This window comes from Rattus rattus, chromosome 2, assembly GCF_011064425.1.
Source record: "Rattus rattus isolate New Zealand chromosome 2, Rrattus_CSIRO_v1, whole genome shotgun sequence".
NCBI classification, from domain to species: domain Eukaryota; kingdom Metazoa; phylum Chordata; class Mammalia; order Rodentia; family Muridae; genus Rattus; species Rattus rattus.
Window position 1 is genome coordinate 66299094 of NC_046155.1, and position 144179 is coordinate 66443272.

Genomic DNA, 144179 nt, shown 5'->3' on the forward strand with positions numbered 1-144179 from the left:
CCTCCCCAGCATTTGTAAACCCACAACAGTGATCCTGCTAGAGATGTGCTACGTGGAGGGTCACATGTGCAGGGACCCTCCCATTGTCCACGGCTCCCAGGGAAGTTGTAGATGCTGAACCCTGGACACTGTCACCTATGGACACTGACTGTGGATGCCTCTGAATACTTCTGCTCTGGATTTCTGGAGAGTGACCTCCATGAACTCTATCGGAATTCTTAGAGTGAACCATGGCAGCTGCTAAGCCCTTTGGTGGAGAGTCAAGAGGTTGTAATGCTTTCTCGGCTTTGTGCAGCAAAAAGACTGAGGCTTACAGACAAACTGACTGAAAGGAATCACCACCTACAATCAGGCCTGGTATTTATTCTCAGTGGGAAGGCTGATCTCACAAACACTAGAAGCTGTTCACAGGTAAGCCAGTGTCTGTGTTCCTTAACCACACAGCAGCATCATTAGCAATTTAAAGACAGTTTGAACATATGCAAAACAGTCAAAAGGGCAGAGTCTTAAGCTGTAAGCAGTATGCTTTTTAAAAAAAAGGAGGGGGTTGGGGATTTAGCTCAGTGGTAGAGGCTTGCCTAGGAAGCGCAAGGCCCTGGGTTCGGTCCCCAGCTCCGAAAAAAAGAACCAAAAAATAAATAAATATATAAAAAATAAAAAAAAGGAGAGGAAAAAGGCAATTCAGCTAGGGAAAACAACAACAATGAAAACAAAACAAAAACAACAAAACCTAAATAAACATCGACAAAAAAACTTCCTTTTCCAGTGTGGGAATATCAAATCAGGGCTCAGTGCACTTCCTGTTGGACAGTTCCTAAACAACCTCCAACATTTCGATCTTAGTCCAAAGACGTTTGTCTGAGATGTTAAACCTCTCCTCTTAGCTTAATGGACATTTGGGTTGTTTTGTTTTGTTTTGTTTTGTTTGTTTGTTTGAGATGGGGTTTCCGTGTGCAGCTCTGGCTGTCCTGGAACTCACTCTGTAGACCACAGATCCTCTGGCCCTTGCTATCCAAGTGCTGGAATTAAAGGAGTATGCCACCACTGCCCAACTGACATTTGGCTCTTACATTTTGATGACTTGCATGCCTGTATAAGTCTAGGAGGCAAAAGTCAGCCTGGTCTATATAGTGAGTTTCAGGCCAGTCAGAGATCTATAACAAGATCTGGTCTTAAAGAGAGGCTATAGCAAAAATCCAGCAGGGAGCATTTACAAAAGGGAGCGTTTCTTGGAATAAATACATGAAGGTAAATCTGTCATCCAGAGCATCTGCATTAGTCAGGGTTCTCTAGAGTCACAGAATGTATGGAATGGCTCTGTATATCGAGGGAATTTATTGTGATGACTTACAGTCTGTAGTCCAATTAACCCAACAATGGGCAGCTGTGAATGGGAAGTCTGAGAATCCAGTGCCCAGACCTAAGAGGTTAGTTGTTTCAGCTGGTCTTCTGTAGAAGCTGGAATCCTGAAGAAGTAGGTTCCAACAGATGTGCTGGCACGTAAGTGCAAGCAGGTGAAGAAGAGAGAGCCTTTCTTCTTCCATTATCCTTATGTAGGCCTCTGGCAGAAGGTATGGCTCAGATTAAAGGTGTGTACCACCCCGCCTGGATCAGGAATTTGCTCTGTCCCAGGCTGGTCTTAAACTCAGAGATCTGCTTGCCTCAACTCTCCTGGGATTTATAGTGTATACTGCCTTGCCTGGGTCTAAGCTTTTCATGATCACTATGCTTCAAGATTTGGATCAAAAGTGTGTGTCACCCCATGTCAAGATCCAGGTCAGAAACCTGGGGCTTCTGGCCTCAAGATCTGGATCACAGGTACGCCCTTCATTTCTAGATTGTAGTTCATTCCAGACGTAGTCAAGTTGACAACCAGGAATTATAGCATCCCACTGATTAAAAAAAAAGTTGTAATAAAAGATGGCAAAAGATAAAATACAAGGCCATCCTAGTGAACAGTATCCCTGGTAGTTAGAAACCTTCTGCTCACCAAACATAGAGAGGAGTGAACCTCGAGAGGGCCCCATGCCCAGGCCAAGGTGGATTCCCAGCCTACAGGGACTGAGAAAGCACAATAAGAGGTCTCTGTCATGGGCTCCCCTTGGGGTTTCATTTCAGCTCTTGAATGAAAATCGGTGCTCACCAGTTCACTTTCAAAGGACTCTATCTGAGCCAAGCTCACTGAACTGCAACACGAAGTGAAGAAGCCATGAGGCCGAGTGTCCTAGGCAAACAGTTAGCGTTTCTCCTTGAATGTGGTCCAGAGATATTTCCCTTTTATTGTCACACACACACACACACACACACACACACACACACACACACACACTTAAATCAGCATTACCCTTTTAACAGAAGCTCGAACAGATAATAGACAGTAGTGAAGTATCATGGACTTGAGGCACCTTGCCAAAACTGAAACACTCTATCCATTGACTAACGGCTCCCACTCCCCTCCGTGTAGAAAACACTTCTATTTCAGACATGACCTTGGAGAGGTAACTTCTCTTATCAAAATCATCTCTTACCTCTCCCGAAGCACATCCTTTAATAAAAAGGGAAATAAACTCTCAGTTTTCCTTCTCATCCTGTTATCTGGAAGCCTGAAGCTCCCATAGTTGCCTAGTCTTGAGGAAACTCCCCTTCCCCTGTGATGGAGTGGATCATTCTTCAGATAGGGTCATTACTTCAGGTTCCACAAGTAAACTCAGGATTTCATCAAATCCCCGGAAACACACAACTTCATGAATAAACTTCATTTCTGCATCTCAGGGCATCAGCACCCCAAATGTGTATCAAGAGTTTTAACAAAGCATCAGGCCCTGCAAGAGGGACAGGGACACTCCTACAGCTGCACTTCATCCTTCCAGGATTGCTGCAGGCTGAAGTATCCTACATTTTATGTTTTGAAAGACTAATACAGCTCTTGTGAGCAATCTAGGTACTCATTTTAATTTTATCTAAATCTGAAGTACCGTGCACTGAGTGCTTTCCGTGTGCTTTCTATGTGGCATTGCATATTTATGTGTTCTCTTTCCTGTGGCTCAACTAGTATTTCTGCCTACAATAAGAAAATGTCCAAAGTCTCTAATGGCCACATAGGACAACAGGGATTGTCCAAAGTCATTCTCTGTGACAAGGACAGGGACCAGGTTTCTAACAGCCAGGGGACAGACAGGGGCCAGGCTTCTAACAGCCAGGGGACAGTCCTGAGGGTGGAAGGGCCTGGGCACTTGCTCCTCAGCTGTCTTGCTTTCCTTCATGGCTTTATATTATCACATGAGTTGTCTGTAAATCCATTTATTTTCTCAAAATTTTCTTGCCCATTCATTTTCTGTCCATAAAGAGGGTCTGAAGCAATCACTGAAAACCACCTCTACTGCAAACCGCCAACGCCGCTGATTGCGAAGGGATCTGAGATCTCTTTTATTCCCGAAGGGGGCCATTATTTCCACTGGTTGCCATGGTGATGGCTGCAGTATTGCTGCTGTGTGTTCAGTTTGCAATCGCAGTCACATCGCACACTTAAATCAAACCGTTTGCCTCACATGGTACAGGCTTTTCTGAAAACAAACAACTCGTCATGTACAACATCATTAAATGGACTCTTAGCTCTGCCCCACAGTGTTGAAGGGCAGCTCAGACGACCATGTGTGTGCATGCTGGCATAAATGTGAAGGATGCAGCGGGACTTGGAAAAGGATATAGCATCTTAAAATGTATCAACTTAGTCCCTGCATTACACGGTTAGGGAAAACATCCGTACTACTATCGATAATGTGCAAAATCATTTTTAAACAGGAGAAATAATGAAGAAAAAAAAAGCTACATGTTTTCTTAGAAAGTCTGCCAAATTCACTCGGATCTAGCTTTATTCCTGTTGCTGTGATGAAACACCCCAATCAAAAGCATCTTAGAAGACGAAAAGGCTCATTAGGCTTACACTCCCAGGTTACAGTCCCATCTCTAAGGGCAAGTTAAGGCGGAAACTCAAGCAGCTAGTCACATCACATCCGCAGTCAATAGGAGAGAAGAACAAACACACCCATGCTGCCTGCTTGTTGCTTTTGCTCAGATAGTTTTCTCTCCTCTTACACAATTCAGGACCCAGCCTAGGGAATGGTGCCACCCACAATGGGCTGGGTTTTTCTATGACAATTAAGAATCAAGACAATCCCCAGAGACATGCCTACAGGCCAATTGAATCTAGGTAATCCCTCAATGGAGGCTCTCTTCTCAAGTGATTTTAAGCTGTGGCAAGTTATTATTAAAAATAACTACCTCACACTCTTCAATAAATAAGCATGTTTTCCCCATTGCACGCCAACATTCTTCAATGAATAAGTTTGGTTTCCCTATTGTACACATGTACACATGTACACATGTACACACACACACACACACACACACACACACACAGTACTTAATCTATCTCTGAGAACTCTACCTTAAGAAATATGAGGGCTATTGAACTTCTTTGCCTTCCATGCCCTGGCTTCCTGAGAGATGAACCACTCAAACTCCGAACTGGACTTGAATTCCCGGATGGTGATCCTCTGAGGGTCTAACCCAAGGATTCGGCTTTTGAGTAGAGTTCTGATGGCTTAGGCTAGCAGCAGCTGCAGAGGGTAGAGGAAGTTGCCTTGAGAGTGGCCACTGCAAGCTTCCCTTTACTCTTCCTGCCAATCAGGATGCTCAGGGCAGGTGTCAACTTCCACTTCAACAGGAGGGTGTCATTAAGAAGGGAGAGATACCCTGGATATTAGTGGCTGCTATTTGTGAAAAGCAGGTACTTCTGAAGCTGGACCCCAACAAGGAAACACTAAATCTGTTTCTATGTTTGACAGAAATTAAGTTAATCCAAGTTTGAATCATTTTAGTTGTGGGATCTCTCTCTCTCTCTCTCTCTCTCTCTCTCTCTCTCTCTCTGTCTCTCTCTCTCTCTCTCTCTGTCTCTCTCTCTCTCTCTCTCTCTCTCTCTCACACACACACACACACCTCTTGTGTCCGCACACTCCCCTCTCTCTCTTTCGCTCTATCTCTCTCTCCCTCTCCCTTCTTTTTTCGCACCCCCCCACACTCCCGCCCCTCTCTCTTCTCTCTCTCTCTCTCTCTCTCTCTCTCTCTCTCTCTCTCTCTTCTCTCTCTTCTCTCTCTTCTGTCTCTCTGTCTCTCTGTCTCTCTCTCTGTCTCTCTCTCTGTCTCTCTCTCTCTGTCTCTCTGTCTCTCTCTCTCTCTCTCTCTCTCTCTCTCTCTCTCTCTCTCTCCCTCTCTCTCTCTCTCTCTCTCTCTGTCTCTCCCTCCCTCTCTCTCCCTCTCTCTCTTCTCTCTCTCTCTCTCTGTCCCTCACATCCCCTTCCTGAGTCTCCTCCCCATGGCGTGACTGCAGGCTGAGGAGTTTTGTTGTTTTAGCGACACAAAGGAAACATTCTCTACATAGGAAAGAACGCTGTGGGGACCTCAGATGCAGGCTGCCATCATAAATGGACACACCTCTTACAACACCCACCTCAAAAAGAAATGAGGGTTGCGACATTTACAGTAGCAGCCTGGGCATGTTAGCCCTGCGCCTGAGTGCACAGCCGACCTCCTCCCTCCTCATTAGAAGTGTTTTCGTAAGAACAGCTTCTGTCAGGGAATGAGACTGAGCACAGAAGTGGACAGTTAGGTGGTGGGCTGGATAGTCAGGAGTTGCACCCTGACGCGGTGGTGCAAAGAGGGCAAAAGAAAGTTCTAGGCATTTATACTCAGAAGCAGGCTTTAGACTGATGCAGTATTATTGGAAATGAGGGATCTGATGAGGCTGGAGAGATGGCTTAGTGAGTAAAGTACCCGTTGTTCAAGCCAGAGAACCTGAGTTCAAATCCCAACACCCATGTGGAAAGACCAGACGTCGTGCTGGTCTGTAGCTCTAGTGCTGGGAGGGTGGGGACACTTGGATCTTCAGGCTCCCTGACCAGCCAGTTTAGCTGAAATGGTGATCTGTAGGTTCAACGAGAGACATTGCCAAAAGAAAGAGAAAAGAAAGAAGGAAGAAAGGAAAGGAAGGAAGGAAGGAAGGAAGGAAGGAAGGAAGGGAGCAATAGAGGAAGACCCTTAATGTCCACAACTGGCTTCCACACAAGTCTCTGCACAGGCATCTGCACACAAGTGTACACACACACACACACACACACACACACACACACACACATACACACACACACGGGGGAGAGAGAGAGAGAATTTTGAATAGACTTTAACCTAACAGATAGAAAGACGCAAGGGAAAACAGGGCTAGCCTTCCTTCATACCTGTGTGAGCATGTGCTGTGCACCCAGCTCCCAACCCACACCTGCTCTTCAGGGTTTACTTTCTACCGTGGAAGCAGTGATTCTAACAGGGCAGCTTCCAGGTTCTCCTCTTAACCTGCAGCTGTCTCGGTGTGTGTTTCTAGCCCCTTGAAATGCCTTTGGTGACACACCGGTAAAGTTACATGTTGCCAGGCAACAGAAGCTCCCAACACAGCACATCCTTCAAGAAAGCTACTCCTTTCCAAATAATTAGACATCACTCACCGCTCCGTGTCCACACTGGGAGTAACATGAGCCTTGACATCACTCTGAAACGAAAAGCCAATCATACCGATTCCCAGCAACAAGATGTCCACGACATGAATTTTCCAAGAGAAATGAGACTCACCCCAAGGCTGACATCTAACACAGGACCCAGCCAGAGGCAGATAGATGGCTTGCTGAACTCTGAAAGAAAGCTCCTTCTTTCACAGTAAGGCACATCTTATAAATAGAGGTCAGATCCATTTGGTTCAAGGTGAGCTAAGATAACTTTTTAATGTGTGCATGTGTGGCTAGGATCAACACGGACAGAATGCAAAATGGGGCAAGGAGGGATGATGAGGTTCGTAAATGGACTACTTTCCTTTGGCGCTCAGTAAATGGAGGTGGTGCTCTCACTGTAGCTAACCTGTGGTTCCCTTAAAAAATAATTGAATATAGCACCATTATTGGAAACTAGTTTTCCACGTGGGTGTTTAAAACAACCTACTGCAGATGTTGCTAATTAAATCATAGAAGGCCAGGGGCCCCATCCAATTCAACAGCTCGGGTTCAATCTTTAGACCGTCAGCCGGGCCATCATGGGCAACTCTGTGAGGCTACTTTGGATCTATGACCTGGAGAGTATGCAGGCTTTGAGAACCTTATTGAAACCCACTTTCAATCGTGTGTGCGTGCGTGCGTGCGTGCGTGCGTGGTTTACATGAGTACAGTTAACTTTGGAGGCCAGAAGGGGACACTGGATCCTCTTGAGCTAGAGTTCAGGTGAGTTTTGAGACACCTAACATGGGTTCTATGAAAACTAAGCCTCCCTACTCCCCTGTTTTTCCATCTAACAGGAAAGTGGAATAATACCCCGTTACCCCCACAAAGTTCCTCAGTGACATAGTTTTCCATTTTGCTCTGTATTGGCCATATCCACATTGGCTGCCCCAGTGACAATAGCCAAAGTGTCCTTCTAGCTTACTCAGACTTAGGGACAAGTTTAGCAGGAAGCCATACACATCCTGATCTTCAAGGAAATGGACGGGGGGAAACTAGGCATCGGGGCTCAGGAGATCTTGAGTGGCTATCCCTAACATGAATCTGGTGGTTGTCTGTGCCATTGCCAGCCATACCTTTCACCTCATTTTTGAGTCTAGAAATCAGGAGATGTTCCGTTTGTCCTCATCTCTGAGAGAGATGGGAGAGTCTGCTGGATGTTGAACATTAGAGCCATGCTGCCCTGGAGGCCTCTCTTGCCACCCTGCCCACATGGAAAGAGGCACCACAGCACTGATGCTGCAAACAGGTTCATTCTTTGTTAGATGAAACTATCACATGATTCCAGGGCCTTATTTTTGGACACAGGTTTAAGTGAATAAAAACATCAAGACAGGGGAGCTCAATGGTCATAAGTGGCTTTGATCAGCGGGCATATCAGCTCTTTGAAACTGTGGAAGTGGGGGTTGGGAAGACAAGAGGCATCAAAACTCCAAGTTGAACTGAAAAGTGTAGTTCTGACTGGCATAGGAACTGGCATAGAACCAGAGCAAGGCTTTTCTCTGTAAACCGAGCAGAGATACCTGGACGTATCAACATGCCCATCTGACTCCTGCCTGCACAGTCACAAAACATCACAGTATACTTGACCATATCCTGCAAAGAGGTCACAGGAACCAGTAGTGCTGACAAGGAAGACCACTGAAAAGTGCCCGGGATACATGGGGTGTTAGTTGATTTTAATCTTTCTCTGGGTACATGTTGCCACCAGTGTGTGTGTGTGTGTGTGTGTGTGTGTGTGTGTGTGTGTGTGTGTGTGTGTGTGTGAGAGAGAGAGAGAGAGAGGGAGAGAGAGAGAGAGAGAGAGATCTGTTCAGAAGGCCCATGATCTCATGATGAAAGGATAGACAAACACAGCAGGCCTAAACAGTGGGATATGTTTTCATGATAGCAGAATGCAGTAGGACAGAAAGCTAGGGCATGTGCACTAGGCCTTGGGTATTGGGTGTGACAGACAGGGAAGACCTTTCCAGAAACAGGTAAGAAATCAGGGGTCACTAGACTCTAACTGCAAAGGACATATACTCTTGTTTCTACCACCCCCATGGGTGAGCACACAGTGAACTGACCACGATTCACCCGCAGTGTTGGCTCCAGAGGAATGTGATCAGGAAAGCCCTGTCTAGAGGCCTGAGACTCTGAACTCTTGCTTTAAAATTCATTCTAAATCTGTTATCTTTTGAGTTTGTGTTTTGCAGGTAAAATGGGCTCTGGCAGACACCCCATGTACTTGGGATGTACACCTGTCCACATTCTGCCACATTCCCTGAAGTTCTTCTTCTATTGTCTGCCTCTCCCCTAACTGCCCTGCGGAAGACAGGGCTCAGGCAGAGGAGAATGGAGGTTGTGTGGCCTTCCTCCTTCTGCCAAGTCCGAGGCCTGAGAGTACCCTGCTGCCTGAGGGAGCATGATATTAGAGAGAAGTAAAGTAAGCAACATTGACTAAGACGGGTCCAGAGGGGACCGAGAAGAAAAGAATGGAGCTTTTCTTCTGTGCCCTTTGATCAAGTGACCCTGAATTTGATGCGTCTGGCTTGTTCACCGTGAGTGCTGCCCTGGGCTGAGTAAAGAATGCCTTCTCCCCATGCTGCTCTGCTCATTTGCTCGCACAGTCACAGATTAGTTTTCAAGCCTTCTCAGATCTGCTAGGTGCTGGGCAAGTCCTGGGGACTCAAAGACAATGAGTTCATTCACCAGTGATGGCCCTCGGCCTCCTGTCACAGTCAGATGGGATAAAATAGATGTTCCTCTGCCCTGGGCTGAGATCCGACCAAGCGTGATTTAAGTTATGAGTCACGTACTACAGAAAATGTGCATTGAGTAGGAAACGGGAAATAGGAAAAATAAGTCCTGCCTTCAGCTGGACTGTTGATTCTGTGTCAGTGGGCCAGTATCTGTCCTAGGTTTGCCTTCTCCCTCCCTGTGGTATTTTGTTCTCTTTCAGCAATGACCTTCAAGGAGGGAGATCTCTGACTCTTGGCCTGAGGACTTCAGACAATCACCCCCCAGTATCTTAGACACCCCTCACCCCCGTAGGACTCTGTCTTTCACCAAATCTAGGCTGGAAGCAGCAGGCTGTCCATTCCTTTAATTCTCGTGGCTACTGGCTTTCCAACTAAAATATAAAATCGTATCACAAGGACACAGCTGTATGCACAGCAGACACAGTCAGAAAGTGGACTGGAGCCCAACACCAAGTTCAAAATAAAACAAGTCTTATTTCTAAACCCGAAGAGGTTTAGGAGCTCAGCACACTTGGGTGAAAGATGGAGGCTGCTGTCCACATGGCTGTTACGAATGTCTGATCAGAGGCATGGCTCTCTGACCAGGAGTTTGGGTTGTGGAACAGGACCTCCTATCAGTGCTGGCTGGCTTTCTAATCAGCTCTTGGGCTTGTGGTACAATCTAGATACAGATATGGTTCTGTGGTTCCTAGGCTTTTGAGGAGGACCTCAGGCTTCCAACTCGGAGTTGGGTTCCCCGATGAGGCATCTGGATTTCCAACAGGGTGCTGGGGTTTTAGATACAGGGAGATCAGCATCTAAAACCCAAGAGGATGGAATAGGAATAAGAAGAGGAGGAAGGCTATTGCTCCAGCTCGCTGTCTTTCTGCTAGCGTGTACATGTGTCTCCTAGGCCCAGTGAGCTCAGGAGAGCCAGGCACAGCCCCCTGTCTCCTCTGTTCTGCACTAGCACCTCCTGAGCCCGGGCGCTAGACGTCCGGCTAAGATTGGTATATTGGAGGATGGGAGTGGAGGGATGGGGCTCAAGAACAGAACTCTTGCCTAGGGTGTGCTAGGCCCTGCATCAAACAAACAAAAAGCAGCTCCTCTTCAAAGCAGGACACCCTCAGCGGCTACCTTTGTAGTTTTAGGAATCTTCACTTGTAGCAAGACTGCTCTCTGGAGAATTGCTTCCCCTGAAGTATAGCTGTCGCATCTCCTCAACTGCCTTATTAATAACATTGACTCTGGGCTTCTTACAAACATTTAGTGTGTGTGCATGTCTATGTGCGTGTCTATGTGCTTGCGTGTATATATGTGTGTGTGTAGTACAAGTGTGCATGTGTGTGTGTAGTGTGTGTGTAGTGTGTGTGTGAGAGAGAGAGAGAGAGAGAAAGAGAGAGAGAGAGAGAGAGCAGAGAGAGAGAGAGAGAGAGAGAGAGAGAGAGAGAGAGCAAACAAGTTGAAGGAGTTGGTTCCCTCCTTTAATCATGTGAGCCTGAACTCCCTTCACCAGGCTTGAGGCAAAGGCCCTTACCTGCTGAGTCATCTCACTATTCCTCATTCTTGCAACTGCCACTTTTTCTTCATAATCTCCCCCCATCTAGCAGGCCACTTGCCCTGCTCATCTTGCTGCTGCCTCTGTGAGACTTTTGGGGGGCGTGTTTATCACTCTCCTGCACTCCCAAGTCCACAGGTTTCACTGTAAAACTATGATTCTGGGGTCTCACTGAGTTAGTTATAGGGAAAGCCGGGACCACTTTCCCAGCAGGCCCCTTGCTCAGTGCTCATAAGGCCAGGGTGGTCCACAAATTGTTACCTCCTATAGGAGAGGCACTTGGTGAGAGTTTGGCAAGAGAGGGATCCCCCAAGAAGAGGAGCTGCTCTGGGGGGATCGGTATATTTCTCATGCTGATTGTGACGAAGGTTATGAGCAGACAGGAGTGAATAACAGACAGGAAGAAAGACCTACAACAAGGAGACAACTGATGTCCTGACCACGCTTTCCCACAGGGATGCCTAGCATGAGGCTTTCCAAGGGGCTCAAGAGTAACACTAAAAACCCTGAAAGCTCTTCTTAAAATTACAGAGCTCTGGAAAGCACTGAGATAAAAGAAAAGGTTTGACTGTTTAAGAGGCAGTCTCTCTCCTCTTTGGAGACCTGCACAGCACACACTAACTGTCATTTCCCAGGGCAGGTTAAATGCCATCCTTTCAGGGACATGGCTGGGTCCCTTTGTCTCCACAGCTGAGCACCACATTGCTCGGTTGATCTCAAAAATAATGTTTTAAAGGAAACATGACTTAATACTCAGCTCAACAGGAGGAAAACACACGGCCTCGGACAGTGAATCACTCATTAAAAATTAAAGCAATCCACCCACAACAGGAAACGGCATAAGAGAATGTCAGAGCTGGCTTCATATTGGAGGGAAGCCAAAATAGGTTTGCAAATCAGAAATCCTGGGACTGATGGTGGGCATGAGGAACTGCTAACATCTCAAAGATGTTTTCAATCTGACCTCTGCCAAACTCCCCTAGTGTGGGGCGGGGCAATATTGGGGTGTCCACGGTTTCTAAGCATATTAACTGGCCTTTGCATGGAACCACACCCATGAGTGAAATAAAGCACCTTGTGCCTCCCAGAAGGATTCCGTAGACAGAATCTGAGGGCAGTGGAGAGCCACCCTCTTGCTCTGCATGTCTCAGGATGAAACCTCTAGCCTCTGGCACATGGACAAGTGCTTGACCATCTAGCTACAGCCAAAATTCACGGAACCCCAGTGTTTGTTTATTCTTGTTGCTTGTTGCCTGTTAGCAGCAGAATGGGAAGAAAACTGACTGCTTTTCAAATAAAAGTTTTCCATTAACAAAACCTTCCTACAGTGCCTTTTTTTTTTTTTTTTTTTTTTTTAGCAGTTGAGAGCAAATAGAAGTGGGCAGAGAGGAGGGCCTCAGGACAGCTGCTGTCAAAACAGAGATTATCATCACAAAGATAATAACTTGCAAACCCAGCCCAGTAGGGACTAACCTCACAGGCCATAGTCTGGTTGACACACCGCAGTCATTATCTGCTGGGGACCTCTGTCATTAGCACAAATCCAGCTATCGCAGACTTTTGTCTTGATGAGACCTTTGTAAAAATCCTTACCCAGTCCTTAATATCTTAGACAAGGAAGGTGTGACTCGGATGAAGGAACGTGTCCAAGTCATTTGGTCTTTTCTCAAACAAAGACATCAGATTACCAGGTTACTGGTCTCCACTGGTTTACCATCTGCCCTGATCCAGGTCTCCTCTAAACTCCTGCACAAAATTCACGTTCATTCTTGCTAGGGCAAGGCCTCAGACACTAGCCTTACAAACTAAGTCAGATCTAGGTTGAGTGTGTGTGTGTGCGTGTGTGTGTGTGTGTGTGTGTGTTCATACATGAGGTATGGGTGGAAACCAGAAGCTGATGGTGATGAGTGTCTCCCTTACTTTTTTTTTTTTTTTTTTTTCTGATTCTCTCATGGAACCTGTGGCTCACTGAGTTATCTAGATGGGCTGGCCAGGGAGGCTCAGGAGTCTTTTTGTCTCCACATCCCTGGTACTTGGATTATAGATGTGTGCCACCAAGCCCAGCTTTTTATGTGAGTTCCAAGGACATGAGCTCAGGTCTTCATGCTTGCACAGCCGGCACTTTATTGACCAAGGCTCTCCCGGGCCCCCCAGAGGACTTGTTTTTTTTGTTTTTTGTTTTTTGTTTTTTACAACTATGAGCCTGCAGGAGACACTGCTAAACATTCGGTGAGGGAGAGGACAGGCTGTGCTGGAAGGAAACCCAGCCAGGGTGTGAAAAGAAATTGGAAGAGTGAGTTTGTTTAGCAGATAACATGCGGAAATCTCTGGGAAACCTGGCCAAGATCAACTTGATGGTCATGAAGTTGTTCCAAAATACAATGGACCCACCCGCCAGCCATGTGCATGGCCCGTAGAATGCTTTGATTTGTTGGTGCGATCTCTGTAAAATAATATTTTTCATAATGGAGTCCCTTCTTTCTGTCTGTATGACCTCACCTTGGGTGATGGGCAGGAGAGCGGACTGGCATTTAAGGATGAAAAGGACTCTGCCAGGTAGACACTGGGAAGGATTTGTTGGTTTTCTTTAGTGGATACTTTGATACTGTCAATGGGGATTTGAACTCAGGTCTTCAAACAGCTCTGCCAAGATCTGTCTATTAGTCGACTTTAGGAAATGGCACATAGTTCATGTTCAGGGTAGCATATGTAGAAATGGAGAAAGGGCTCAGTGGGTAAGAGCATATGCTGTTCCTATACAGGACTTGGATAGTCCAAGCACCCGTGTCAGATGTCTCACAACCGCCTATAGTCTCTGCTACAGAGGATGCCTCTGCCACCCTTGCATACCTGCATTCATATGTACACACACACACACACACACACACACACACACAAACACACACACACACACACACACACACACACACACACAGAGGAATGCAAACTATAATGTTACCAGGTTCTGGCACCAACAAATCTTACTGCTTGTGCTGTTGGCTTACTTCTTCAGCCTGCCTGGGTTTTCTGTCTGTCTGTCTGTCTGTCTGCATGTGTGTGTTTGTGTGTGTGTGTGTGTGTGTGTGTGTGTGTGAGAGAGAGAGAGAGAGAGAGAGAGAGAGAGAGAGGTGTACTAACGTAGGATAAGAGGCCAAAAGAGAGGTTTTCTTATCCTGTTCTACCCCTCTGCCTAATTCCCTGAGACAGTCCCTCTTTGAATGTGTAACTAGGCTATGGCCAGCACACTGTAGGGATCCTCCTGTCTGTCCCTGGCATAGCACTGGTGTTCCAGGGGTTACAGATATGTGACTATACCTAATCTTTTATACTGTCAATGGGGATTTGAACTCAGGTCTTCAAACTTGTGAGGAAAAGGCTCTTACTCATTGACTATCTCTCCAGCCCCTGGTTCTGATTTCTAATCTTCAAGATGGAGGTAGCAAGGCACCCCCAGACTGTTTCCAAGCATGTATGAGGCCCGCCTAATAATAAACTTGGATGTGCTTTATAAGCTGTCAAGTGTCCTATATTGGATGTACCTTATAAGAAATTAAATCTGTGCTTTAAGCATAAGGTATGTAAATCACCTAGCAAAACAGGAAACAGACCAAGCCCTGCTCTCCAAATAACCATTACTGTCAACATCGGAAGGTTGTTCCTCAGCCACCACATGGTGACATGGCAGCCTCAGCAGACACACATCTCAACATCTCGTTATGTAGCCTAGACCAGACTCGAACTCACAGCAATCCTCCTGTCTCAGTCTCCCAGATTCTGGAGCTACACCCATGAGCTTCTCTGTCTCATTTATCTGCACCATTTCTCATTGTAGATCAACCCATGGAGTTGTCTGGTATCAACAACATGTTCTTTAAAAAGTCGCTGAGAACCGACTAGCCCTCACCACAAAACAGCCCTTACCCAGTTTTTCCTCCTGCACTTGCCTCTTTCTGTTAAAACATGCACAGAACCCATGATGTGAAGCCCCTTTGTTCAGCAATTCCATGGGGATCCTTCCCCTAACATTTTAAATACCTTCTGTTGAACTTTGCATCGTACTGGGTTCTAGAGAGTCAGTTCGGAATGGTGGGTTTTGCAAAGATGCTGTCTAATCTGTTACTTGATGTCTCAACTGCCATGGGACATACTCATGTCAGTAGAGATGCCATTGAGAATAAGTTCCCTACTATCTGTCTGTCTTTGCATTTGGCACCCGATCTTGCTCCTATTTCAGAGGTCAGAGGGTCTGAGAAATCTCCCTGTAACTTGTACCCACCATGGGACTTATCTTTCTGCCTCTGCCTTGTGAATGACGGCACCCTCCAGGCAGCTGCTGCTGCCCTGCTCACACCATCTGTTCCTACGGTTTGAGCTCCAAAGACAGGAAAACCTCACAGGGCAAGGGGGGGGAGTTGGCTGGCCCTTGCACTAAAGACACACTTCTCAAAAACCTGGCTCATGCCCTGTTTCAGGTACCTCCTCCTCCTTTCTCAGTAGGCCTCTTTTAATTACTATCCAATCCCAAAGAATGATATTAAGAAGGCACCCCGATGATAAAAATGCCTAATTGATAATAGGTGGAAATTGTTCAGGTCACTAGAAAGAACAACTTCACCTTTGACCCCTGGTGGTCTGATGGCCCTCTAGACCCTTCCAGGCCCAGACAGCAGCTTCTTGCTGGGTCCAGTGAGTGGCTGGCAGCTCGGGCTGTTGTGGGACCAAACTGACTCTGGAACAAACCCAGGTTTCCTGCACAGGGCTAGACAAAGTTAGCAGAGATGCTTGCCAATGAGCATTTAGCAAAAGCCTTGATAATATTCTCTAACCTAAATTTTGGGTACTTTAGAAATACTATGACAAGCAAGCATGACAGAAATCTAACAATGACAAGAAAGGCTCCCCTCGGGTTCCCTCTTTACCTCTTGTCCAACTGGGACGACGCATGGCAACCATCCTGGCCCTGGGGAATCCATGTTTCTCTGTTAGCAGAAATGGATTTTTGAGATGAATGTCAAGGTCGGCCTTGGGCGCGGTGACTAGAGAGGAGTTTAAATGGAAAACCCAAGTTCCTTTTTCCCTTCAGGTGGAAAGAATGACTGGTGGGGATTGCCTGCCTCTGTGTGTGACAATAGACTTCCTACCAGACTCCTCTGGGAAGCACTTCTAGAAAAAAGGTGGAAGCTCCCTAGGGTTTGAGACTGGAAGGCCATGAGTCACCCTTGGTTCCCAGAGTACATTCCAAACCTTTACAGGGTTTCAGAGGGTCAGCAGTGGAAGGAACCTTTCATTGCTTCCAGAAGCTCCACTAATCTGAGAGGAAGCTCAGGGAGCCAGGAGCTAACGGGAAGCCCAAGCACATGCAAAGGGCTCACCGAGGGCTGGGGCCACACACCCTACAGAGCTGCACCTCTTCCTGTGCTATGCTTACTGGCTCTTGCTCCTTCCTGTGATTCCAAAGGCTGGCTCAGGGCGTGCAGCTTCTGCTCTGCCTCCTAAAGTCACCCCAGACTTCCACTAAAGGGTGCCTCCACCTCAAAGACCAGGGGCAGGAACTGTTATTTGAAAATTCAGATTATTGTCTTGCTCTCGTGGTCATTCACACCACCACCAAAGAAGCACTGACTCAGGGGGGAAAACAAAACATGCTTTGGCAGTGTGAAGGGTGAGCCATAGTACTGGTGAACTGGTGAATGCCTAGCTGCTCATTGATATTAGCACTTTCCTTCAGCTTTTCTCGCCTTGGTGTTTCCATGAGCCAAAGTAAGGCCATCACTTTACAGCATCCTTTGCTTTTTCTTGGTCATGGCCACCCTTAGGCTTTAAAGTAGAGATGCTCCTAGAGTCTGGAGATTGTATTTAAAGCTTAATTATCAGTCTTCCATAAATTCCTTACTCTCACATTTCATTGCATTAGAATCTGGACCACAGGAACCCACTCAGCGCGACACTCTCCACAGATAAGCATGACAGAACTATTTCCACAAGTTCACGGCTTTGTCTTTTGTCTTTGGTGTGTGAGCTTGTGTACGGGTGTGTGTGTGTGTGTGTGTGTGTGTGTGTGTGTGTGTGTATGTGCCTGTTCGTGTGTGTGCATGTGTGTGGACATGTGCATACATGTGTGTGTATGCACGTGTGCATGTGCCTGTGAAGAAGCCAGAGGTCCACATCAGATGCTTTTCTCTATTGCTCTCTGACTTATAGGTGTTCTCACCAAACCAGGAACTCACTAATTTTCCCAGGGCAGCTGACCAGTGAGTCCCAGGAATTGGGCTTGTCTCTGTCTGCATGGTGTTAGGATTCCAAGTGTTTACCTCTATGCCCAGCTGATTATATATTTGTTGGGAATTGAGCTTAGCTCTTTACACATGCACAGCAAGAACTTTATTAAGTTTATTGCTAGATGCAAAATTAAAAGGGGTGACTCTTGCTTAAAAGACTTCCCAAACAAAAGAGATTAATTTTGACTCCTTTTTTGAAAGCCAATATTAATATGGTTATTTTTAATGGAAATTCAAAAATGATGCCAGTAAACTGAAGGCCTTTTGACATACAGTATGATGCCTGCACATACCAAGGCTCAATTCTATGACTCTTTGGAAGTTGGAAACCAATGCCTTAATTCTGTGTTGATATTAACACGGGAGCAGCAGTGGTCATAGTAGCTGGGGTTTTTGAACTTTGCTTGGGCACATCTCCCTTAAACATCCCCATCCTCCTGGGCAAAGCTGGGTCGAAAGAAAGAGGTTTGATGGGGCTTGTGTGTTTATTCTGCTAGGGTTGACGGTCTAGCTTCTCTACAACCATCACACAAAGCATACACGAGGGCTTATGACAGTCTCCAATTTCAGGGAACTTACCTTCACTGCCCAAGCAGGCTTTCCAAAGTTCCAAGTCATCCAAAAGCCAGTTTCAGAGGCCAGAAGTTAGAAATCATTCTCTGACCAGTCACTCAAATCTTACTCTGTGCCTAAGTCTCAAATGTTTGTCAACAGAAACCAAACAGGCCAGAGAATCTTGTCTACAGCCCAGGAGGGAGAGTTCCAATGAAGGCAGAATAGGTTACCGTATCCACTCCTCAAATATGCCTCATGTCAAAGAGAATGATTCCTGAAATCAAAAGTGTGTGTGTGTGTGTGTGTGTGTGTGTGTGTGTGTGTGTGTGTGTGTGTGTGTGTGTGTGTGTGTGTGTTAGGGAGCACTTGCCTTTGCTGGCATGTGTGGAGGCTAAAGGCTGACATTGGGACATCTTCCACAATCACCATACCTTTTGACTCAAAGTCTCTCAGTGTACTTGGAGCTTGATTGGTGTTCTGCTACACAGACTGGCCAATCAGCCCCCAGGATTCTCCTGCCCCGCCCATTCCCAGCACTGCAGTTGCAGGCACTCACTTCTGTGCTTGGCTTTTTCTGTAGGTGCTGGAGGTTGGAACTCTGGTTCTCAAGTGTGTGCAGAAGACGCTTTACCACAGAGCCATCTCCCAGCCCCATATTTTTAAAGCCAGGAACTGAGTGGCTGACTAAAGCAGAACAGACACAGAGTTAAAGGTTGGGGCCAAGAGGATCGGAGCTGCTGCCTGGATATCCCAGATCCATACAGGAAACGCAGACACACAGAAGTCAGTTTAGCATTGCTGGGTTTTAAACATGACTCTGGGGGTGGAGAAGCTGAGGCCAGGCTAGCAGCTGTTGTCACAGGATCACTCGTTTGGACAGCTGCTGGATCACTGCTGGGCACCAGGGCAGTGGACCAAGAGGCTCGGAAATGCTAGAATGGGAGGAAGGAAGGCTGGCTGTGGACAAGCCAGCCCAGCGTGAAGTGCCAAGGAGCACAAAGGTCACACGCTTATAGCCAACCAGAATCTGTGTCCTGTGTTTCAAAAGATAAATCCAGGGGGCCTAACCTATGAATACTTCACTCCGGCATGGCAGGCATATTAAAAACAAAACAAACTACTCAAATCCACAGTGTCGTGTTTCATGTGCATTCATGCCAACATGCACAAGCCAACACCTCTGGCTTATGTTCCAAGACAATAGGGATTGCTGACTTGCAATTACAGCCTTATCTTATACGAGCGATTCCAATGAGCTTCCCCTTTGTCCCCACTGTCTCCATTTACCCAAACAGAGTTGGAGGACACTCATAAAAGATGACATCTAACCGAGATGCGACAGATAACAGGACCATAAAACTCAGAAAGAACAAAACGAAGGCTTCCTTCTTTCTTAGCTTGATAAGTTATGGATTATCATTAACCCACCTTGCCAAAATAGAGAAACAGCAATCCAAGTAACCCACTTTTGATAAAATCAGGCAAACTGCACCCATTTACGTTCCAATGGAGAAATACCAATGAAGGACACCTTGACTCACAGAGGAGGCCCACCAGGCAAAGGAACCGATATAACAACCTTAAAATCTGAAACAACGTAAAAGTTTGTTGTTCCTGTTTTTATTTTGTTATTTGAGACAGGGTCTCATGTAGACCAGGCTAGCCTTTAACTCTAGACTTCTTGCCTCCACCTCCCAAGTCCTGGGCTTATGGGCATGTGGCAGCATGACCCACTTGTAAAGATATTTCAAAGGTGGCTGTGCATTTGGAAATGGGACTTCCTACTTGACACTCTAGTGATGGCCGTTAAGTACAGCATATTAGTTGAGCATTCTCTTCTCCTCTTGTGATCACATTCCAGCCATTTCTAAATTCAGATTCTTTGGGGCTTGGTGGAGTGTGTCCTAAACCTCAATATCTAGGAGGCAGAGGTAGGAGGATCATATGAATTTGAGGTTAGCCTAGTTTACATAGTGAGTTTTAGGCCAGCCTCAGTCTCAGCAAGCAGGCAAGCAAAACGACAAAACTCTCAGACTCCTCTTTCTCCTTTTCTTCTGAAAAGGGGAACAGCATTAAGTTGATTTAAATGTTTTTGAAAGGGGCTGGAGAGATGGCTTAGTGGTTAAGAGCACTGACTGCTCTTCCAGAGGTCCTGAGTTCAATTCCCAGCAAGCACATGGTGGCTCACAACCATCTGTAATGAGATCTGATGCCCTCTTCTGGTGTGTCTGAAGACAGCAACAATGTATCCATAATAAATAAATAAATAAATAAATAAAGTTTTAAAAAATGTTTTTGAAAAAGGCTATGAAGGGGTGATGGCAGTATAGGCCTGGAATCTCATTTCTAAGGATACCAACACAGAAGGACCATGAGTTTGAGGCCAGCTCTGGGAACATAGTGAGAGCTTGTCTGAAACAAGACAAAACAAGATGTGGGCCATGGTGTTTAAAGTTGTACAGGCATCAAAGTAGAATTTGGCTGTTACTGGAACCCTGACGGCGTACAAGATTCCATGACACTCATGCATCTTTACCAAAAGTGCCACTCAGTAAAGCACCCTCTTAGCGGTTTCCCCCATGGCAGCCGATCCACTTATGAGAAGGAATCCCCACCAGGCTGTCACGTGCTGCTGTGCACACTAATGGGTGTTGAATGTGTGCCACATAAGGTTGTAAAAGAAACAACAGGACAGAGAAAGGAAAGCATGTGGGAACGGCTCATAACAATACGTCTCAGGACATTGAGTGGCTGAGCTATATTTCAAATGCCAGGAGGCAAAAAGAAAAAAAATAATAATACTGAGAAGTGTGACGTGAGCCATTGAGCAAGTTAAGGCACTAAATTCTCATGTCACCCTCTGACCATATGGCCTGTTTCTCAACAAGATAAACCTTATATAACAATTAAATCCCAGGCGTTTTAAGCTAAACCAATCATACATCAGAAACAATTTTTAGAAAATCATGTACTCACCGAGGGAAAATGAGGGCTATAGTCTGAAAGAGAAAGGAGGAAAAAGAAGAACGTTAGTTTCCTGGTGACAATGTGGGTACTCACCTGGGTCTCCTATTTCCAACAGGGCTGGTCCCTGACACCCTTTTCGGGGTCTCCTGGAGACTGCTTAATCGTGATAGTAATTTCTTCTTGCTGCATGCATAGGCTTTCAACACCTATGTCCTGCACCAGATCTTCTCGTGCTCCCTTGCAGCCAATTGAGGGTGGAACGTGGCTCCCCGGGGTCTGAAGTGTTTCATACCCAGCCCTCAAGGACCTGACTTCCACAGGTCATTAACCCTAGTGAGGGGTGTAAGGTCTCACCCGAAGCAGTCCCCATACCTTCCCTGGAGATGGCCTTTCAAGCTAGAGGTACCTTTTCACTCCACGCCCCTGCTGTCATCTCTGTCTAGCTTAAGCCGTGTGCTCTTCCCATTTAAAAGAATTATTAGTATATAATTTGCATATATAATACTTGCCCACCTAGAATGCATAATTTAGTGGTTTCTAGTATACTCAGGTATTTAGTAAGCCTCATTAAAATCTAATGTTAGAGGCTGGAGAGATGGCTCAGCCCAACAGCTTGCTGCTCTTGCAGAGGACTAGAATTGGCTTCCCACCACAGACAAGATCCACAACCATCTGTAGCTCTAGTTCCAAGGGGTATATTATCTGCTTCTCCTTTCCTCAGGGTCTGCACACATGTGTACACAGGCATACCATGCAGGTAAAACACTCCATGCACATCGAAATAAAATTAATTTAAAAAAAAAGACTTACTAATCTAAGACCATTTTAATCATCCAAAAAGAAGACACACTCTCATGAGTTCGCTGTCCACCACTCTGGCTTCGCCCTGACCTCTGATCACCACTTAGCTACTTTCTGTGGATTTCCCCATCCTGACATTTGGCAGAAATAGTTTCACATGTAGAAATAGGCATTTTGCAATGAGATTCTTTCACTGAGAATAATGTTCCTGAGTCCCACCCATCCCATAGAATGCTCTAGTGCTTCACTCGCTTTTACTAACAAATACTTCACCCCCACAGCCTGTTTATCCGTACGTCGGCTGATAGATACAACCCTGTGTTCCTGTTGGTGAAGCAGGTAACCTCCCATGAGGCTTATCAGCCTTTCACCTGCCTGCGATGGAGATGTGGCTGGGTTACGATTACTCACTTAAACAGTTAAAGGGTAGGATCAATTTTCAGTTGTCTCTATTTTAAAATAGCTGGCTCGGTCCACGCTGCTTTCTACCAGATTGCTTGGGATGATAGTGCTGGCAAGGCTAGTTGCTTTAAAACAAATTTAACAATGTCTCTGCAGCACAAATTATATCAAGTTATTATAAATTATTATATGGTTACAAATTTAGAAGGTAACTTAGGAAATAGTCTTAAAGTCGCAGAAGCAGAAAACTAATTCAGGTAACTGAGAAATGTCAAATCTGCTCGGGAAAATCTGTACTCATGATACTTCCAAAGGCATGAAGGCTATCTGCTTTGGTCCTTAATATGTAACATTGCTCTGGGAATCTTAGCCAATGTAATAAAGCAAGGGAAAAAAATACAAGACATCGGAACTAAAAAGGAGACTTGTAAAGTGTATTTCTGAGGTGGCATAATGATCTAGGTAGAGAATCCTAAAGAATAAAAAAGCCCCTATTGCCAAGGCATGCACTTAGCTCACAGGACAAAGAGAGCTCACAGGTATCAACAGCATTACACGGAGGGAACAATGGTAGTCCTCTACTTAGGGAAACTGACAGTCCCAGCATCACACATTCATGTGTTAACAACAAACCAACAGCATTCACGATCTATCGGTAGCATCTGACACCGTGTGCTATCATGTCATTCCCTAGGGAAGGAATCAAAAATACTGAAGAGGCAGAATGCCGAATCACATAGAGTTACAGAGGGTTCCCAGCATGCCACAGGGCCCCACATAACATAACACCCAAACCCAAGGCAGAGGCCGAGTGTTGGGCAGAAAGTGGTTAATGTGGATAAAACTGACTTTTGTAGAACAGTTTATTATAAAACCTCACCCCTTTCACTCACCCTAGAATACCCAGAGACGATGCTTGCAGGACTGCTTGCTTGGAAGTCAGGCAATGGGAAAAACCAAGGTGGACACTGCCTCCACATTCCCAGGGTAATTGACAAGAACGCTCAACATTACCTTCCAATGCCATGTTGACTCATTTCAATAAGGAATAAAGCCCGGTAACACACAGAGATTTTGGGGGACAGGACTACAGCTAGAGGCACAAGGCTGGGTCAAACCAGACTAAAACCACAAAGGAAAAAGCTAGTTTAGTGTGGAAGCATAGGCTGTTTTGTCAATATCTAGATAAACAACCAAATACAAATGATAACTCGAAACCCAACTTTGAAGTAATGTGGTTTTTGTTTTTAAAAGTTTGACTCCCCGGAACTTCAGGTAGTACAATGAGATAAGCATTCTTGGTCTGTACTTCATGCATGATCAAATAACTGTCTGTTCCTCTTAGAGCAGAACTAAAGCAAAACCACCCCCAAAACAGACTCTACAATAAACCTTTCCGAACTATACATTTCCTTTAGCCCGAGGCCTTGTAGACAGTCCTCCTTTCGCTGAGCAAAAACCTCTAAAAATGCACACGAAACATTTAAAACCTGGCGGTCGAGGTGGCAGTTGATGTGGGCAGTTTGTTCAACATCCTTCCACAGAATAGACGCTTCCTGCTCTTATCTTGAAAGCCAGCATCCTCCAAAAAGGGGAAGGAGGGAGGAGGGGTCGGGGAGGTGGGGGACAGCTTCTGTTGTTTCCTCCCCTCCACACCTCATAGCTATCCTATGAGTCAAGGGAGTGTTCCCCAAAGATGGGGTCCCTGCAGCCTGTGGTGTGAGGAGGTGGGGGAGTAGGAGCTCCTCCGGCCTACTACTCTTGGTCGCAACTCCTGGCCTTGCTTGCTCATAGTTTGGGGTTGTAGCTCTTAGTGAAGCTATAATTCCTTCAGGGCAGTCACTGTCTTCCCTCTCTTAAGTTCCTAGTGTCCAGGGCGCTGCTTGCCACAGCCTGGAATGATATTCTGCTACAGGCAGATTTATTTCTCAAAATTCCTCCCAGGTCCACTGTCTTTCTTCATCTAGAATACCTGGAAAGAGCCAAAGAGGCCACATCTCTCCTCTGGGGAGGGATACATCTTTGAGAGAGGTCTGAGCTGACCCACCTCAGAGGAAGAGCTGTGTTGGGTGGTGCAGGCTACATCCATTCAGAACAGAGAGAGAGGAAGCCTGGCTTACTCTGGGAAAGAGGCTGGTGACCGCATCAGAAAGGGGAAATCCACCCTGAGGAAAGCCTGAGGGGCAGGCAAGGTCAGGCCCAGGAAGAGCGCTCCCAAAGGAAGTGACCAGCAGCTAGGCTTGGCTCTGATGGTTCCCGAGATAGAAGGACCCAGCAAATGGAGTTACTGTGCAGCCAAGCTTCATAAAAAGGACAATCAAGTGTAGTGTTAGAAGTCCACAGAACTGCGCTGGCTGAGGATAAAGTTACAGTTGCTGTTGAGGTGGATAGAGCTCGCCAATCCTTCTGAACTCAGACAAAAGACTGGTGTCTTTGCATACACCAGTGGCCCACGTGCATCTCGGGCAATCCTGTGGGCAGCATTTTGCTGCCTGTAGCTTATCTATCTACAGACTTTTCTTTTGAATGGGCGGTAAGATTTTAAAAATTGTGGAAGCGCTTGCATTTTATGTTAAAACTCTTGCACACATTTTTCATATGCATCACAGACCTTAAATGCGAACATTTTTATGACAGTTGAAGATTCCATGAAGCAAAAGGCACACAAAACACCATGTGGGAAAATACCGGGGACATTGGCCTTGAACAAATCTTACTGTGAATAATCAGACCTGGCCAAGTTCCTCCATTCTGGCTGTGTTCTGGCTGTCTTCTCTTGGGACTCCGGTTTGCCCAGAAGGCACTGGTAAATGAGTCAAGACCTCTGGGGGAAGCAAGAATTGCTATCCGCTGTCAGTCATAGTAACCCTCAAGCCCAATCACCATACCCATGAATGTACAAACTGGCTAAACAGCAGGGCACTGCTAGGAATAGAATAATAACCAAGGCCCTATCTGGAGAACCACAGGCAATGAATGGGGGATGGCTGTGCCCCAGCCATGCCTCAGGCTTGCCTGCATTCCATCAGACAGCCACACTGTGCTGCCAGGGGGTGTGGAGTGCTGAGAGCGTGTCATGTTTCCTAATCTCCGAGGCTGCAGATTGCCCAGATCTCGCACTGCCAAGTCTCACAGTTTTCTTGTTTACCTTGTAGATACCAGCAAAGCTGCTACTTTTCCATCTTCGGATGCACTGAAGAACAGGAAAGAGTGGCTGAATGTAGAGGAGGAGTCTCCCTACACAAAGGAGTGTGGAAAGATGTTCCTCTGCCTATCTCTGCCTATCTCATAAGTTCAAGCTGCCCAGACAAGGAGAAGAACTTTTGCAACGGTGTCACCAAGGTTACATCGCCTCACTATCCATTTGTCAACCCGAACAGACAAGCAACACACTTTCTAAATGTTGGGCAATTTCTAGCAATCATTCCCGGGCAAGACACCTGCTTGCTCTCCACCCAAATACATAAGATACTTCACTAACTGCTCACTGTGGGGTGCCCTCTTTGCATATTAGTAAGCTAGGGGAACCCTTGTTTGCAAGCACAGGCCCAGTGTTGTCCGTATTGCAACATCTGTCTACAGAGTTATGATTGCCCCGGAATTTAGGGGCACTGCAGTTCGGATCTATTCTCCTCAGAGGCACGGATGCTCTCGGCCTCAGACGAATGCTAATGATTGGCTCATCTCTTGGTGCAGGGCACACACACTTTTCAGGTAGTGATAGAGCGACAGTCACTGTCACGGCTTGGACCTGTGTTATTGTTGACTGTTGTTTTCCCCCATTTTTATCTTTTCCCCCAGGAGCTGCTTCCTTGTGGGCTCCTGTCCTCAAAGGTAGAGCAGTGTGAACGGTCGCATCAAGCTCCTTGGAGAGGTATCACAACGAGGGCCACTTCAGCCTCTCAGGACTCCCAGGAGGAATCCATTACTGGAGCTGTTCTGTAGATAGAGAAACTGAGGCCCAAGCATAGAATCATTTGCTACAAAGAGTCCCACCCCTGAGCAGGACAGTGGCCCCAGAGCTGGTTTATAAACTTTGCTGCCTCCTTGGGCTCGTCCTGGACAAAAGTGGATGCATGAGGTCATTAGAAACAGAAGGACCCTCTGCCTCGTCTGTCAGTACTTGCTCATGCCCCAAGCTCATCTAGACTGAGGATGCTCAACTGGGATTTGCCTTCTGACCACAGCACACACAGCTAAGGCACAGACGGCTCCATGGGCCAACCCCATCACCTCTCAAATCCACAATTTTTTACTTCCAATAACGCAGAGCTGAGCTCCGGGTCTTGCAGGGAGATTCCAAGCATCATGACGTGGACGTGACTTAGGAAGACAGGACCAGTGAAGCTTACTCATTCTATCTCAGAAGGTGCGACCCCATCAACTGCCAGCCCACTTTGGAAGGACCCAAAGTGTAAGGAATGGAAACCTCCTCTAGGTGGAGACATGCCCCTGTGTCCTCCTTTAAGGGTTTTAATGCAGTGGGGCAGGCCATGGAAGATGGGTTCACCTACATTAGCCGATGCACTTTTCCTTTCCATGATCCTTACCTTCTAAGGCAGTCTCTATGATTGGCTATAGGGTTTGTCTAGGTCTATTGGCCTTTCTGAGGTCTGACTCTGAATGGTGTAACTGTTTCTTTTTCTTTTGGGTGCTGGCCAGGGCCTAAGTATGCTTCCTAACTCCCTAAGGCCTTGGATTTCCTTGGTTCTTTTTTAAAGCGCCTTCTCTGCTGTGTTTGCCACCAAGTGGCTGACCTGCAACTTTATCCCACGCTGTATCATCTTCGTGCCTTCTCCATTCTTCTCTCTTCCAGCAGCTGCAAGATTTACAGCTTGCTAGCGCTGGTCTTTTCCTTTTCAAGGCCAATAAATTATCCCCGAGCTTCCATTTGAATCTGTTCTTTGCCCTCTAGCTTCGAGGATTCTTGAGTTCTTTTATTAATAAGACTAAGAACCCCGAGAGGGGACCCCTATTTCCTGGGTAGCATAGAATGGCTCCCCAAGATCCAACAGCAACACTTCTTTCCTGCCTTTTAATTCTTTAATTGGCAGAGGAAACCAACCTGTCCCTGCACCCTTAGACAGCATCCAAAGGACGAAAGGCTGTCAGAATTTAAAGAAAAAATCCATAACACCCACTCTACTAACAATGGCCCCATTTTCTTTGCAGCACTAGACAAACGAACACTTCTCATACAGAGCCCCCATGGGTTCTTGGGCTAAACCATGCAGCTTCATTGGATATCCACCACTAACTTCCACAATGGAGTTATTTGTCAATTTGTCCCTTGCCCCTACTCCCAGGTTTGAGTGACATACCTATGACCAAATCTCCTTTACTGGCCACACTCCATTAAAGAGGGCCACAGTCCCTTTCACCCCCACTTCCATGCTCTGGAGCTGCCCATAGATGTCTTGCTTCCTGGATGCTCTCTTTCTCCTTACCCATGACTCCATTTAAGAGTGGGAAACAGAGCAGAGCTCCGCTATGTCCCATGGTCATTCTAGGCAAGGCCCTTCCCACACTGGTCTTTTCATTGATAGCTTGCAGGCTCTGGTTTTCTGCCCCATAGTCTCTGTACTGCCTGGCTTTGTGTGTCAACTTGACACAAGCTGGAGTTATCACAGAGAAAGGAGCCTCCCTTGAGGAAATGGCTCCATGAAATTCAGCTGTAAGGCATTTTGTTAGTGATTAAGTGGGGAGGACCCAGCTCACTGTGGGTGGCGCCATCCCTGGGCTGGTAGTCTTGGGTTCTATAAGAAAGCAAGGTGAGCAAGCCAGGGGAAGCAAGCCAGTAAATAACATCCCTCCATGGCCTCTACATCAGCTCCTGCTTCCTGACCTGCTTGAGTTCCAGTCCTGACTTCCTTTGGTGATGAAACAGCAATGTGGAAGTGTAAGTGGAGTAAACCCTTTCCTCCCCAACTCCCTTCTTGGCCATGATGTTTTGTGCAGGAATAGAAACCTTGACTAAGACAAGGCCCCAACATCTTTACCCTAAGAAAAACAACAGATACAATTTAATCTTTTCTCTGCTACTTTCCGCTTGTGTACAGATACTGCTGTGTGGGATAAAAATGACCCCAAGACAATTTGGTGTTCACAGGAACACGAGGACTCAGCCAACTGAAGTGTGCTTTTCAGCTCGTTGCCTAGGACACGTGTCCGTGGAGAGGTGCTTCATAAAGGACTCAAAGAGCTAGACTTTCTCCTAGTGAAACCGGTGAGATGGTGCTTGGCCCGGGAGAACAGTCCATGGCCTCTGGTCTCATGCTTAGGCCATTCTCTAAACCGTGCTGGAGACTGGGCCGAAGGGATCCACTGACAGTAGAGTACACCCAGGCCCAGTGGCCACCCCGAGCGAAGCTGAATGCCTTCCCTAGGCGATGGATTGGGACAGATAAGAAAGAGTATATAGGTCCTTATCAGAATCTAGACCCTCCCAGAGAAGGAAGATGTCACAGTGACTGCCTCTAGAGGCCCCCACTCACAGGAAAGACATAATCCTGCCCCCCAAGCACACTGCCATGTCTGAATTTCCTCATGCTGTGCTATATCACCCGAACCTGTCAGGTTCCTCTCTTCCCCTCTCATCTGTGTCCTCCAGACTTCCTGGATCTCCCACTCCTGGCACTCTTATCTCTTTAGCACTCTCTCTCTCTCTCTCTCTCTCTCTCTCTCTCTCTCTCCTTCCACCCCCCTCTCTCTGTGGTTTTGTTTCCCAACAGCACCTCCCTAGCCACATCTCACCCGCAAGACGGTAAAGAATGAGAAAGTCATGTTTGTCACCACAGCAGCCAACCTGAATGGGGGGCTGTGCTCCACACTTTACAGGTGACAAGAATGAGAGGCAGACATTCGCTGACACAGAAGCCTTGGTTGGGGAAATCTCTGAGCAGAAACTGCAACCACCGGAATCTCTTTTCGTGTCTAACCATTTCTGAGTGCATTCTAGTAGCTCAGAGCATCCCGGAGGATGAATGGATAAAATGCCTAGGTTGGTATTTAACATATACTGGATGAATGCTGGGTGATATTGACAGGTCAACTGGTAAGAATTGAGAAGTTAAAAACAGCAGCAGCAACAGCAACAACAACAACAAAAACCACCCACAGACCCTCACGGTCTTAAGTCTAAAAGAGATGCTTACGGATGTCACTGGTGGGTGGCATTGGACACTAGATGGTGGCAAGCCCAGGGTGGGAAATGACACTGAAGCACAGCACCCAGGTTGCCTTGCACCTGGCAGTTTCCCGCCTCAGAGGCACAGGGACCTGACTAGAGCACTCCTCATAGACATGCAGGGATATTACTCAGGAACTGAGATAAGACATTCGTGTCATAAGAAAAGGGGAAGGCATTCCTGAACTTAAGTTTATAAGACATTGCTGAGAAAGATTTTGACAACGATGAAACCACTTAAGAGGAAGATCTGCCAGTCAAGTAGTCATTTAGCAAGAGCACCCTCAAATATTTTGGTGCAGCGATCTTCCAACCCCCCGCCCCGCCCCGTTTGACTCAAGCCATGGAAGTAGTCCATTATAAAATTCACAGAACTGAGCCTCATGCTAGGAGAGGGAGAGAAAGAGCAGAAGGCATAGTGAGCGTCAGCTGCATCGTTTAGAGGGAAAGCTGTGTTTCTCTCCTTAAACAGTTCCTAATGAAACACACACTTCCAGAGGCTTTACAGACCGGGGAGCTGTGAGCAAACACCATCTCCAGCCTTGATGGGTGTTGCACAAGGCATGCACCTACACCCTCCAACCCCACTGAGAAAGTTCCGTGAACTCAGCAGGAATCCTTCCTCCTCCTCCACAGAAAAGAACACTGCTGTATTCATCAGACAACAGAAACTGCATTATGACAGAAGTTTGCACTGCTCCGCGCCGGAACAATACGCTGCAATGCCAGCACAGAGTTTCACTGAATTCTGCTTCCATCACCTAGAAAGATCAACTGCCCGCTTCCTCGGCCAGGCAGTACAGCCATAACTTCAAAGGAAATTGTCTCCTTCAAACCAGAAAACCATCTCACATGTGCGGCGAGCTGCTGGTTGCAGAGCTGGTGATTCTGGGCCTTAGCAGAGAGCAAAGATGACAGAGGTCAGACAGAGTTGGCCTGCTGGGTACCTGGCTTTTGATTGCCACCCACGAGTCTGGCAGTCCTTCTGTGGTCCACAGTCTGAGGGAGCAAGGATGGGGCAGCAAGAACCAGTCTTGCCCACAGACACAGGGAAGGCTGGGGCCCGGAGCAGAGGGCCGGACGGCTCTAGTCTCTGTACCTGAAGTCACTGAGGCAGCTTTGCCCTGACGATCTAAAAAGACAGCATTGTAGGAGTGAATTTAGAATCTGAGGGGGTGAGGCCCAGAGATGGAAAAGAAAGAGTTCTTATACCCAACTGTGGCCTGGGCAAGGCCAGATACCAACCCTAAGCACATTTACTGGACAATCTAGAATTTTATAGGGTGGGTCCAGGGCTTCATGCTCCCGTGGAGAACCGTGAACGTAGTTCAGGGTCACCAACTTAGTTTAAACTTTGAGGATTTATTTTGCAAGTTCATTTGTGGAACTCATCCATGCCGTTCTACGGTAATACCCTGCACAGATGTCAAAATGCTGGGCATACCACATTTATCCAATATTCTACCTGATTCTCTTGACACGTCTGAGGTGACTGGCTTGAGTAAGAGAACTAGCCAGAATCCACATCCAGCCCAGGATAAGTGGAAAGCTCCCGATCTTGTTTGTTTGTTTGTTTGTTTTGTTTTGAGACAGGGTTTCTCTGTGTAGCCCTGGCTATGCTGGAACTCATTCTGTAGACTAGGCTCACCTCGAACTTCCCAAATGCTGGGATTAAGGGTGTGTACCGCTACCGCTCAGCCAAAACCCCCAATCTTAGGAAGACTCTACCAGATCTTTGGGGCCAGGCTAGGAACCACTTCCTGAGAGACGAATGGTGGCAGGAGGACTCTTTTCCAGACAGAGCCAGAGGAAGTGGTCAGTAGCCAGCAGACAGAGGAAGGGCTCTGACCATGACACTTCCCTCCCCATAAGGTTCTGTGGTCAAGCACCACCACATCCTTAAAAGGCCATCTACCAGTGGTACCCCCAACAAAAACCAAGTGTCACCCCCAGCTCATTAAAGACTCAAGACCAAATTCAAGAAAAGTCCTGCAGAATCTACTGAGGCTGAGAGCCCAAGCTGGGTGAAATTCTGAAAGCTGAATTTGTGCAACTGCATGAAGTCCAGTGCTATGCCCAAGTGTGGAGATTGAGTGGCATCAGAGAGTGCTAATGGACACTTTTCTCTGGCAGGGACTTACCTGATTTGAGTGAGCATTGCCTGGCTGGGCTCTTGAGCCACTACAAAGCTGGGAGCGCCACGTTAGAACTGGCCTTGTTCTACTACGACATTTCTTGTACTCGAGAATCTCCCCATGAGCCACACTGACAGGCACAGGGTCCTTGTATCAGTAGTTTTGCTGTCTGAGGTATCAGTTAGTCAATTGTGGTTCAAAAACAACACATAGAAGTTTCCAGAAATAAAGACTCCATACATTGTAAATGCCTCCCCTTTCTGACAGTTAGGAAATCTCTTACTACGCTTGACTCACATCTTTGCCCAGATTATCTCTGTGGTGTGCATTGGCCACTTAGTAGCTACTTCCCTTGGTGGATTGATACTTATTTTAATGATCAGATCTCACAGCGAAACAGGTATTTTTAAACACAGTGTGTTGCTGGAATTGTCATATTTTATTATTAGCTATGGTTGTAAATCTCATATTATGCCCTATTAAAACGTGAACTTCCTCATAGATGTGGATGCATGGGAACAAAGCCCATGGTACCCCTGGGGCTTGCCGATTATCCAAGCTTTTAAGCATTCACTGGGAGGTATTAGAATGCATCCCCGAGGGACACGGGCGTGGTGTCTAACATTCATCACAGGACTAGATGGGAGTTTGCCAGGACCGTCCTCACGTAAGCACTCATTCTTCCTAGGCTCTGATGTCCCAAGCCCTGAAACCATGGCAGCCGCACGGCCTGGACACCTGAACATGGATGGTTCTTGTTCCTCATGTCTTCACCATGTGCCGAACACCAGGCAGGCACCGTCTCGCTGGTCACTTGTTATAGAATGGAAAACTAAGAAAGACCTTCTCCAACTTAGAAAGGAAACTCCCGTTGTGTGGATGGTGTCCCCAGTGGGTATGTCAAATTCTGGCCCAACTGTCCCCTCACTGGTCTGTGCCCACAGACTTGGATGTGAGTGCTGGAAGTTAGTGTTGTCAGCCTGTCAATGTCACATTAGTATGGCAAGTACTCGTGACCAATGGCGTCCACGCTCATGTCAAGATCCTGCTTAATACTTCAATTCAGGACCTCTGTGTGTGACACAGGACACAGAGTGTTAAGGTGTTGTATGTAGATGGGGACACCTCAGGGTGATGATTGAAGAAAATTCTGTAACATGAGGTCACTACAACCACACAGAAGTTCATCTAACCTCAGCTCTAGGCAAATTGTACAGGGTACGGGATCATGGACCGGTGGGTAAAATACACAAGGGCCTGAGTGCACACTCTCGGAATCCATGTTAAAAACTGAGCATGGTGGTGTGTGTTGGTAACACCAGCACTGAGGAGCAGGACATAGAAGGGTTCCTGGAGCTCACTGCAGTTTATCTGAATCAGTGAGCTCCACGGTCAGTGAGAGACCCTGTCTCAAAATATAAGCCAGAGAGAAAATGAGGAACATGCAGTTTCCCCTTTGACCTCCACATGCATACCTGTACACACACATATGCATACATCCACATAACACATGCATATACCACACATCCAACACACACAAAGATGTGTATACCACACATTTAAGGCATAAACATATGCATATACCACACACACACGCACACACACACAGAGTTCCTCCAACAGATGTTCCTCATAAATAGGACTATTACCCACCTAAGAACAAGGGGACAATACCAGGACAATACTGGGTTGTTTTTGTGAATGTAGTCACAATGAGGGTCTGCACATTTCTAGCATGTTCAACTCAAAGTAAGGGGAACAAAAGAAGAGTCAAAACCAGAAGCTCAGATTTGGGAGAGTGTGTGGTTTTGTAAGTAGTGCTCAGCCATTCTTCCAGTTGGGTTGTGGTACGCCATTGATACACCAGTAGCTTCACATCACCCATCTGCTCCACTGGTGGCATTTGAGGAACTGCTCCCAGCTGAAGAAAGACGTACAGGGGGTGCGCATTGCTGATGGTGGTGATGAGGAGGTTAGTCCCCTGGGACAGGTGATGTGGGAGGAGAGAAGGGCTGGCCTCGAAGGGCAGGCACCCAGTCCTGGTGGCTTAGACTGTGTGAAGGGAGAACTTAGCTTGGAGCTGTGCTTCTGACTGATTCTGAAAACATCAACCAACTGCCACAGTGCTGCGGGGGTGATGCAAGAGTCCTCAGAGCAACCGCCTGCCTGCCACTGGCTAGCTTCTGTGACTGAGAGTGCTGCTGGGGACATCCAGCAGCCCAGTTTCTAGAAAGCCTCAGTGTGGTAAGGTGGTGCTTTATGGTTCCTCACCTTTGCTTTGCCTGGTAGAGGCCTGTATGTGTCAGAGGGAAACACCCATGCTCTTATGCTACTGTGTATGTGCATGCACACATTGTGTTTGTATGTATGAGAGCATGTATGTTGTATGTGCATATAATATAAATGTATGGAGTATGTATGCATGTGGTCTGCATGTACATTTGTCTGCATGTGTGAGAGTATGCATGTTGTATGTGTATATACTGTGTGTGTATGTTTTATATATTGCATATGTGTACATGTATGTGTGCATATGGTGTGCATGTTCAATGTGCCTGCATGTACGAAAGTGTGCATGTTGTATGTGCATATAGTATGTGTGTATGTGGTATGTGGGCCTGTTGTATACATGTATTTATATGTGCGTATATGGTATGTATGTATGCATGTGATATGCATGTTCATGTGCCTACATGTGTGTGTGTTTGTATTTTAAATTCCTCTATAAAAAAGGGATACGATTTCAGTTAACCTTTTGCATATTTGGTTTGAAGTTGTAAATAAAGCCAAATTTGGGGATTTCTAGGCAAAGAGAGTGAAAGAGGCATCCTCACCTCCCAATGCCAGCATCCCTGGAAGGAAGGCTCCTGGCTTTGCCTCCCCTGGCCAACAGCTCTGGGAACAAAGCCATGATTCTCTGGAGCCCATACGCTTTTCCTTAAAGTGTGGAGGCCTGCAGTTCTCTCAGGTCTCAGTTCACTGCCATTGTGATTTTTCAGCACAAATGGCCCCAGAGTGACCTTCTCCTTCATAGACCCCGATGAAAACAGTGCAGACCACCCAGGCCTCCTGCCTCACCTAGATCTTCTAAGGCTCTAGAGCCTCAGTTCTCAACCTGTGGGTTGGGTTGAGCCTCCTTGAGGGGGTCGAATATCAGATTTCCTGCATATCAAATATTTACATTATGATTCATAAAGGTAGCAAAATTACAATTATGAAGTAGCAACAAAATAATTTTATGGTTGGGGGTCACTGCAATATGAGGAACTGTATTAAAGGGTCAAGGGTCACAGCATTGGGAAGGCTGTGAACCACTGCTCTAGAGATTTTCCCTGAGCCCTGCACTCACTGAGCCCCACAGTAATGGAGTCATCAAACAGGGTGGACAGCTCCCCACGTCTCAGAATCTCCCTCCCCATCTCTCTGCATGTTATATCTTAAGGCAATAAAAGGTGAAAAGGATCGGCTAGCCCAGCACAGTATTGACTCCATTAGCCTTCCAATTTGAGTATCACATCTTAGGTTAGTAGCTTTCATCAAAGGGCTGATGCAAACCTGCTGTACAGTGGCAAGGGAGATATACTTACTGTCTTTTTAGTGGGAGAATGACAGGATAGGAATCATGGTTGCTAATATAACTGCTTACAGAATAAAAGCTGTCTTGAACCATAGTACGTAGTACCAGAAAAAAACAAAAAACAAAAAACAAAAACAAACAAAAAAACCAACCAACCAACCAACCAACCAACCAACCAAACAAACAAACAAACAAAAAAAACGCTTGCACTTCCTGAAAGACTAGGAAAGTTCTTTCACCCGGACTAGAACAATACAAGCCCTTGTTTCACTTCAGCCAGGAAGCTTAGGCAAGGTTGCAGTTTTCTCATCTCCGAGGGAGGAAAGGACCAGGCACTCGCTCTCCTGAGAGTCTGAACCTGCCTGGTGCTTCCACGGAAGTATTTCAATTTAATGCTCTCAGCCACCAGTTACTTTATCATAACCTTTGTCACAGTAGAATGAAGTCAGGAGCAAGTTGGGGAGGCAGCGTCTAACCCCAAATTCATTTAGACCATGAATGGTGCGACTGGGCTTGCTTTCTCTAAAGTGCCTAGTCAGGGAGAACGCAAATTGTAAATTACCAAAACAACAGCCAGCAGGAAGGGAGCTGGGTTCGGGGGTGGGGTCATGGTGGGGGTGGGGAAGGGCAGGGCGGGGTTTCCTTTCCTAGCCCTTGCTATTGGCTCCAGGAGTCAGAGGTGGAGTGCACAGGAAGAGTGGGGGAAAGCCTTTAGCAGTGTAGAGGCAGGGCTGGAAGGTTCCTCTCTGCTTTAGTGGTTGTGCTTTCACTGGATATCATGTCTCTTAACAGTGATTGTCACACAAGATGAATTATTTGTGTGTGTGTGCATGTGTGTGTATGCATCTATGTGGATGTGTGTGTGTGTGTGTGTGTGTGTGTGTGTGTGTGTGTGTTGGGTCATGTGCACATGTGTGCATATAGAGATCAGAGGCCAGTGTTGGGTGTCATTCCTCAGCCACCACCTGCCTTGTTTCCTTCTGACACAGGGCCTCTGGTTAATCTGGAACTTCCCAAGTAGATCAGTCTGGCTGGCTTGTGAGCCCAAGGGACCCACCTTTCTCAGTGTTCCTGGCACTAGGATTACAAGCACACAACATGGTGTCTAGTTATATGCATGGGTTCTGGGAACTGAATTCATGTCCTAGTGCATATAAGAAACACCCTTTATCAACGGAGCCATTTCCTCCATAGCCCCAGACAATGGCTTCCTAAAATCACCTCCGGCTTTCTAACACCTTGGGGTAGCATTACTTGCCATTGCTCTGTTTACTCAATCTCAGAGCACAGATGAAGTGAGCTCAAGACACTTCCTGACAGCTGAGAAACCCAATTACTCTGCTGAATTAGTAGACGCACCAAATTCCAAATGACTCGCCCTCAAGTGTGATGCCATCCTGAGCGCACAGATGTGAATTGGGAGCTGTTTGGCTTGGGAGTTTGAGAAGTCACTGTGGAGACCATCTTTCATCACACACACACACACACACACACACACACACACACACACACAGATTCATACATCGCCTCACACAGATATGCATGCACACACAGTCTCAGAGCAAAACAGACACATATGTAGACCCACATATGCATACACATATGTACACAAAGATGCAGACAGTCACATACACAGAGACCCACATATTCACACACAAACATATATACATCATACACACACACGTACTTACACACATACATACAAATATACATAACCCCCTCCTCCTATTCCTGAGTTCTTGGGTGCCTATGCCTTCTGGCCTCTATGATGAAAAGAGACTGTTGGCAGGGCATTTCCTGTTGGTGTCACAGATAACTATATGCACACTAACTCTGACCACACACACACACACACACACACACACACACACACACAGAGCCTACAACTGGGATATAGCCAGGGAAAGTCATTTAAATCCATTGGAAAGGCGGGTAATGCCTTGCACAGAGTAGGTGTTCAGTAAACATAAGAAGTACATCATATTCTATGCAATTTGAAACACGGGCAAACACTGGCAGAGATGGGGAAGGGATGATAATTGTAGCAGCAGGAGGCTTGGGGTAAGACCTGGGCACCCTAACTTCTGTGGTCTGAGTGTTAGATCCACAGTGGCTTCCTGTCAAGTTTCCACACATTTGCATGCCCACGATTTTCTGTAAATGTGTTATATTTCAATAAAGCTTACAAAAATTAATTTGACTTGACATTTTGGTGTATTATAACTGGCAATCACTTTTTATTCTGCACACACCAGGAAACAAGTGAACAAGGTTGTTTAGTTTGTCTTAAAACTCAATTTCAAACTATGGCCAACCGAGACTTGTTGCTGCCATCATCCAAGCATGCGAGCCTCCCTGCTGGATGGCAGATGACCATCAGAGTCAAGAGACCTGTGGGTATCACAAAACAGTGTGGCCCCCGACGTCACCCTAGAGTGTGTGCTGGTTTGTCCTCAGGGCCTTATTTCTAATAGACCAAGAGTTTTAGCTGGAGGCACAAACTATGGGCCTGGAGATAGTTTTCTGATTTAAATCACATTCATCATTTTAAAGAGGAATTGTGAATGGCAAGTTTTCACATCAAATGGAAGACTTGAGATGGGATGTCTGTTGGAGAGAGAGCTCCTCTCACATCCATGCTAGAGCTTGGTGTGCCATAACCACTAGGCTTTCATTCCTCCTCCTATCAGCACACGAAACCTTAGGAGGCAGTGGGCCATGCAGGCAGAAAACCAACCACACAAGTGTGCCATCGGAAACCCTGGGGGGTCTGTAGCTTCAGGAGTCAAACGAGGGTGTTCTCCTTCAGGGTGGCTGAGATGTTTATTGAACATCAGCAGATTTAGTCTTTTACAGTAAGTATGGGGCTGCCAACATGGGCACTACAGCCATCTGCTCACTTGTGGGCACTGGTGACACTGCAGAGGCTTCCAGGGTGTCCTGGAGGACCTAGACACTTTAAGGCAGGGTAAAGAAGCCGGGGGAGCTTGTGTAGATGGTGAAGAGACACCATTCCCAGGTGTCTGGCTGGCTGAGGCACCTGTACCCTCGATGTCTGATGACCTGTTGCAGGACAATGTGGGACACTGACAGGACCTTGATCCTGCAACACTCTGACACTGTCCACTAGGAGCTAGGTTGACTGGGGGACATAGCTTCAAACCTTAACTGCACTCAAGGGTCCCCATGCTTAGTGAAAATAAAGCCAGTGTCATCTTCTAATGACAGACCACTGAAGTGCACTGCACACCCATGCTTAAGAGTTAAACATAAGGGGCTGGAGAGACAGCTCAGCCGTTAAATGCACCGAATGCTCTTGCGAAGGACCCAGGTTTAGTTCCCAGCACCCACATGGCAATCTGTCACCCCAGTTCCAGAGGATCCAACACCATCTTCTGCCCCCCTACTAGCACCAGGCATGAACACGGCAACAGACATACAGGCAGACAAACACTCACACACAAAGTATAATTAAGTAAGTCTTTGGGAAAAAAAACCCTGCCATAAGCTGAATTAAAAATGGAACCATTTATGAGCTTGTGTTTTAACATAAGCTACACAAGGACAATAAAGGGAAGCCATTATTTCTTTCTCATAGAAAGAAACAATCGCTTCCCGTTATGAGTTGGGCTGCTGCCTCCTGCAAACACCAGCGATGTCATTGAAGGAGCAAGATTGAAAAAGGCTCTTCAGCCCCTGGCGAGGTGGGCGTGTACATTCCGTGCTCTCCCCCTCCTCCATTTCCACGGGGCTGCCAATCAATTTCAGAACTGAAAATAGCCACAGACAGGGAAGGAAGAGATCGGTTGGTTACCATGGGAGTTACTAATGAGGTTCTTCTTCTGTCTTTTAAAGATCCTTGCTATCCTCGTGACATTTGGAATGATAAAATTAAGGAAGGCAGCATCTATTTCCTGCCATTTGATAGTCACAAAAATATCATCAAGGAACTTTTGAGTTCAGATGCTTCTAAAGGAGATGCCACTTCCCATAGCAGTGAAGCTCTTGTTAAGCAATCTGACCTTGGGCAGACCTTCAGGGGTCAAGGTATACTCTCCGAAGGGTTCTGAGAAACTCTGGGACAGGGACTTGTAGACTCAAATCCATCATCCATGGAGGAGGGCTGACTGGCTGGCTGGTCCCTGTCACTCACAGAGACAGCAGAATTGTGACCTTCCAGCAGAAGCCAGTGTCGTGGAGCCTCTGATCACTGTGTTCTATAAAGTTCCATGTGATCACAAGCTCTTGCCAAGAGTGAAGTACCATGGCCTTAGCTAGTATAAAGGGCTTTTAAAAGAATCATTAAAGGGTCCAGAGAGATGGTTCAGTGGTCAACAATGCTTGCTGCTCTTCCAGAGCTCCTGGGTTTAATTCCCAGCACCCACACAGCGGCTCAGGACTGTCTGTCATTCCAGTTTCAATGTATCTGAAATTTTCCTCTGGTCTCTGCAGGCACCAGACGCACATCTGGTATAAAGACATACATATAGACAAAACTCTCCTTTATATAATAAATAAATTGGTAAAAAAATATTAGTAGAGTTTGTGTTCTCAAAGTCACAGTTTCAACTGCCATCAGCCTCAGCTCAGTGACAAGGATTTGTTATGTTATGTGGGATGTAAACTGTCCCTCATGGTATATGTACTATATATCATAAATACCAGCTGGTGGCACTGTCCTGAGAGTTGGTAGAAACTGTAGAAAATTAGGCCTCGCTAGAGAAGTGTGCCACCAGGAGTGTGCACCGCTGAATGGGATAGCTGGACCTTGTACTCTCTACTCCCTGTCCTCTACAAGGTGTGCAGTCCCTGCCACCGGTTCCTCCTGTCATCTCCCTGCCACAGATGGAGACTCACAGGGCCATGGAGCCATGGACTATACGCTCCCAAACTGTGGGCAAAATACTTCCCCTCTTCTGAAATTATTCTCTCAAGTGTTTCATTCACAGGGATGCAAACACAGCTCACGGCTGCCGTCTAATACGGCGCCTTTGGCTGCGAAGCGGATTGCCCAGGCAACGGTGTTTATTAATAAAGATGAAAATCCTTCCCCTAAAATTTCAAACTGTCCACGGGTAGGCAAGGGATTAAAAAAAATGAGGTGAAGACTTTCATTCATTCTTAGACACAGCTAGAAACATCGTCTCTAGAAATGCATTCCTAGAAGTTTGAAACGAATAATCCCCTGATGACTGAGGTGAGTCGGGAGCTGTGATTCTCTGGGCTCAACTGCAAACAGGACCCAGCTTTTCAGAGTGGGCTGCACGGCAAGGAGCTAGGAAGCTTCCAGAAGGGAGAATATGAAAGACTTTAAACGACCCTGGCATTTGCTTTCAAAGTAACTGAGGATCTTTGCAAAGGATACGAGGGCGGAGACTTTCAAGAGATGGCACTTGGATTTCCTTCCACAAGGGAGGGCAAAGCCAGGGTTTAGTTGCAGGCAGCTCCAGATACACACACACACACACACACACACACACACACACACACACACACACACGACTGTAAAGGTTCTCTGGCGGTCCAATGCAGACCACCCCAGCTTGTCGCTTTCACACTCGCAAACACACACACAGCGCTACACGTGCACACGCTCACACATGGTCACCATCACCCCCTACATTTGTATACCCGTGCACAGTTATGAATGCTCATTCATGCGTTCACACCTACACAAACACACCTACGTCCACACCCAACTACCCGTTCACACTGCCGCCACCACCACCACCACCCCTACATACACTCTTACCCACATATTCGAACTCTCACACATTCCCACCCCCTCTCTCTCTCATCTCCTCGCCCACACTCACACACCTCTCACTCACAAAATGCTGCCCCAGGTGAGGTGATTAATCACCCACCCCAGGATTGAAGGCACCCTTTCTGCCTCTGTGAACCTGCCAGCTCCGTTCTGTCATCCAAGCCAGACGCGGACAACTATTGTTACTATCTTTAAACTCTATTTCACGCCTGTGCCTGTGTGTGCGCTCCCATGAATGCTCCTGCACAGGTGCGGATGGAGGTCAGAGGTCAACGTCGACTGTCTCCTCAATTACCCTCCACTTACTGGGCTAATCCAACAGTGCAGCTTCCTCCAGGGACCGTGTCTCCACCGCCCATGGGCTGGAGTTACAGGTAGGCATTTGCATGAGTGCCACCACCCGAACGCTGGTCCAGTCCTCAGCAAGTGCTTCTCTTTCCTGCGGCAGGAGACTCATTTATCAAAGACACTGTTCACTCACTTAACAAGCATTGCTGAGCCCCTACTCTGTGCGGGGCTTTGCTTCAGGATGGACAAATCCTGAGGCTGGCTGATCATGTTGTCACACTAGGAGATAATATTTACTTAGACACCCGTCTTAGGGGAGACGCCCCCTGGCCTGGCCAGCAGTCAGGGAAGGTTTTCTGCAGGACATTTCTGCTGTCGTGTGACAAGCATAGCACACGAACCACCTCTGCCACAGCCTTGGGTGGCACAGTTCACACAGCCCCTGATGTGCCCTACAGGAGAAAGGCCCAGGAGGTACAGATCAACTGCTTGTTCCCGTATCTCTGGTCTCGAATGTCATCTGCGGCTTCCCCTAAAACTGGTTCTCAGATCTACATTTCCTCTCCATTCGTGTTTTGTAACTGGGGGCCCCGATTCTCTCTTCCCCAAATTCATTGTATTTAAATTTTCTAACATATCCTGCTGTCCCTTGGCCCTTGGATCCTGCTAACAGACAGCCTTCGTACATAACTGGGTCTTATTAAAACCCCGGGGCTTCTTGAGGTAGCTACTATGTTTTCAACAAGATAATCCTTTGTGTCCCCACCCCTGCCCTTCAGAGCCCTGAACATCAGGACACATATCATCTACCCCATCCTGTCCCCACCCCTGCCCTGCAGGTCCCTACTCACCAAGGCACACTCCAAACTACCCAACCCAACCCACAAGGGAGTTGGCCTCTTCCTCATTAGGGGATGCCACTGAGTGTCACCATGCAGTAGCAGAACCGCTAAGAATGCATGACTTGCTCCTCTGGGTAGGGCAACCTTTCTCACCTCACACAATGACGTGGCAGTTTTAAGAAAGAGCTCCCTGGCTTAGCAAACCTTGGGGATATTCCGTCTACATGGTCTGTATACAGGGGTAGAGAGGTTAGGTACCCAGACCTCTGTTCATCTTCTCCCTACCAAATAACCACCCAGTCCTAAGGGGCAGCTTTCTCCTTGACTCCTGGGCTCCAGTGAAGGAAAGAACCAAACCTTTCCTGCATCTCTCATCATTCAGTACTAAAATGTCCCAGTGTTGCACACAGGGCCACAGAGTCTCTCCCCCATCAGCCTCTCTGAGAAGCTGTTTTATGCCAAGAATCCAGCAGGTTCCCTCCCCGCCCTCACACACACTCACCCACTCATCCATCCATGCCTGCCAAGCACCCACCACATGCCTGGCCCTGCCAGAGTATGAGTGAGACAGCTCAGCTTCTCCCTAATGCTGCTGATAGACTTGTAGGAGATGAGAATAAATACATTAAGGTAAAATAAAAACAGCTTCGGCATCTCTCATCCAAAATGCTTGGGGCCATAGATGTTCCAGGCTTTGTTCTTCCCCCAGGATTTCTGAAATATTTGAGTATATCTAATGAGTTAGCTTGGGGATAGAACCTGGGGCTAAGCGTGAAAGGCATTTATGTGGAATACACAGGTATTTAGGTACTTCTGTACAACAGTGTGTGTGTGTGTGTGTGTGCATGTATGTATTTGTGTGTGTATGTATGTATATATTTGTGTGTGTATGTATTTGTATGTGTGTTTGTGTGTGTGTATGTATGTATTTGTGTGTGTGTGTGTGTGTGTATGTGTGTATGTATGTGTGTGTGTGTGTGTGTGTGTGTGTGTGTGTGTGTGTGTGTGTGTGTGTGTGTGTGTGTGTGTGTGTGTGTGTGTGTATGTATTTGTGTGTGTGTTTGTGTGTGTGTATGTATGTATTTGTGTGTGTATATATGTATGTATTTGTGTGTGTTTGTGTGTGTATATATATATGTATTTGTGTGTGTGTATATATGTATGTGTGTGTGTGTGTGTGTGTGTGGTCAGTCTCAGGTATTAATTTCTCAGGAGTGTCAACATTTTTTGATGTTTTGTTTGTTTATTTTTTGTTTGTTTGTTTGTTTGAGACAGGGAGCTTGCTAACTAGGCTAGCGAGCCCTAGAGATCTGCCTGTCTGCCACCTTGGTGTGTGATTACGAGCATGAACCACCACACATAGCTTTTTATGTGGATTCTGTAGACCAACTCAGGTTCTCAGGCTAATATGGCAAGTACTTTACTAGGCTCCCATGGAGTCCCAGAAGGCGCTTTTTCGTTTGTTTCTTTATGGCACCTGCATTTTGACCAGGATGCTACACCATGTGAGTGTGTGTTTTCCACATAGAGCATCTTGTCTGAATTCAGAATGTTCGGAAGCTTGGAGCATTTAGGGTTTTCAGGCAAGGGGGCCACTTAAACTGTATAGACTACCAAGTGCAGTGATAGCTAGAAAGGGACCCAGGGAGGGAAAGAGTTACACTTACCACTGCAAAGGACAACCATGTCCAATGGCTGTTCTAGCCCCAGCCATCCTGGTCCCTGGAGCCTATGGTGTTTAGGTATGGACTGTTCACCTGCAGTATGGATCCCATACAAAACAGTGAGGAAGGTCTATCTCACGCTAAACACTTGGGATGCTATTGCTTGACCATTCAATAGTAGCTGAGTGTCCGTCTTGGTGAGTATACCGACACTGTTGTGCTTAGCCACATGGATCAGTTTCAAGTTCAAGGCTATCCTGGCAGCCCTCAGGAGACCTTCACTCCTTGACAGCCCATTTTGTTGCCCAGTGGCAAAAGAGAAGTCATCATCTGGTATGTGTGTGGGGTGGGGATTGCCAGCTGACAGTCCTTACCAGCCCTCACCCCACCGTACCCAGTTACGCCCCTCAGAGAAATCTGTAAGGATGCATTTTTAATTCTCCACGCTGGGAGCATTCCAAGCAGCTTCCCAACAAGCCAACACTGTTCTCATCCTACCTCTGCCAGTCCCCATCCAAAAAAGAGGACACTGTCCTCAGTAGACGATACTAAATAATCAGATTGCAGCTGGGACATCTTCCTGAATGTCTAATGGTTTTCATTTGTGAGGGCTGAAGTAAGCACATCTGGGCCTCCAGAGAAGGCCACATGCATGCGGGACACGTGGGGAAATGCTCTAGGCTCTTGGAAACCCAGAGCTCTGCACTGAGATGGCAGTCCCTGACTACTCTGAATGTTCCTGGACTATCAGAGGAGAGGCTGCTGAGGATGGCTTGTTTCTAGGTCAGAAAAAGGTTCACAGTTTGGCTAAACTGGGATAGGCACTCAGAAAGAAGAACAGAATATACACAATGTCAAGTTTATTACAGAGCTAGCAGGTCTAAGGATGATTCCCGCCCACTCCAAGGGCTGTAGGAAGACAGGTGTGGGGTATTCAGGAGCCCCAGGTTTCCTGGAGCCAGGTAAAGTACAGAGGCAGACAGAAACTGAGGAAGCAAAGAGTCTGGGAAGATGAGTGTCAAATACCAGGTCAGATCCAAGGGTCCAAGACAAAACAAAATGTTGCCAAAGGGATTTTGGCCAGAGATGCTGACAAGCAACTGGAAAGTGACAGCAAAGGCATCCTAGGTATGAACCACCTCACCAGGAAGCCAGAAGATGCTGCCCTCCCCCTATTGCGCCTTTCTGTAGTTGCCTGTTGATATCTTCAGTGTAGGGATGCAGGGTAGAGGGCAGAAAGCAGCCAAGAAGCCCCGCCTAGCCCTACAATATGCAGCATGTCAAATGCTGACTCTTCAGTGATGGGACCCTGCATCCCCAGGCACCCACAAGCCTGCACAAAGAGTGGGTCCCCTTTCTGACCTGCCTCTTTCTGTCACTAGCTTCCCTACCTTTCATTACATCCCATCTTGTCTGTATCAGTCAGAGCCTTCCAAGAGACTTCGTTCTCTACAAGGGCAGGCACCACTCTTACACCCTTTCATCCCCCGCAGCACTGAGGACAGTCCCAACCTATCAACCTTTGAATGAATCAATAAATATAAGGGACACCATCGGTGGCCTGGCAAGCACGGTGTGAGACACTTTATAGCATTACCCACCTACCCCTATACCTCAAAAGCAGCTGGGAAAGGTTGAGTTATTACTCACATTAGGAGGAAGATCTATTGGCAAAGCAGGAAAACAGGGGCAGGTCTGACTCTACAGTTGTGCTCTGTACCTGATGTCCCCAAAGTGCATTCTGCCACTAAAATCTGAGTCACTTTAAATACCACCGTCCAAACAGTGTTGGGTTTGCAATTTTTTTTTGCTTTGTTTTATCTTGATTTTGTTTGTGCTTCTCAACAGGGTTTCTTTGGAATTTGCTCTTGAAGACCAGCTGGCCTCGAACTCAGAGATTTGACTGCCTCTGCCTTTCAAGTGCTGGGATTAAAGGTGTGCTCTGCCACTGCCCTTTGCACTGGGTCTGCACTTCTAATCTGCTAGGCAATCATTTCAGATGCAGAGAGGTGACTTCTGCCACACCCATTTCAACGATTTCTATAAAATAAAACCTAGCAGAGTCTAAACGAATCAGAATGTGTGCTTATTATCCTTTATGTGTTTCTTGCTTTTTTAATTTTTGTTTGTTTGTGTTGTTGTTGTTGTTTGAGATAGGGCCTCACCCTGTCCCTCAGGCTGGCCAGAAACTCACAACAATCTTCCTGCTTCAGCTCCAGAGTGCTGAACCCAAGAGTATAGAACCCAAGAGCTGTAATTATACATTAAAAGCAAAAGCCAAGCAGCTCGACCAAATACACAGGAAGGCATGAGACAGAGGCTCACCACCTTCTTGGGGCTAGGGTTATTTCCAGCAAATAACTCGAAAGGTAGCAACTGAAGAATGAAAGTGTAAGCGAGATGACTAGTTAATGTGTGAACCAGCAGCAAGCACTCACTGTCCCCCAACACTCCCCAAACCTTAACCTATAGGCAACCTAGAATTCTGATCTTCCCAATAGAGAATTTGACCCTTTGAACAGAAATATACTTAACAAATCAACAATTAATCTTGCAAAATGGAAAGCAGCATGCACGGATTAGCGAACTTTAACGAAAAGTTAAAATTCCCCATAATGTCCCCCAAATGGTGGAAGAAGAAGGCTCACTTCATGTTTTCTGAGGCCACTGTTGTACTAACAGACCAAGACATTTGCCTATAAAACTATAAAGCCAGCATCTCCCAAGATCAGAAATGTGGAACTCTCAGCAAAATATTGGCAAGTCGAATCCATCAACGTGAAGGAAGTTGGCACAGCTGAGCAGGACTCAGCCCAGGTACAAAGGCCTGGCTCTGCCTTTTAAAGCCAACGAGTACAACTCATCATATCAACAGACTAAGAGAAGAAAACCACAGGGTCCTACAGGTGACACGGAAGAACATCTGACAAAATCACGAGTGACCCACGAGGGAAACCCCCAGCAAAGGGGCCGAGGGACACCCTCAAACTGAAAAGACTACACACAAAACGCCTAACCCTGACATTATGCTTGGTGCTAACAAAAGAGATGTTTGCCTCTGAGAAAATAGTTGGTTGCCTATTAAAACAGGAACAAGATGAGAATGTCCTACGTCCCACTACTCCATCTCAACATCATACCAAAAATTCTAGCTAGGAGAGAGAGTTAAAAAATATAAAAATGTAGAAAATTGAAATGATTGATTAACCGAGTCTTCTAAAATGTACACGATTGTTGCAAGATTTTTAGCGCACGAGGTAAATATAAAATTTCCATTATTTCTAGAAATATAACAGAAATAAACAAGTGCTATTTGGAAATAAAAACACAATACCGTTGACATTAGCACCCCAAATTTAAACATCCACAAGTAAGTTTTAAGGTATGGATAAGATCAATATGGAAATTAGGACACTTTACTAAAATGTCAAGAGCTCAATAAGCAGAGAGATGTCACGCATCAGGAGACGTAGAGGTGTCAGATCTTCGAGTCAGTGAAATCTCAATCAAAACTGCCAGCAAATGATCCTGTGGTGATAGTCCTACAGCACAAAACTCTCTATTTTAACCCATTTTGTCTTGGATCGGTGAGTGGTGTTTAGAAGCCTTCACAGTTTGCAGCCACCGCCACTGTCCCTCTCCAGTAGATTCTAATCTTCCCAGACGAAGCTTCTCTGCACTAGGCACCAACTCACCTTCCTTCCACCTCTGACACCACCATATTCTGCTTTCTACCTTCACAGTTGAATAGGGACTTCGTGTCAGTAAAGTCACGCTCCTTATCTGTGGCCTATTTATTTATCTTAGCACCCGGCTTCCCCACAGCCTTGGGTGTGAACACACAGCACATGCACACTTCGTCCTGAACACGCCATTACACCACACAGCGCCAGTGAATGCTGCCTGAGAGATCCCGGCTCTTCTTAGAGACTAGAATATGCTAGGCACTGCAAGAGCTTTACAGACACACAAAACTTTCTGCTATTAGAGAAATATAATGGTCCAGTGGCAGAAAACGAAAATGTTAAATATTTCTCTGTGGTCACTGCTCAACATGTAAATATTATTTTTGGATTGTGTTGCGTTAGAATGCTTGAATTTAAAAATCGCTTTTGGAATTACTGATAGTTTTACTTGAAAAAATTGTTCTTTTTTTTTTATTTCTACATTTATACAAAGTGGCTATACTGACTAGTTTTATGTCAACTCTATACAAGTTAAAGTCATCCAAGAGGAGGGAATCTCAGTTAAGAAAATGTCTCCCTAAGATCAGGCTGCAGGCAGGCCTGTGGCCGTTTTCTTAATGAGTGATTAATGGTGCAGGGCCCAGCCCATTGTGGATGTTGCCATCCCTGAGCTGGTGGTCCTGGGCTCTGTAGGAAAGCAGGCTGAGCAAGCCACAGGAAGCAAGCCACTAAGCAGCACCCTCCATGGCCTCTGCATTGGCACCTCCTCCAGGTTCCTGTCCTGCTTCAGTTCCTGCTCTCAGGGGTTTGGTGAAGAACTGTGATGTGGGAATTGAGAGAAATTAACCCTTTCCTCCCCAAGTTGCTCTTTGTCACCATGTTCCATCAGAGCAGTGATAGCACTGACTAAAACAGTGACACTCTTGGCATTAGCAATTATGAAATAAAAATGTCAATCAGCTCCGCAAACCACTGCAGAAGCTCCTGTCCTGAACCAAATATTCAGCGGGGATTGAATTCCCCCTGTGAAAACAAACAAGCACACAGCCTCATTAGCATGCAAATCTGCTTTCATCGCTTAAAAAACAGTGAAAGTAATGTATGCCAAAGCATTATTTTAGAATGAAATCCACTATGACTTATTACCAGTAAATGTTTGATGTGGGACTTAGTTAGGGTTTCTATTGCAGTGATAAAACACCATGACCAATCCAACGTACGGAAAGTTTATTTGGAGCTTACATTTCCAGGGGGCTGGGATCATAATGGCGAGGAGAGCGGGAGGCAGACGTAGTGGTTAGAGCTGGAAGCTGAAAGGTGAAGGAAGGCTCAGATCACCTGCAAGCAGGAAGCTGAGTGTCTTAGTTAGGGTTTTACTGCTGTGAACAGGCACCATAACCATGGAAAGTCTCGCAAACGACAACATTTAATTGGGGCTGGCTTACAGATTCAGAGGTTCAGTCCAGAGGAGGGAGCATGGCAGCATCCAGGCAGGAAGGAGGAGCTAAGAGTTCTACATCTTCATCCAAAGGAAGGAACAGACTGTGCATCCCCAGGCAGCTAGGAGAAGGGTCTCCAAGCCCACCCCTACAGCGACACACTTGCCCCAAGAAAGCCACACCTTCTAATAGTGCCACTCCCTGGGCCGAGCATATGCAAACCACCACATTGAGAGAGTGGACTTGACATGGTATGTGTTGGTATTCTGTGAGTGTTTAAATACTATGGTTTGACATGGTGAGCATGGCCTGTCAACAGCAACTACTTCCTCCAGCCAGGACACACCTCCTAAGCCTCCCCAAACAGCACCAACTGGGGACCAAGTATCCAAATGCCAGAGACTATGGGGGACATTTGCCACTCACATCCCCCGAATTTATAATATAGTGATATTTGATGTTGTCAACTTGGCAGAATCTAGAAATATCAGGTAGATGGCTCTCTGGGCCTGTTTGTAAGGGATTATTGGATTTTTAAAAAATATTAATTTAGTTTTATTTTATATGTGCCTGAGTGTATGTATGTGCATCATGTGTAGGTCCTTGGAGGTCAGAAGAGGTTACCAGGTCCCTGGGAACTAGAGTTACAGGTAGTTTTGAGCTGCTCCACATGGGTGTCGTAAATCAAATCCTTATCTTCTAGAAGACAGCTTTGTTGAGTGTTCTTACCGCTGAGCCGGCTTTCCAGCCCTTTGAAGGATTATCTTGGTTGTGTTCATGGAGGGGAGAAGATAGCATCACCCCTAGGCTAGGGTTTAAACTATCCCAGTGGAGAATGGTGCTGAGTAACATCGTGCACCCATGGCTGTTTCCTAACTGCTGGTACCATGTGAACAGCTGGATCAAACCCCTGCCGCTCTGCCTTCCCCGGCCATGACGGACCACTTGGAACTAAGAGCCAAATGAACCCTTTCTCTCTAAATTGTTTTTTGTCAAGGTGTTTTATCATAGTGACAGAAAAAGAAACTAAGATACCCATACGCCCAGGGTGAATAAAAATTTCTAAGGTGTAAGCTGACATAAGCTGACAGTTTCAGAAGCCTGCCTTAGTAGCCTGAGAATAGGAATGTCTTCAAGGTTCGTCCTGTAAGACTGCCTTTTAATGACTGGATAGTATTCCATCCCCTGTTTATGACTCACCATGTGTTTTACTTCTAAAAACAAAGGATCAAACTGAGTGCCCCCAAAGGCAAAGATTTAGTTTGTGTTTCATTATGTTTTGTTTTTGTTTTGTAAATGAAGAACGTCATGTAATATAAGGGAATTTTTTTTAAATCCACATTAGGTTGCCTGGGGCACAGGCCCCTCAGCCTCCTGGTTTCTCCTGCATTCTTCCAGCCTGATGATTTTAACTAGCTCTGATGGATGGCAGATGGGGCACCATCCCTTGGTCTTCCTTGCTTACAATCCCTTCCTGGACTTCCTAGCTCTCTCCATTCCTCCTCGTGCGCATTACTCTGACACATGATCCCTAGCTTCCAGGCACGGTGAGGGCACTCTAAGTGCTCCTGATTGGTCTGCTGGAGACTTGGCCCGCATCTCCTGTGATGCTGACCTACTTTCTCTGGGTGAGACGATATAAAAAGCCACTCAGCTTTTCAGAGACACGTCTGCGTTTTGCCTGTTTTCTTCTGCTTTTCCCCACGGGCTACAGTCTGTGCTAATGAGATCAACGTGTGCCTGCGTTCTGGTGCGTGCCTCTGAACTCAGCCTACGAGGGTGGGGTGGGATGGGGGCTGGAGGGACCAGTCCTTACCTGTCCTCTAGTCTGTCAATCACCTGGCACTAGGCCCTGGGCAAAAGGGTCTGGGGCCTGTGTTCACTTGCTTGGATGACAGAACCTTCCAGATGGGGACTTGACTTATGGTTTAAGCAAGGTGGAGGAGGGGGAAGCTGTTTACTGAAGGGGCGGGGATGAATATCTGGAGTCAAAAGCAAAAAAATCCAAACAAACCCAAGAATGTACAAACATAGCTGGGAGATGGAGACCTACCTGTCTGCCAGGAAAATTGTGCTCTTAGCTCACCTGGTAGAAATTTCACATGAACATTTTTGATTCCTAGCTTTTCTCCAAGAAACAAAGGGGTGGTATCATTTTGTGTTCACAAAGGGTGGCCCTAAGCAGGACATACAGTGGCCAGAGTTGCTCCACCCTTCTTGGCTAAGGCCTATGTGGCTCTGCTGTCTGTTGATGGTCCCACCTTGGCAATTATTTCTGTGACCTTTCCTGAGGCTCCATTGTCACGGCCTAGTATAGGGTGGACATTCCTTAAACACATGCTGTCCCTATGAATGCCAACTGTCAACTGTCCAAGCCCCCAGCGGGAGGGAGGAGCAGGTAGGGTAAGCCCGTAGGAAATCTTCATCAGATGCTGGCAATGTTTATTGTTTGGGGACTGGCTTTCTAGGACACTGACCAACCGACCTTGACCTCAGATCTCCCAGATTCTTCTCCTTTTCCACACATGGACAGACCAATCCACTAACCCACTTTCCCCTTCCTGCCTGCCCTGCCTACACACAGGCACTTCTTATACTGCAGGAGAGCCTCTGGGACATAACCGCACTTTGGTCAGGGATAGGCTTCTGGCCTACCTCCTCAGTCTTTTCTGCACAGTCTCCCAAGGTACTCCTTTCCCTTGTCCAGCACCTGATCACTTGCTGTGTTCCTGAATGCCTGGGGAGGGCTGCTAGATACCAGGGGCACAGGAGAGGTAGCACAGTCAGGTACACACGTGATACAGACAAGGAGACTGTGAAGTCAACTGTGAGTTACGATATCAGGACAATTAGCTATGCAGGAGTTTGTTCTATCTCCCAACAGGAAGCTATTCATCTAGGGCTCATCTGTGTCTCCCATGCCTCTCACACAGGGAGGGTATGTGCTCCTTGCTGGGGAAGTAGGTAGAACCTCACTCAGAGAAAGAGGGAAGAATTACCGCCTCACAATCGAGGTTTAAATGTGTATGCATGCAAGGCGGGGGCAATCTAGGCCTCCAGAAAGCACAGTGTATAGGTAAGGTCTACCAAGAGAGCTTAAATCTTGTGGTTCCTTAGGAGCATGTGGTATGCAAAGGAGGATACCTCCCATAGACTCGTACTTGCATGCTTGGTCCCCAGTTTGGAAGGAATAGAAGATGTGCTTTCCTTGGAATAGATGAGGCCTTGTTGGAGGAGGTGTGTTGCTGGGAGTGAGCTTTGAGGTTTCAAATGTCCATGGCAAGCCCAGGCCCTCTCCTCTCCCTCTCCCTCTCCCTCTCCCTCTCCCTCTCCTCTCCCTCTCCTCTCCCTCTCCCTCTCCCTCTCCCTCTCCCTCCCCTCTCCCCCTCTCAATCTCCCTCTCCTCTCCTTCTCCCTCTCAATCTCCCTCTCAATCTCCCTCTCCCTCTCCCTCCCCTCCTCCCCTTCCCCCTCCCTCTTCCTCTGCCTGCCTGCCTCTGTGTATTAGTTCCTGCTCCAGTACCGTGGTGATAATGGACTAAACCTCTGAAACTTAATATAAGCAAGGCCCCAATTAAATGTTTTGTTTTAAAGAGTTGATTTGGTCATTGTGTCCGCTCTCAGCAATAGAACAACAGCTAAGCACGGTATTCCACCAACTGGCTAGGTAGACAGAATTCATGTGTAGGGCTGGCCAGGAGCTTCCAGACCATCTCATCAAAGAATGCCAAGGTCAGACCAGGTTCTTAGGCCAGCTTAAGACTGTGGGGGAGGATTTCAAGGTCAGTGAGTTTCCACAGGGACCCAGGTGGGCAGAGATGGCGGTGGAAAAGAGAGAGATGGGGTGTTGTTGGGGCCATGATGTTGATGGGGTGATCCAGAGTCCATCCCAGTCACAGATCCCAGTCTTTGATGTGTTCACCGCCTGCTTAAGAACCCTGGTAAACTGTACTTGGTTGAGCAGTGTGCTGTAATTGCTCCTGACAATGAGGATTGCCATGTTTATGTCTCAGCATGCTTGTTTGTTTGTTTCCTACAATAACAAGACCTCAAATGTGGGAGTCCTAGTTAAAGAACCACAGGTCACGTCCACATATTCCCAAGTAGAAGGTTAACAACAGATGTTAACCTTTAGAAAACTGGGAATTTTTTAAGATAAAGAATAGTGGGGGTTGGGGATTTAGCTCAGTGGTAGAGCACTTGCCTAGCATGCGCAAGGCCCTGGGTTCGGTCCCCAGCTCCGGAAAAAAAAAAAAGAATAGTGTAAAACTAAATGTCCTGATGGTAAGTTCTTTAATTGTGGAGAGATACATTTCCTTTTTATGACTGAGAGGGGAAAGTTCTAGAGCCGTATCTTACAGAGAAAAAGCTATCATGTAAGCCATACACAAATGGCTCATCCTATGACACATCATCTATAAAAGGATTTTGCTGGCACTTTGTGCTATTTAAATACATGACCGGTATGGACCGCCTCACGGCCTTTGTTCAGAAGGGAATTTGTGAAACTTTGCTCAAAGGGAGGGAAAACCTCATGGCAGCCAGTCTTTGCATGCTGAGTCCCTGAGTTCCAGGGATGATCCAATAACAAAATAGTAATCGAGTCCAACGTGGAACACCGTGACAGTTTTCAGGGTCCAGCCAGGATTGGAGATGAGAGGCCTGGGGACTCCTGAGGAGATCTGCTGTAATATTAGGGACTGTCCCAAGCAGTGACAGTAGCATAATGCTAATTAACCAATGTTCATTCTGCACATGTTGCAAAAACAGAATATTAAAAGGAACATTGAGGGCTGGAGAGATGGTTCACTTAAGTGCCTGTCCTGTAAACTTGGAGACCTGAGTTTGGATCTTCAGCACCAACATAAAAAGCTGGACACAGTAGTGTGTACCTGTAACTCAAGCAGTGGTTAGAGGTGGGAAGGTGGAGAGAGAAGAACCCTCAGTCAACCAGCAGAGTCAAATCAGTGAGTTTCAGGTTAAGTCGGAGACCCCAACTTAAAAGATAAGGTGGAGAGTGACTAAGGGAGACACCAGATGTTGAACTCTGGCTTCTACACATAAGGCTATATTATACACACACACACACACACACACACACACACACACACAGGCACACAAATGCATGCACATATGCACACAGCCAGGCACACATACACAAAGAGGGTAAACCAACACGCCATACCAGCAAGCTACAAAACCATGGTATCAATTGTAGTAGTATATATTTTTATTATATTTTATTAATATATATGCTCACTTTTTAGTCTACTTAATTAACAATTAGAGTCATGACCGAGCAGAGCTGCAGGTCTGGGAAGTCGTATGTTTGGGCTACACAGCACATTCCCCACCGAAGGGTCTGCCTGCCGAGCTCCTTCACACTCATCTCATCCAGGATCTTCTCATTTCATCAGCTCCTTTCGCAATTGAGTCCCCCAAATGGGCCCTGAAGAGGCAGCTCTCCCCAAAGCCAGTTGTGGCAGAGCTCGAGCCCCCAGTTGTCCTGGCCTTTAAAAAGCATCACATCTGGGCAGGCTGTCACCGTTACAGGGTAAAACATGGAGTAAAAGCCTCTCTTTTTTTCTCTCTCTGAGGATACGTGGGAATGTACTCCCCACTTCATCTTTTTTAAGGTCTTTACTACTACATGTAAGTCAGAAGTTACGGCACATACATGTGAATGTGCTCGAGTGCACGCATGTGCACAAACACACTGCCAACGGCTCACTTTAAAAGCATAAGCTAGGGCATGTCCCCTTTTCTTTCTCCTCTAGAGATATTTATTCCACCTGGATCCCAAACAACCCTGAAGGCTTCTGTTTCCCCATCTGCAAAGTGCCCCCTGCCAGTGTGGCTAATTGCTTGTACTTCTCTGCATGAAACATGTAGGATTCTTACACATTCCACTCATGGTTTAATTTGGGAGAATGGTGTGAATCACCTGATCCCCCATCCCCCCCTCTTTCTGAGGAAATCCAGCTGTTCAGGATGATGGACAGGAGCTGGGATCCAGTGAGTCATAATAGCAGCTAGCTCTCCTCTTCTTCTGGTGGTGTAGACTTTTAAAAGGCCCCGTCATGTGGACAGATTCACACTAACTTCCAGGCTTAAGACTGGAATCCTATCAGTAAGAGACACAGCCGAGACACAGCTGGGAGTCCGGCTCTACCTTCCCCTCTGCTTTGCTCACCAGCCAAGTATCGAGACAAAAATATCAATTAGGTCTACAGAGGGTTGGGATCACCCAGAGTGTGGAGAGATACAGGTTTTGAGTGGGAGACCTCAATACCCACAGTGATTCTTAAGCTACCTCACTCTGCCAAGAATCCTTAATGACATCATTTAAAGAAAGACAGCAACAGGCACTGGGTCATAGCTATACTATACTGAAACCAGGATTCCGTAGAGTGTCTGCCCAGGGGGTGTTTCACAGCCATGAGTCAGGATGATTGGGGGTGGGGGAGGTGTCATGATGTTCATGGGACCCAGGTTTCAGAATCAACTCTTCCCTCACCAGATCACCATAGTTAGGATATCCTGGACATCACACAGCCCCATGGTCCCTCCTAGGATCACTACAAAAGTGAAATTAGAGGAATATGGTCAGATGTACAGATTCCAGAGTAATTTTCAACGGAGAACACCAAGGATGCTGCCTCCAATCCCAACCAAGATCTCTGAGCAGTACGTACGTAGGCTCAGTACAGGTGGATGGTTCTTAGGTCCTGAAGCTTCTGCCTTAGCAATGGTCCTGGACAGAATCTCCAAATGTCTAACTGCACTGTTGACCCTAGGTGCAGCCTAGAGGAGAGCTACGCCTCCAGGGAGAGGGTCAGCAGGACTTGCAGGGGTCTAAAAGCAGAACAGAGCAGAGAAGACGCCCTAGTGGAGACAGGATACTGCCAGGGACCTGAGTGTCTCCTGGCATGGCACTGGGAGCAAAGGGCAGAACCATAGGCACCAGATGCCAGCAGGGGCTGGAAGGACAGAGTGGCTGGGGACGCAGTAAACATACTTAAGAGAAAGGACGAGAGGACCAGGAAGCCTCCTGCCTCAGAAAGCAGATTCAAGGTTGAACGTGCCCTTGCCTGCGGAGATCTCACACAAGGTCAGTACTGAGCTGTCTTTGGGGCCCCAAAGTTCTGCTTTCCTAAGGCCCAGCTGCTTTCTATCTGGGAGCCAGGGCCACTTTGGTTCACAGGATTAGGGAAAAGCAAGGCAGCTTGGGGAGTATGTGGAGACAATGGCTAAGGAAAGAACAAGGATATCCCAAGACCCAGGCGCTCAGAGGGGACGGTAGTGGTGGAGCGCACCATCAGTCATGGTGTGTCCCAGTGCCAGCCTCTCCATGGAAACTGAAGGAGAAAGAGGCAGACAGATGGGACTTCTGACTGACTAGAGAGTTTGCAAATGCCACAGAGGTACGTGACTGGAGGGGGTAGGGACAGTGGTGGAGGGAGGCAAGGGTGTGTTAGAAATTATCTTTGAGTATGGGATGTTTTCGAGGGGCTCCAGATACCAGTGCCACCCTCCTCACAAGGCTAAAACAGGAAGACTCTTACAGGCACTGCCCCAGACACCAAAGAGTTGGGGCCAACAGTCCAAGGCTAGAGAGATGACATCCTCTTTCAGAAGTCTCTCCAGTCATATGCCTGACACCATTTAAGCACAGAGGAAGGAAAGCATGGCCTAGATCTCGAGGATTCTAGATACTCAACAGAGCACTGGCCCAAAGTGACAGTTCCTTCCTTCCCACACAGAGGAGCCTGTGACAGACAGAAGGAGGCCTGTTTGCTTATACAGGGCCAGCGATTCCGACTTCTTGTCTCCTGTCAGGCTGCAAGTTTCCTAAGCTAGATTTGAACCAGGTTGAATGTCTAAGGCCTGGCATGTAGACCGCTAATTTTAAAGATGGACAGATCTATAGAGAAGAGGAACAGATCCACGGAGAAGACAGCCTTTTATTGATCGAAGGGCATCTCCCAAAAGCCAGAGGTATGGCTCTCTTGATACAGTAAATAAATGTCCTGACACTTTCAGGATGAGAAAAGCCAACTGTGAGGGCTCACAGCTGTAATCTCAGCACTCTGGGTGTGAAGGCAGGAAGATCAAGAGTTCAAGGTTAGCACCAGCTAGATAGTGAGCTGGGGGTGGGCCGTGGTGGCTCTGTAAGCCCTTGTCAAAAGAAAAGCAAACCAAAACCCAAAACCAATCATAAAGGACAAGTGTATCCCCTTCAACACTCACACTCAGGAAATGATCTTCCAGCAAGGCTAGCATGTCCTCTGTGAACTTATTTCCAAACTGAGAAAAAGAAGTGACACTCTGGCCTCTCTGTTTTTATTTCCAAGATGCCTTAGCACACAGCCCTTATCTCCAAGGTTCCCTCTACTTGTTCTGTAGAGAACTTCTGCCTGTTTCTCAACAAAACCGAGTTAACTGCTAGAGGGGTGAGGGCTGAGAAGTGAGAGGTGTGTGTGTGTGTGTGTGTGTGTGTGTGTGTGTGTGTGTGTGTATGTGTGTGTATATGTGTGTGTGTGTGGTTGTGTGTGTGTGATTGTGTGTGTGTGTGTGGTTGTGTGTGTGTCTATGTAAGCTACCCAGCATGTTCTTAGACTTCCCTTCATTAACTATTAAAGTCCAGATCATTGTTAGTGGGCTGAAGATGTAGCTTATCTGGTAGAATGCTTCCCCATCACGTATCAAGCCGCAGACTTTATCTTGTAAACCAGTATCTTGTAAACCAGGCATGGTGGTGCATGCCTGTAATCCCAGCACTCAGGAGATTAAGACAGGAGGATCAGGGGTTCAATCAGGGGGTTAGAAGATCAAGTTTGAAGCTATCCTGGGCAATACAAGATTCTGTATCAAAAAATTTAATTTCCTTTCTCTATTACTCACGATGGGAATACTTTAAGAAATCTCAGTGGTCCAGCCTGGAGAATCATGGGGCTATCCCCAACCTCAAGTCCTCTTCTGTACATCAGGGGACACTGGTCTATCCCAGCTGAGGGGTATCACCTCCAGTACAGTACACAGAGAATAATGAAATGCACTTGGGGTTATTGTTTTCCACCACCTGCTGAGGCCCCTCAGATGTATTTTTGATGGCAGAACTAAATAGCGGCTAAATATTAAATTGTGATCATGTTCAAATACACAGTGGGTTGTATCTCGGGCCCCAAACCCCCAGCACATCAGACTTCTCCCAGAATTGAATGGGGCTCATGGGGTGTGCAGTTCCCAACTTCAACACAGAATTCATAGTGTGCTGTAATGTTTTCAGGAAAGATGGAATCACCCTAATTTATGTAAAGAGTATTCCTGAAGATATGCATAATGCATTCCACGAGGTTCAGGCCGCAAGCGTGTAAACACCGCAGAACGATCACAGCACATATTGACTCGGAGAGGAAACAAATCCCTCCATGGCAGTCAGGCAGGCAGGAGAACCTTGGATCTTGTCATTTTTTGCTGTTTATGTGGGTAAGATGCAGGGGGTGGGGAGTGGGGAGGAGTGGTAGGCAGAATTCTAAAAATGTCTCCCAGATGTCCACCCTTCCGTTTATTTTTTTTTCTTCATCAAGTACTGATTTAGGGATTGCTGTGAAGGGACCCCACAGATGGAATGGTGTTTGCTAATAAGATGGCTACACAACAGGGAGACTGTTCTCGGTTACCTGAGTGGATCAAATGCCATGAGACAAGTCCTTGGAAGCAGTTGAAAGGACTGGTGAGGCCGCTCAGCAGATGAAGGCACACATGGTCAAGACTCATGCCCTACAGTTCTATCCCCAGGACCGCGTAGTGGGAAGGAGAGAGTCAACCACAACATCCACACATGCACCCCAACTTGTGTTTCTCTTTCCTCATAGCCACACGGCAAATAAGTACATGTGATAAACTATTTTTAAAAAGGCAGAGGAGGAACAAATGTGGCAGAGACAGGAGGCAGAAGGGGATCAGAAAGCCAGAGGACCAGGAGAGAAATTCCCCCAATCCATGGCCAGATTTGAAATGCCAACGAGCAGGAACAGGAGGAGAGGCCCCATGACAGCAGTCTGGAAAGTGAGAGCCTCCATCTTTTAACCACAAGGAACTGAATCATGCCAGCTGAGTCCAAGGAGAGTCCTCCTAGAAAGGAACATAGCCCAGGAACACAGCAACGTCATCCTTCAAGACCATAAGTAGAGAAGCAGCCAGGACCAGAAGCCATGCTGTGGGTTCTGACCCGCAGAGCCTAAGGAACAAAGAAATTGGTATTGTCTGAACTCGCTGAGTGTGTCCATGTGTCACAGCGTACCATAAAAATCTGGCAAGAGCAGGACAGGAAGGTGAGTGAGGCTCAAGTGTGAACTGGTGAAAGAGCCTTGATCTACCCGCCCACAAGGACTCAAATTTGACCTGGTACTTCTTGAAGGGGCTCGTCAGGCACATGTACACAGCAGCCAGCTCTGCTGTGTACACCTACAGGGTAGGAGTTCATCTTGTATTCTTGTACTGCAAACCATGAGCTCCTGATATATTTGTATTTGGCCACAGTATGCTAAATATAAAATGAAGGATATCTATCAGCCAGGAAATCTCACTGTGAAGTAACAATCAAATTATAGCATGTTAATGCTCAATCTATACATTGCGTTTGCTTCTTTCTCAATTTTCTAAAAACGAGTTACTTATTTTTATTTTATGTGTGTGAGTGTTTACCTGCATGTGTAGGCGTGCACTAGGTACATTCGTGCAGTGCCCATGAGGGTAAGACGAGGGCATTGAATGTCTGGAACTGTAGTTACAGACAGTCGTGTAGCTTTGTGGGTGCTGGGGACTGAACCCAGGTCCTCTTCAAGAGCAGCCAGTGCTCTTAACGCTGAGCTATTGTTCCAGTGCCTCACTGCACTTCTTTTTAACAGAAAGGAAAAGAATGATAAGTACATGTTTTTGTTGAGCTGAAATTAAAATATTGCATCACAGTCATCTATGTCTTCCATTCCATAATAGAAGAACAACAAAGCAACATGTCGATACTTAATATGGTTGACATTTATGATTCCTAAAAGCTTAGTCATTGAAAATGGTGCTACAATCCAATTCACTGGTTCAGTTGTGACTAAGTCAAAATTTATCTGCTTACTTAAGAGTCCATGACAGGTTTTTAAAAGAATCAGCTCAAGGGGCTAAAAATTGTTTTGTTAGGAGATGAATTCTCACAGGGAAGCCATGCTGAGAAAGCAGAATAAGGCAGAAAAACACACCAGGCTATGGAGGTTTCGGTAATAACGGTAAACCACAAGCTTGCATGGTCACTGCTGCGTTAACAAATGGCTCCCAATTCCAGGTATCGGTATCAGTTTCCTGGACAGCATTAGGTCACTGTTTTCACCTGACAGGGAAAATCAGAAAGATTTCACTACTGGAGTTCAAACGAACATGGCTATAGAATATCCTATGTCAAAATAATAACGTCTTCCCATTTACTGAGTAGGACAGAGCCACTGGGAGGCTCCGGCCTTGAGGGCAAAGGCTTGACTTCACCAGTTACGTTCACAGGACAGGACAATGAACTAGGCGTACTCCATCACTGTCAAGCCACTGCTGCAAGAGCATATGAGGCAACATGAGAAAGAGCAGCCATTGCTGTTAGCCTCTGAGACATTTACTCAGCTCCATGGATTTCTTCGTCTTTTGGGTGGCATGCATTCCTTTTGCCATTTTGTAAAGTTCATCATCATAACAATGCTTTGAATTATGAGAAGAAATATAATCTATAGGGTCAGGAAGCTCATTATAAAAGCAGGCAAAAGATTGGAACAGGCAGTGCTAGGGAAGCCACTAGGGAACACACAAATGCAAACTGCCCTGAAATCCTTCCACCCACCCGAGAAGGAGGGCAGGAATCAACAAAGGAAAAGTGATCTTCAGTTGTTGGCACACATGCTGTTCTAGCTTCCTTTCTGTTGCTTCAATAAAACACTCAAGACTGAAAGCAGCTTAAGAGACAGAAGGGTGTGATTTGGTTTACACTTCCAGGTCACAGCCCATTACTGGGAATGTCAAGGCAGGAGCTCAAGCAGGAACTTGAAGTTAGAACGGATGGGAGGACACTGCTTGTTTGCTCATTCAGGAGCTCATACTTCACTAGGTCTTGCATACGTCACAGGACCACCTGCGCAGGGAATGACACTGCTCACAGTGGGCTGTGCTCTCCTAATTACTGATAAACATAACCTGACCACAGACATGCCCACAGGCCAACCTGACCATCTTAGTTAGGGTTTTACTGCTGTGAACAGACACCATGACCAATGCAAGTCTTATAAGGACAACGTTTAACTGGGGCTGGCCTACAGTTTCAGAGGTTCAGTCTATTATCATCGAGGCAGGAGCATGACGACATACAGGCAGACATGATGTAGGCAGAGCTGAGAGTTCTACATCTTCATCTGAAGGCTGCTAGTGGAAGGCTGCCTTTCAGGCAGCTAGGACATGGGTATTAAAGCCAAACCCACAGTGACACACCTACACTAACAAGGCCACACCTCCTAATAGTGCCACTCCCTGGCCCAAGCATGTACAAACCATCACACTGACCTATGTAATTCCATGTAATTGTGGCTTCTCCTCTCAGATGTCTCTAGGCTGTGTTAAACTAACACAGTTAAGGCCAACCAAGATAGATCAGAGCCACAGAAACCTCATGCATTTCTGGTGGAAGGTAAATTATGTCCTCTAGGGATAACAGTTCAGAGGTTTGTTCCCCCCAACCCCGAAACAGGATTTCTTTGTGTAGCCCCAGCTGTCATGGAAGTCATTCTGTAGACCAGTCTAACCTTGAATGCAGAGATCTGCCTGTCTCTGCCTTTTAAGGGCTGGGATTAAAGGTATATGCCACTACCTCATTTAAACATGGGAGCCTGAAAGCTCAGCCTTATTCATTCATCAGAAATGAAAACCCCAAATCCATATGTGCACATTAGAGCCATCCTACTTCATGCTCACAAATGGAGACAATTCAGATGTCTCCAATTGGGAACTGCACAAAGGGGGCACAGCTACACTTCAGAGTCTCCAGTTGGGAACTGCACAAAGGGGGCACAGCTACACTGTGGAATACCACTCAGCAGTGAAGTGGAATGAGCTGCCGGTAAACACAGATTGTCCGAAACCCTTGCACTATGTGAGGAAAACCAGACACAAGGCTGTATATTACAAAGTGAATCCCTTTTTCTGCTGTTATAAGGAAGGCAGGAGGACAGGGTGGGAGGTTCCCCAGTGGCTGCCAAAGTAGGGGTGGGGTTGGAGGGTCTGATTAAACAGGAGAGGAGTTTGAAGTGATAAAACATGTCAAGAGTCAGTAGAGGCTACACAACTCTGCATATTCTTCTCAAAACTCATGAAGTTATACATCAAAAAGAGGAGCTTGTACTGTGAACAAACTAAAAAGAAAAAAAAAGGTTTCTAAAAAAGAATAGAAAGTACATGAACTTTTTTTTTGTTATCTTTAGCAAAGAAACAAAGGCTCAAATATTGACCCCAATCCAAGTTACAAGCTCTTTGAAGTCCGTTCTCACGGGCTCATCCTGAACCTGATATGTTCACATTGTGAGGAGCGAGGTCTCTCTGCTCCACAAATTCTGGGCGTGAGTGTCCTTGTGACTTCTCAGGGCCAGCTGCTAAGGCTGTAGCCACAACAGTTCTACCCATGCCCAGCAGAGACTGGAGGCAAGTCTTTCAAGGAATCCTGTAAACATGTCTGAGTAGTCGATTCTCTAGGGCAATAACCATGATTTTCAGAGTTCTGTGTCCCTTGCCCACAAAGACACTCAATAGTAACATTATTATTATTATTATTATTATTATTATTATTATTATTAAAACATCTCCATTCTCTGACCTCTAAAGTAAAAATTTTGCCTACTTATCATTGAACTCATACGTCCAAGTAACACTGCATGGCATTAATATTAAAGATTTGGGTAATAATCTAGATGTATAAGGAGATTTATAAGTTTATTATTTGCTCAGCACACATCATGAAGGAAATTAATCTCAAAAAATTGCAGTTGACAGAAGCAAATTGCATATGTAACCATGAATGCAAATCACCTTCTAATTTCATTTTACAATGCACATTAAGTTCCCTTTCCCCAAATACAATGCTTTAATGGGGTGGGCTGCGCTAATAGAAGGCTTCATTTCCCTTTTAACATCGAGTAGCACACGTGTAATTTGAAAGTGTGAACAGAGAGAGATGTAACTGGGCACACATTTGCTGAGGTACTAATAGGTGTGAACAAAGCGAGTACATACGTCTACTCACAGCCACTTCTGTATGTAACATGCATGTCCCTCTGCACAGCCACACAGCTGGGTTTTGTACAAAAGCTGATTTGCCGATGTCTTAACCTCTGACATATTTGTTCGATGACTGGCTCAGCTATAGGAGTTGGCTGACTACTAATTGTGGTGCCTCACTACCGTAACCTATGCCAAAGAGGCAGGAGGATCATGAACTGGACAGTCTAGCTTATTACCTTGGGACTGCAGAGATGGCTTAGCAGTTAACAGTGATCTTGCAAAAGACTCAAGTTCAGTTCCCAGCACCCACATGGTGGCTGACAGCCATCTGGAAGCCCAGTTCCAGGAATATGATGGCCCCTTCTACCCCCCTTGGTTACCAGGCGCCCGTAATATACATATAAACATGCAGACAAGACAATCATACACATAAATAAAAATCAATAATTTTTTCAAAAAATATTATTAGTTAAAAAAGAGGGCGGGAGTTGGGAGAGTTAGGCTGAGAAGGACTAGAGAGACAGCTCAATAGATTTGCACACGGACTGATGATGACAGGAGTTTGATTCTTGGAACTTACATGGGAAAGGAGAAACCAACTCCTGTTAGTTGTCCTCTGACCTCCATACATGTACACACATGCACACACACATACATACCACCACCACCACCAGAACTATATAAAAGAGAATGCTATGTTTTGATGTGACATCATCAATAGAGCCCCAGGCTATCAAACCCTGTGGTTTCTAAAATGCTCCTTTGAAGGGAGGTGCTGCATTCAACGTGAACTCCTCCAAGTTCCTGCCCACAAGAAGACACTTGTTCTTTGATCGTTCTGCACAGCAGCTGGGCTCAGGGTGACAGACAGGTATCCTGCTTAACCCAGAACAGAACAGTAAATTTGTCACACTGCCAGTGGACAGAGAAAAACCATTGAGGATGTGAAAAAGAGGAAATGGGTTTTGGCACTGGAAACCTTCCCCACAGTAGGAGGGCCGGATCGATACCACCGGTGCCCATGTATGCATTTTAAAACAGTCCAAGAACCGCTAAATACACATCAAACTTCCTTCTCCTCTTTCCCACTCAGAAATTTTAAGCACCGTGGAAATGGACACAGGCCTGTCAATAGCCAAGATTTACTGAAAAGGGTGCGGGCCCGGTACCAGGGTCTGGAAGACAGCTACATAAACAAATGACAGACTTGTCAGTTAAAGGAATGGTATGATTTATCTGTTAAAAGAATGCTCGGCAGCATGTGAGAGAGGCTAGAGAAATACATGAGAGAACGCAGAACAGTGAGGTTTGAAGAGCTGTGAATTACTTGCATTAATCATCTCGGAAGTGTGCCTGAACTGGACATCTGAAGGCCACCACAGATGTGGGGCTATGAAGTTGATCGAGAAAGCCAATCAAGATGGAGGCCACTCCACGTCAATATTCCCTAGCAGATTTGAAAGGAGCATCCATTATCTTAGCCGAACTACGGCGGTACTCTGTACTGTCTAAACAAAATATAAACTGTAGGGAAAGCCATTTAAGAAGGAGAGGGTTTTAGATCACCACAGGCAACCGTAACCAACAATCAAGAGCCCTCTTCGTGCACTGGGGAAAGAGAGATTGTTTTTTCTCCTAAAAGTTCAATCGATTCAGGAAGTGACTCACTCTACGCTCACGGGCAACCCATCCCCCCATTGTGATGCTCTGTATTTTCTTCAAGCATGTGTTTAATTGCAAGATGTAAACGTCCCTGAAACATAGTCATGATAGCAGAAAATGGGACAAAAGCTGTGTGGGACCCCAGGCTGCCCCTGGGATGGCCTTGACATCTCAGTAGTGACTTCAGGTCTCTCAAGATGCCCTGGTTTGGGAGCTGCTGAATTTGACATTGATTCCCACAAGTACCACTCTCAGGTTGCAACTTTCTGTATGTATAACAGTTAGTTCTGCTATGCATCAAATAAGCTGGTGTCTCACACACATTTAATTGCATGTCAGAAATTGCAACTATGGCCCTGGGAATCCACAGGATGCCCAGTGGGGTAGGGGGCACCTTGCTGCAATGAGTGGGTTCTAGTATTTCCGAGAGCTCATCTCCAGAAAACACAAGCCAGTATTGCATCTAACACCAGCATGTGGCAATTGTGTGCTGGAGAACAAAACACCAGATGAGCCTCATCCCCATGAAGAAATAAGCTAAGGGACCCAAGCAGCCACTTCCTTAAAGAGGTCTGAGACTGCCGGGCTTGCTTGACACTATTTTTTGACATGGTTACTTGTGACTTCAGAGTGCTCCCTTCTCCCCCTCCCCCCTTCCTCTCTCCTTCTTGCCTTGATAATGGCAGCAGCCTCCCAGCTCGTACCCCTGTCTAGCTCCTCGCCTGCTAGCCCTCCTTTTGTGGTAGCCTCAGGACTACTCTAGACCCACAGAGCCTGTGGCTCGGCCCCACGGTAGAGCCCAGATCTCAAACTCTCAGCCTGCTCCTCTCCTGGGAGAGGTGGAAAAGCAATTCCAGCACAGGAAGAGATTTCTCTCTCTGCCACATGCGATTAAAGAGCTCTGAACAAAAGCCCTGAACAGGAGAAAAACTCCATGCTGAAAGGGGACGTTCAGGTATGCCTTGCCAGGTGATAAGAAAGACGCCTGCCTCATCCTCGTTCATGGGTACTGATGCTTAGCTCTTAATGGGGCTCATATTTAAATAGCCTTGTAGGTAACTTAATAAAATAAACCCGAACTCTTTAAAATTATTTTGCCAACAACCTCTGCATTCTTCATTCTTCCCAAAGGCACTCGCTCGATGGGAAAAGCATCCCCCACCCACTCAGCAAGCTGATACGGTGCACTTGAGTTCCTTACCATGGCTGAAAGAAATGTAAGATTCCTTATTCTACCTTGAGAAAACCTGCTTCACGGAGTTCTAATCTTAAAAACTGGTTGAAGTGTATTTGTTCTGTGAGAGGATTAGCTCCTTTACAGCAGGGTTATCTACCGTGTCTAAAGGGTATGCCACGCCAATGCATATAAGGAATGATGAAATTCATTAATATCACAGTGCAGGCCACAGCGCAGCTGAAAGGACACTTAGGCTCAGTGCAGAGCAGACAGGGGGAGGTTTTCGCTTTTATAGGCAGCGCTCAGCAGCCTAAACTCTGCTCCAGTTTCAGGAAGAGATCATCTGTACCGTGGTTGATCGAAAATGCTTTCTTCCTAGAGTGAGGGTCTCCCTGTCCTCTCAGACCCTCCGTGAGCCTGGCATCAGAGCAGGTGACACAAGACTCCAATATGTTCTGCCCTAGCATTGGAACTTGCAGGATGACATGTGGGTCCTGCGATGTTCTAAGACTATTGCAAGAGGCGACATGGTAGATGTCTGCTGGTCTTAGAGGGTGAGGACTACTGGCCACATCCTTACTAGAAGCTTCCTGTGGCCTGATCTTGACTGAAGCTGTGACTTCTTGGACCCCTGTTCACTCTCTGAGCCTTGTTTCAGTGTTGGTTCTGAGAGCTGTCTAGAAGCTTTCTGTTAAGTTCCTTTTCTCGATGTGCTAACCAGAATCACTCTGGGTCATGTGTTGCCGAGAGCCAGGACTCATGCACCTAGAATTTAACATAAGAAGTCCTTGTCAATACCTACTCTTCAGAAAAGGACTGGATGCTCTTTCATGTCTGAATATGGCTAGCTTGAGTCACTGTGTGTATATATCACAGAAATGACAGGATGTGACTTCAGAGGCTAGATCCTAAACACATGGAGGCTTCTTGCTTTCTGGTGGATCCTGCTCTCTGGGAGGAAAGGTAGCTGTTGGTCATTGTCTTGGTTAGATTTCCTTTGCTGCAATAAAACATGATGACAAAAGATAACTTGGGGAGGAAAGGTTTATTTTTACCTTACATTTTAAAGTCCAGTGGAAGGAAGTCAGGGCAGGAAGTCAGCACAGGACCCTGGAGGCAAGAACTGAAGCAAAGACTGGATGAATGCTGCTTACTAGATTGCTCCTCAAGGCTTGCTCAGCCTGCTTTCTTACACTACCCAGGACCACCTGCCCAGGGGTAGTACCTCACTCAGTGAGCTGGGCCCTCCCACATTGATCATTAATCAAGAAAATGCCCTACATCCTTGCCACAGGCACTCTGATAGAGGCATTTTCTCAACTGAGGTTTCCTCTTCCAGATGACGCTAGTGTGTGTCAAGCTGATAAGATCTAGCCAGGACAGCCATCAAGACCTTAGAATGGTGTCTGCATGCAGGAGGTAAGTAACTAAAGCCACTGTGCATAGCCAGCATCAACTTGCCAGCTATGGAAGGAGACCTTACAGCCCCACCCAAGCCTTCAGCTGAGATGGGATACATTTTCCAGTCACATTCTAGAAAAGGAGAGAAGTGCTGAAAATCACACAAGCATTTCTAGTACCCTGGTCTGTGTGCTTCCATGCATGTGCTCTCTTAAGCACTGTCCACTTTTCAATGCCTCTGCTTAAGGAAGAAAAGGTATAGTTGTCCCACGTTCTCTTGCTTTGCAGTTTCTGATGATGACCATCGCTTGCCCAGCTTAGCCCCCGGTATTCAATGCTCATGCTTTCTAGGTTTTAAAATTGTACATTAGCAAGCACAGGGACGGAAGTGCCGAGCTCCATGGATACTTGCCCACTTTTTTATGTTCTGTGGTTCAGGGGATGTTATTGAAAGATTTCCTGGATAGTATGGCTTATAGACATGTCCAAGTTGCTGCCTGAGAGCCATATGCATCTTAAGACATGGATGAATGAAGCACGACGCATTTGGAGATGACAACATTGCATTGCAATGTGCAAAGGCTGGACACCCCAGTACAACTTGAAACACTTCATGAACACTGCTAAGAAAAGTGCGCAGAAAGAAACAAACTGCACTTCATGGTAAAATGTCTGCTAATCTCGTTTTCTTGATCTCGTGTTGTATCTGTGTATGGCGTGCATGTGCGTCAACACGTATGGGTAGGTGTGTGCACCTATCTATTCGTGCACATGTAGAACCCAGAGGTCAATGTTAGCACTTTCTGCTTGTCTTTAAATTGCATTTATTTATGTATTATTTATGTAGTAAATTCATTCTTTTCCTTTGCATACTTGTGTGTATGTGTGTCAGGGTTCAAGGCCAAGGGACAACTTAAGAGAGTCAATTCTCTTCCTCCACCATGTGGGGCCCAGGACTGAACTAAGATCAGCAGGTTTGGCATCAAGTGCCTTGTGGTTTGAATGAGAATGTCCTTCAGAGGCTCGCATGTTTGAATGCTTGGTCCCTAGTTGCTGAGCTTTAAAGGAAAGACTAGGAAATGTGGCCTTGTTGAGAAGTGTGCCACTGGGGGTGTGCTTTGAGGTTTCAAAAGCCCATGCCAGGCACAGTCTCTTTCTACCTCGTGCTTGTGGGTAAGATGTAAGCTCTCAGCTCCTGCTCCAGCACTGTGCCTGCCTGCATGCCTGCTGCCTGCTTCCCCCATGATGATCATGGACTAACCTTCCTAATTAAATGCTTTCTTTTGTACGTTAACCTTGGTCATGGTGTTACAGCAATTGAATAGTAAGAAAGATATAACTTTAACTCAGTGATCTATCCTGCTGGGCTTCCCCTTTATGTTCTGGAGATAGGGTCTCCACTAAACTTGGAGCTCCCAAATTAGCCCAGACAGACCAGATAGCAAGACCCAATGACCATCCTGTCTCTATCTCCCTGCACTGGGGTTACAGACACATGCCACTATGTTTGGCTTCTTAGGTAGATGATGGGGTTTGAACTCAGGCTCTCATGCTTGCAGAGAAAGTACTTTAGCCACTGAGCCTCATCCCAGCCCTTATCATGTGCCTTACTGTCATCTCACCCTCCTTCTCTATCCTCCTATTGAAAGCAGCCATGCCCATACTCCTATAACTGTCTCCACAGACTGTATAAACAAAGTTGGAACTCTGTCCTCACATGCTCTTTCAATTTGTACAGATACTCATTTTCCAAAGACATCATCTGCTTGACACTGCAACTAAATCTATTTTCACGCATCTTGACACAGTGTTTAAACTTCACCCAAATGTGCCTTGTACTTGTTATGCGTGTTTTCCAGCGCAGGCTTTCTACAGGGATGTTCCCTCCTGGAGCCAGACCCCACGCTGTACCAACACGAACCTGACTGCTGGATACATTTTGATCCTATGAGGGGGATTCATCAGAAATCAGGCATTGGGAAACAAAGGCAACCAATTAGGCCCCCTTCTGAATGTTAACCTCAAATTCCAGATTTATCTGAGATCCTGCAGAGAAACAGAAACCTTTGTATGTGATATGGACCTTCCACGAAAGGAAAATGAAAAGGCCAGGGAAATGGCTTAGGTTAAAATATTGGTCACATGAGCATGAAAACCTGAGCTTGAGCCACAGAACATTTGTTAAAATCAAGGAGTGGTGAACTGCGCTTGTAAAGTCAGTGCTGCGGAGGAGACAGGAGAATCCTGGGACTCCTCTGGCCAGCCAATCAGACCAAAGCAGGGAATTCTGGGTCAACTGACACACCCTGTCTCAAAAAATAAAATAAAATTGAGGAATGATACTTCAGGTTGTTCTTTGAAAAACACACACACACACACACACACACACACACACACACACACACACACTATCCAGCATGAAGTTACTTTGGTAAGCTTTTTCTCAAAGCAAAACTCTCTATGGATCCCTAAAATGAATTTAAAGTGATTTTCAAATCAGAAGCTGATTGGCAAAACATTTTATAATTGGGATTCTCCCCGACTCCTGCAGGGAGCTAAAGATAGATTGGCTTCCCAAGGCCTCAGTCAGGGTGTTTCCACCATGCTCCTGCTCCTGCACTATGCCCCTAGGTGATGCCCAGTTCCAGGAAGGCTGCCCGCTGTGCCCTCCACACAGGGTAAGGCCATCCCTGACACTAGACAACAGGGAGAAAACACCAGGCGTTTTGGAGCTTTGCCATTACTCATGCCAAAGGAATGGCATGTCGTTCCATGCCAGCTCAAGGAGCCACTCTCCAGGCCTCTGCCCCAGGGCAGGGCTGGAAGCAAAGCTACCAAAGGCTCCAGACATCTGCAGCTGCCCTTAGAGGGCTGGCTCTGGGTCAACACATTGGCCAACTCCAGTGTCCTCAGTCAAAGGCTAAGAAGCCCTGGCTGCAAAGTTCTGAGTGGGAGAACAGAGATGGAACAGTCAGGGGAGATGGTGGGGAGGGAGCCAGGGCAAGTGGCTATGGGGGAAACCACCTACCTTGTCATTTGCTTTGGTCTCCTCTATGTGACAGGGAGAGACAGTGAGTAGGGAAACAGATCCCTCATGGCAAAGTGAAGCTCTTTAAAAGCAAACCCAGGCCAGTCTTACCATGTTCAGTGAGGTGGTCTAAGGGCAGAGTTGGGACAACTAACCAGCCAAAATGCCAGAGATGGCCCCCAATGAACAGTGCGACTCCTATAACACATGCAAAAAAGAAGTCAGGGTGCCTGGAAGGAGAGACTTCAGGTCCATGTGGATGGCCAAGGGCTTCAGCATAGCCAGCTCCTTCCTATAGGAGGTTGCAAAGCAGGGCTGAGGTCCACAGGGCTAGCCACTTAGGGGACAGACCTTCATGGCCTCCCAGAGGGCAGACAGATGTGAGAGCTAGATTCCACAATAAGTAAGGACAGCAGGAGTGTGGGGTGTTGGTCCACCCGAGAGTGTAGCACAGAAGCCCCGTTTCTCAGGTGAACAAGAATGACGGAGAACACAGCAATGGTCTATGAGACTGCTCCATCACTAAGCTGCCCAGCACACAACTATCAGCGAACCCAGGCCTGCAAAACCTCAGTCTTTTTTCAAAGAGAACCCTTGACATTGGACCCTGCCACACCATGGTCAATGTGTCCTGGCTGGCTCCTTCCAGCTGCTTCCCTCCAGGGCTTTCTTGACCAGGGGAAGGAACGCAGACAGATAGTACTTTGGGATTGCCCACAGTGAATATCAATCTGGGTTCAGGAGCTGTGTCCTCCTATCCTCCTGACTACTCTCCTGTCCTCCTCTATAGCGAAAGAGCCTGACCTCATTCTTAGGACTCTACAAAAGCCCCAGAGTTCTAGCCCTGGCCACATGCTGAGATTCCTATGGGAGCTTTATAAAGCCTGCAAAATTGCTGTCCCCCGGCACAGCGAGTGCCGGGGACTGGGAAACACCCCGGAGACCCCAATGAACAACTCAGCAGCCTCTTCCAGTTGGAATTTTTAAAATGGCATGAAATCATAGGAAAAATAAGCAAAACTCACTATGTGGGTGCTCCTTTGGCAATGTTCAGATGGAGGGACAGGTACACACCTCTGGCCATACTGTCATCTCCAGAGACCTCACTCTGAGCTCAGCTCCCCCATGTCTGAGGGCACTACCCCGTGCTCTCCCCACTGTATCGATGAACCACACCACCTGAGGAGAATGCAGAATGTGGTGTGTCCTGAGGGAGCCATCTGTCCTTTGCTCTTACCCCACTGCTACGGGTTCGAGTGTAAACCCTGAAGGTTCACATGGTTTCGATGGTGCTGATTCCACCTCTGACCGCAAGGAGGACCTGCAAGCTCAAGCCAAGGAAAATAGCACACAGAGGAAACTTTGAAGAAGGCCCACCGTCCCAGTCTGGCCCTTCAGAGCAAGGAGGCTCTCACTGGGGTTAGTCTAGATTCAATTGTAGGTTGACTTTCTATTGGGACATATATGCTGTTTCCTTCTTCTACAGGGAGGTCTGGGCGGGAGGCTGCTGGAGACCACTGTGACACCAGAGACTAAGGTGAGAGGCCACAGGGCTGGATGGCCCTATGTGGGCTTGGGCTCTGCTGTTCCTGAACTCTCAGCTCCCTCAGCCAGTGAGTCTGATCATGACCTGGAAGGAACTTGGCTATACTTCACCTCTCATCTGCCTTAGCACTCTGACATAAAGCTGGTGACAGACTCTAGGTCTGAATGGCCAGATGAGATTGTTGGACAAACCTCTCATAAAGCAAAAGGTAGCAGGGGACTTCATTTGTCGGATGCCTGGAAAGGCTTGCCCAGAAAATGTGCTTCTCATTATGTCAGGACATCTGTGGAAAGTGAGTGGGGGAACAGAATGACAACAGCCTCTCCTTTTCTATTTGAAGGCAACACCTTTCTGGGCTGGCTCTTGAGTGTGTGATGTGAGCTCTGATACAAGAGTACAAAGGAGCCCACACTCTACCAGCAGCTGAGGTGACATCACATACATGCCTCAGCTGAGACTAAGGCTGAGGCCTAGGAGACAAGGTAGCTGTCTGCTATTCTCAGGGATGGATCTCCCCTCATGCACTTTGTGCTGGTCCTCACTCAGCCAGACTTGGGGTTCACTTCTTGTTCCCCAAATTCTAGTCTAGGGAGAGCAAAGGGAGGTACTTGCCCATGTGGATGGTCACACCTCTACCAGCTCTCTGGGAACCTGACTTTAAGGATGAAGAGCAGAACCCACGGATTGAACCTTAAGTGAGGCCCCAGCAGAGATTCCACGAAGAGGCAGGGCATTCAAGCCTAGGGTCCCTCTTCCCAGTGGGTCCTGGCCCTCTTCTCAGGGAGTTTCTAGCTCTAACCATCGCATCCTAACCTAGTTACTAGGAACTAGTCACTCCATTGCCAATATAACCTCTAACAGTCGAACGTTCTAGGGATGAGCTCGGAGCAGTCGCCCTGGCAATGGTCACCCTCTCCACCTTCTAGGTTAAAAAAGCAGATTGGTAAATTGAGCCTGCCCGCCCCAGCTTCCAAGATCCCAAGCCGCAAGGAAAGGACACCACGCTTCAGTAGCTATCAATCCCTGAAGCTGAAGCTAAGCAGAGTAGCCAGGATCCATCTCATCGATCTCTGCCCAGCACAACCCTATCCATTCGGGACGTGCATTTGAATAAAACAAACAATAAATCATTTGCCAAACAAAGCACACTGTGCTTGAGACACATACCCGGGCGGCCGTTGAGACTCCTCCCAGAGGCGATATGCTGGGTGGAAAAAATCCCCTGGGGAATATGGGTGAGCATCACTTAGGCAGGGCAGAGCAGAGCAGAGCAGACAGTCAGTGGATTCAGAGCTCCAAGCCAGAGTCTCACCTTCAGGTTCTCCTCAGTGGACCTCACCTTTCTCAGCTGGACACAGGGCGGGCCTCATTTTCTGAGGCCCAGCAGCATGAACGGTGCTTCCAGTTCAGGAAGCAGGGGATGAGGGACCTGTCTACCCAGCTCAGAATGGGAGGGAGACATTGAACTCCTGATCCCTGAAGTATGCCACGGGGTTCCAGGTAAGGCTTACTTTTCTTAAGGGCCTCTGGGGACAAGCTCCATCTCTAAATAGGGAGCTGAAGCACACTGCCTCCTAGGCAGAGGAAGGCAGGAGGTGACTTCAGCTGTTGGCAAACAGAAAGAGTCGTACAGAAAATCTATTTCTGGTGACGTTAAAGTGCACGAGGAAAGTCACTGAGAACGTAACTAGAGAGGAATGTCTCTTTGTTTCTCCTTCTATTTGGCAACAATGCCTTTTCGGGACTGCTTCTTCAACGTGCAATGATTTCAAACTCATATGCACAGATGTTGGTCTACATCTGCGTTTCAGACCTAGAGACTGCCCTGTGTGAGCGGGCAGGTACCCGAGTCAGAGCAAGGACTGAAGAAGAACCCAGAGGCATTGGTGCTGCCCACCATGAGTTTGGACAAGGGGGCCTTCAGAGAGCTTCCTGTCTTCTGACAGAAAGGAGGCAGTGTCTGCATTTCTGTTCAGTCAGTTCTTGGGAAATGTACACTCAGGCTTGTCCCACAAGCCCAAGCCTCTTCTCTCGGGCTCCCTCCTTCTCCCGCTGCAATTGTGTCTCTTTTCTCTTTCCTGCAAGGTGCGACCAGCCAAGGTGCTGTGAACTGAACGCTGTGACACTCTCCTTCTTCACGCCTTTCCCGGAGGTCTCATTCCTACTCTACGCAGATTCAAAGGAAACTTAAAATGTGGGCTCCTGCATAGGCTGAGGTCCTTGTATGAAACATCATGGATGCTAGGGCAAATGAAAATCAGGTTTGTCCCCCAGAGAGGTCAAAGTTTACCACTAGAAACTTTGTGGGCCTATTTGTGGCAGCTTTGCCTGTGGAAGCTGGCAGACACCCTGACTCTGAGGACCCTATATCCCTGATATGATAGTTTTGCTGAATCTTAAGATGAACAGGTTAGCCCAGAGAGGCAGTTTTGAGTTACGGGCTCTTTGCTTCTGTTGAACAGACCCGACCCACCCAAGAGAGTCAGGAGCTTGTACTGTGCACCCCACATCTCACAACCTGGCCTCACCCTTGACTTTTGAACCAACATCTGCTCCAGGGACACCTGGTCACCCTAGCCAGACCCCCTAGGCCTTATTACTTAGGGTACCTCTGATTAGTGTCATGACATAGCTTAGGAACTCAGCCTGCAGCCTCAGTTTCCCTAAATTAACCTCTGCTCCGGGTCGCACCTAAAACCGTCAGCTCTTTCCTTAGCCTCTAGCCACACTGCAGACATAAGCCAGCACACTCAGCTGTTTCTAAACCATGCACGGCAAGTGCTTTCTTACCTACTGAGTCATCCTCCTAGCCCCAAATTCCCAGGGTTCATGATAGGAGAGAGGTCGCTCAAGACTCTCAAACCTATGAAAAGTGGTCCGCAAACACGTATCTCTACGGATGGAACTGCCAGCATGCTTCGGAATCTCCAAGGGAGGCACAGGTCCCTCAGGCAGGTCCAGACTCTTGGCTGGTGTCCCTCTGATTGATGAGCCCCAAAGCTCTGTCTTGTCCTACTCCTCCTGACCCTGCTCCAGCTAGCTGCATCCAGACACCTGCTGTTCCCCAGGCAGGAGAAGCCACTTCCCGCTGCGAGGCAAGCTTACAGAAGCCTCTCTGTCTGAAATACTTCAGTCCTGTTGGCTGCCAAGAAAGCGTTCACACCCAAGCCTGCCCTCCTCAGTTAAACCCTTCCAGTTCCCTGCAAGCCCATCCCACCTGTTCTGCCCCACCTCTGCACTGGATCACCTCTCCTCCCTTGGGGTGGTAGCTTTCTCATCCCTGGGGATCTGGGACATCCATAGGACAGGCTGTGTATATAAGCATGCTGTGTATATAGTCTAAGGATTCAATAAAGATCTAAGCATCCCATTTGTCCCTTCTTACAGACCATCAAACACTGCTAGCATTTGGGGGAAAACTCAGAACGAGCCCTTGAAATGTTTCTAGGTGGCTAAGAACAGCCCTAAATCAGTACAAACTAAATCAGCACAGTACAAACTTATTAAACTTATTAAATGTCCAATTCTTGCATTTTTATATTACATCTGAGCACAAGTTGGAGCTTTGATTTAAAAAATAAAGTTTAAGAGAGTAGGCTGATGATGTCATGCACAGAGGACTGCTCTGTGGGCAAAAGGAAATGTATTGAATTACTGATATGCTTGATCAAGAGCGGCTGGGAGCTCAGGCAAAGAACCCTAAGTCAACAACGGCTGGAAGTTAAGGACAGGGTGACTGGCTGTGTCAGAACACCCCCATCTAGCACATAAGTGTCTCCTGTTCCTGTAGGCTGCTTTTAAGTCCAGGGAAATCACTAGCCAAGAAAAGTGGTTGGGAACAAGGACTCCTTCCTTTTGTAACAATGCAGGATAATGTGGCTGAGAAACCAGGAGGGTTTTTTTTTTCTTTTCTTTTTCTTTTTTTCTTTTTTCTTTTCTTTTTCTTTTTCTTTTTTTGCTTTGTTTTTGTTTTATCAGTGAACAGCACAGTACAACCAGGACTCTGGAGGAGTTTTATCTACGAAGCTAAATATTTTATGCTCTTTGAGAGAACATTTGCAAGCCTTGTGTTCATTAAAGGAAGTACCCTACAGCAACGATTTGCTGGCCCAGACTGAGCGTCTGCGCACCCTTGAATGCAACAGACAGGACATATACCTTCTGGCTGCTTATTAAATCACACTGGCTGCTTCCCCTGTAACTTGGAGAGAGCATCTATGGCAGAGGACTAAGGTGTTAGGGCCTGGATTCTAACGGGATGCAACCGTGTACCACCATGCTTTCTAGAACTGTCTCAGGCTAGGCCCTAGTTCTCATCTTCTTCCCAGGCGTGCCCAAGATAGAAGACTCCACACTCGTTCTGAAAGAGCATGTGCCGGGGTGAGAAACAGAAGCTTGGTCTCTTCGAGTCTAGCTCACTCCTTCACTGCCTAGCTCAACAGCTTCCCTTTTTCCTCTCTCTTCTCTCAGCCCCTTCCCTCTCCTCCATGTCGGTAGAAGATCAGGGTGAAGGGAAACTGGGATGAAGGGAGAAAGATTGGGGAGAAACTTGGACAAGAAATGCCTTCATCTGGACTTGTCCCCTCAGGGAGTTCCCTTGGGTCTCTAAGAGACCTGGAAAGCAGTCTAGGGCATTCGGTAGAAGGAAGCACTTTATCCATGGAGGAAGTTAGAGGCTTTCCCACTTCTAATAACTCATCCCTTCTCTCCTTAAAACAACTAGCCCACAATCTGCAGTATGTTCTAGAACACATGATTGATATGGAACTGTTACAATGGTCTTCAACAGGTGAGTGTGACCCCTTTGGGGGTCAAACAACCCTTTTGCAGAGATTACCTATACTATTGAAAAACCGCAGATTCAAATTTCCAATAGTAGCAAAATAACTTATAAATTAGCAATGAAAATAATTCTATGGTGAGGAGGGAACATATTGAAGGAACTATATTGAAGGGTCACAGCATTAGGAAGGTCAAGAAGCACTGGGCTAGGGCAAGACTATCTGTGGGAAATTATGCCATGAGAAAAATGGACTGCTGGTATCTTCAAAGTCTGATTAGAGCCCTTGTCCGCGTCTGTCTCCATGCAGGGTGCTCGTAAGTCAGCATCTCTCGAGGAGATTTGGTCCTCCCTTGGGATGGAAATCTACCTGTGTGGGGAATCCCAACAATAGAACTCAATAAAAACTGGTTCCCGTGACGGGAATTTCAGGCAGACAGGTGGAAGTAAGAAGGGAGGCCTCCAGGCAGGGCATCAAGTCCTGCAGGTGGGTGTCCAGCTTTGAGGCTGGCCTCTTTGAGCTGGAGAAGAAAGGAAGGTCAAAGCTGGCAGAGCTTCACACGCTACCTGTGGCAGATAGCGCTCCCCACTTCCAGGCCCCACAGAGGGGGCATCTTGCTCTCAGGACAGCACTTGGGCTTGTTGGCCTTGAGTCAAGGTCAGTGCCTTGTGTACAGAGCACACAGCCCTCAGAGCAAACTGCTTAGAGGCTGGCTGGGGAGACACAGCCAGCCTGGAATCTTCAGGTCCTTGGAGTGGGAGACAAAATAAAATGGCATAGTCTAAAGGCCACTTGTCATAATACACTGCAATCAAGAATCTATCCAAACAAGAATCCAGAAAGCTAGTGGAGGAGAAAAAAATGGAACTAATTTTCTCCTCAGTACAAATGGTGACTAATGTCCAGCTGGAAGTATACAAATAGATCCAAGTCCTAACAAAAATTACGTCTGTTTCTTGACTAGAAACCTAGCACCTGCCCCAAGGACACTGGGACAGAGACTTGGGCACTTTCAAGCTCTTGGTTCAAGTGAGGAAGCCCCTGACTGATCTGCAAGCGTAAGCCATGTTTCTCTCTGACACTGCACGAGAACCTTTGTTATATCCAGGTCTGTCTCCTGTTCTAAAGATGGGAATCCTCAGGCTGTGGAGTCGGCTCAGTAGGTGCTTGCCACATGAGTATAACTACCTGAGTTCGATCCCCAGCACCGGTGTAAAATGCCAAGGGTGGTGGCTTTACCTGTAACCCAAAGACTTAGACAAGCCAGTGAGCTCCAGGCCAGTGAGAGGTCCTGACTCAATAAACAAGATGGAGAGGGATAGCCAGATGGCTCAATGGCTAGGAGCACTTGCTGCTCTCGTAGAAACCTGGGTTCAGTTCCCAGCACCCATTTGGCGACTCACAAATACCTTTAACTCCAGTTCCAGAGGATATGACTCCGGTGGGCGTGAGGCAAGAGTACAGTGTGCGTGCATCAAGCCTGTGGGCAAATACTCATACACATAATATAAAATAAACATCTTTTTAAACGTAGATGGAGAAACTACCCCAGACACCTATGAACCTCTGACGAGGGCATGTGTGGGTAAGTATTCCTGTGAGCGCGCGCGCGCGCGCGCGCGCGCGCACGCACACACACACACACACACACACACACACACACACACACACGGGGGAGGTGGGAGAGAAAGAGACAGGGTAGAAGAATCACACCTGCTCAGGAACATACTGAAGGATCACATCCTTCTGACATCATCATTCCACCTCAAAGTGCTTGCCCAGAGCCCCAGTTTGTGCCATCTCCCTCGGGAAACAAAGACCTGTCTGTTCTATTGGTGGCTCTGTTCCAGGCAGGGTGACATGGCTGAAGAACCCTCTGGGCTGGGCTTCCTTGGCTGTTCCTCCGCAGACTCCCACACCACTGGCTCTGTTGCCCTTGCCCGTGCATTCTTCCTCTTCATACCCCAAACATCCTGAGCCCCGGGTACTGTAATAGTCCAGCCATCCCTGGCAGGTGCAGAATCACACATCTGCTGCAGGAGCTCGTGGCCAAACTGTCACCCCACAGTGGATATCTAAGGAATCAGAGTCTGTGTTACCCACACTCAGGCCAGAGGCCCAAACAAACTTCGCAATCAACGCGCCACTCTTCACCCCAGTCTACTGATACTCAAACACCAGACTATAGCACAGCACAGCTAAGGACCAATTTTCAATTGAGCTTCCTTCCTCTTGATGGAGTTTCTGTCTGTTTTTGACTCCCTGTTGTTATTAGTATTCGATACCAATTCTGTGGCAAGCTAGATCAAATGCATTCTTGGTTGTATTTTGAAATGATTTCAAAATAGGCAACCATTCTTTAGAACTATTTTATATGGCCTCTCCTTCATTGGGAATCAATATAAAAGGATATGTTAATTTGTTTTTCTGAATTACGTGGCTAAGAGTTTTTTTTTTTTATTTCGTAAGCTTCACCAAACCCTTTGAAGTATTTATTTATGTAACTGAAAGAAAGAGACCCATATTTCTGGCAGAGAGCCAGACGCAGTGAGTACAGAGGCTGTGAACCACATCAAAAGTCCCTGTGTGGCACACCTGGATGGGGTGGACCCCAACCTGTGAGATTTGTGGAGCTGCCACAGGACCTGAGAAAAGAAAAGGGTGGGTAATTCCCAAAGGAGAACCCTCCCAGCCCATCAGCCCCACCATCTGCCTCTCCTGGAGAGTTAGAAACATTGTATATTCCTATCACCTTTAGGTGTGGTTTATACATCCCAACCATCTGGAGGGCAGGTGGACTCTGGTCAGAGAGCCCCCAGAGCAGTGGTTCTCAACCTTACTAGTGCTGTGACCTTTTTCTACAGTTCCTCATGTTGTAGTGACCCAGCCCACCATAAAAACCAAAAAATCGCTACTTCATAACTATAGTTTTGCTACTGTTATGAATTATAATGGGAGTATCAGATATGCAGGATATCTGATATACAACCCCAAAGGGGTCACAACCCACGGGTTGAGAACCACTGCCCTAGCACCTGGAGAGGTTCAGAGATGTTCCCGAGCTGCTGCCCTATTCTCTGGAGGAGAAGGAGTTAAGCCCTGGGCATTGGGGGCCGTCCACAGCTTCGTCCTCTTATGTGATGGTTGCAAGGCTGTTCTTATGCCTTTATTCCTCTGCATGCTTCCTTCTGGGCTACACTGCCTCTTGGTGCTGCGGTTGCCTGGTTTCTGCCTGGCTTCACACCCAGCTTGGTTTAATTCAGGCCACAAACCCAGGTTAATGTCCACAGCCAGCTGTAGTTTTGCCTCGTGGACCACTAACACCAGAATCAGTGGTGCATTATGGAGAATGGATTCACTCGTGCACCATAAGTGAAAGCATTATGAGACTAGATAACTAAATTATGCAAATTTTACAAAATCGTTCAGCTCATCATGCAAAAATTAAAGCTGCCTAGAATGCCACGTCATATTGATCCCCACTAGTCTTTCAGGTGGCCTACAGAGAAAGACTCTATCCACTAACAATGTTTTTCACTTGCTGGACAACCTTCAGCGTCATTTCTCAGGTGCCGGCTACCTTCTTAGAAACAGTGTCTCTTGTTGGCCTGACTCACCAAATAGCCTAGGCTGTCAAACCCAGCAAGTCCCAGACATGCACCTGTTTCTGCCTCTCCAGAGCTGGGATTACAGGTGTGCAGCATCACACCCGGCATGTTTTAGGTAGGTTCTGGGTCTTGAACTTGGGTCCTCTCGCTTGGAAGGCAAACACTTTTCCCACTGAGCCATCTCCCTGGTCCTGTGTTGGTTTTTACCATGTATGATGTGTATAGCATTAAGTACTTTAGGAAACAGACTCAGTTCCCTGGGTGTTGTGCACATGCTTCCTAATGTGTATGCATCCTCTGAGCCCGTCCCAGCAGAGCAGTGATGGCCAGTCCACCCCCGAGGAATGAGCAGCATTGTCTGAACTTAAGTCATTTAAACAAGAACCACACCAGAGGCAGAATTTGAATCCAAGCCTAACCCCAAAGTCCAAGGTCTCAAAGACGGACTCCTTATTGACACACTGGTGGAAGAGTTGAACTTTTAAAACAAATCAACTAGAAACCTAAAATAGACTTGAACAAGTACTTCAGAATAGGGCCAAATGTCCTTCCATGGAACCAAGAAGAAGAAAGATTACTCTCTGGCCAGGGTCCAGAGGGCTAAGTCACTCAACAATTGAGTTGGAAGCTAAACAGGCACGTCTTCTGGTTTAGAAAGTTAGAGGCCTCCGGGGAGATGAGGCCACAATGCTATCTGCTAGGAGACAGCAAGCCAACGATGACCTACATTGCACAGGGCTTTCTCAAGTAATTCTCAGGTGCTAAGAGACCCAACTCTCCTCCAACAGCAGCATTCCCTTCTGTTTTGGGGCAGAGCCTCCCCAGGTGAGACCCAAACACCATAAACAAGAAAATGCATTAGCGAGGGAAGAGAACGCATGTAGTTCCTGTTTCCCTATTGCCCCAAACCTCCTTGGGAAGTCCTGTAGGGTTTCTTCGATTCAGTATCCCCTTAAGAACTGGCCCTGCATCTCCTTTCTGGGTTTGTCTACTCTCTCCGTGATCCAGTGTACATCAATAGACATCGCAACAGACATCTATGGAAAGCACAGAAGCTCATTCGCACAAGCACACATGCTCCAGAGAGCCTTACACATAAGCACACATGCTCCAGGGAGCCTTACTTCATCACCGGTTTTTCCATCCAACAGCAGCTAGCAAGAGACTGCTTCCAAGGACTGAACTCACAGTCCTGGTCTAACCTAGGCCCCTGTTGAGCATCCCGTTTGGAAACCGAAAGGAAGCTAGTGTGTTCAAAAGGGTGAAGATAGCATTAGAGTTGGGCGGGTGGAGTTGGGGCGGGGGAGATGAAGGCACCCCTTTGATTTAGGACATGTTAGGGGTGAGGTGGTTGCCTTAGAAGAAAACGCAGGCGCACTGCAGAACCTGCCTCAGCCTACAGATTTGTCTCTGACCAGCAGGGGCGTGGTTTCAATAAATGTCCTCAGAGATGGAGCCATGAGGATCAAAGAGGGACCGTCAGGCGCAGAAGCACAATTTGACTGAAATGGTTGCATGCACCTTCCCATACGTCTCTACACTTCCTCCGGTTTAAAAGATTTGCATGCGAGGAATGCCTAGGGCTCAGGAGATGCTCCCAGGACAGAGCTACGAGGGCAGAGTTTCAAGTCTTCCTCCAGGCTATCTCAGAGGTGGTAGGGCTGCTGACCCAGGAGCACTGCTGGGCCAAGCGTGCTTCCACAGCAGGGACACATGAGTTCCCAGGCTGGGAACCAATGGCCAGCTCTGTTCTAACCTTGTAACCAGACAGGAGCTCCAGGAAGCATCCAAGGACAACGCCTCCCTTACTGAAACTTCGGGACTGATTTTCTTGAGAGGTTCTGGATTATCAAATCCAGTTTATCCAATGACCTAGCCTTTCAGTAAGACAGGCAGCTGCTATCAACTTCCGAAGCAGAAAACTGTTAGGTTGTGTTGAGGGGGTGGTGGTGATTCACAGATAATATTAATCCCAAGAAACTAGGACCTGGGCCCCAACCTGGTGTTCAAGGAGGCAGAAGCCCTCTCCCTGACAACGTGGACCCCACCTTGTAGGCAAACCAACGCCTGGCCTTTTGTTTGCCCAGGGCCTTGAACTTGCACTGAGAGACTCAGCCTCCGTCTTTCATCCATGTCCTGAAAGCTAAGGGACCTTGACAACCACCAGCAATCCACTGTTTTAGGCCCCTTTGGCTTAGTCTCTCAGCTTTGGGAAAACGTTCCCAACCTTTTCCCCCCTGCTCCACTTTAACTAAGCATAGGTTTTTACATTGTAGGGAAATAAATGCATAAACATCGTTCCAATGTGTCCAGGCACCTTGGGTCATGAGACGCTTAAGTGCAAGGACATTACTGACTGGGCAAAAGACAGTCATTTCTAGAACACATGAACACCCTTTGCTGGTCTTCCTTCAAACTCTCTGACACAGTCAAGGTTCCATTTTCTTCCTGTAGTTTCTTAGGTTCCAGCACTTACAGAGTCGTTGTAACTCAATATAAACCTGCATACATCACACTCTAACCTTTCTAGAATAATACTTCACGTCTAGAAGGAATTTAGGTCAGGTACAGTCCTTAGTCCTCAGGCTTGGCTCTACCTCATCACCCTGTGGGTCTCCGAGCCTTCCCCAGATGGTCCCAGGAAACACCAAGATGGGTACCGCTGGCCTTTGGCTCCAGGACCTCCTCAGGTCCCCCCACTGACTGCAATTCCTGGTGTCAGATCTGAGCTACCTGCCAGGTTTCCCCACCTCGACGCTGAATCCCCAACTGATGCCTGCCTAGGAAGGCGCCCGACCCTACCACCAGCATCCGCGCAGCGCCCCCGCTGAGCCGGGAGTTGGCGTAACTCAGTCACTTTCTGGAAAAGCTCCAGTCTCAAGCCCTGCGTGCGCAGCCCCCAACACACCGGTTGGCACTCCCTCCCATTTGCACTCCCTTCACGCAGTCCCCCGGTCGCTATCTTCTTCCCACAGTCGTCACCCCGCAGACACACGCCCTCTGCGTAGCTGTTCACAGAGAGCGCTGCTGAGGTGGTAGCCAAGTTCGGACCGCGCCTCGGGCAGGTAGATCACAAGATCTCCAGTCTCTAGCACCCTGTGCACTAGGAGGGTGGCTTGGACGCAGCACCCGGACAAGACCGGCCCCCTTCCTGGCAGTGGCTCAGGATATCCCGGTCTGCTCGATGTGCAAGGGAAGCACAGCCACCTCCGGACGCACTGACACTCGCCCTCACCGGGCCACTCACCTCCCAGGGATCGGTGCTGTCGCGCCGATCGCCCCGCCGCGGCGACTCCGCATCTCCCGGGCGCCTGCCCGCCCCGCTCCGCTTCGGGGTGCCCGCTGTCCCCGCCGGCGCGAGGGAGGGTCGTGGGGACGCGCGTGGGCAGTGAGGTCCCTACGCCGCCGGTGACTTCTTCCGAAGCCCGCAGCCCGTAGCCCGCAGCCCGCAGCCCGCAGCCCCACAGGAGAGCAGGAAATCTGTCCGGCCCGGTCCGGCCGCCTCCAGCACTGGGCTAGGGCTCCGGCTCCGGCTCGGGCTCCAGCTCCGCGGCGGGGGCGGGGCCCTGGCGCTGCGAGGGGCGACGGCGACGCCTGGTGCCTGGTTTTGGGAGCGCACCGCGGGCGCCCACCCTCCTGCAGCTTTGGCCTTTGCACTGGGAGAATGCAGCTACATGCCCTCTCTGGGGAGCTCCTGGCACTCTGACTGGACACAGTGTATCAGGGAGGGTCCCAAACGTTGATTACACTCAGACAAGCCGTAAAGAAAGCACAAGGTCCCTCCTATTCAGCCTTCCCTGAATAGTGTGACATTTAAAGTCTCACAACTGGTAAAGCAGGGGACAGCCCTGCTTCAGAGAAGTTGGCGGAGTTGAGAAATGTCCTAGACACTCCCTGCCAGAAAAGAGTGTGCGGGCGCCCCATGGTGGGTGCCTAAGGGTATACAATTAGTAAGACATGTCTGGCAAAATATAACACACATGGAGCAGAGCACAGCACGGGGACCAGATCTGCGGCTCTGGGGACTTATTTCATAGTGATTTAGTTTGGACTATACAGCTTAACACAACCTAGAATTGAGTCTCAAGCGGAAATAATCTAGATCACGCTGGGCTTCAGGCATGCCCTTTGGGGGTTGTTTGGATTGTTAATTGATACAGGGAATCTCATCCCACTGTGGGCAGCACCATTCCCTAGGATAGGGGTCCTGAACAGTGTTAGAGAGAAGGCTAGATGCAATTTGGCAAGAAAGGGTGTGTTTAATCTATTTACTCTTGACTTTGTAAGTTATATCTGAAGTCCCCCAGCCCCCCAACCCCGACATTCCTGAAATAGTGAATTGTAACTTGGAGTTGTAAGTCAAAGAAATCCTTTCTTCCAGAATTTACTCCCCCACCCCCCATCCCAGGATATTTTCTTTCTCAGCAACAGAAATAAAACTAGAACAAGGACATTCTGACTGGAAGGCAGAAAGCACAGCAAAGGCATGGTGTCCATCTTGGTTTTGAACCTGTTTGGTTGGGCCAAGGCCTAGCCTCATGGAGATGCCATTTCTGTGTTGGGACCTTGCTTGTAGAGCTTATAAATGAATGAGGGGATGAGTAAATGAATGCAAGAAAGGCACGCATGGGCTGTTACCTCACCCTGCGTTCTACTGCTGTTAGAGCTGCAGAGCCAAGCTGACTTACAAGGTGCCTGTTTCAAAGAGCCATCAGTCAACTCAAGCTGGGGCCTGTATCGGGCAGAGCTGTAGACTGGAAACCTGAAGAGCTGTGGAACCCTCTAGAGTACTAAGAATATTCTTCCTTTCCCATGGTTCCAGGGTTTTCCTCTTCCTTTCTTGCCTTACTCGCCCCTGCTTCTGGGGGCTTCTCCAGAGCTGTAACGCCACTGTGTGCATATCATTCAGAAGCATGCAGCCTTCCAGACACCTGCAAGCTCAGTTCTTCCAGCACCCTCTGCCAGTCCAGCCCCAGCCCTTGCTCTTGCTTTCTAGGCCTTGGCTCTTCCTCTGTGTGTCTTGAATGCAGTCCCCTCTCTTTCTCTTCTTTGTTGTGCTTGCCTCTCCTGTGACGGCACTGTCCTCTGATTTCAGACTACCCTGCTTAAAAACCTTGAGTAAGGGCTGGAGAGATGGCTCAGTGGTTAAGAACACTGACTGCTCTTCCAGAGGTCCTGAGTTCAAATTCCAGCAACCACATGGTAGCTTACAACCATCTGTAATGAGATCTGATACCCTCTTCTGGTGTGTCTGAAGTCAGCTACAGTGTACTCATATGTAATAAATGAATAAATCTTTAAAAGAAAATCCTGACTGCAGTGATGCTGTGTCCAACCTCTCCAGTGACTCTGGAGCCCTTGTTTTTCTAATACATCCATGGATCCTCTTTTTCGGTTCTTGAGAAAAGCCCCTTCCTGCCTATATCCCTCCTCTTTTGCTAACTTCCTGTCAATTGTCTTCACATAGCCTCTCTCTTGTAGCTCTCATCATCAACATCACTGACTGAGTCAGGCTGTGTTGTTGTTTTTGTTGCTTCGACAGGGTGTCTTAGTTAGGGTTTCCATTGCTGTGAACAGACTCCATGACCAAGGCAACTCTTGTAAGGGACAACATTTAATCGTGGCTGGCTTACAGGTTCAGAGGTTCAATCCATTATCATCAAGGCAGGAGCATGGCAGCATCCAGGCAGGCCTGGTGCAGGAGGAGCTGAGAGTTCTATATCTTCCTCTGAAGGCAGACAGGAGAAGACTGGCAAAGCCTACTGTCTTAGTTAGGGTTTTGCTGCTATGAACAGACACCATGACCAAGACAATTCTTATAAAGGACATCATTTAATTGGGGCTGGCTTACAGGTTCAGAGGTTCAGTCCATTATCATCAAGGCAGGAGCATGGCAGCATCCAGGCAGACATGGGGCTGGAGGAGCTGAGAATTCCACCTCTTGTTCCAAAGGCAGCTAGGAGAAGACTGGCTTCCCCGCAGCTAGGACCAGGGTATTAAAGCCCATGCCTACAGTGACACACTTCCTCCAAGAAGGCCACATCTATTTCAACAAGGACACACTTCCTAATAGTATCATTCCCCGTGGGCCAAGCATTCAAATACATGAGTTTGTGGGAGCCAAACCTATTGAAACCACTACACAGGCTCTCACTATGTAGCCCTGGCTGTCCTGGGACTCACTAGGTCTGTTTTAAATTCACAGAGATCCTGCCTCTGCCTCCCAAGGGCAGGCACTGTGTGCTCTTTTGGTTTCTCTCTCTTCATTTGCCTCAGGGCTGGAAACGCCATCAGCCCAGACTGTGCTCCTTCCTTTCTTCTATTCCTGCAACAGGAGACACACCCAACAGCCAGAACCCACAGTGAACATGTAGGTTGGCAGAGCAAAGCAGCACAGTTCCCAGCAGGCAGCAGCAGGAAGCCCTTTTACCTGCCCAGAGCCGAGTAGGGCAAGTACTTTCCTCAAGTGTGCGTGCCCTCAGGGAACAGCCCAGGTTGGGTGTGGCCAAGTGGCCCAATGACCATCACCCCGCTCTGGACTTTATTGCTGCCGGAGCTCCAGATCCAAGCTCATATTAAAGACGACAGTTTCAAAGCCCCGATAAGCTTGTTAGCACTGCAGGGGTAGGGAGGCAGAGGCTGTTATCCACCAAGAGGGGAATGTGTCATTTTAGTCAGACATCTGCTGTTTGAAAGTGACAGCCTTGGGAACATGATGAGGAGGCAGATGGCTCTTCTCTCCCAGTAATGTCTGCCCTGTTGGACCCCAAATGTTATTCTAGGAATTAAGTGATGTTCTTTAACATCTCCTGAAGTCTACAGACATCCTGTCATTCAGGCACAGGTTCTCTCTCATTATCTTTGCCCCTCGTTTGGGCTTAAGGTTCCCATCAGCATCAGTTAACTCTCTTCCCCCTTATTCTAGATGACAAAGACCTCCCTGATTCATGCCATCCTAAATGCACCATCACTCCTGTCTTTTAGTATCTTAGACATAGTCTCTCTCTCTATCCATAGTTTCCTCTGTCTGACTGAGCCCCTCTCAGGCTTTCTATGTAGCCCTCTACCTCCTGAGCTCTCCTCCATATCTGCCTGCACCATTGTTCCTTTGAAATATGGTCCCGTCCAGGCAGGATTGCCAGAAGTGTATCATCATGGGACCATGTGTTCTGTCTTCCATTGTCCTCAAGAGCTTGACCACTGGAAGTTTCTTCAGTAACTTAAAAAATTATTTTTGGGTTGGGGATTTAGCTCAGTGGTAGAGCGCTTGCCTAGCAAGTGCAAGGCCCTGGGTTCGGTCCTCAGCTCCAGAAAAAAATTATTTTATGGTTTAGAGAAATTCTGTGTATATGTGTTTCTATGTGTGAGTTATATGCACTTGAGTGTAGGTGCCTATGGAGTCCAGAAGAGGGTGCTAGATCACCTAGAGCTACAGTTGCAGGTGCTTGTGAACCACTCCATGTGGGCACTGGGAATTGAACTCAGGTCTTCTGCTTAGATAACAAGCACTCTTTACCACTGAACCCTTTCTCCAGCCTTGCAGTAATATATTTTTCTTTTTGGACACAGGGTCTCCTGTAGCTCAGGATGACTTCAAACTCAATATGTAACCAAGGATGGTCTTGAACTCCTGACCGTCCTAGAGTATAGGCATGTGCCACCACATACGCCTTTATGCAATGTCCGTGCTGGGGATAAAATCTGGGGCTTGGCTTTGTGCATGCTGCACAAGCATTCTACCAATGGATCACATCCTCATGTCCTCTCCACAGTACCTGGCTAGGGCTTATCCACTTTAAAAGTTCCCAGCAGAATTCATATATTGAGGCTAGAGATACTCCCTTGGAGGATAAGCAAAACAGGGAAAAATTGGTGTTAATGAAAAAAGAAAATAGAATTTGCTTCTAAACATGCAGAAATATGAATGTAAAACTAGCTGACTTTAGGAGAGACAGTTGGCTTTAGTGATTTACCATGGGATGTGGGGAGCAAGAGAAAGAGAAAGGAGCATTCACTGTTTTGCAGTTTCATTCAGAGCCTGTCCACACAAAGAAGGATGGCTCTTACAACTCTAGAAGATAGAGGTTTCCATTTCTAGTATCTCAATATTATTCCCTCTACCCCCTCTTTTCCCATGTTAGGCCCAAATACTAACAGTTCTTGCCCACTGAAGTCAAAGAGGCTTCCTGCAGAAAAGAACCCCAAATAAACAGAAAGTTGCACCTGGTCTGGGTCCTCACAGTATGCTAATTTTTGAGTTTCTTTTAACTGATGGACTGCTGTATGCGTACAATGTGCAGATCCTAAGAACATAGTGCAGTGAATAGAGACCTATACCTAAGTAATAAGCAGGCCCTTACCAGACACTGACATTTCAGACAGAGGGAGATAGCTCAGCTGGTGAGTGCCCGTCCCTACAAGTAGAAGGACCTAAGTTGACTCACCACCCAGGTAAAAAGCCAGAGGTAGTGTGCAGGCTTATAATTCCATTACTGACAGGTGGAAACAAATGTATCCCTGGGGTTCATTGGTTTGCTAGTCTAGCCAAGTCACTGAGACTCAGGTACTAATGAGAGACATTGTCTCAGTAAAACAAATTGAATGGTTCCTGAGAAAAACCTTTCTCACATACACACCTGCCTGCGTGCATTACAAACACACACACACACACACACACACACACACACACACACACACACACACACACACACACTGAAATTTTGGTCTCCTACATCCTCTTCCCTTTTCAGAAAACGACACATCCCACAAGGACAGCCACTATTCTGATCTCTGTTGCCACAGATAGTGTCATCCGCTCTCTCTCTCTTTATAGCAATGTGATTAGAGTATGTTATATATAGGCAGATGGCTCTTTACACACTATGTTATTTCTAGTTTCTTTCACACAGCAAAATCATTTTGAGATTCGCCCTTTATTGCCTGACCATGGTTAGGTAACATATTTTTTTCCCCTCTAGTTTTATTCTCTAATTTTTCTCGTTGTCACAGGTCTTCAATGTGATTTAAAGGCCAGCGATTCCGCTGCAGAAAGCAAGAAGCCTCTGACTGAGGCCCCGCCCCTACTGCCACTGAGCCCCTCCTCCCACAGCTCATCCAGCTCTTGTGCCTGCTACCGCTACACGCATTACGAAGCTGCTGACCACTGCCACGTGTGCTGCGTGGGTACCGCCACACCCTTTCTGATGAGCATCCTGAAGGAAGTCGCCAAGCTGTTTCTCAGTCCCAAGGCTGGTGGATGGTTTCGGATGTGTGTTGACTGTTGATGCTTATTTACCGTATAAATATAATTTATCATTTGTATCATAAAAAGAAGAAATGTAATTTAAAATGTCTCATTGTGGCTTTCTAAGCCTTATTGGTTTAAAGTAAAATAAAAAAAAACCTTTTTTCATTTGAATCAAAGTTGGGCAGGAGAGATTGCTCAGCACTTAGGAGTAGCGTCTGCTCTTGCAGAGAGCCTGTGTTCCGTTCTCAGCATCCATATGGCAGCTCACTAGTTTCTAGAACTCTGTTTCCAAGGAATCTGCTTCCCTCCTCTGGCCTTCACAGGGACCAAGCAACCCCATGATACACAATGGACATGCAGGGAACACACTCAAATACATAAAATAAACATAAATAACGTTTAAAATTCTCAGATCAAAGTTGCAGACTTTTCAGCCTTTACATATCAAAACCGTTTCCTTTCCAACCTCTTTCCAAACTCTGCTGTCTCCTAGCTGTTGACTGGGCCACTAATGAGTTCGGATGGTTTTTATCGTGATGCGTGTCCATTCACTGCCTTTCCCCTACGGTGCTTCCTGTTCTGTTAAATCCATTCAGTGAACTTTCTGTTTCAGATACTTTATTTTTAGATCACAGTTTTTTTTTTTAATTTGATTATTTTTTTAAAAATGATTCGTATTACTTCACAGAGGTTTCCTACTGTTCTCTTTGTGTTTCTGTTGCTGTGCTAGGCGTTGAGATCAAAAGTGGGGCGCGGGGAGGTTTATTTCGTCATTGTGGGGAGTAAAGCAGACACTCAAGACAGGGAGGAAGGGAGCCATGGTGGAGGACCTCTACTCTCTGGCTTGTTTCTCTGGCTGCCTCAGCTACCTTTCTTACAAAGCACGGGCCTACTTGTCTGGGAATAGCACCGCCCCTAGTGGGCTGGGTTCTCCTGCATTAATCAGCAATTAAGAAAATGGCCCACAGACGTGCCCACTGGTCAATACAATGGAGACAACTCCTGAATTGAGGCTCCCTCTGCCCAGGTGTGTCGAGTTGACAACCAAAGCTGACAGGCACCTTTGTGCATTATATCACCTCTATTCTTAAGTCCTTGAACTTTTTTTTTTTTTTATAATAGCATTGGTGACTCTTGTCTCCTACTTTAACCACCTATATTATCTGAGTGTCCTTCTATCGATGGGGGTGGGGCCCAGGGCTCCTTGTTCTTTTCCTGCCTTATTTTCATTTTATTGTAATGCTTGTGGTTTCTTGTTGACTGAAGGCAACGCCTTTGAGTGTTCTAGGTGAGTTTTAGCCTTGTTTGGATATGTCTGTAGAAGCCCTTCCCCCAGGAAAAAGGCAACTCAGGTTTAAGGCATGGTCATTCTGCTTCCTGTCCTGAATGACTGAGACATCCGCCAAGAGTTTTGTGCCCTGGTTGACTGGACCTTTGAAGAGTTTCAGCACGGTCCAACCTCTGGAGTTCTCCTGAGGCTCACAGCCCTCACTGGCTATTTCACAGCTGGCCTGAGAGAGGGTCTCACCCTATCAGTGTGCAGCAAAGCCTTAGGCTGAAGTTTTAAGAGGCCTCAGAATTGTGTTTTGAGTCACGCTTGTGTGTGACTGAAACCTTGTTCAATAAGCCCCAAATGTGCCAGAAGCCGCAAACCTTATTTGAGTTTTTCACAAACAAGATACAAACGTTCTCTGCTTCTGTTTCCCTTTAGCAGCAGTTTAAAAAGACAGACAGACAGACACACACACACACACACACACATACACACACACACACACACAGAGAGAGAGAGAGAGAGAGAGAGAGAGAGAGAGAGCCTAATATGGAGATTTGACTTATTTGCTTTATCTATCATCTACCTATCATTTGTCTGTCTGTCATCTATCTATCTATCTATCTATCTATCTATCTATCTATCTATCTATCATTTATCAATCTTGTGTCTATCATTTATCTACATATCATCTAGCTATCATCTTTCTATCATTTATCTATTATCTATCTATCTATCTATCTATCTATCTATCTATCTATCTATCTATCTATCTATCTATCTATCTGTGTGGTGTCAGAGTGTGGCATCCCCCTGTCCTGACTGTAGCTGGATGCCTTCCTTGCCTTTCAACATCTACCTAATTATTCTATAATTATCTATGTGTGTCTCTTTCCCCCCCAGAAGTGAATTGGCTGAGACTAATGATTTGTGTGTCTTCGGTCTCTTTTCTACATTTATGAGAGGAGAACCCTCATCCCGCAGGTAAGTAGGCTATCTAAGAAAAGCAAGGGATCTGATGTACATGTTCAATATTGCTCTGTAATGAAAGAACACAATAAGAAGAGAGTGAATGTTGCAGTAAAATTTTTAGGGGTGGAATCGGTGCCCGCACATACCCTTGCGGCCTGGTTCCTTGCTAGTTCTGGCTCCAGGGGGCCATTGGAACTAGCGCCAATTTATCTCAGTGGCTTTGCGCTGCCCCCAATTATTCTCTGATTTAATAGTTATGGTATAAACTTCCAAAAACCTGTTAAAATCAGGACTTAACAAACTGTAACCCAACAATTAGATTTATATGGCAAATTCTCAATCTACAATACATTCACACAATAAACTTATAACCAATTGATAAGGATATAAACTGCCCACCTAGATAAGATAAATTTGCCTACAGAAATCTATCCCAACTACCTTGACAATTCAAGACCACCCAGATCTGAGTCATCCTTCCCTGTTTCCGTCTTGATTCTCCTTCCTTCTCCTTCTCACCCGCCTTACAAAAACTTTGTCCTGCCTTATTTTTATTACTGTCCAATCATGGCCTTGACATAACTGGTGCCGGCCCTCACCTGCATATCGACACCAAGATAGGTGGTCTGTGTATGAAACTGGTGTGGTAGTGACCCGCCTAAATCTGAGAGTACTTGGAGCAGCGTGGAGCCCCTGAGATAAATTAGGGCTAGTTCCAATGGCCCGCTGGAGCTGGACTAGCGACCGCCAGGATATGCGCAGGAACCGGTTCCGCCATTTTGTATTATTACTGCAACAAGTGAATGAATAATTTGTGAATCCCAAGAATGAGTGGCAAGTATCACCAGGGACCAGAAATGACCACTGAGACTGCTAACTGCTAGGCCATAAGGACAGGAATTAGAGATTATGGTGGGTTGAATGAGGATGGCCCCCGTAGGCTCACTTATTGAAGTGTTCGGTTCCCAGTGATGGATTGTTTAGGAAGGATTAGGAGGTATGGCCTTGTTAAAGACGGTGTGTCACATGGGGGTGAACTTTGAGGTTTCAAAATCCCATGCTGGGCCCAGCCCTGTGCTCTGTCATTGCCTCCTGCCTGCAGTTCAGGATATAAGCACTCAGCTATTCCTCCAATACCAGGCCTGGGGCCTGCCATGCTCACTGCCATGATGAATGCAGACTAACCCTCTGAAGCTGAAACAAGTTTCCAGTTAAATGCATTGCTTTGTAAGTTGCCTTGGTCATGATATCTCTTCACAGTAATAGAAAAGTAACTAGGACAGAGATCTAAGTGAGAATGTTTAGAACCACTTTTAGCACAGTACTAAAGACTGATAAAGATCATTATTAAAATCAGATTCAAATAGAATGGCATTTGGAGAGAGAATTTAATGGGCACCCTTCCCTAATGAGATCTAAGAATCAGGAGGTATAACCCAGAAGGAAGGGCGAACCTTTTTTCTCTTTCCAGTTCACAGGACCTTGACAAAGCCTTGAGGTTTGCTTTGAGAATCCTAGTAAAGGACAAATCCTGAAGACTCTGAAGCTCTGGAGATTTGTGCTAACCCTTTGTGGTCTAAGTCTCTATTCTCATCATTTGAGAATTCAAGTTATGTCCTGACACTGTAGGTTTACCTGGCTTCCACATCATGATAAAGGTTATAAACCAGTCATGTGAACGAGGAAGCCCTGAAAGGAGCGCCTAGCCCTTCTTCATGCTGGTTGGCTGCAGCCATAACAACCGTTCCTGCTAGACCAAAGTTCAGCTTTGAAAGTCTTTATGGTCTTGTTCACAGTTCAATGTTCAGTAGAATAAAACTTCCCAGAAAGACGCACGTCTTACATTCGCAAGCAAGTGCTAGACTTCCTTTCTAAACACTGGATCCCAAATGATAAGGCCCCCAAATATTCTAAGATTGCTGTTGTCTTATCCTGGGGAGCTTTCTTCCTGAGAAAATGCCAACCACACAGAAAACGTTGATGTTCCTGTCTGGCTTTCTCACAAGCCTGGGCTCAGTTGTTGTCATCTGTTCCATTCTGGGGACACAGGCATGGATCACCAGCAAGATTTTCTTCACAGACGCTATCTCCAATGGTACCATTGCTATCACCTATGGGCTTTTTCGTGGTACGAGTAGTCAAGATTTGAACGAAGGCCTTCAAGAGCTGGACAAAAACTTTGAAGGTAAATGACCACCCAGTTTGAATGGGAATAGCAGGGATGGGTAGGACACACCATTCTATATTTGGGCCAAATAGCAATTCAAAATTAATCCTCTGAAGCTGCGAGTTAGACTATCATTGGACTAACTCATAATTTTGAAGATATTTATCATCTGTTTGAACTCATGGCTCCAATTATCTTGTTATCTTTGGAGTCTAAAGCATTCTATCGGCCGCTGGGCTCGAATGCTATCTATTTGGTTTACTGATGAGTGGGTAATTAATTTATAGTACATGGTGGTCTTATGGTGTTTAATAGTCAGCAGGAGCAGCATTTTAAATGACACTGACCATGGGTTTTGACTTGGGGCATTCAGCTCCTTCCAGAAGTTCGTGAGGAACCGCACAGGGAAAATGTAAAGGAAACAATATCAACATCCAATAATTTTCTCAGCTTCTTGAATTTACACTTTTGTGTTTGAAGTGTCTCATTGTAGGAAATGGAATCTAATTCCTAGTAATCCTATTACTTATAGGATTTCCTGTTTGCTACTCATTTCTGATAGAATAATGTCTTGCTCTCAATAGATACAAAATAAACTATAGAGAATAGTTGAGTGTTGGATTTTCAGACGTAGCATTAGGGTTTTTGAACGGTAATAGCCACAATTACCCATTACGAAGCTTGTAAGTGGACTTTACTTTGCACAGTGTAGGTCTATACAGCTGTTTGGAACAATTACATTTCTAACTGTGCACCATCTACTGCCTTACATCTGTGTAATGTTTGGTGCTTGTACTCCGGGATGGAGTTCTAGCAGGTTTATGATTGTGCTAGTAAAATGGTTTCTATAAACCCAGGGCAATGTGTCTCTAAGCTCTCACCGTGTCTTTGAGTGGTAGGGACAGCACATCTTCCTTGAGGTTTCAGTTGTTTCCCTCTCCCCTCGTGCTAGCCACAACCTTTTAGGAGGGCGAGGAGACCTGCTTTAGAACAAGCAGGAACTCGGATTTCAAAGTGCTCTTCAGCTCTCAGTAATATCATTTTCGAAACCAAAAAGTACGATTGCTTGTGAATCCTCTGGCACGTTTAAGCGCTTTAAATTTGGGACAGAAATCTCCAGTGTTGACTTGGGGTCAGTTGATTCCATCTAGAAATTGATGACCTCAACAGAAACCCTGAGTCTCTAGTTAAGGAGGCCCAGAGAAGGTCAGGGAAGGTGAGGCCTACGTGACTGGGAGTGACATTCTGGTGTCCGGAAAGGAGGGACAGCTACAGTCAGGGGGAGCAAAGCTTAGAATCAGTGCCAGCTAGGTCCTTCCCCTCAGTGTAGAAACAGGCAGAATGCTTGTGCTGCCTGTGCCTGACTCTGTTTTTACCCGTTGCTACTGGAAAGCCATACTATAACCCACCCCACCCCCATTGTCCAACCTCCCATTGCTATGGAGGGTCAACAACCGTTCTGTGGAGGAAGATGCTACACAATTGCTGGATGGATTTTTCCCAGAGACTATGGGATTTTTCCATACCTGTGACTGTGGTAAACACTGAACATGTAAACACTTCTCCCAGACAAGAAGTCATGCCTAGAACATGTAGGCAATGCTAAGGAACTCCTGCTGCTTACCCTGTCAACAGAATCCAGTATTTATAATAAGACACAATGCTCTTCTGCCAGGAAGCCAGGGTTGCTGTGAATATCATTAGCCAATCATTGGTAGCAAAATTAAACCCTGTATAAAATGAAATATGCAATGTCCTGTTCAGCACTTAGAGACTGATGCTTCCCTTGAGAAGTCAGGTGTGTCAGCTCTGTGGCTGAGGCCAGGACACAGTGAAATCCTCAGGCAGTAACTCATTATAAGGCTCTGCACAGGGGTCTGATCTCTTGTGTCTATTTAGACTACAGGATTTTCGGTGAGAGAGCAGACCGGGCAATCAGCTTTGATTTAAAGGGTCAAACCCATTGAGCCAACAAGAGGTCAATGAATGGAGAAGATGTCCAGTCAGCCCCAGTCAGGAAACCTTCTGTTGTGGAACCTGGTTGACGATGAACTTAGACTGGCTAGATTGGTCCTGGTTTGTCCTGTGATGGTCTTTACTACTTCTAAAATGCCAGCTGTATGACTTCAGCTCAAAATATCTGCTGTATGGTGAAGGTCTTAGACTTAGATACTGATAGGGTTTGCACACAGTTACTGTAGTGACATGCTTCCTGTCTAGAACAAGGGGAAGCTCCTCCTCCCCTGAAGGGTACTGCCATACACCCATACAAGTCTCCACAGCAGCTGGAGGTGGGCTGGGGAACGCAGCTCTGCGGACCCCTAGGAAGACCTGTGCTCACACTCGCAAGGGTTCGCCTCCTTGTTCCTCCAAGTTTGGCTCTTGGGTGCTTTCTAACAGGCAGGCAGGAATGGGACAATGTGTCACTTGGATGTGGGATCCCTCAGAATGTCATCTCCAGTAGTAATCAGCCTACACCCTGACCCAACCGAGTATCTTTAGAGAATCATTTTGGCAATTCAATGAATGCTGTTTCTCTTTCTATGACACTAGGTCTCTTTGATCTTGGTCCCTTGGTTAATAGACAACTAACACTTCAAACAGCCACGTTACCATGACATTGACTCTGGCCTGGAGATGCAATTTCCTGGGTACTGCGAAGAATCTGTACACTTGACCTTTCATATCAATGAAAAGAATTTCCGATTCAGGTCCCATTCCTCTTGTTTAAAACAAAACAAACAACAACATCATCATCATCAACAGCAGCAGTAACAACAACAACAACAACAAAAACCTTACTAGATACATTATTTTCCATGTAGATATGACAAAACGCCAGAGAGAAATAATTTACAGGAGGGAAGGTTTCTTTTTAGCTCATGGTTTCAGAGGGATTTCAGCCCATTGTGGTGGGAAAGGCATGGCAGAGCCTTGAGTGAGACAGTTTCCTCACATTGTGTGGTCCAGAGAGCAGAGGGCACAAGCTGGAGCCAAGGGTGGGCATAACCTTCAAAGGCCCACGCCTAGTAATCCATTTCTAGTAGCCAGTTGGTGTCTCTGGAAATTCCCATACCCCTTAAAACAGTGTCTCAGGTTGGGCCTTGAAAATTTGAGCTTGTGGAGAGCATTTTAGTCGATCTGTAATTCAGGTGTGACGGTTAACATTGATTATCAACCTGATAGAAACTAGAGTTACCTAGGAGACAAGCTCAGGGCATGTCTGAGAGGGAGTTTCTATATTGGGTTAATGAAGGTGGGAAGATCCACCCTTCCTGTGGGTGGCAATGTCTCCAGGGCTGAGGCCTTAGATTGCATAACTCAGAGAAGGTGAGCCGACCGCCCTTCTTCCCAGGAGGTCGATGTTGTTGAGCACTCTGCTGAAACCATGAAAAAGGCGATCAATATATAGGTATTTTAGGACAAACCAATTGTAATTCTAACTCAGGTCAGCAGCCTTCCCTTGGCCCGATACAAGGTTGACACATGCTTTGGGCATTGCTTTCAAGCCCCTTGGTGATGGGCTGCTTGGAATTGATTTATTGCAGACAGCTCAGGACACAAACTTACAAATGAACCAAGGCAGGCTGGGGGCAAGTGTCAGGCTCAGTGGTCTCAGAGTGCTGCACTTAGGCCAAAGACTGTCACCAGTGGGTTGTCATTTGATCTGCCTTCTCCTCAGCCCCGACTCTCCACTGGTTTCTATTTCTTTTCTGTGACCTCAACATTGTACTGTTAAACAGAACGGAAATGAGGGCGGAAATACAGCACAGGAATGAGTGGCAAGGTAAAAGTCAAATGGAGCTGATGCCTTGAGAATGTATGAAGACTCCCTACCTTCCACTTTGACTTCATCTCATGTATCAGGATGTGTTTCATGGAGAAGGGCTACTTCTCAGACATGTGAGCACATTGGAAGGAGGAGTTGGGGATGGAGATAACCAAACCAGAGGGTTAACCATTTTTCCCCCAAGACAATCTTGGCAGCTGTCCAAGAGGCTGAGGTGCTAGCTGTGACTTCCTGGGAGGGCCCAGGCCATGCTCTAAGATCTGTCAGTAGTGTGATGTCCTATAATGGGAGCATTGAACTGGGTCAGGTCTCTGGTGGTCAGATATCTGAGGTGGGAGTGGAATCTGTTCCCATCCACAGAACCAGTTTTAGTTACTTGTGTCAAAGGCAATTTAAGGAAGGAAGGAAGGGTTTGTCCTGCTGGTCACATCGCATCTGCAAGCAGGAGGGGTGAAGGAGGGAGGGAGATCCTCCCACCTTAACCCAATCTAGAAACTCCCTAACAGTCATGCAAAAAAGTTTATTGCCCTGGTGATTCTGTAAGCTGACAGCATCATCCGTCACACTCAATGTCTACGGACTTACAGAAAACAAGACCTGGAGGTGGAGGGCAGTTGGATGGCAGGATCTGGATGGCTGGATCTTACCCAGAGGGAGTTGGGTGTCTGGATGCCTGACTAAGGCTCTGCTGGCTCAGTGCTCATCTCTGTGCCTCTTCCTGGGGCGGCCAGAATCAGGGCAATTAGCTCCATTTGTGAGGGGACTCCTGATGCAAAAACTTGTCCCATGAAAGAAAGAAAGAAAGAGAACAGCACGTATCTGCTAATTTTATGGGGAGGGAGCAGCTGTCAGATGCTGTGAGAGTTATTGTTATCACGCTCCAGCTAACTCTCATCAAACCTTCAGCTATCATTGTCTGAGTTCCGAGGCAAGAGCTGAAAAGACATAGCTGTCATATCTAGGTGGCAGGGAATTCAGAAATAATTTTTATAGCTCAGCGGTTAAAATTAAGACAAATGACCCCCCCAAGTATGTAGAAAACTATGAGTCAGCAGCCCCAAAATTAACTCTCTTTGGAAAATTATGTTTGCTAAATCTTATTGAAGGTTGAGGCAAAGCTGAACTGGATTGACGTTTTCTTTTCCTTTTTTGTGTATGTGAGTGTCACGTGTGTGTGCAAGTGCTTGTGCATGAGTGTGCACATATACATGGGAGCCAGAGGTCAATATCGCATGTTCCCCAATTTCGTCTCACCTCTTTTTTCTTGATTTCATGTGTGCGGATGTGTGCTTGTACAAGTTTATGTGCGCCGTGTGAAGGCAGACACACAAGGATGCCGGGCAATGGGAGCCTCCACATAGGTGCCAGAAGCTGAAGAGGAGTCCGTTACAACAGCAAGCAGACTTAACTGCTGGGTGGGCCTCTCTGCCTCCCTCCACCTTGCTTTTTGAGACAAGCTCTCTAATAGAATCTGGGCTCACTGATTCTGCCAGGCTGGCTGGCTAGCAAGCTCCAGGCATGCACTTGTCCCTGTTCCCCAGGGCTGGGATTACTGGCTTCTTTTTAAACCATGGGTTCTGGGGGGAATTGAACTCAGGCCCTGATGCCTTCAGGGCAAGCATTTCATACACTGAGCCCTTCATGGTCACTTTTTAATGGAATATTCCACTTGAATGAACCTCCACTTACACCTGTAAGTCGGTGTGGGAGGCAGAGAGACTGGAGAATTCCAGGTGTTTGGGACACACAGCAGGTTCCTCACACTCAAGTTTCTGTTTTTGACTTAAATATTTAAATGATTTCCTTGATTACAGAACTCTGCCAAGGAGAGAGAGAGTTCTTTGGTTCCCAACCTATTTCCCTTGAGATCGAAGAAGTTTCCTCTTGCCCTGGCTGCTGGGGAAGAGGAAGTGGATCCACCTTGACAGGATGAATGGCTGACAAGAACTAGCCTGGACTCTGACTGGGCGTGTCTCCCTAGCTCTGTCGCTTTTCCCTATTCTTCTTCTGACATCATCTGCCTCCAGTTTCAAAATCAGCATATGCTGAGTTAGTACAAGCAAAACCTCCCAGACATGGCATTTCCACAGAGCATGGAAAAGCAGGCAGGAGACTCCAGTTGGTTAAGTCAGGGTCAAGTGAAACCCCAGCCCAGATCTTTGAGAACCTCATTTAGGGTACAGGGCAGACGATGTAAGCTTGGATCAGCCCACCCAAGGGATCACTGACAGAAACCGCTGAAGAGTTCAGTCACCATAACAACAAGGAGGCATTGCTTATGGAAGCTGAACTTTGCCCTGTGCGTCTGAGGAATGAAATGTACACTCAGGGTGGCAGGTCATGGTCCACTTGGTGCTGAACTTGTTTCTCTTTCCCTGGGGTTTGGAGGGGATGCATATCATGTGCTGCAATTACGCTCCTGTCCCCTGCCCCTCTACCCTTTACCCTTTGAGCCAGTGCCCTGTGTGGCTGCTGCCTTCAGGCCTCTCCCTTGAGGGAGGTCCTGAGTTCAATTCCCAGCACCCACATGGTGGCTCACAGCCATCTGCAATGGGATCCGATGCCCTCTTCTGGTGTGTCTGAAAGCAGCTACCGTGTACTCATATAAATAAAGTAAGTAAATCTTAAAACAAACCTGAAGGCATTTTGTCCACCACATATTGTTAGCCCCAATCTCCCCAACTTCTGACTCTTCTAGTCTTTCTGCCTTCTCTTCCCCAGTGAAGAAAAACCTGGCAAAAACAAACATTTTTATTTACTTACATTGTATGTATATGTGTAAGTGTATGTGTAAATGTAAATGTATGTGTAAGTATATGTATAAGTGTATGTGTAAGTGTATGTGTATGTATATGTATATGTGTATGTGTAAATATATGTATGTGCATGAATATGTGGCTACACCGTGTATATGTAAGTGTATGTGTAAGTGTATGTATGTGCATGAATATGTGTATGTGTATGTTTGTGTATGTATATGTGTATGTGTAAGTGTATGTATGTGTAAGTGTGTGTGTATGTGTAAGTGTATGTATGTGTATGTATATGTGTATGTGTAAGTGCATGTATGTGTATGTATATGTGTATGTGTATGTATATGTGTAAGTGTATGTATGTGTAAGTGTATGTGTAAGTGTATGTGTAAGTGTATGTATGTGTATGTATATGCATATGCATATTCATAAGCATAAGTGAATGAGGATGTGGATGTGTGGGTACATGCTCACACAGAGGTCAGAGGAAACACTCATGGGGTTCAGTCCTTTTCTTTATTCATTCAGGTCCTAGGGATTGAACTTCAGTTAACTCCCTTGGCAGCAAACACCCAATGTGCCACTGGCTGGCCCTAAGCTTTTTCTTTTTTTAATGGTACTACTAGATTCATTTGCTTCATTTTCTGATATTTATAAAAATGATTTTATTAATGAAATGGTTGCTGGAAACATTTTAAGATTAAAAACATTATTTTGTTTTAATTCACCCAAACTGGAATGAGTACACACATATTCTTACATAAGGTAGATGTGAGATCCTGGGGTCCTATGTAAGATCACAGAATCACAGTTCAAAGGCAAGGAATGGAGTCACCTCAGTGAAGATAATGCCTTTAAAAAATGTATTTATTTCATTTTATGTTTTGCCTGCAAATATGTATATGTACCATGTGCTTATGGAAGTCAGAAGAAGGTGTTGACTCCTCTGGAACTGGAGGTACACGTAGATGAGAGTAGAAATCAAACTCATGTTCTCTGCAAGAGCAACCAGTGCTCTTAACTGCTGAGCCCTCTCTCCAACACCGCAGCCCCATTCCTTACATAAGTCTCTCAGTCCCATGGGGAGTCAGTCTTGTTTTCCTTGAATGATCAGACAGAAGTCACGGGTGCTCAGTGTATAATCCTACAGTGAGCATCAGAGTGGGGGTGAGGTCCTGGGCCCTCAGAGCAGGGCTCCATGCATGGAGAAGGGAAGGAGAGGGATGCCTTGTAAAGAGAGAGTGCTGGTGGCACATGGTAGGACATGGTTCAGCAGATGTGATAACATTTCTACTGTCCCATGGGCGCTCCCAGCACACACAGCCCTGGACATTAAGAATCCAGGTCTACCTGGCTAGTTCTGTTGTTTTAAAGCTGTGCTGAGCTAAGGCTGTAAATGTCTCCACGTAACAACAGGAAGAGGAAGAAAGCCTTTGGTCAGTTCTTACTCGCCCCTCTGTGGCTGTTATGGCTTGCAGCTTCCAGCGCCGATTGCCTTTTCCAGGGGACCTCATAGACCATCTCTCCACACACACTGATAACCACTGGAAAGCCTCATTGTACTTAGGAAGAGCACACCCGTCGCGCCTGGCCTTTCATGTGTGAGTAGAGCAGGAGGCGGAGGAGTTAGGAGAAAATGGCTGCTAGAGCTCAGAAGCTCAGAGGATCTGATGGCTCCAGCACAGGGCACCTCCACTGTGTTTTCCCTCAGTGCAGATCCACCTCGGAGCTTCCTTGCATGTAAGCTATGCAAATGCTATTTTGTAAAATGCTCTCAGCTTGGAAGGAAGTCTGAGGGCTGACCGGAGGGTTGTGTTCCCAGCTGCCTCCAGTGTTGGAGCCCAGGGAGTTAGAGTTTGGACTCAGGGAAGGCACCCCAATTTGCTATATCAAGGAACATTTTTTTTTCTATCTACACTGCTTGCTGTGGGCTAGCACCTTTGTGGTCACTTTCAGAATAGCCTATTCTCCTGCTTTCTTTTCTCCATTCTCTAAATTCTTCGAAGCCATAGGGTTTATGGGATCCTCACTGCCCAGGAGTCAGTGACCCACCTTAAGGGTTTCTGCCAGGAGTAATTAATTCTCAGACCCAGAGGGAAGCTGTGGGGGTGGAACTACCATTATTCTACTAGCAAGGCTCTGAGGGCAGAGGTCACTGGTGAGGGTGTTGTGGGTATTTAGAACTTGAAAGCTAAGATAAACATCCACCATCAGTACTGTGGTTACACCGTCAAGGGGAGCCACTGACTGGCCTGCCATGAGGAATTCTGTCTCATTCTCATGTGTTTGTGTATGTTCCTATATGTACAGATGCAGGCAATATGTGTAAATAGGTGTACACACATGCGTATATGTGTGCATGTGGAAGTAAAAGGTCAACTTCAGATGTCATTCGTCAGGTGATGCTCATCTTGGTTGTTGAGACAGGGTTTCTAGTTGAACTTGGAGCTCGCCAATTCAACTAGACTGGCTGTTCAGTGAACCCCAGGATCTACCTGTCTCTGTGGTCTCCCCAACACTGAGATTGCAAGTATTCGTCATCCCACCTGCCTTTTTCGAGTGGTTTCTGGGGATTGGCCGCAGATCCAGGGCTTCTACATCAAACACATGACTGACTGAGCCATGCTCAGAGCCCATGCAGTCTTGCGCTTCCGGGAAGAACTGCTTACGGCATGCCTTCTCTAGCTCTGATGTACTTTGATTTGCATTCTGCGCTGGGCACTCACCAAACGTTGCTTTAGTTTTAGGGATATTGAGCAATTCTTCCCAGAAGTCCCTGCATGTGGTGGTCATCATACTCCTGATCCTGAGTCTGGCAGCTTCCTTGCTGAGCTCAATGTTCACCTTCTACAACAGCATCAGCAACCCTTACCAGACGTTCCTGGGACCCATGGGAGTCTACACCTGGAATGGACTCAGTGGTAAGTTTCCTGAGAAGACTCATGTGCACATATGTGCATACACATACATATGCATACACATGAACACATGCACACATTTACATTGATGCATGCTCACGAACACTCATGCACACAGATGTACACACAACACATAGGTGTACACACATGCACACTGATGCATGCTCACGAACACTCATGCACACAGATGTACACACAACACATAGGTGTACACACATGCACACTGATGCATGCTCATGAACACACATGCACATACATTTGTTCACTGTCTTGCCTTTATTTTATTTTTTGGTTCTTTTTTTCGGAGCTGGGGACCGAAACCAAGGCCTTGCGCTTCCTAGGCAAGTGCTCTACCACTGAGCTAAATCCCCAACCCCCTGTCTTGCCTTTATAAGGAGCAACGTGGACACCAGAGTTGCCATACCTAGGTGGCCAAGTCACAGAGCCAGGAAGGGATGCCATCTGGGGGCCAACACTCCTCTAGTGAGCTGTAGTGCTGTGATAGTTGCTAGGTGGTTTTGTTATTTTGTGTGGTGGGATGGTGTCCAGATGGGGAGTAGATTTTGTTCTGACTTAGGCAAAAGATTCTCCATGGTTTTTGTCCATGTACAACATTCGCTCCTACATTCGCTCAGTGGGACTGACACTTAAAGATTAAGACGCTTGGATATAAATCCAGATAAAGGTCCCCAGTGTCAAGGGCCCTCCAATCTGCCACCAGGCCTTGCTCACTGCCAGGATAAACAGTGAATTCATCTTAGTTTCATGCATGGGACTTGGAGCTAACAGATGCAGAGGCCTTAGGCATGGCTGAATTTGGAGATCATGTCATAGGAAGTCTGCTTCCCTTCATCCCTGCATACAGTGATTTCCCAGTGTGTGTTCTGTGGCCACAGTTGATCCAATCCTCTTAAAGGTCAGATATCCGTACACACCCTGGATTCCTGCAGCAGCAGCAGCTTTAGAGGAAAGGCATGTCATTTTCTAGGAGTAAGGAGAGTGTCCTGGGCCCTATTCTCATGGACTCACCCACTGACATGACCTGATAATATCTAAAGCCAAGATAGATAAATTGACCCATTAAGTTGGCTAAGGAGACTTGTCCATGCTGGAGCTAGGCCTGGGGTCAGCTATTCTCCTGAATTTAAGGCACATAGGAGAGGAGGAGTGGGTTCACTTAGAAGGGGAGATGATAGGAGGCCAGGTTGGGCTGGTACTGCCCTGTCTGCAACCCATGGGGCTTCCAGCTGGTCCCCAAGGCTGAAGCCATATCATTCTTCCTCTGCAGAGGAAGACAGGCTGACTGTACAGATGTCAGAGGCCTATGACTGGGGGTGAAAACAGGAAAAGGAATCTGAACAGTTGTCTAGCCACAAAGGGCTATGTTGTGGGAAGAAAATTCCCCATACTTACCTTCTGCCTCAGGGGTATATTCTAACACAGGGGGAGAGGCTATGGCTATGGACAGGGAAAACCACTTGTAATGGGTGGGTAAGGGGAAGTTATGCATTCTGACTTGGATCTGGAGGAGGCCTTTAGGCAACCACAGGAGTTGGGTGTAGCCTGTCCTGATGCTTAGTAAGCTGAATTCTGTGCTCATATGCCCTCAGAAAGCCTTGATTTTCTCCCCTTATCTAGAGGGTTACAGAATTCAGTGAAAACTTGGTTTGCAAGAGGCTGATCTTGCAGAAAGGTCTCTGTGCAGCATTGACAATGTAGCTTCCTGGCCTTTTTGGGCCACACTGAGGGGAGTGCTGATACCAGGTCAACTTTAAGGCCCTGGGGCCAATGAGAATGCTACAGTCCCCTGGACTAGCAGGTTGTGCACTAGCCCAGTGGCAGAACAGGAAATAGATTACCTGGTTCTTTTCTGTTGGAGAGAAACAACATAACATTGCCTGAGGCTTATGCCCCTTACATCTCAGTGCACACTGGCCCAGTATGGCTGGAGTTGGCCTCAGGAATTTTAAGGTAGAGAGGAGTTTGTATCCAGACAGATCTACACAAACTGTCTCCTCTGACATTTTGTTCTTAAGTTCTGTAGAACACAGGGAGAATGAGCACCATGGCCCAGCAGAGAAGGGCCGCTGGCCAGAAGCCCATGTCCCTAAGCCTTTAAGAACTTCTTTCCTCTCCAGACTCTTTTTATCTACAACTCTGGAGAAACTGCAGCTAGTCAGGCCTAGAGATGCAGCCTGCACTTCCAAGTATTAGAAGGCTGAGACAGGAAGATTCTCCAAGTTCCAGATTACTTGGCTGCAGGGGGAGCTCAAAACCCTATTTTCAATATAAATAATGAAGAGGTTCTATATAATTTCCAGTACTGCAGGAAGGAAGGAGGCAGGGACTAAGGGAGGAAGAAGGGGAGGGACGACAGATGGAAGAAAGAAAGGAAGGGAGGAAGGGAAGAAGGAAGAGAGGGAGGGAGGGAGGGAGAATGGAAGTAAGAAAGGAAGGATATTCAGTTAACCAGAAGCAGTGTGATGCCCATGGCTCCAGACATCTGCCTTTAAAGTGCCCCGATAGGCAAGGTGAATGTGTGTCAGCCCTTCCCTGTGCAAATCAAAGCTCCAGACAACCCACTTTAGGATAAAGGCATTAACCTTGTGTATGTTCCACCCCTTTATGATTAATTAAGCTTTTATGAGAAACTTCACAAGAGGAAAATGAAGGATAATGAAGGTGTGAGAGGGTGCATCAGAGGGATGAGACTTTTGCTCATGCAAATGATTAAGAAATACAGCCATTATTTTGTGGGTGAGGTGTGCCATCAAGGACTGTTCAAACATTCTCTTCACGCACCCCCCACCCCCTAATTAGCTTCCCTTAGAGGATCATTTGTGGAACTTCCTCGTCATTGGGTTAGGACACAGTTTGATGCCTGAGAGGTCATTGAATTGTGCACATTCTGTGTGTGTCAGCATATTAAGGCTCTCAGAAGGACTTCATCTTGGGGATCCCCCTGATTTATCAGACCCCACCTGGGCATGAGCAATCATCCTCATCCTTATATTTCCTGAAAAAAATTCTTTTTCCAGCATCACTGATATATGAGTCACCTGCCACATATATTACTCACTTAAAGCACACGCTTCACTGGGTTTTGGCATGTTCTTAGCCACTGTAGACATCACTAACCATCATTTTAGAAATAGTCTCACCAGAGATTTCCTGTCTCCTGGTTCCAACCTGCTTCTCACCCCACCTAAGCAACTATAAATCTGCTTTGCTGTGGATCCTACCTGGTTCAAGGCCACACTTGGCTGAGTCGTGCAGAGCGAACACCTGCAGCAGCTGTCCAGAACTTCCCTGAGTACAGCTCCAGCACTTGAAAACCTGTGCTTCTCTTGCTCTTGGCAGGGCTCACTCCTCACAGCTGGCGGTGCGTCTGACCCACTGCCCTCACCTGCTCTTGTGGAAGTGGCTTCTTTAGTCTGAGATGCTTGTCCAAGTCTTGTTTGTCCATTCATATCTCCTTGCACATTCACCATATCCACTCTCTGTGCCCTGTCTACTTGTTCACATCTGCTGCATATGTGACCTTAGAGCACAAGCTGCAAGGTAGACCAGTTGTCCAATGACAGGATCTGAACCTAGAAGTTAGATACCGCTCAGAATAATATTTAGTATTTCATGCCTAGACTCTAGTTTATATGTTATATCTTATTTTTACATTTTCCTTCGTCTTGAAACACTATAGAATCCCATGTAGATACTCAATAAATGCCTTTGGATTATGTACCCCTTAAAGAAAATAAGTAATATTAAAAGTGCACTAGAGTGGGGTGGGGTGGGAAAATGCAGCTAGAGAGATGACTCAGCAGTTAAGGATGACTGCTGCTCAATCATAAGGACCCGATTTCAAATCCTCCATCCTCCACCCCGTGGGTGGTCATAAACACCTACAATACCTGTTCCAAGAGATCCGATGCCTTATTCTGGCCCCTGTGGGTGAGTACCTACACGTATGTATGCATTGATATAGACACATGCTCATAAAGATATAAATAAATAACTTTAAAACATAAATCACAATGATAGGTAGATGGCTTGATGAGTAAAGTCACTGTTGCAAAGAAATAAGGATCAGAGTTCAGATCCCAAGCACCCAAGAAAAAAGGCAGGAATGGGGCACACATCTGTAACCATGTCTTGGATGGGCAGTGAGGTGGAGACAGGGGCTCTCAAAGGCTTGCTGCTCAAACAGGGAATTGCAGCTTCAGCTTCAGTAGGAGACAAGAAAAAAAAAGAAAGAAAAAGGAAAAAAAAGAAAAAGGTGGTAGCACTGGAGGAAGACAATGTCCTTTGGCCTTTGGCCTTTGGCCTCCACATATGTGCACATGTGTGCACATTCAGATACATACATCAGAAATGCATTCACATGCATGCACACATGCATAGACACGAATGCTGCTATTGCTTCATTGTATCATTTACGAAGCTCAATCTTTTTGCAGCATCCTTTGTGTTTCTGACCATGGTTCTGTTCGTGGGGAATGTCGACTCTAACCATCTCTCCGAAAAGCTGTCCCAGACGCTTTATCCAGATGCCATTAACAAGAAAACAACCCACACTTATGGATACTCATTTTGGCTCATCCTGCTTGTCATCCTACTGAATATTGTCACCGTGGTCATCATCATTTTCTATCAGAAGGCGCGATACCATCAGAAGCAGGAGCAGAGGAAGCCAGTGGAGTACGCTCCGAGGGATGGCATTTTATTCTGAGGTCTGTCTCAAAGCACATTCGCACTGTCTCTGCCAAGCTGGCTAGCTCCTCTGGATACGGCGTGGCAGAGCAACTGTCAGGTGCCATAACTCTGGAACCATGACACTGTGTGCTTCCTATAGATGGTGCTTGTACCTTTCTCCATGGACCTTTCTCCCTGAGAAGCGTTTTCTCCCAAGATCAGGAAAATGAGTGGGAAAGGCTGTGGTCTAGAGTACTCTGAAAGAAGGTGGTCTATGGCCTGCAGGCCCTTCTCATTTGACCTTGCTATCTACACCATAAAGGTCTGTGGAGATTTTTTTGCCTTTCCTGTGACTAGATAATGAACTGTAGCCCCTATGACCTTGTCCTCTGGATTGATTAGGCATTTTGCTCCATGGTACGTATGAAGACTTTTAGGTAGAGAAGCACTTTGAACCTCTTTTTCCAGTCAGAAGTTAGATGCAGAAGGATAAAGGATGAGATGATCTCTTGTTCTGTGTTCTGGTCCCCTGGTGGCTGTCCTGGCTCCCAGGCTTAGCTCCTTTAATGAGGGCTAGATGCTTATAGAACTTGGAACTCGGGAAGCCCCACACAAACAGGCTAGAGGTAAAATATGGTCTCTTCCAGTAAATAGGAAGTCAGCAAAATAACAAAGGCACCAAAATTTATTCTACGTGTTTTTCCAGTATGACATTTCCTTTAAAAAATCTAATAGAGAACCCTTCAGCCTTGACTATCCTATAGGTTGCTATGGTGAAAACTGACAGGTCTGAAAAATGACCCCCTTTCATGTGTTGATGGAGTCTTAAAGCAGTAACTCTGTGACAAGTGGTGGATCTTATGAACCTCAAAGATAAGTGGCCTTCAACACTCAGACTTAGAGATGTGAGCTGGGTTCCCATGATGTCAGTGGAAGCGTGCTGGGTCCTCACCCTTGTGGTGTTTATGTTTACTACTGGGTAGATGAGACAGACATTTAATAAGCTCTTACTTGACTCCAGTTGAGACAGTTGCTTAGGGTTGGGGGTCATCCCTCCATTGTAGAGCACTAAAAAGCCTAGCATGTAACAGGTCCTGGGTTCCATCTCTACCTCTGTAAAAATGAAACAACATCTAATGACAACATTGTGCTTGTGTTTTGAAAGGATGGATTTCTATCATGCTCTACCTTGAAGATTTACTAATTCAAGATTACTCTTACCTACTAAATTATTAAAAGTTTACTGTACTTTATTTTCTTTGTTTGGGTGCATGTGTATATGTCGTGACATGTGTGTCTGTGTGTCTCTTTGTTTATGGAGATCAGATGACAAGCTTCAAGTGTGGATTCTCTCCTCCTACCATGTGCTACCTGGGGGATCAAACTCATGTCATCAGACTTGGTGGCGAACACATTTACCCACTGGGCTACCTTGTGGGCCTGCTAGTAAATTATTATAAAGTTTAGGTTTGGGAATCAACTTCTTAGTGGGTAAAAGTGCTTGTCACCAAGCCTGATGAAGCTGTCCATTCCTCATCACCTACACAGTGGAAAGAAAGAGCTCACTCCTGCAAGTCGTCCTCTGACCTTTATGCATACATTGTGGTATGTGAATGACCATAGACACAGTCATACTTCCTCATACAATATACAGAATAAAAGCACGAATATAAAACAATTGAAATGACTCAGTCTTGTTCATCTGGAATATATTTTAAAAATATGATTATAAACATAAAAAATTTTAAACTCTGAATCTAAAAACATTTATATTCTTTGAAGGCCTGAGTTTTCTACTGGATTTTTTTTTTAATATAATGTGGCCATGGAATAAAGAGGAAACAGATGGGAGTGCTGGCCCATGCCTGTGATCACACCTGTCAGGAATCAGAAGATTGTCACAGCTTTAAAGTCATTCTGGAATGATGGGAGTTCCAGACCAAGTGGGGCTTCCTAAAGAGACCATGGTGGTTTGAATGAAAAATGTTCCTCGTGGGCTCAGGTATTTGAATACTGAAAACAGTTGGTGGCACTGTTTGGGGATGTTACGTTACCTGTAGAAGGCGGAGCCTTGCTAGAGGAAGTATGTCACTGGGATGGGCTTTGAGTAGACTCATCTTACTTCCCATTTTCTCTCTCTGTTTCTGCTTCTGGAGTCTGCCCTGCCAGTTGCCACCATGCCTCCTTGACAATGTAGACTCTCCTGGAATTGTGAGACCAAATAGACTCCTTTTTTTGTAAGTTGCCTTGATCACGACATTTTATCTCAGCAACAGAAAAGCAATTAATACAGGCGGTCTTGCCTCAAGCCAACAAGCATACAAACAAAACCACTACTTTGTCTTGTGATGAGGTAGGTTACAAGGTTCATTCACATTTGCAAAAGAAAGAATATAAAACATTATGCTTCCTGGATGTGTTGGTATATGACTTTGGGAAACTGAGGCAGAAAGATCAGGAATTCCAGCTAAGCCCAGTCTACTTAACAAGACACTGGGGAATAAAAAGAAAAGTAAAGAAATGAAAAGAAAAAAAGTAAAAACAAATGAGATATTCTGCTCACTGACAATAAGAATATGACACATAGGATGATAAATTCAGAGAAATCAATAGTTTACACCATATCAAAAGGACTGGGCTCCCCGGTCAGCCAGTGTTTACAAGGCACTGTGGGAGGTAGGAGGTAATCTGGAAAAGCTGTCCGAGTCAGAATTTTACTATCTCCGCAATCGTAAGTTTGTTAGAGCTGAAAGCTGTGTCCTCTTAGACATAACATTGAGTGTGTGTGTGTGAGTGTGTTGTGGGGGGTTTCTAAATCACAGTCCTACTCCTACATCCAACCTCTGTGAGCATAGTTTGGGGCACCCTCTGTGTGCAAGTGTGCTGTGGGGGGCGGTGTCTAAATCACAGTCCTGCATCCAGACTCTATGATCATCTCATTTTGGGTACCCTCTGAATGTCACAATGACATTTCAGGTATGTACTTCAACCCCCTCTAGCCTTCTGAAGCCTTCAGAGACCTGAGCACTGAGAAGGGCAGGGTATGCCTCTCAAAGTTGCTTCCCACACCCAGTCAGGGCTCCTCAGCACCCTCTTTCTCTTACGTGGGAGCAAGCCCATGGACTTCTGTGTGGACTTGAAGTCAATTCACCATTGTCTAATGTCCTATCTGCAACCCAAATGAGCAACCGGCCCAGCGTGTAGGAAACAGGGCTGACATTCCATCTGCAAGAGGAGTGGGTCTCCCTAGTCTCTTAGCACCCTGTCCTCTCCCTAGAACCCCAGAAACTCTTTGTGGTTCTGTTTGGCGAGATGCCCTCTGACAAGGTCATCAGCTAGTGTGTGGAATCTGACCTTTCATGAGGCTGGAGAAATGTGCTATAGCCCAGGGTGTCTCAACTCACTGTCTGGCTGTCATGACTACACTAATGAGTAGCTTTGCTGTCTCACAGCCAGCTGTGGGAAGTGGCAGAGTCCAAGCTGTTGCCCCTCCCTTAGCTCCTTGCTCACGAGTAAGACATGACTGTGAAACAGGAGGGACAACCATGAAGCAGGTACAAACAGAGAATCTTTGGAGTCTGTCTTCTGGGAGTCACCAGAGAGATGGGAGAGCAGCCGTAGTGTAATGTCCTGGCCTGGCGAGAGGGCCCTGAGCACTCGTGCCAAGGGCTGTGCTCCATTCCTGAAACTGAGTCTGTGGTTTGTGTGGAAGGAGAGAAAGACGCCAACACTGCTGCCCTTGGATTTTGCAGGCTACATGGGTCCCTCAGCTCCATAGGGGAACAGGTAATACACAGAAAACCTAAGCCTAGCACCAGAACTGAAAACAGCTCTCAGGCCTTTCCACCCACATGTGACCCAGTGCTAAGAACAGCCATTGACAGAACTACCAAGCTCCTGGCCCCTGGTTTCTGTCCCACAGGAAGTGTGGCATTCCTGATGGACTTTTACACATAGAGCAGGATGCCATGCTCCATTCTACCCTGTGTGTACCTCTCACTCATTCGGCTTCTTCAGGCAAAGATATCCATTTGTCATTGTCATTGTCACTTTTGAAGACTTCCCTCCTGCTTTTTGATCCCTTCCTGCTAAGCCGAACACATATTTCTGGCTTTTGCCTTGCTCCCTAGTGGACTGGCCACCCCTCTGTTTCTCTTGAGACACAGCTGCTTTGACTAACATGGGTCTCACGTAGATCACTGCTGTCCCTGGAGTCCCCTTTCTCAGTCAATGCCACACCCACAGCTCTCACTGCTTTCTAGATGCACACTGTATGCTCGCCTAAATGCTGCACACCGGAGATCCAATGGAGCCCTGGCAGCAAAGATACACACAGCTTGCTTGTCAGCCTGGTTTACAGCAGGGCCGCTGTGACTCCGGCTGACTTAGCTGGGTATAGGTCGTTCCCAAGTGGGCAGGAGGCTGAGCAGAATGAGTCATGCTCTCAGAAAAGTTGAGAGTGGCCCCCGTGTGTATATCTAGTGGCTGTAAAAGTCAGAACTGCATGTCCAGGACTAGACTTTGGACTCTACTCAGCTACCCTAGGCACGAGTCATTTTAGTTACTGGGTGTGCTAGATTCTTACAATGTTGATATGGGTAGACATTCATCTTTTGATTACAACTACAATCAGCTTCATTGGCATGCAAACTGCATATTTTCTTTCCTAGCTTCACAAAGAGGTCCTGGGTTTAAATAGATACCACTTTTCATGATGCCAGCACAGTGGTACCTAGGTATTATTCTGATGGTACCGTGGACAGAGCAAGCGCTGTATGTCAGAAACTCAAGTCCAGTGGTTTCTCTGCAAGCAAGTGTTCACAGAGCAGTCACAAGCATGTAGGACGCAGAGGCTGGAGTGGAGTGAGAAAGGGGACAGTCGACACCGTGCTTACAGAGCAGTGGACAGGGAGTCCATATGACAGGTGGCAGGCAGAATGGAGCTGTGGGAACACTCAAGGGCTCCCTAAACAGATGGGAATAGTGGTTCAGACACAGGGGCCTTGGCTCCACTGCCAGTGCTCTGACCTCAAACAAGGGCTGACATCAGCCTTCGGAATGATCTGCTGCATAGAAAGGGGCAGAGGAAACCGTGGTTTGCTCGTATCTGCTTCCTCATTTGAGAAATGAAATGAGCAAAGGGACAGAAAAGTTGGGGTGCTTAAAGGTGTTTTTATTCTTTTTAATTTCATTGAGTTTACTTTAAAAAAAACACTCACATGTAAGATGAAGAAATCGATTGGTTAATTAGTGGAGGAAAAATTCATGTGTAAAATAAATGAATAAATGGAGAAAATCGTGTAAGCATTAAATCTAACAGTGTCCAGTTCCCAGGTGTGCGGGTCATGAGGAACATGGAAGAAAATACCCTGAAAGATTTTCATTTTTGTGAATGCTGCTTTACAAACTTCTATATCAGTTGTTACATGGGGATTTTACATTTCTGGAGAGTTCTGTGGAAATACTCTTTTTAGCATTCACTTAGTAAAATACAATGAGTGGACGATGGTGATGGTGGTGGTGGTGGTGGTGGTGATGGTGGTGGTGTTGGTGTTGGTGGTGATGGCAGTGGTGGTGGTTGTGTTGTTGTTGTTGTTGTTGGTGGTGGTGTTGGTGTTGGTGTTGGTGGTGATGGCAGTGGTGGTGGTTGTGTTGTTGTTGTTGTTGTTGTTGGTGGTGGTGGTGGTGATGAAGAAGATGGTGATGGTGATGGCGATGGTGTGATGGTGGTGGTGGTGATGATGGTGGTGGTGGTGGTTGTGTTGTTGTTGTTGTTGGTGGTGGTGGTGGTGGTGGTTGTGTTGCTGTTGTTGTTGTTGTTGGTGGTGGTGGTGGTGGTGGTGGTGATGGCAGTGGTGGTGATAAACTAGAAAGGTTACTCTGGACATGTTTCACAGCTGAACTCCAACCAAGTCAACAAACACATTACCACCACCTCCAAAGTCATGGTTGAAGCAGTGTTCTTACAGGTAGAACTAACTGTACAGTTTATGGTCACCATGAAATCCTATGTTCACAGACATATCCAAACAAATCAAAACTTACAGAAACTTTTGATAGAAAGGTAGAGGGTACATTATTTCAAAAATATTTTTGAATATTTAAGCCTCACAGTCAAGTTCAGAGGAAGTCACAGGTACTCCCGGTCCCCACACATGTGTTATCAAGCATCTGGCACCAGAGAGTGTCTCATTTGTGACACTCGATGAACTGTCTTTGACATTGTATGCCACTGTTCTCAAGGTTCATGGTTCCCACTTGGGGTAGACATAGCAAGTTTTCAGAAAACAATTGAAGATCCTTCCTGCCTCAAGCTATCTGCTCTTAGGATCTCTTGCCAATCTTAAAAGTGACTAAAGACAAGAAACTTTTAGTTGTGTAGTGTCATCTTATTGCTATTGATAACAGTAGAAATACTGGTCACAAGGCTGGGAATACAGCTGGGTTGGTCGAGCTGAGGCTGATCCTCAGGACCCGTGTGCAAAGTTGTGCATGGTGGTGTGTGCTCGGGTTCCCAGGCAAAGACAGTTGGATGCAGGTGGGCAGGTGGTTCATTAGACAGCCTGTCCATTGGCAAGTTCCAGTCCCGCGAGAAGACGCTCTCTCAAAAACCAAAGTGGGGCCAGTGAGCTGGTTCATTGGGTAAAGGCACTTGCCGCCAAGCCTACACACACACGCACACACACACACACACACACTCACGCAAGAGAAGAGAGAGAGAGAGAGAGAGAGAGAGAGAGAGAGAGAGAGGAGAAGGAGGAGAGAAGGAGAAGGGGGGGAGAAAGAAATGTTTTAAAAAATTTAAAAAAAATACAAGAGCTTAACTGAAAGGTACCTGAGGAGTAAATTCTAAGATTGACCCTTGGTGTGCATGGATACTCAGGCACACATATGCTCCCAAGGGATACTACACAAAGTTCACAATGAGAGTGCTTCACTTGAGAATGCTGGTAAGTCTATTATATACTACTATACACAATCCATTTTTATGAAGTCAGTATACTTTAAAAACATATAATTCATACAAGACTTCATCCCACAATTTAAAATGTTTGCTATCTAGCTTTACAGAAGATGGCTGCATTCTCACCTCTGCTTGGGGTCATGAAAATTCAGCCTTGTGTCTAGACAGTTATATCAGAGCAAGGGCAGTGGTTTTAACAGATTTGTAAAGCATTTGATTACATTTTAAACATTTTATTTAGTGTGAATACGGTGTCCACATATACACATGGAAGTATGTATGTGTGTATATGTGTATGTATGTATGTATGTATGTATATATGTATGTGTGTATGTTATATTTATATGTATGTATATACATACATGTAGAAGTATGCTCAAGTGTGAGCGTCAGAAGACATCTTTCAGGAGTCGTGTGAGTCCCAGGACTTGAACTCAGTTGTCAGACTTGGCCGCAGATGCCTTTACCTGCTGAGCCATCTCCTGGCCCTGAGTTCCCCTAGGTGGCAGCGAGTTCCCTCCTTGTCACTGCACCAAACTTGACAAGGGCCTTAGAATGACTACAGTATCACACCCTGTTCTGACTCCATTTGGTGCTTTCTCAGACGGTTCTCAGCCCTCTACCCCTGCCCCCTCCCTGCAATAGTCACATCATCTACCCTGGCAACATATTTGAAATTTTCATGGCCTTGACCATGGTCCAGATGTATTAAACAAAATAATTGGTAAGTTATGTCTGAAATAACTACTATGCTCTGCCAGGAATGAACGTCTCAAGGTTACCTGGCTCTCATCTAACTCCGTTGTATCACTGTGGGTTTTGCCTTTTAAAATGCTGTGCCCCTGAACTTGGCATCAAGAGACATTTTAGAGGCTCAAAATTGCTCTTGGCCTGGCCATCAGTAGAAAGGACTTAAGACTCTCAGTTGCCACTAACTGTCTTGCACAGCTCATTACACTCTTACTCAGAAGTCATTTGCACATGGGGTCTGGAAAAATGTGGGCGAATTCCCCTTCTCTGTTAAAAACTGTTTCTCTTCTGTGCTGTGAGTGACTTTTTAAAAACTCATTCATAATTTTGTAACATTAAACAATGGTCATTTGGAAACAACTGAGTCACCCATTTATCCAAAAATTTCCTAAGCAACAGCTCACTTGGTAAGTGCATGCATGGAATGTTCTTCCAGAGGGCCGTCAGTTTTCAGTACCCGGCACGAGTGCTCACAACTGTCTGTAGCTCTAGCTCCCTCTGCTGGCCTCTAAGAGCACATACACATGGCATACTACTGTTACTACTACCTCTGTCTCTCTGTCTCTCTGTCTCTCTGCTCTCTCTGTCTCTCTCTGTCTCTCTCTCTCTCTCTCTCTCTCTCTCTCCCTCTCTCACACACACACACACACAGAGAGAGAGAGAGAGAGAGAGAGAGAGAGAGAGAGAGGAAGGGGGAGGGGGGGAGGGAGAGAGAGAGAGAGAGAGAGAGAGAGAGAGAGGAAACCTTTAAAAAGTCCACAGTAGTCATTTTAACACCAATTTCAGGAATGCATATAAACACAGGAAGCTGGATGACTCACAGCGACAGATACAAGTTTTCCAAAATTCTGATTATTACTAGTTTTTTTTTTGCTTGAGAAACTCTAAGTTGGCACTAAATGCTGTTAGTTGTCTTCCTTGGTGTTTCAGACTTCCTTTATTCACCTTTGAGAATAAATGTTGCCAAACATTCACGGTTGAGAAAGGATGGACAGTGGCATTGGAGATGGCTAGCAAGCATTCTACCACCAAATAGAAAGATCGAGGCCTGTCCTAGGACAGGAAGTGTGTGAGGTGAGAGCTTGCCCTTAGCCTCTGGAAATTTTTGGCTGGGGCCTGGGACCTGAGGGTTTCCTCACTGGGCTGGCAGAGGAATCTGTCCAGAGGGAAGTGGAGAAAGAGGAACCACCTTGGGGGCCCTGTGCACCTCCCACGTGGAGCGCAGTAGCTGTGGGGAGACCACAGTGGTTGGGGTTGCTGAAGTTGGGAAGAGGTCCAAAGATGTTCCTTATATGCTTTCAAACAGAAAGATAAAAAAGAGGAACACAAATGAGTAACTTAAAGAATGCTCTTGGGCATTCTGCAGACAGGAAGTGGTAGAGAGGAGATGTGTTCTGTCATCGACAGTGGTAGCCCTCTTCCACAGTTCTGTGGGGACTGGACCACACTACAGCCCAAGGCACACCCCGGAAGATGAAGATATATAGTGTACTGGTGATTGAACCCAAGGCCTTATACAGGCCAGACAGGTGTCCTGCCACTGAGCTACATCCTCAGGCCCTAGTGGATGCATTAAGATGTTCTTGGTCTCCCTCCAGTTGGTTCAATTTCCTCTGATGGCAATGGAAGGAAACTGCTAGACGGTCACAGATCCCTAGGGTGCACCTAGCCTTGGGGCACAAGAGATACGGAGGTTCTCAGCCAGCTCAGGCTGCTGTAACAAAATGCCACAGACTGTGTTTTAAACAGCAGCAGTGTATATCTCATTGGCTGGTGACACCCAAGGTCAAGCTGTTGACCCAAGGTCAAGTGTTTGGTGGGGGCCCATTTTTTGGACCATAAATGTGGTGGTTTGAATAAGAATGCTCCCCATAAACTCATGTGTTTGAAGGCTTAGCCCATACGGAGTCCTCCCTGTTACGAGGTATGGCTTTGTTAAAGAAAGTGTGCTACCGTGGGGCAGGCACTGAGGCTTCCTATGCTCGTTATACCCACTGTGGTCCACAGTCTCCTTCTGTTGCCTTTGCGTCCAGATGTAGAACTCTCAGCTCCTTCTCCAGAGCCAAATCTGCCTGGATGCTGCCATGTTCCCCAACATGATGATAATGGACTAAACCTTTGAAACTGTAAGCTAACTCTGATTAAATGCTGTGGTCATGGCGTCTTTTCACAATAACAAAACTCTCAGACAACAAATGTGCTTTTTGCTGTGTCCTTGGTGTAGGAGGAGCTCAGTGCTCATTCATATGCCCACCTTCTTCATGAGGAACTCACCCTCCCACTCCAGGCCCCACTGCCGCTTTGTTTGCCAGTGCAACATTCCAATTTCAAGGACTGAAAACGCCCAACCCACAGCAAAGGCACCATCTGTTGACCACGGCCGTCTCTCGGAGACTCCATCCCAGTTCCAGAAGCATTTCTGTTGGGAGGGAGAAGGGGACAGATAGATGGAAGACAGACAGGCAGCCAGACCTAATGTCAGTCTGGACCCTGGCTGAGGCCTGGATGGCAGGGCTCTGGAAATGTGTGTGTGTGTGTGTGTGTGTGTGAGAGAGAGAGAGAGAGAGAGAGAGAGAGAGAGAGAGAGAGAGAGAGAGAGAGAGAGAGAGAGAGTGCATATCAGAAAGACAGGACTTGTGGGAGATCACAGTGGTGTTCTCCCATGCCCTGAAGCTGACCATCACTATATGACCCACACCACCAGGCAGCTGTGCATACTCTGCATTTGAAGGGCCCCTCTAATCACTGTTGTGTTTGAGAGCCCTCTAGTGGACTTCTGTCACTGTGCAGAGAGAACCATCAGTGCTGGACACCGAGTCTAGGCAGCCTTGGCTTTTCCAGGAGAGCTGGGAGGCTGACTGGGCTCTAGGGATTGAGTATGGCAAGGTCAGATGTCAGCTCCTCCATGGCTAAAGCACTATTACTATTCTTAAAGGGCTCATTATGTGGTAAACACTTTATCAACAAAATGCTGATATCTTAAAACACCATGTGGGCATATTAAAAATAAAGACATGCCAACCACCCATATTTCCATTACCCAGAATTTGAACCGTTGAAGTCCATGTTCTTTATCATTAATTATAGAACTGTAAATTAAAACCCCTGGGAAATTTAACTTCACTCCAGCTTAAATAATTAACAATTGAACAGCATGGCAGGAGAGATAGCTCAGCAGTTAAGAGCATTGACTGCTCTTCCAGAGGTCCTGAGTTCAGTTCCCAGCAACCACGCTGTGGCTCACAACCATCTGTAATGGGATCTGATGCCCTCTTCTGGTCTGAAGACACCCACAGTGTACTTATATAAATAAAATGAACAGATATTAAAAAAAGAATTAAATAAACAAGCCAGGTGTGGTGTCAGATTCAGGAAGCCCCAGTACCCACCGGGAGAGGAGAACTGGGGAGTTGAAGGTCACTCTCAGCTACATGGTAAGATCAAGACCAACCCGAGATGCAGGAGCTTCAGTTTCAAATCCCAGTAGATAAACTGATGAGGTGAAAACCTAGGGGCAGAGCCACGCACCCAGAGTTCTATCGGTTGGGAGGTTGAGGATGGAGGGTGGCTTGAGTCTAGGGACTGAAGAGCATTCTGGGCAACATAGCAACACTTTGTCTTAAAAAAAAAACTAACAAAAATAACTGTGAAAAAGAGAAGACGCTGTGTCCTAGTGGGTCCCTGCTGCAGGTGCTGTGAATTACAGCCCTAGTCACTAAAGGGGGAGTGCAATACGCTCAACCCCGTCGGAAAGGAGGCTTCCATTTCTTTCAAGAACAGAGTTAATCCTGTGGCCCAGCATTATAGTCCTAGGCACGTACACAAGAGAAATGAAAACACATGTACATTACCCTTACAGCAGCGTGTTAGTCCATCTTCTGTTGCTGTGAAGAGACGCCGTGACCATGGCAATTCTTACAAAGTAAAGCATCTAACTGGGGCTGGCCTACAGTCCAGAGGTTTAGTCTGTTGTCACCTTGGCGGCATGCAGACAGACAATGGTAGCTGGGAGTTCTACATCCAGATGCTAAGGCAGCAGGAAGAGAGAGACACGGGGCCTGGCTTGAGCTTCTAAACCTCAAAGCCCACCCTTAGTGACGTATTTCCTCCAACAAGGTCACACTCACTAATTCTTTCAAATAGTACCATTCCCTATTCAAATATATAAGCCGATGGGGACCATTCTTGTTCAAACCTCCACAAGCAGAATTGTCAGTAGCAGCTAAAATGGAGAAACCACTTGAATGGTTCCACCTGAACCACTTACCGCTTGAAGAGACCACTGGGTCTGTTCCTGCACTGGAATACTGTTCAGCCATGAAAACGACACATGTGTAATAGGTATGAACCCCCACTGAGGTGAGTGACCCCATTTTGTACTTAATTAACACACTCTATCCTAGGATTACATTCCCATCAGACGTCCAGGACAGGAAAATCCAGGAGACAGAGAGTACATTGTCGTAAAGCTGGGAGTGACAGCTGTGGCTGCAGATCAATAGCTTTCTTTGACAATGACTTTCTTTGATGATGTAGCTGAATAGCTATTAAGATGTGAGAATCACCAAACCACGTACTAAAGAGGCAGGCTGTGTGCAGGGTAACCATAGCATGGTAAGTGCTGGCCGCTGCTGATCTGTTTAGCTCTTTCGTTGGTTTACTTCCTTGTTTTCCTTAGTTTTCTCTTTGGCCTGCTGAGACAAGGTGTCTCTCATTCTGTAGCACAAACTAGCTTCAAATTTGTAATCCTCCTGCCTCATCCTGGAAATGGAACCTGGATACACTAAAAGAGCAATAGCCCTTTTAACCACCGAGCCGTCTTTTCAGTTCCCCTGCCCAGATAAAGCCTTTAAGAACCACATTTCAGCATTTTTCAGTGCACAGCACAATCCAGTGTTCTGTTGTTCAGTTCACATCTTGAACATGTTTATTCTTACTTTGTTTGTTTGTTTTCGGGGCTGAGGCTTGAACCCATGACCCGGCACACAGAGAATGCAACTCTTCGGCCACGTGCCCCATCCCCAGCCCTCCTCCAGCATTATCCACATCATAGAAATGGATGGAAATGCACAAGTCCAGTTTTCACTCCTCCCTGGTTTCCTTCCCCTCACCACTGCAGCCATGATCTTGAATCTTTCTTGCAGTTTGTCCTTAACGGGCATTCCCAAGGCGTCTGGGAGTCCGTGTTGCGTTTCTTCCTTTAGCCACCAGGTGATTTTTTTTCCAGGCTGCGGTGTTACTGCAGCCAATGAGCTAACCCAAGCACAGAAAGGTCAAAGCGGATTCACCCAGGGCTTCAAAGCCGCTGAGTTAAGTCCAGCCGCCCTAGCGGGATGCTGCTGTTTCCGTGATGTTTGGTTCTAAGTTCACATTTTCATTTCCTGTTTCCCTGCAAGCCTCTTTGGCTAAGCCTCAGGAATAATCTTGTTAATCTGTTTCTAAGAAAATGCCTTGTGGATGACACTAACAGTGAGTGGGGGCCCTGCAGGAATCTATGAGCCTCATTTTCCGGGAGGTGCTTTCATAGCCCCCAAAGTAATTTTACAATTCCTCCTCTCGCAGGTAAAGTATTAAAACCCCAACCCACGCGATGAGATGACCCAGATTGTTCAGAGAGAACCCAGCTGCTCCTCACCTGCTAGGCCTGCAGATGTCACTCATCCTCCACCACACCTGAGCAGTCCCTGCTCTGCCAGCCAAGGACAGCCACTGGAGAGGGCTGAGGGGCTTGGATATCCCCATCACAGTAGGAAATAGACATGACTCAGAGATAAAACATTTGCCACAAAACCAAAGATGAGTACGACAGGCTTATGGATTATTCCAGAGGTCTACTGTTAGGGTCTCTGTTTCCTCTCCTTCCCTCCTCTACTCACCCTAAAGACTGCTGCTGCACCCCAAGGCAAGCAGCTATGTGCATTGGGTCTCTCGAGTGAGCCCCAGGTATCTCAAGGCACTTGTTGTAAGCCCGGTCTCCTAAGCATAGCGGACATCACTGTCGTCTTCAGAAGCAGCTGTGACTACTCATGGTACTTCCCACAAGGAGGGGGTGGGGGAATCTCTGGACTGTCATGTGAGACCTCAGTCACCTTCCTACCCTGCTACGGGCTTATAATTCCGCACAAATCCCGGCGTCAGGAGATGCTAGAACGTATAGAGTGTGGAAAGTTGGCTGAAGAGGGGAGATACTCCATCGATACAGTCACAGGAAAGTCAGTGTCCCCGAGCTAGGGCGAGACTTAGCAGCAATGCAGCTGCCCTGGGGTTACCTACTGTGCTGCTTGGCTTTGTGTGTCAACTTGACACAAGCTGGAGTTATCACAGAGATAGGAGCCTCCCTTGAGGAAATGCCTCCATGAGATCCAGCTGTAAGGCATTTTCTCAGTTAGTGATCAAGGGTGGGAAGGCCCATTGTGGGTGGTGCCGTCCCTGAGCTGGTGGTCCTGGGTTCTATTTTGTCTTTTTGGTTTTTTTCTTTTTCTGGAGCTGAGGACTGAACCCAGGGCCTTGTGCTTACTAGGCGAGTGCTCTACTACTGAGCTAAATCCTCAATCCCGGTCCTGGGTTTCATAAGAAAGCAAGCTGAGCAAGCCAGGGGAAGCAAGCCAGTAACATCTCTCCATGGCCTCTGGATCAGCTCCTTCTTCTTGACCTGCTTTAGTTCTAGTCCTGACTTTCTTTGGTGATGAACAGCGATGTGGAAGTGTAGCTGAATAAATTTACCTTTCCTCCCCAACTTGCTTCTTGGTCATGATGTTTTGTGCAGGAATAGAAACCCCAACTAAGACACCTATACTCCTTAATTAGCCCCTCAACCGTGCTCTCTAAGTAAGGCCAATGAGCTATTGGCTCAGAAGTTGGATTTTGGTGGGGTTGCGCTCTGGTCTGTCATTGGTGCCTGTGCTGGTTAGACCTTCATCAAGGTGAACCATCTGAAAAGAGAGAGCCCCCCCTGAGAAAACGCCTCCCCCAGATGGGCCTGTGGGCAAGTCTGAGAATTAATTTTCTTGACCGATGTTGATGTGGGAGGGTCCAGCCCGCTGTGCGTGGTGCTACCTCTGGACAGATGTTCTTGGGTTGAATAATACAGCAGGCTGAGCAAGCCACAAGGGGCAAGCAAGGAAACAGCACGCCTCGGTGGCTTTTGCTTCAGCTCCTGCCTCCAGGTTCCTGCCTTGAGTTCCCGCCCTTTTCCCCTTCATGGTGGTCTGTAACTGTAGGATGAAATGAAGCCTTTCTTCCCCAAGTTGTTTTCAGTCATGGTGTTCTATCACCTAACAGCAACGCAAGCTAGGACGATACGGTATCTGGGGTGTGCGGACATTTGTTTCCTATTAACCCAGGAAAACTTTACAGAACAGGCCCTATGGGGAGTGCAAAAGTGCAGGTGACTAGCCTTAGCCTTCAACCTGAGCTTTCTCATCGTCTGATGTTAACCTGAGAATTACTGGAAGTCTATTCATCCTAGTGGGAATTAACAGGCTTTAAGGGACTGTTGGAGTCCCTTGCAAAGAGAGATTTGAGAATTGTGACTGTCCGTACTCGGCTGATGTTGCCAAGGGCCATGGGCCCCAGCTCCTCTGGCTTCAGTTTACTTATTTGCAAACTAAAAGACTGCTGTTATAGGCTAATACACAGCACCCTCAGGCAGCCAAGGCCCATGGTGCTTTGCTGAAGCCAGCCTTGTTCAGCCGTGTGTGCTTTGCCAATAGCTGCTTCCAGGTGCCGGAGGAGCAGATGGGAAGGAAGGTCTGGTTGTGAGAGATCAGATAGATGGTCCAAGAGTGCCTGGGAGATGCTCAGGAATACTGCCTCCTAGTGGTCACTTCAGGAACTGAGGTCTGGCGAGTGAACCCAGCATTCGTTTATGGAAATACAATGTGCTTGGGCTGTAGTTTGAGACCCGGAATAGTGCCAAACACCCTGTGATAACTCTGATTCATCCCATGTGGCCTGCAGCACTCTTGCATAGAACCAGGGTCAGCCTGTTCTACGCCTCCCACTCCTCCCACCTATATTAATTGCTTGAACACAAGCTCTGCAGCACCACAACCGTCCATCTGATCACCAAGACAGCTGCGCAGCTGCGTACCAACTGGATAGCTGGACACACTGGAGAGAGGAGATAATTCGATTCCATCTTGCTATTGGAGCAATGTGCAATTTAAAACGCATGAGCTGCTTATCCCTGTAATTTTTCCATTCTGTATTGACAGGGCACAAATGAAAAGGGGTACGCGAGTGTTTGGAAGCTAGCCCACCGTGAATAAGGTGGGAGCGCTGGGCTCTCATCTCTTAGACGCTGTTCTCATCGTTAGTCTGCGTAGTTGTTTCTATTAGAATTGATTTCGAAATGTAGACACTAGGTGGGTGACTTTCTGTGTGGATATCACTGCGCAGACAGGCTAGGAGCTCCACTTTGGGGGTTTGCTGCGAACTTGCCCATTGATTTTGGCAGATGAGGACACCACTGGAGAATCCGCAGGGCCTCCCACAGTTTGCCTAGGAACTTGTCCCTACCAAGAGGTAAAAGTGTGTTTTCAGAAGTGACCACTAGAGGGCAACAGAGGCCGTTAAATGTTTTGCGGCAGATTGCACAGAGCTGGGGGTGGGGCGGCGGGAGGGGGGCGGGCGGTTGGAGAACCCAGGGTCATCTCTGCTTAAGGGTGTGATCTTCTGTGGTTTGGAGGTGCACTTCTTCAAGCAGCTTTGCCCATGGGGTGTCCTACATTCTCACAGTCACCCTAACACGCGCATGTCAGAAATCACCATGTTAAAGGAGCTCTAGCTCCATTCATTTGTGGTTTTTACATGTACTTGTGCGTGCGGGCCCCTCTGTTGATGGTGGCCCCCATAGTCATGTATTTTTGCTTAAATCCTTTTTTAAAAAGTCAAAGTCGGTATGTTTTCGTGGCTCCCCAGTGTAGCAATCCCTCTGCCTTACCTATCTATCTCCCCATGCTACCCTGGGGACTAGGTTAGCTCTCACGAAGCTCTCTAGGGACTCCTTCACTGTGTGTGCTGGGCATTCTGCCTGCAACTGCCAGGCATACACATCCCCACCGTGCAGTCAAGCTAGGCGCTCCTGGGGCCAGAGCCTTTTTACAGAGCATAGTGTATGCATTAAAGACTTTGCTTTCTGTGAAGCCACGTCACCTCAGACTGGGGCACCCTCTTCTGTGAGGCTTAAAGACTCCCTTTGAGTCAGCTGTTCCTGAGGTCTGTGGACTTGGCTTCACAGCCCTGGGTTGTCCTCTGCTGTATGCCTTGATCAATGCTCGATCAGCCTCTGTTGATGGCTCACTCTGCTGTTGGTCCCCGTCCCATCACTTCATCCCAGTAGGGCATCCACCTTTCTCCCCGAATGAGGAGAAATGGGGGAGGGGCGGGGTCTCTTCTCTACTTCACTGTGGTGTATCTTCTGCCAGACACGGCTTCCTTCCTGCTTTATGCAGGATCCTGGACATCTTCAAAGAGACTGACATCATCCCTTCTGCTGGGCTGATTCCTAATTGTGAGAGAAAACCGTACCAGGATCTTCTTAAGGTCTGGTAAGAAAAGTTTTAGAAGGATAAGCCACTCCTCTCTCTCATGTCAGCTGGGCCCAATCACTTGACATCCCCTCCTTTTCTGAAGCCCCTCCCTCACTGACCCCTTTACACCACCTAAGGCAGATTCCAGGCTCTCTTGTCAATTCTCTAATTCACCTCCCACAACTGCTTCTCCCTTCCTGGGAGCATGGTGGCAGAGGTCTGACCCTGCTGCTCCGAGGCCCCCAGGATCATTGTCACTGTGTCACATGCTGACTGTGTCTGTCAGACTTCCGACTTCCCAGCCCAGCCTCTCTCCCTGTGGTCTTGAGTCCTTCCCTTTCTATTCCAACACTACTCCTCCGTTTAGGGCTCCTTTGCTCACCTTCCTGTCCTGCCTCTCCCACTTACCCAGGCTTCCTTTCGTCCTGCAGCTCGTGGGTGCTGTGACAGTGGCCATCTCTGTTGCCTTTCACAGTTGCCCAACCCCTAGCCGGCCCACCAAACTCAAGCTTAGCTCCCAGAAAACTGGCCCCCTGGCCAAGGCCTTACCTGCGCCATCTGGATAGAGAAGGGACAGGAAGTGGTTTCCACTCAGTGACACTTCACAGACTGCATTGTAAGACATCCTGTGCTCTGAATGCTTGGCAGTGACCTTCTGCTGGGTTTGGGATGTTCCCTTAGTTCATCTTAGATTAAGACAATCATAAATACCCTCTGCATCTGTCCCAGTCAGGGCTTGTGTTCCTGCACACAACACCATGACCAAGAAGCAAGTTGGGGAGGAAAGGGTTTATTCAGCTTACACTTCCACATTGCTGTTCATCACCAAAGGAAGTCAGGACTGGAACTCAAGCAGGTCAGGAAGCAGGAGCTGATGCAGAGGCCATGGAGGGGTGCTGCTCACTGGCTTGCTTCCCCTGGCTTGCTCAGCCTGCTTTCTTATAGAAGCCAGGACTATGGGCCCAGGGATGGCACCCCCCACAATGGGTTGGGTCCTTCCCCCTTGATCACTAATTGAGGAAATGTCTTACAGCTGGGTTCATGGAAGCATTTCCTCCAGGGAGGCTCCTTTCTCTGTGATAACTCCAGCTTGTGTCAAGTTGACACACAGAACCAGCCAGTACAGCATCCTTTGCGATGAGCAATCCCAGTGGCCCCAAGAGGTCTGCCACCTCACCTGACGCGCTTGCCAAGAAGCCCTCTGTGCACAGGCCTTTGGAGGCTCTTCGAGCGGCAGCTGCCAAGCTTGCCCGCTGGCTGCTCCAGCTATCTGGATGGGTGGATTCTCCTCTCTCCCTGTGTTTAGAGTTCCCAGCCAGAGCTCCCCTGCCCCCAAGGCAGCTGCTTCTAAATTGAGATGTAAAAGTTAATTGTTTTATTGGGCTAAAAAGAAAAGAGCAGCGGCAGCAGGCCGCGGGAAGGGCTGAGAGCTGTTGTTCGCTAATTTATTTTAAATCCAGTTTTAATTTGGTATTGGCTGTCCTGTCCCAGGCTCTGGGGGGACATCCGCCCAGGCTCCTGGAGGCTGTTGGGTTAGAGGCAGCAGGCTCCTCTGGTTTGAAACTAATTTGTCTTTGAAAGGCAACACTCAGCAGGACACCCAAGAAGTTTCTAGAGCAAACGGTTTTGAAGGACCGGTCTTTCCAGCTCTGAATGGACGGTTGCTGGGGTGAGGGCAGGTGGACTGTCTTACCTTCCTGTGGTGGAGACCATTCCCATTTCTCACAACCAGCTTCCTTCCAGGACCTGGGGTAGGATCTCCCGGGTTCCCTCTCACTCTTTGATGGGATTATGGTGTTCTCGGGTACACCCCATCCTTTGATGGGATTAAGACATTTTGGAAAGGCTTCATCTCCTCTAATGGGCCCCAACCTTCTCAGCCTTTGACAGACATTCCTGTCGCTGCTCCAGGGGCAAACACCTTCTCGGGATAATCTTCCTAGGGCCTCTGCTCCACTTCTTCTCAGGGAGGATGTCCACAGGTTTCTAGCTCTTGGCTTGATTGGTGCTGTCTCCAGCAAGAGTCTGGGGGAGGTGGTGGTGGGGTCCACTTATTTTTGTCATTGGTCTTCCTCCTAGTTGCTAATTATACATTCAGATCTGATTAATGTAAAGTAGCACGTCACCAGAGGCCTTAGGGTAAAGCCTTGGATTTGGAGCCCCACAAAGTGAGACTCATCCATGCACCCCAATACACTGAAGAAACGAATGGGGAAAAGAGAGCAGATACTCACTGTAGCCATATTGGGAAGGGCGGCAGATAGAGGGCCCAGTGACCTCAGGCTTATCTTAAGGTACTAATGCAAGTCTAGGGCTCAGATAAAGAAATAATCAGAGCTGGGGGGGGGGTGGCAGGGACAGGGGACATGCTTTATTGAGTTGTACAGGTCAAGGTGTGGGCTGTTCGATCACACTGTCTTTGTTGTGATGCAGTAACAGGACCAGAAATCCTAAAGGACTTGTGGCTTGGAGGTCGTGCATAGCTGTGTTCTTTCCTCTTGGGAGAATCGGTTGTGTGAGATCTGCACCCTCCCATCCTGACCCCTGGAATCTAAGGTGGCCTCAGGTTCAGGGCAATAACTTATTTCCTTGCCTTCAGCCTTGAAAAAGGATGAGGCTGGTCAGGATAGACTTCTGTGCTCTGAAATCTCAGAGGCAGCAGATCTGAGCCCAGTGTGGAAAGCCCACTGCAGATTGATACACAGGGAAAATACGTTGTGTTTGATGGGGTGGGTGGGGGCCGGATGGGATGGTGTTGTCCATCTCAAGGGTTGTTCAGCTTGATCTGGCCAAGCCACTACTCCCCTGCTTCTAGTGAGATCCTAGGCTTGAGGTGCACAGAGTATTGGGTCGGGGCAGGCTCAGCCTTGTCCCAGCCACCTAGGATCCTTTGCCCCCATTCTCTACCTTCAAGGATTCCCCCAGGGCCAGTAGTTTCTCCATAAGTAAAAGGCTGTGGGAAGAGAGTATGGCTTCACATCTCCCAGGATCAGTTTACCAATAAACAGACTCCACAGGGACCCAATGCTAATCTCTTTCTGGGGGTTCCTCAAGCAGAAGCCAGCAGATTAGAAGATTTCCCCAGCAGCCAGGAAACCCATTCCCCTTCCCTGCCTATGGCTGCCAGCCCAGGCTGAGAGCTGAACTGTCACTGTGAATAAGGAAGGAAGCACTCCAGGGAACAGCAAAGCCATCTGCACAGCTCAAGCTCCTGTCTGTGCATGAGACACAGTCAGATAAGGGGCGGGTCTCTGGGCACCTAGGCTGCTCCTTCTCTCTGAACCAGGGGGTTGAGCGGGGATGCGCATTCCTCTTTCAACCCGGGCATATCCTGGCTTGTTTCGAGTTGGCTGGGAGTGAGGTTTGCCTTCTATAGGGCAGCACGTTCAGGTTTTAAGATTTTCTTAAGGGACTGGAGAGATACCTCAGAGGTTAAGAGCACTGCTCTTCCAGTGGTCCTGAGTTCAAATCCTAGCAACCACACGGTGGCTCATAAGCATCTGTAATGAGATCTGGTGCCCTCTTCTGGTGAGTAGGCATGCTTACATGTAGGCAAAGCACTATTCACAGTAAATAAATACGTCTTAAAAAAAACAAAAACAAAAACAGTTTTTTAAAGCTGGGTATAGGCAGGTGTAGGTGACTAAGTCTGCCCTCTGGTGGGTTGATGCTCAGGGACCAACAGTGTGCCTACAAGAAAAGCACAGGCTTGAAATCGGGGGCATTTGACCAAGGATGTTATTCCCACCTGCAGACTGTCCTATGCTGGGAATCTGGGAATGAGGGCTTTGAGGCAGAGAAGGAAGGCTTTGTTGGCTGTGTAGACAAGGCACTCAGAGAGTGTGTGAGCTCATGTCTTGCTGGGGTTCCCACTTGCCAGGGCTGTGATCCCAAGTAGGTTCATTCTGTCCCGTCTAGCACCCCTGTCATCTCTCTTGTCTGATTAGAGCCACTGGCCACTGCATAAATGCCACGCTGCTGTGTGACACGGGGGGGGGGGTGCCTCATTGGACACTCAGATTGAAATCAGTCCTTGGTATGGCCATGCTAGAAGACCTTGTGGGAACACTTAGGCCACAGGGACAGAACTCTACAATGGTACTGAGTTCTGCACACAGGACTGTGTGTGTTGCGCCCACCTCGTCTGGCAAGGAAGACGCAACACCATCGGATCCTTGTCAACAGCCTTTATTGCAGGACACCTTCATTGCTGATACGGGGACCTCGAGCAGCAAAAGCGCTCGCCTTATATACACAACAGTATGCTAATAATCCTTCAGGGATTGGCGGGGCACGGGTCACCCCACTATCACCCCACTGTCACCCCACTATCACCCCACTACTTGTCCTCCAGGGATTGGCGGAGAATGAATTACCTCACTAGCATGGTACCGCCCCTCATTAGCATATTACTGGCCAACTGACACCAGGTGCAAAAACTGCGCATGCGCAGTACCGTTGTTCACCACTGGAGGGCGCCCTACATGTGTGAATTTTTGCACAAAGGGTTTACTGCCCTGAGAGAGAAAGAGTGTCGTCATGAATGTCTGTCTGTCTGTCCAGTGTCTGGGTTTTCTCTGTATACATTCTTGTGGTGTGTGTGTGTGTGTGTGTGTGTGTGTGTGTGTGTGTGTGTGTGTGTGTGTGTGTGTGTGTGACCTGAAGCATTACAAGGCTCTCAGCAAAGGTTGCCTGACTTTGTTCTTCCCCAACTTCTAGAACCCTCGGGCAAACAGGTCTGTCTTACTGGTGACCCATTTCATGCTTTCTATTACAGTAAGAGTAGAAACAAAAGCAAGTACCCAGGGGGTGTCGGCACCTGGGCACTTTGAGTATGCGTTTCATCCTCACAGTAACTGTGCACAAGAGGTGCCGTCATTACCCACACTTCTACCTGGGCACACCGAGGTCTGAAGAGGTACTCAGTTCTCACAAGGCTTCACAGCCACCTAGGGATGAAAGAGAAAGGTGGAAATGAAGCGGCTTGGAGAGGACTCTGTGAGTCAGGGCAACCCTTCAGAGAAGGATGTGGGCAGATAAACCTGAAGGACCTCAGAGGTCATATTTGAATTTACCCACTGTGTACCATTCACTCTTCCCTTTTGCCTTCTCAAGGGTTCATGCTTAGCTCTTGTCCACTGCACAGACTACAGGATTTGTTCCCCATTCTCAACTGACCTTCTTGGTTTGAGAGCCACTGGCCTTTGCTGGTGCCAGTCCCATGGGGTCTGAGCTTTGCCTTTTGCAAAGTGCATGCCAGCGAATGCAGTGCTCTCTGATCTCTTCTGAGGGCAGTTCGCCTGGACATGGTCAACCAGTGGGTCAGCTGACCTGGAACTCAGATCTGTTTCCCCAGAAGACGGAGTCTTCGATCCGTGGAATAACAAGGTACCTGTGAGACCTTTCAAAGCGGGGAGGACAATTTTTACCTAGAGACTATGCTGGCTCCAGCCATGTGTTTTTGCAGCCTACAGTTGCATGAGCCCTGAGAAGTGTGCCCACCCCTTGTGACCAAGCATGACCCACAGGTTTAGCAAAGGGTATGCTTATTGCAGAATGTGCAGTGGAATCCCACCTTCAGCCTGTGATTGGCTGAAATGTCATTCTCTGTGGCCCTCTGATGCTTATGTGATGTTCTTTCTCCAAACCGCTTCTCTGAGTCCCTTGTTTTCTTGCAACAGATACCAAAGGAAGGAGGTTTTAATAGCTGGTGTCATGCTCATCTTTGCTTCCCATTGCCTTCCACCCCTAGGATCCGTCCCACAAGCTGTATAAACCTTACCCTCCCGATCTGGGCTCCCCCATGCTGCAAGGCTGACACCAATGTGTTTAAGGGTGTTGCTGGAGAGCTGGGCAGTGGTTTAGTCAGTCAGGTGCTTGCTGTGCAGATGTGACAACCAGAGTTCCTTCCATCTCCACTATCCATGTTAAAAAGACGGACATGGGGACACATATACGCAAATCCAACACCAGCAAGGTGGATCCTGGTGGGTCACTGGGTTCCCTGGTGAGCCAGGCTAGTCAGGGGGGAGCTCTAGGCCAATGAGAAGCCCTATTTTGAAATTCAAGGTGGATGGACTCTTCATTCCCCAGCTCAGATTGAGTTCTGACCTCTCCAGAGGTCCTGCACACACACACACACACACACACACACACACACACACACACACACTGCAAAGACACACATGTATGCACACACATACCTGCGCACTCACAAACTACACACACCTATATATGCACACACAAAGACACTTGTTGGCAACAGGTCTGCCATCTACCAAAGCAATCCGCCTGGCAATGCCTTCCTTTACCTCCAGACTTTAGGAAAACTCCTTCTCCAGAGAATCCTTCAGGAGCAACCTTAGTGACACATAAGGGTACGAAACAATCTCAACTTAGTCTGTGGAATGGCTTCTTCCGGGACCTGATGAACAGCTGCACTTCAGAGACAGATGGCTGCAGAAGGCTGGGGTTCCCTCCCACATCCCTATCGACCTGCGCTAGTTGATTTACCTGGCTGCTTGGTGAAAGGCCACACTGTCAGACCTTAAATCAGCTTGACAGTGACACCTGCAAGCCCCCCTCATCTGTCTTCATCTGTCATTGGTGAGCCCGGGGAACAGGCCCTTGCTCCTGCTGGCCCCCCACTGGGTGGGTGCTTCTCGGAAGCTGCCACACAGTTCTGTGATGCTCACTCCTCACGCTGTTCCCTGGCTGACAAGAAACAAGCTTATCTTTGTTGTGTGGGTTGTTGCCTGGGTGGGACAGAAACTGCTGTTGGCCTTAAAATCTCTCCTCCCTCACTTCTAATCTTTCGGGAGAGGGGGGTAAACTGCCATTCCTGTTACAAAGTAAAAGACAGGGACATTTGAAAGGTGAGAGATTATCACAACTAATTTGTTTGAAGAGGGAAGAATAAGAAGCAAACCGTTTATTGCTCTCTGTCTCTGTGTCTGTCTCTATCTCCCTGTTTCTGTTTGTATTTGTCTCTCTTCATCTGTGTGTGTGTGTGTGTGTGTGTGTGTGTGTGTGTGTGTGTGTGTGTGTAGGTCAAAAGTTGATACTGAACGTCTTCCTTAGTCATTTCTCCACATTAGTTTTCTGAGACAGGGTCTCTCACTGAACCTAGAGCTCACTGACTGACTAAACTCTCACCAACAAGCCTGGACACAGCTGCCTCTGCTTCTCCAGCCGTAGGATTCAGATGTGCTTTATTTATTATTATTATTATTATTATTATTATTATTATTATTACCTGGGTGCTGGGTTATCATACTTTCAAAACAAGCACATTACTGCTGGAACCATCTCTCCAGCTCCAAGAAGCAAACACTTCAAACTTCACGTTCTCCAGAACAATAATCTCCATTTTCTGAAGCATTGCATTAGTAAAAGTTCTTAGCACAGACCCTGTCCTAGGCATTCTCCTTTCCCAGGGGAAGTACCTTGGGGACAAGGGCAAAAGGCCGTCATGAAAGTGTGTCTTTATTCAGGGAGATGGGATCATATCTTTAGGGTTAGAAAATGAATGCAAATACTTTGAAGATAACAGTTCATGAGCTGAGCGATGCTTTAAAACAGACCCGAAGGCAGTGTCCTTCATATGAACTGTTCTCAGAGAGGATGCTGGGATAGCTAAGGAGAGGGGAAGAGCATGCGAAGGTCTCAGGGGAGGCGCTGGTACGGTGCAGGTCCAATGGGTCTGGTTTCTTGCTGCTCATCCTATGAGACGTGGACTGGGCTGACCCCTTGGAGCTGTATTTTCCAACCAGAGGCCAGAACAGCTCTGCCAAGAGACTTACCCCTCAGGACACCAGTCCATTTCCCTTTGCAGTGAGGTTACACACCCTTCTTTAGGAACCCCATTCTGCCCCTCCCTAAAGTGACAGTGACCTCACTGCCCTAGAGGCACACTCAAGTGCACACTACCAAAGGGGTTTCCTGGGATGCCTGCCTCCGGCATCTGCCCTCTAAGAAGAGAGACTGGTGAAGGAAGAAGCCGAAGGGGCGTTTTGGCAAGTGTCCAAGGACAGCTCAGCCTGCCATTTCAACAGGATAACTTCATCAGCAGTCTCCAGCACAGCTTTGAGGATTTGAAAAGCTTGTTAACAAAGGGAGAGAAGGAGAAAGGGAGGGGCGGGTGAAGGCCTTTCCTGTTGTATCACTTCAAACAGAAAAACAGCATTCAGCAGGCGTGGTGGTACACAACTACAATACCAGCATACAGAAGGTGGAGGCAGGAGGACCGCTAATTTGAAGCATGTTTCGGCTATGTAGTAAAGCTCTTATCTCAAAACAGTAAACAAAACAAAAGCAAGGGCTGAGAAGATGACTCAGTAAAGGGTTTTCTGGGCAAGCCCAGGAACTTGGCTTGATCCCAGGACCCAAACACAAAAGTCAGGAGTAGTGGCCATTGCTTTTAACCTAGTGCTGGGGAGTTGGAGTGGATCCTGGGACTCACTCGCTCACCAGTCTAGCCTACTTATCGAGCTTCAGGCCAGTGAGGGACCGTGTCTCATTAAAAAGGTGAACAGCTAAAAAAATGACACCTGAGCTTGTCTGTGGCCTGGACATGCCTGCCCAAACATGTGCGTGTGTCTGTGTGCACACACACACACACACACACACACACACACACACACACACACACACACACACACACACCGGGGTAGTCCTATAAACATCCAGACACACTTAGAGAAGGAAAACAAGTCTTCAAATCAAGTCAGTCCAGCAGTGTGGTCACTACTCACCCCGAGTACCCCCTTACAGCCTGCAGAGCCCAGAGAGACTGAGCTTCTCCAAACGTTCTAACATCAGAGCAAATTAAATCATTACCTTAGCTGTGTTCAAAATACCCTTGTCACTTCTCCAAGGGAAATGACAGCTCTCTATTCATTTTTTTCTGAGTTCTTTCAGACATGAGTGTGAGAGAGGGGCCCTCAATAAGGAGACACATCACCAGATGCACAGGCATGGGGTTTGTGACTTTCTTTGTGCTGAGAGCTTGGGCATCCTGTGACACCACGTCAGAGACATACGGCTGCAAGGAAAAAATAGGCTAAATTAGTAAAAGGACAAATTTTGTCATCTGCCAAATGATATTTCATTTTATAGCATGATCATACCTCCTGAGTTTCAGTGTCTCGCCCAAGAAAAGGCTTCAAAAAACAGACAAGACAGTATGGACTTGGTGTTCCTGTTTTTGTTCTGCACACGAGAGCAGAAGGCAGTCATCCTCCTTGACTCCTGCCAATTTTTAAGGATCCTGGATGTCTCCAGAGTCCTATTTGGCATCACCCAAAAGAGCTTAGCTTGTGGTTTCTACTGAGAACTTAGCTGTGAGTGATCCGATGCTATGATGCGTGTGTGTGTGTGTGTGTGTGTGTGTGTGCATGTGTGTGTGCTTGTGTAGATGTGTGACCCTGTAGCGTCTTCACTAATAAAGCCACTGCAATGAGAGACTGCTTTGCCAGATCTGTCAGCCGCCTGACAATCACCTTTGTAACCAATGACAGCCATGTGTGTAAGGTTTACAGAGGTTCCACATGGTGGCCAGGGAAGCTGGCTGGAAATTGAAGGTTTCGTTGGGCAAAAGTCTAGAAGTAGCTTTCTAACTGGGTTCTCGGCCTTGATATCTGAGGACAGATCACTGTGTTGTGGGGCTATCTCAAGCACACCATCTTCAGATCATTCTCTGTCATGGGGCTATCTCACGCACAGTATGTGCATGCATGACCCCTGTTCACTCATCCCCTACACACTGCTTCCTTCTCTAGTGGTGATGACATTGCCAAGTGACTGAGGTGAGCTGACCCTGAGTGAGGTCCATGGGTGTAGCTGTAGCATTTGTGTGTGTGTGTGTGTGTGTGTGTGTGTGTGTGTGTGTGTGTGTGTGTACATGCACCCACATGTGTTGCTGGCGATGTGGGATCAGATTTAAATGTTCACTGGTATCCCACCTCTCCTAAGATGAGGTGGTTCTTCACAATGAAGTCTTTTTTTGTCTTATAACAACCTTAGGAAGATTCATCTCATTCCTCTTGAAGCTACAAGACTCACCTTGCCTGCACGGCTGCACCTTCTGCCTCTGAAGCCCCTCCCCCACTTGAACTGCCTAGGGCAGCTCTGACAATGGTGATGGGCATTGATGGGAGAAGACACATGAGCCCTGGGGTTCAGAGGGACATTCCCAGGACCCCGGGTCTCCACCTGGGGCCCTGGGACAGGCTCATCTGCTCATTTCTGTAGCTTCACTTTCCTGATTGTTGAAGAATGCCCCTGGGGACACTGGCTTCTTCCTGTGCATTCTCTGGAAATGGAGTGCCTCCTACATTCCTAAGGGAAGGGGACAGCCTGGTCCTAATTATAGACCTCCAAGGGGGCCCACAGCAGGTTTCTTTTGAGTCAGAGGTGGGGGCCCTAGGGGCTCCAGGCTCTAAGAGATGCATATGCTCACAGGCCGTGCATCCTGGACCCTGCAGCAGTCACCATAGCTACTCTCCAGACGCTGTCCTAGAAGTTAGAATCAAGTCAGTGTCCCACTCAGTGTCTCAGCTCTCCACAGACTGGATGGGAAGCCTAGCTTGTCTCTCTTCCAACTGTCCATTCCCTGCTGGCCAGTGGTCCTGACCCCCTTGGTCTCCAGTCTTTGCATGGCCTGGAGACCTGAGCAGGCTTATTTACCTCAAGGAGGGCATCTCAGAGGGTAAAAATGCCATGGCATCTCCCTACCCAGGGGCTGGCCCTTCCCTCCCACAAATTCAGAAATCAGAACCATCTATGGTTAAAGAAAGAGGACACTGAAGGAAACAAGATGGGTCATCAGCTAAAGTCACTTGCCACCAAGTCCAAGGACCTAAGTTCAAGCCTCAGGACTCACATTCTGTACAGAGAGAGAATAGGCTGAGTTTTTCTCTGACACATACACACACACACAGACAGACAGCAGACAGACAGACAGACAAACACACACACACACAGAGACAGACAGACAGGCAGGCAGGCAGACATACACACAGACAGACAGCACACACACACACACAGAGACAGACAGACAGGCAGGCAGACATACACACAGACAGACAGCACACACACACACACACACACACAGAGACAGACAGGTAGACATACACACAGGCAGACAGACAGACAGACAGCACACACACGCACACACACACACACACCAGCACATAAAATAAATAAGTGTAATACATTTTCAAAGAGGCATAGGGGAGTCCTGAGCAGTTGCAAACAGCATCTGCTCCCTGAAGTGAGACCTACCTTTGAGAGCCAGTGTCACAGACCCAGTAGGGACTCAGGCTGATGATGTACAGCTGGGGGTGGGGCATGGGAGGAAGTGAGCTGGCAGGCTCAGATAGATCTCAGGCATTCTCATCGATCCATCCCCTTCCTGCCACAATTCATGTACCGTCTGCTCCGCTCCAGGTGCTGGACTCAAAGCGCAAGGGAGAAGACCCTTCTCTCTGGGAGTTTGAGGTTGAGTGGAGCAGGTGGATAGACCAGAAGCACCCCTGAGGTCCTATGTGACCCCTGGGGAGGTGGAAACATGTCTTCTTTCCTCTAAGGAATCTTCCTGAGGGTAGACACCCCAGTGAGGGACAAGTAGAAGAAGAAGGAATTGAGGTATCAGGTTGGGAGAAGGAGGAATAAATGGCCAGAGAAGAGATTAGCCACGGGTTGGCAGATGGTGACTTGACCTTTGACCCCTGGCGAAGTTAGCCTGGTCCTCCACAGGACAGCAGAGCAGAGCTCAGTGAGCTAGGCAAAGGGAATCAAGAGAGCTGTTCTCATGGAGAGGTCCTGTAGGCTCTGCCATCTCACTATAGGGTTAGAATGGCTGCCGAGAGTCCCAAGGCTCATGGCCTGAGCAATGGTCATGACAAGGATCGAGAGAACGCAAAAGCTTCCATGGAACATTCCTCTCTGCTGCCTGAGCCCATGCCTGTGGTTATTGCTGCCTGAGATTGTTCAGGGTAGAGAGGACAGTAGAAACATGGCAACCCCAAGCAGGAGCAGCAGCAGCATGGCAGGTTCTGGTCTAGGATCCAGGAAGAACATGTAAGACAACACAAATACAAATCCTGGTGTTCTGTTCAAAGTGAGCTGGGAACAAAAGACAAACAGGACACCTTCCTGTTAAAGCCACTCTTCTGTTTGAGGCTGATGTGTCCCTGGATGTCTGGCAGTTTATGGGGCCCTCCACCCTGAATGCTGGCTGGCAGGTCCTAGGAAGCCTCTAGTGGAGTCTACCCACAGCAGAGGATCTTGGGACGATGGACAGCTCTGCCCCACACTAACTACAAAGGGCAGGTGAGTGGGTCCCCCTTGATCCAGCCTCTGCTCTCAGGGAGGGGATTGATGTCATGGGAGCCTTCCCTTCCTGGAGACGTTGGTCTAGAATCTAAATGTCCTTAGGGTCCTACCTGTGTGTCCAAGTGGACAGAGTCTACATGATAGGCCAGTGTCACACTGTCAACGATGCTGCCACGTTTGAGGACTACAGAGTTATTTCTTAAGTTATTCTTCTCAGAACTACATCAAGTTAAATAAAATAAAATGGCTTTCCTCCCAGCCAGACAGGCAACATTATGAGTGGAAAAAGAAATATTCTACTGGTTTATTTTTAAAGAAAAATTACCCATGGCTTTAACTGACTCCGTAAAAGTTGTTAAGTCCATATCCAATCGCTCAATAAACATTAGTGGTAGTCGTTATTGTGGCCACAGACTTCTCTTTCCCCATTTTGCGTGGTTTTGGTTTCGGTTACCCAGGATCCACAGCAGTGTGAAAATGTAAATGGGAAATTCCAACATTAAGCAATTTATAAGTTCTACATTGCACAGCATTCTGAGTGGTGTAGGGACTGCTTAGGTATTCTGCTCTGTCTCCCCTGGATGTGTCACTGATGTCCAGAGTGTCTACCTTGTATATGCTGCCTGCCTGCCAGTCACTCACTGGAGTTGTCACACCAGCTGTCAGGGTGTTCTGTTCAGTGCTGTGTTCAGGTGACCCTTACTGTTAGTTAGTAATGGCTCCAAAGCCCAAGACCTGTTGATGCTGGCTGTTCTACTTCAGTATATTGTTATAATTTTATCATTGTTATTACCGTGAATCTCTTATTGTGCCTAATTTACACATTAAACCTTATTATAGGGATATGTAGACCATAATTCTATAGGATTTGGTACTATCTGTATCTCTCTGCATCTACTAGGAGTCTTTGAGCATATGCTTTATGGATAATACGAAACTGCTATGTTCTTATTCTTATGGTGATGGCTGAACATGAAGCATCTCTCATAGGCTCACATGCTGAGGACTTGCTCCACAGCTTGTAGCGCTGCTTGGGAAGTTTATGGAAGGAAGCCTTAAGAGGTGGGATTAGAGGAAGTAAGTCTTTTTGCGATACTGCCTGAAAAAAAAGGTGTTCTCTCTCTCTCTCTCTCTCTCTCTCTCTCTCTCTCTCTCTCTCTCTCTCTCTCTCTCTCCTTCTCTCTCCAGTGCTCTCTGCTTCTCCTGCTTCTCTCTCCCCTCCCCTCTCCTCTCCCTCTCTCTACCCCCGCCCCTGCTTCCTGACCTCCGTAGAGCGAGCAGCTTTTGTACACATTCAAGTCAGCATGGTGTTGTGCCTCAGCTCAGGGCCAAAGCAATAGATCAGGCTGCCATGGACTGAAGCTCTGAAAGTAACCAGAATACAGCTTTCCTCTGTTTAAGTCATTGTGATTTGCATGACACGGCCTCCATAGTCTCAGGCATTGAATGTCCAGTCTCTGGTTGGTAGTCCAGCTTGGAAAGGCTCAGGAGGTGTGGCTTTGTTGGAGGAAGTGTGACACTGGAAGGGACTTTGAGAGTTTAGAGGTTTAGTATACCTTTTCTAGTCGCTCTCTTTCCAGCTCGTGGTTCACAATTTGAACTCTCAGCTGCTGCTCTAACCACCATGCTTGCTGCCCACCGCCTGCCCACCGCCTGCTGCCTCCATGCCTGCTTTTCCATCACTGACTTTAACTCTCTGGAATCATAACCCCAACCAAGCTCTTTCTTCTATAAGTCGCCACAATCAAAACTAACTAATACAGTTGTTTTCTCGTTCGTTTTTTCAGGTTGGTTTGTTGTAACAATGAGAAGATTTCTCATACAGCTACCATTTCTTTTGCTATTTTTTAAAACATTACTGTTCGCCAGAATATAGTTTGATAAACCTTGGCTTTCTCTTTTTGCCTCTAATACAAACTGGTTATTTAAAATATTTTAAGTGTAAGGTCCATCTGAAGCGTAATGGCAGTTGCTTCCAAAACACCCAGGATTTGAGTAAACACCTTAGGCTATCTCAATTTTACTGAGATTATTATTAAAATCAATTTATAGTTTAAGCACATTAGGTTAGACCACAAAAGGCCTTATGGTCAGAGAGCTCAACTCAGCCACAACTGGTCCACCACCAATGGACACTTTGCCCTGACAGTGCCCTTGGAAAAGGAAACACACATATCAGTTCATCCTTTGTAGGAACCCAGGCCTGACCTCTGCTCTCAAGACATTTGCTATTCACCTCACCTCAAGTCTCACCCCTCACCTGCTCTCCCACCTCAGCCCGAGAACTGCTGCTTCTCCATCTAGCAGCATGGGGAAGCTTCAAGACATGGAGAAAGTGAAGCCATATCTCCTTTCAATGCAGAACAGTCTTGGTTTCTTTCCTTCATCCCCTCCCTTCCTCCCTTCCCTCCTCCTTTATTTTTTTAAGTCAAGATCTCATGTAGCTCAGGCTGGCCTCCAACTCCTCACGATCCTCCTACCTCAGGTTCTTGAGTGGCAGGTACTCCTGATGTCATCAGGTTGCATGCACCCCAGGACAGCTATGAACATGGTTCAACACCAAATTGTAAACTATGTAAAACACAAGGAGGTCTTCTCTGTGATTCTTAAAACCTCAATCATGTGCTTTGAGGAGTGAACGTTGTAAATGGCAGTGCTGTGTTGCAATGTTAAAAGCTAGGGCACTCCTTGCTCTGGATCCAGTCATGATGAGTACAGGCTGGATCACCCCAAATATCTACTACAGTCAGAGGGACGAATGGTAATATAAGTATAGCCACACCTGGCCGTTCTACGATGGGTTGTGAGGGTCCTTTCCATTCATGTTGTGGGGGCTGAGGAAATGTTATTCCAAAGCCAATCTCACAAGCAAAGAAGTTCTCAGACCTTCTGCATCATTTCCCTTCACCCTTTGTCTCTTCCATGCAGACCATAGAAATGAGGTCCTCCAAAGGCAGCCGCCATTCTGACAACACTGCTCCAGTGTCCCCTCCCTTCCAGGGAGGAGTGGCACAAGGAACTGTTTCTCCTTCTCATGTTCTGACTGTGATTTGCCATACTTTCCTAAGGTCTTAAAACAAGTGGCCAATACGTGTCTGAATATAAATGACCCTGACTTGTTTTCTCTGTTGAGCCTATTGGTGTTAGATGATATCCTGGTCATGGCGACATCATATGACTACTCCTACTCTATTGAGCTCAAGAAAATATGCGCAGGTCAGGATTATAGGCTTAGGTGGCACGTTCTTGGCACAAAATAGGCCTTGGGTTTCATCTTCGGCATGAAAGACTAGAGGCTTAGACAGCAGTGCTAACTCCGGTCCTCCCAAGCAGTCTGCCATATCTGGGGTTGTGAACCAAACTTGCAAGTCAGGTTTCATTCCCATCATCACCATCACCATCACCACCACCATCATCATTTAACTATTATTGTTCCAATATTTATTGTTATCGATGCTGCAGATTGAACCCAGGGCCTTGTACAGACTCGGTAAGGCTCTGCTACTTATGTTCCAAGCTCTTGGTTTTGGAGATGGGATCTTTCTATTTAGCCCAGGCTGGCTTCAGACTTAAGATATTTCTGCCTCCTTCTGCCTAGCATTAAGATTACAGGTGTGTAAACCCATATCCAGCAGGCACTGTTATTCTTAAACGAAACAGAAATCAGCAGGAAGAAAAGGCCAATTTGGGCTAAATTGGTATAATGTATATAATATATAAAATTACACATCAATAAGACTCCAATCTCCTTTTTTTCCCAGGATTATTCTGTGGAAAACTCAAGCCTTATGCTTCTCTTCGCGCTTGAGATAGTATGTCTGGGTTTCCATTTCACTGCTTTGGGTAGCTTTTCCCTGACATTCATGATTAGGGGCCATGGAAATGACCCAGTGCAGACAATAATTCCTCTCAGTCTGCCCTTCCCTCTCCTTCCTCTTACACAGTTCTGCCAACCCCCTCCCCTCAAAGCCAATCCCCGCCCCCGTCCCCAAGCCAGGAATCCTGACTAGCAAAGCCTTTCCTTCCCTGATGAAGTACCTCTCACATATGGAACCTGACATAGGAAATCTCAGCCATTCCCTTTGGTCAAAGCAGAGAGATTACTAGTTAAAGGTCTGAATTAAGCTTTTGTAAAAATCTGAAGTCAGGGAATGCTTCTTTCTGTGAAATGCAACAGATGTTTGCAGAGAATGCACCTGTGATTCCAGACAGGGAAGGACCGAGGAAAGCTGAAATAAAGAACAAGAAGTTCAACCACTCCAAAGTCGCTTTCTTTGTAAAGTTAAAAAAAGACAATACTAGAGGAGCCAAATGGCCAAGGCCGGATTGTTTCCTGGCCGGGGTGAAGATATAGGGACGTTCTATGCATGTTCCCTGAGGCTGGCCTATGTGGGAAGACGAGTTTCCGTAGTAGCAATCCTGATTTCTTAGAAGGTCAGAAAACCACTTAGGATTTGGTTTGATGACCACGGTGCTTCACAGCATGGCTTCCTGTAACATTTACTCAGTGCCTTTGAATAAAGATTTGTTCTTTCACTCTTCCAAATTGAGAAGATACTAAGCATGCCTCTGGGGACACAGGGTAATCACAGTTCAGTTTATGACCCCCCACTTCTACTTTCTGTCCTTACTGTGCACCCTAAAATTGACCTCTCTAAGCCATCCTGTTCTGTCTTCTTTCAAGGTTGGCAGATGTTGGCTAGCCTCAGGGTACCCACAGAGGGTCTAGTCTCTTAATCATCTGCATGAAGAGGAGGGTGTGCTCTTGAATATCTTCATGTAGCTGGAGTGTGAGCTTTGGACCTAAAAAATAACATAGAAAACATTTTAAGAGCTTTAGCACAAAATGACTTAGCAAAGGGCCCTCTGGGAGTCAAGGTTAAGGAACTTTCCAGGGCTGCATAGTAGCTCTCTAGTGGCTGTCCCCAATAGCAGGACTGCTTCTTCCTTCCTAGGACTTCCGGAGGTTCCTGCCTCCCATTATGGCCTCCACTTCAGATAGCAGAAGCACAAACACATGTAAACGTGAAGGAATGTGTGATCTCCCTGTACTTTGCAAAGGGCACAGAATCTGCCACCCCAGATATACCTCTTCAGGATATGAATCATTATTTATTTTAATAGTGCATGTGGCTGTTCTGTCTGCGTGTATGTCCGTGAACCATGTTCAGACATTTCCTGAGGTGTCAGATTCCCTTGCTACCGGAGTTGCTGAGGATGGTCAGCTGTGATGTGGGTGCTGGGGATAAACCCCAGCCCTCTCCAAGAGCAGCCGATGCTCTCAGCTGCTGAGCCGTTCCTCCAGCTCTGACATGTAGATTATGGCAAAGTGAGTGACAGTAGCCGACACAGGGAGACTTCTGACTGACTAAAAGCAGATGCACGCTTCTCCCCTGTCGAGGACATTTGCATTTGTAGCAGGAAATTCTCCTTTGGGATTTATGTTGAGCAGCTCCATTCTAAATCAGAATCTGTGGTTTTGCTGAAACGAAGGCACCTGAATACATTTTACTGACGAAATCCGTAGGAACGCGTGAATTGATCTGGATGTAGTGGCTCCTTCCTGCAATCTCAGCAAGGAGAGGCAGAAGAAAGAGGATTGGTATTCGAGTTAGAGTTACTGTGGCCGCAATGAAACACCATGTCCAAAGAAACTTGGGGATCAAAGGGCTTACTTGGCTTATACTTCCACATCATAGTCCATCATTGAAGGAAGACGAGACTTCAACCCAATCAGGGCAGGAACCTGGAGGCAGGAGCTGATGCAGAGGCTGTGGAGAGCGCTTACTCATGCTCAGCCCGCTTTCTTATAGAACCCAGGACCATCAGCCCACAGATGGCACCACCCACACGGGATGAACCTTCTGAGTGGGGCCCTTCCTAATCAATCATTAATTTTAAAAGTGCCCACAGCTGGGATCTTATGGAGGCATTTTCTCGGTTGAAGTTTCTTCCTCTCAGGTAGCTCTAGGTCATGTCCAATTGACCTAAAACTAGTCAGGACGATGGCAGAGATTTTGAGGCTACTCTGAGCTACGTGGTGAGTTCTAGGACAGACAAGACTCCATTGTGAGATCCTGTCTCAAAATTACTTGTGGTTCTGCCAGTGTTTTATTCTTCTCTCTACACAAACGAGGTATATGGTGATAGATCGCTGGTCAAGGCTGTCAGGATTAACTAAGGCTGTACCAGAATGAAGCTGAAGCAGCAGCTCAGAGCACATGGTACTCTTGCAGAAGTGCTCTTGGTGCAAGTCTGTGGTGCTGGCAGAGCACTTCGTGAGGTCCTGTTGCCAGGACCTTGCATACGCCCTGCTCCTTGAGAGCTTCTTGGATTAATCAGCCACCAATTAATTCTTATCGGGGCTTGACAAAAGTAGCCCCATTTTGATTCTGACAAAGTTCACAGACAGGTATAACTGCTGCTTGACCTGGACGTTACTGTTTTTTGTCATCATGAAGATATCCTTGCTGAGGAAAATGGATAGAGCACATTTTATTTAACACCATCATCCTGACTTGTAGGCATTTTGGCTTGGATTGCACACACATCACTCGCTCTGGCTCTGGCTTCAGTGTCGCTCTTCCACTCCGTAGGCTCACCTGGCTTTCTCTACTCTATGGTGTCTCTGGATCCTCCAGGCCCTGGCAGCAATGGCTTCCTATTGTGGAAAGTTACTATGCAGTCCTGGAAGTTCCTTTGCCCTATTCATCCTGACCCCCAGAGGGCCCTTTGCTACGTGATTTTGGGCTTAATCTCTTGAAATGTTCTTTACGATTTTTCTAGAGCCCAAGCTCACACTCCAGCTGTATGAGGACA

The 144179-nt window shown here is 47.0% G+C and overlaps 2 protein-coding genes across 2 annotated transcripts; one reads left to right on the forward strand and one right to left on the reverse strand.

The window, feature by feature from the left end:
• Positions 1-20181: 20181 nt before the first annotated feature.
• LOC116893106 (serine/arginine repetitive matrix protein 3-like) lies at positions 20182-87066 on the reverse strand. Its single transcript, XM_032895045.1, has 3 exons — positions 87033-87066; positions 83213-83621; positions 20182-20709 (listed from the first exon to the last, which is right to left on the reverse strand). Exons 1-3 carry the CDS (start codon positions 87064-87066, stop codon positions 20703-20705), a joined length of 450 nt encoding a protein of 149 aa, XP_032750936.1. The 3' UTR covers positions 20182-20702.
• Positions 87067-93265: 6199 nt separating this feature from the next.
• Clrn3 (clarin 3) lies at positions 93266-109455 on the forward strand. The gene is made up of 3 exons (XM_032892394.1): positions 93266-93642; positions 102909-103088; positions 107543-109455. Exons 1-3 carry the CDS (start codon positions 93414-93416, stop codon positions 107812-107814), a joined length of 681 nt encoding a protein of 226 aa, XP_032748285.1. The 5' UTR covers positions 93266-93413; the 3' UTR covers positions 107815-109455.
• Positions 109456-144179: the final 34724 nt, after the last annotated feature.

What these genes read in the sequence shown, in the direction of transcription:
- LOC116893106 (XM_032895045.1), bottom strand. Translation starts at nt 87,066, where the DNA reads ATGGTGCAGGCAGATATGGAGGAGAGCTCAGGAG. An exon ending in TATGGAGGAGAGCTCAGGAG is followed by an intron (nt 83,622 to 87,032) that starts GTAGAGGGCTAC and finishes GCATTCTCCCAG; the next exon opens with TGCAAAGGCCAAAGCTGCAG.
- Clrn3 (XM_032892394.1), top strand. Translation starts at nt 93,414, where the DNA reads ATGCCAACCACACAGAAAACGTTGATGTTCCTGTCTGGCTTTCTCACA. An exon ending in GCTGGACAAAAACTTTGAAG is followed by an intron (nt 93,643 to 102,908) that starts GTAAATGACCAC and finishes ACGTTGCTTTAG; the next exon opens with TTTTAGGGATATTGAGCAAT. An exon ending in CACCTGGAATGGACTCAGTG is followed by an intron (nt 103,089 to 107,542) that starts GTAAGTTTCCTG and finishes ATCTTTTTGCAG; the next exon opens with CATCCTTTGTGTTTCTGACC.